Below are 116855 nucleotides of genomic sequence, written 5' to 3' on the forward strand. Positions count from 1 at the left end.
CATCTCCGTGCAGTCAGACCTTTGATTATTTTGTGCCACCAGGGCCACAATAATATGCCCCCTCTCTGATTGTTCGAGTGTGACCCCCTCCCCATGGGTTACTGCAGCCAGTGTTGCCAGCACTGCCACTACCTGGGTGGGTGTACCCAACCGGAATCCCCACTGGCTAGGTACAAGGTCGTCAAGGTTTCTCATTAGCAGCTTTGAGAATTTCCTTGTATATTATGCTCTCCCATCAGGGGGCTCTGGCTTTGTAGGACCAACCCTGCCTGGCAGGCTCAGAATCTTGAGGGGGCGGTGCTGCTCTAGTAGGTCTCTGACCGCATTTATCTTTCTGTTTTGGCTGAAAATAGGCAGGGCCATAAAACAGATGGGGACTTCTCTTTGGTGTATGGGTCGCTTAGGTGGGTGTCTAGGATAAAGGGTTGGGGACCGTTCCATCACGATAGGACAATAAAACAATAGATTCGATGTATACTTTGTTTTAAAATATATATCCCTCATCTGCACAAAATTGAAAGTTCTCTCTCTCACTCACAACCCCTGCTCACAGACACACGTTGGTTCTGGGGTATGCAACCATTTCCTTTCTCATTCACTTAACGCCACCCTTTTCCAAACACAAAAACACCTTCCATCACAATTCATCCACACATACCCACATACTGTGCCTTCTATGTCTTCTGTTTGCTATGTTTTTATCTCCACTATTTTGATTGAGTACTTGTGTTCTAATTAGTTATATTTGAAGATGTATTAATTTGCTTGTTATCTTTTCTTGTAATACCGTCTTATCCCTTTATAAATACTATGAATACTATAAAGGTGTTTTATTATTACAATCCCTACCATGACTAGTATTGGGTGTTCCATTATTCGACTCCTCTATTAGAACTTTCAGAATAGCCATGGAGTGGTCTTTGTGTCTCTGAACATTTGGTTGTCAGTTTATCGACTACGAGAGCAACACGCTTCCCTTTTAATCTATTTTCCTTGAAGATTGTCTGCATACTTGATGTGCGGAACAAATGGGGAAGGGCTCTCCTCGAAGAGAGAAGTTTGTCTGGCTCAGTAAAGCCTCAAACATAAAATGTCCGCAAAACTGAAATGGGCTACTTCTATGTGAATTAATGAAGAGGCGGAACACACCTTAATTCAAACTGTTAGAAAATACAACTTGAAATTGACAAGTTGAAACAGCCTATAATTAATTAGCAGGCAGCGTGTGTTAACTGTCCTGTTCCGTAACAATAACATTTTGGAACAGTGAGTGCATTCTGACATCACGTGCATAAAACTACTCTCGCTGAGGCAACCGTTAGAGATATTTGGTAGAGATATTTGGAACTCTAATGTGAAAAGGTTAACTACTCATGGTGGGATTGTGGTAATGTACAGGAACTCAAGTCCTTTTGTTCACCCGACCTAGAGAAGTCTCTTCGGTTATCGTCACAGTTGTGTATATTCTCCCCCAAGGCGATACCACAACGGCCCTCAAGGAACTACACTGGACTTTGCAAACTGGAAACCGCTTATCCTTTATTTTAACAAAGCAAATCTGAGAAAAACGCTACCGGAGTTCTATCAACAAATTGCCTGTATACTCGCGCTTCAAAAACTCTCGACCATTGTTACTCTCCCTTCCGGGATGGTTACAAGGCCCTCCCCCGCCCTCCCTTCGGCATATCAGATCACGACTTCATTATGCTCCTTCCTTCCTATAGGCAGAAACTCAAACAGGAAGTACCCGTGCTAAGGTCTATTCAACGCTGGTCTGACCAATCGGAATCCATGCCTCAAGATTGTTTGATCACGCGGACTGGGATATGTTCTGGCTTGCCTCTGTGAATAACATTGATGTATACACACACTGACATGGTAACCGAGTTCATAAGGAAGTGTATAGGGGATGTTGTTCCCACTGTGACGATTAAAACCAACCCAAATCAAAAACTGTGGATAGATGGCAGCATTCGCAAAACTGAAAGCGCAAACCACCGCATTTAACCACTGCAAGGTGACTGAGAATATGGTTGAATACAAACAGTCCAGTTATGCCCTCCATAAGGCAATCAAACAGGCAAAGCGTCAGTACAGAGACAAAGTGGAGTCGCAATTCAGCAAGACATATGTGGCAGGGACTCCAGACAATCACGGATTACGAAGAGAAAACCAGCCGCGTCGCAGACACCAACGTCTTGCTCCGGGACAAGCTAAACACCTTCTCAAATCACATTTTATTGGTCACATACACATATTTAGCAGATGTTATTGCGGCTGTAAAGAAATGCTTGTGTTTCTAGCACAACAGTGCAGTAATATCTAACAATTCACAACAATACACACAATACACATACATGTAAAAGTAAAAGAATGGAATTAAGAAATATATAAATATTAGGACGCGCAATGTCGGAGTGGCAGTGACTAAAATACAGTAGAATAGAATACAGTGTCGTGACGTACCTTTCATTATTGTGATGACTATTATTTGTCGAATAATTACCTATGTTTAATTGTTAATAGATTAAATTAATAATGTAACAATTAACTCATTAGGAATTTGGGGCACCATGGGAAAACATTTCTATTTGGATTTAATTTAATGGACATACACAAAATAGTCCAAATAAAATAATTGTTTCAAACAATTCTAAAAATTAAATAACGGAAAAGTGGTGCGTGCATATGTATTCAACCCCTTTTCTATGAAGCCCCTAAATAAGAACTGGTGCAACCAATTTACCTTCAGAAGTCACATAATTAGTTAAATAAAGTCCACCTTTGTGCAATCTAAGTGTCACATGATCTGTCACATGATCTCAGTGTATATACAATGCTCAAAAAAATTAAGGGAACACTAAAATAACACATCCTAGATCTGAATGAATGAAATAATCTTATTAAATACTTTTTTTCTTTACATTTTTCTTTACATGTGCTGACAACAAAGTCACACAAAAATTATCAATGGAAATCAAATTTATCAACCCATGGAGGTCTGGATTTGGAGTCACCCTCAAAATTAAAGTGGAAAACCACACTACAGGCTGATCCAACTTTGATGTAATGTCCTTAAAACAAGTCAAAATGAGGCTCAGTAGTGTGTGTGGCCTCCATGTGCCTGTATGACCTTCCTACAACGCCTGGGCATGAATCCTGATGAGGTGACGGATGGTCTCCTGAGGGATCTCCTCCCAGACCTGGACTAAAGCATCCGCCAACTCCTGGACAGTCTGTGGTGCAACGTGGCGTTGGTGGATGGAGCGAGACATGATGTCCCAGATGTGCTCAATTGGATTCAGGCCTGGGGAACGGGCGGGCCAGTCCATAGCATCAATGTCTTCCTCTTGCAGGAACTGCTGACACACTCCAGCCACATGAGGTCTAGCATTGTCTTGCATTAGGAGGAACCCAGGGCCAACCGCACCAGCATATGGTCTCACAAGGGGTCTGAGGATCTCATCTCGGTACCTAATGGCAGTCAGGCTACCTCTGGCGAGCACATGGAGGGCTGTGCGGTCCCCCAAAGAAATGCCACCCCACACCATGATTGACCCACCGCCAAACCGGTCATGCTGGAGGATGTTGCAGGCAGCAGACGTCTGTCACAACGTCTGTCACATGTGCTCAGTTTGAATCTGCTTTCATCTGTGAAGAGCACAGGGCGCCAGTGGCGAATTTGCCAATCTTTGTGTTCTCTGGCAAATGCCAAACGTCTTGCCCGGTGTTGGGCTGTAAGCACAACCCCCACCTGTGGACGTCGGGCCCTCATACCACCCTCATGGAGTCTGTTTCTGACCGTTTGAGCAGACACATTTTGCAGGGCTCTGTCAGTGCAAAATCCGCCACAAAGGCGGAGGTAGCGGTCCTGCTGCTGGGTTGTTGCCCTCCTACGGCCTCCTCCACATCTCCTGATGTACTGGCCTGTCTCCTGGTAGCGCCTCCATGCTCTGGACACTACGCTGACAGACACAGCAAACCTTCTTGCCACAGATCGCATTGATGTGCCATCCTGGATGAGCTGCACTACCTGAGCCACTTGTGTGGGTTGTAGACTCCGTCTCATGCTACCACTAGAGTGAAAGCACCGCCAGCGTTCAAAAGTGACCAAAACATCAGCCAGGAAGCATAGGAACTGAGAAGTGGTCTGTGGTCACCACCTGCAGAACCACTCCTTTATTGGGGGTGTCTTGCTAATTGCCTATAATTTCCACCTGTTGTCTATTCCATTTGCACAACAGCATGTGAAATGTATTGTCAATCAGTGTTGCTTCCTAAGTGGACAGTTTGATTTCACAGAAGTGTGATTGACTTGGAGTTACATTGTGTTGTTTAAGTGTTCCCTTTATTTTTTTTAGCAGTGTATATACACACCTGTTCTGAAAGGCCCCAGAGTGCAACACCACTAAGCAAGGGGCACGACCAAGCAAGCGGCACCATGAAGACCAGGGAGATCTCCAAACAGGTCAGGGACAAAGTTGTGGAGAATTACAGATCAGGGTTAGGTTATAAAATAATATCCGAAACTTTGAACATCCCATAGTGCACCATTTTAAATCCATTATTAAAAAAATTGAAAGAATATGGCACCACAACAAACCTGCCAAGAGAGGGCCGCCCACCAAAACTCACGGACCAGGCAAGGAGGGCATTAATCAGAGAGGCAACAAAGAGACCAAAGATAACCCTGAAGGAGCTGCAAAGCTCCACAGCGGAGATTGGAGTATCTGTCCATAGGACCACTTTAAGCCGTACACTCAACAGAGCTGGGCCTTACGGAAGAGTGGCCAGAAAAAAGCCATTGCTTAAAGAAAAAAATAAGCAAAACGTTTGGTGTTCGCCAAAAGCCATGTGGGAGACTCCCAAAAAATATGAAAGAAGGTACTCTGGTCAAATGAGACTAAAATTGAGCTTTTTGGCCATCAAGAAAAACGATATGTCTGGCGCAAACCCAACACCTCTCATCACCCTGAGAACACCATCCCCACAGTGAATCATGGTGGTGGCAGCATCATGCTGTGGGGATGTTTTTCCATCGGCAGGGACTGGGAAACTGGTCAGAACTTAAGAAATTATGGATGGCGCTAAATACAGGGAAAATCTTGAGGGAAACCTGTTTCAGTCTTCCAGAGATTTGAGACTGGGACGGAGGTTCACCTTCCAGCAGGACAATGACCCTAAGCATACTGCTAAAGCAACACTAGAGTGGTTTAAGGGGAAACATTTAAATGTTGTCGTGTCGCGTCGGCTGTTGGTGGTTATTGCTGTCAAACAAAGAGTCCCCTTAGGCTGCACCTTGATTAGAAGTTTTTATTCATATCACAAGTTTACAGCATAAGTTTACAGACCCGCGGTGTCTGGAGAAGCACCGTCCCAAAAGAATCTGAATGCTTCTGACCCCCTCTTTGTCTAGCTCATACTTATAAACAATGCCAAAAAATGGGTTGCTCCCTCTTTCGTCCAATCACCTATCCCCCCTGGGGCGTCACCCTACAACTGCTACTTTTGAACTAAGATAAACATATTTTCTTTGTCCCTCTAGAATAGTCATAATCTTCATACACGACAATGTCTTGGAATGGCCTAGTCAAAGCCCAGACTTCAATCCAATTGAGAATCTGTGGTATGACTTAAAGATTGCTGTACACAAGCGAACCCATCCAACTTGAAGGAGCTGGAGCAGTTTTGCCTTGAAGAATGGGCAAAAATCCCAGTGGCTAGGCATGTTGTGTAAATCAAATGATACAAACCCCCCAAAAAATCCATTTTAATTCCAGGTTGTAAGGCAACAAAATAGGACAAATGAGGATGAATAGGAGGGTGAATACTTTCGCAAGCCACTGTACTTATTTAAATGTAATATTTCAGTTTTGTATTTTTAAAACCTGTTTTTGCTTTGTCATTATGGGGTATTGTGTGTAGATTGAGGGGGGAAAAAACTATTTAATCAATTTTAGAATAAGGCTGTAAGTAAAAAGTCAAGGGGTCTGAATAATTTCCGAAGTCACAGAGCGTGTGAGCATGTGGGCTAATCAGAAATTTTATAGAGAACACACAAACGTAAAGCAAAGCACTTTTTTGTACTTTGAGGTGCTATGCCTTTTTTAGGGCTTTTAAGTTCCAACTCCCCTCCTAATGTACAAAAAGTTTGTGGATTATGTCATAGTACATACATTGGAGAAAGACTGCCATTTATGTATTGTGGTCAGTTTGTATTACTTTGTAAATTAAATTTAAATAAAATATAGTGGCTGGTAGTGGTCTACTTTGGGGGAGTGGGTTCACAGAGAGACTGAAGTGAGATGAGTGGAGGCACCACACATACTTCAGAGAAGTGTCTGATGCCCTCCCAGTCACCCTGGGAGGGCATCCCATTCTCTCGGATAGAGCCCCTCTCCACTCTCACCAATAACCACCATTGAATCTCAAAGAAAGAATAATGAATCGACATCCTCTCCTAATCTGTCCAGAACTCGTATTCATTTTACAGCAGGTTTGCAAGTCACATAAATAAATAAAATTACATTGTAGTATAGTTAAATCCTACCTTCTCTCTCTCTCTCTCTCTCTCTCTCTCTCTCTCTCTCTCTCTCTCTCTCTCTCTCTCTCTCTCTCTCTCTCTCTCTCTCTCTCTCTCTCTCTCTCTCTCTCTCTCTCTCTCTCTCTCTCTCTCTCTCTTGCCCAAGCCAAACCCCTCCCTCTCCATCTCCCCCTCCCTGTTTTCTCCCCCTTTTGCTCCACCCAAGCTGGGCTTGTCCCTACCTCCCTTTCTTTTCACCCAAGCCAAGCTTGTCCCAACCTCCCATCTTTTCCCACCCTCCCTTCCTACCTCAGACACAGTTACACCCAGCCATCCATAGACTTACTCATCCATTCTCATTCATTCCCGCCCAACATATACCCTATGCATCTACACCCATTCTCTCCCACCCTCCAACACATATTCATATTCACCATCCCTCACTCTTCCCTCACACTCCCATTCATATGCACAAACACACATACACACCTACACTCCCACACACACGCACATCCTTAGAACAGTTATTGACGTACAGTTGAAGTCGGAAGTTTACATACACCTTAGCCAAATACATTTAAACTCAGTTTTTCCACAATTCCTGACATTTATTCCTAGTAAAAATTCCCTGTCTTAGGTCAGTGAGGATCACCACTTTATTTTTAGAATGTGAAATGTCTGAATAATAGTCGAGAGAATGATTTATTTCAACTTTATTTATTTCATCACATTCCCAGTGGATCAGAAGTTTACAAACACTCAATTAGTATTTGGTAGCATTGCCTTTAAATTGTTATTTAACTTGGGTCAAACGTTTCGGGTAGCCTTCCACAAGCTTCCCACAATAAGTTGGGTGAATTTTGGCCCATTCTCCTGACAGAGCTGTTGTAACTGAGTCAGGTTTGTAGGTCTCTTGCTCACACCGCTTTTTCAGTTCTGCCCACACATTTTCTATAGGATTGAGGTCAGGGCTTTGTGATGGCCACTCCAATACCTTGACTTTGTTGTCCTTAAGCCATTTTGGAAGTATGCTTGGGGTCATTGTCCATTTGGAAGACCCATTTACGACCAAGCTTTAACTTCCTGACTGATGTCTTGAGATGTTGCTTCAATATATCCACATAATTTTCCTTCCTCATGATGCCATCTATTTTGTGAAGTGCACCAGTCCCTCCTGCAGCAAAGCACCCCCACAGCATGATGATGCCACCCCCGTGCTTCACGGTTGAGATGGTGTTCTTCGGCTTGCAAACAACCCCCTTTTTCCTCCAAACATAACGATGGTCATTATGGCCAAACAGTTCTATTTTTGTTTCATCAGACCAGAGGACATTTCTCCAAAAAGTACGATCTTTGTCTCCATGTGCAGTTGCAAACCTTAGTCTGGCTTTTTTATGGCGGTTTTGGAGCAGTGGCATCTTCCTTGCTGAGCGGCCTTTCAGATTATGTCGATATAGGACTCGTTTTACTGTGGATATAGATACTTTTGTACCTGTTTCCTCCAGCATCTTCGCAAGGTCCTTTGCTGTTGTTCTGGGATTGATTTGCACCTCTCGCACCAAAGTACGTTAATCTCTAGGAGACAGAACGCATCTCCTTCCTGAGCGGTATGACGGCTGCGTTGTCCCATGGTGTTTATACTTGCGTACTATTGTTTGTACAGATGAACGTGGTACCTTCAGGTGTTTGGAAATTGCTCCCAAGGATGAACCAGACTTGTGGAGGTCTACAATTTTCTTCTGAGGTCTTGGCTGATTTCTTTTGATTTTCCCATGATGTCAAGCAAAGAGGCACTGACTTTTAATGTATATCTTGAAATACATCCACAAGTACGCCTCCAATTGACTCAAATGATGTCAATTAGCTTATCAAAAGCTTCTAAAGCCATGACATCATTTTCTGGAATTTTCCAAGCTGTTTAAAGGCACAGTCAACTTAGTGTATGTAAACTTCTGACCCACTTGAATTGTGATACAGTGAATTTTAAGTGAAATAATCTGTCTGTAGACAATTGTTGGAAAAATGACTTGTGTCATGCCCAAAGTAGATGTCTTAACCGACTTGCCAAAACTATAGTTTGTTAACAAGACATATGTGGAGTGGTTGAAAAACTAGTTTTAATGACTCCAACCTAAGTGTAGGTAAACTTCCGACTGCAACTGTACATGCTATATTTCCCCCTTTCAAATGTTGTTTCAGTGTCCATGTAGCCCATTGACATTGGCTACTTCTATCGTTACTTCATAGAGAAAAAACAGTTATTTGGGGAAAGTAAAGGTATACACTACCATTCAAAAGTTTGGGGTCACTTATAAATGTCCTTATTTTCCATGAAAACATACATGAAATGAGTTTGAATAGGAAATAAAGAAAAATGCACAGGAAATGTAGTCATTGACAAGGTAAGAAATAATTATTTTTAATAGAAATAATAATTGTGTCCTTCAAACTTTGCTTTCGCCAAAGAATCCTCAATTTTCAGCAATTACAGCCTTGCAGACCTTTGGCATTCTAGTTGTCAATTTGTTGAGGTAATCTGAAGAGATTTCATATTACCGCGCATGCGCATCCTGAACATTCTGTAAATGTCCATTCTCCTGAATGTCCATTGCCCCAGGTGTACATAATCATCTCTAACCAATTATTTATGCTGCGCAAATGTGTGTGTGTGTGTGTGTGTGTGTGTGGTTATTAAACAAGTAATTGACCGATATCGTTTCAATTCCATTTAGTTAGTTTTTTTGTGAGCACAACACACCATTTATCTAGAGAGAAATCAAATAATTCACCAGAGAAATCAAGTCAAGAACTATGTGGGATGCTGGGCTGAAGGGAGTTGTAGTTATCATTAAGTAAATATTCAACCTAGCTCAGCACGGAAACGTGGTAATTAATTACAATGACCAATATCCATTGCGCCTGTTGTTCCCGTCTCAGACAAAGATGGATACTTTTTTTACACCTGCTATGTTAGGTTAGATACACACAGACTGCATATACTGCATGAGAGAGGAATATACACGACATAAAGAGAAGAGAGAGGGATAGAGTCAGGTCGTGAAAGTGTGCCTTGTCTACTTTGAAGAACTAGTCAAATGATTTCGTCAGACAGCTCTGCAGCATGCTTAGGCAGGCTAGCCTAGCTAAATAGGATGACTAAAAACAGTACAGTATGAGGAGGACAGAGATAATGTTGTCTGGCTGGCTGGCCTGAGTAGAGATTAGATGATGACTTTAATGAATGAAAAATGATAAGGTCATCAAAGAAAAACGAAGTAATATACACAACTGAAATATTTTCAATGTTTTGGCAGTTGAATGTTCACTATTGTTGGCTTTGGAATCTCCATTAAAAAGCTCTAAAATCATTTTAATGTCATTATTTCATAGTACATTTAATGTCAAATCAAAACCAAAATCGAAAACCGTGATAATTTTTTTCTAATCGAACCGAAACGACCTCAATGCACTAATCGCTCAGCACTACCAATGTATATTTTGTACAGTTAAGAGTCTTTCATCATGCCACTGAAAAAGTTGAAAGCTGCAATTGCTTTTATGATACCTGAAAATACTGCAGAGTAATTCAAATCCATTTGCAAACGTTGCAAACAGCAAGTTGGAACTTCGAAACTCTTTGTCCATCTGTTCTTGTTTCAAACACACACTATACCATCTTTAAAGGTATAGTTTACTCAGAATACAAACTAACATGGTTTTCTACCTACCTTTTATTATATTTGTTTTGTTTCCTTTCGACACTTATTTTGTTACTTTTAGCATTCTCAGTAACACTTAACATTAAACTGTTCTTGTGCATGTGCAATAAACCTGTAATTACTTTTGGAGGAACATTTTATTAGCATGTTGTTACATAATACTTTGGTCATTGCATCTTAATTGCATAGCAATTAACTACTGTACACGAGGAATAGTGACTGTTCCTTATTCCACTTTTATACAACGGGTGGTTCTAATCCTGCATGCTGATTGGTTAAAAGCACATTCCAGCCGGTGTCTATTCTACAAGTTACCACCGGCTAAATCTATGACGTTAAAATGCCGATTTACTCTGTTCCATCCGACTACGCAATCCACTGTCTTATCAGCCCAGCCAGGGTGTTTACCGTGCATTCGGAAAGTATTCAGATCCGTTCACTTTTTCCACATTTTGTTACATTACAGCCTTATTCTAAAATGGATTAAATTGTTTTTCCCCCTCATCAATCTACACACAATACCCCATTATGAAAAAGCAAAAACAGTTTTTTAGAAATTTAAGCAAATGAAATATCACATTTACATACAGTGAGGGAAAAAAGTTTTTGATCCCCTGCTGATGTTGTACGTTTGCCGACTGACAAAGACATGATCAGTCTATAATTTTAATGGTAGGTTTATTTGAACAGTGAGAGACAGAATAACAACAAGAGAAATCCAGAAAAACGCATGTCAAAAAAGTTATAAATTGATTTGCATTTTAATGAGGGAAATATGCAAAACATGACTTAGTACTTTGACCCCTTCTCAATCAGAAAGATTTCTGGCTCCCAGGTGTTTTTTATACAGGTAACAAGCTGAGATTAGGAGCACACTCTTAAAGGGAGTGCTCAGCTTGTTACCTGTATAAAAGACACCTGTCCACAGAAGCAATCAATCAATCAGATTCCAAACTCCCCAACATGGCCAAGACCAAAGAGCTCTCCAAGGATTTCAGGGACAAGATTGTAGACCTACACAAGGCTGGAATGGGCTACAAGACCATCGCCAAGCAGCTTGGTGAGAAGGTGACAACAGTTGGTACGATTATTCGCAAATGGAAGAAACACAAAATAACTTTCAATCTCCCTCGGCCTGGTGCTCCATGCAAGATCTCAATTCGTGGAGTTGCAATGATCATGAGAACGGTGAGGAATCAGCCCAGAACTACACGGGAGGAACTTGTCAATGATCTCAAGGCAGCTGGGACCATAGTCACCAAGAAAACAATTGGTAACACACTACACCGTGAAGGACTGAAATCCTGCAGCGCCCGCAAGGTCCCCCTGCTTAAGAAAGCACATATACATGCCCGTCTGAAGTTTGCCAATTATATTTCTGAATGATTCAGAGGAGAACTGGGTGAAAGTGTTGTGGTCAGATGAGACCAAAATCGAGCTCTTTGGCATCAACTCAACTCGCCGTGTTTGGAGGAGGAGGAATGCTGCCTATGACCCCAAGAACACCATCCCCACCGTCAAACATGGAGGTGGAAACATTATGCTTTGGGGGTGTTTTTCTGCTAAGGGGACAGGACAACTTCACCGCATCAAAGGGACGATGGACGGGGCCATGTACCGTCAAATCTTGGGTGAGAACCTCCTTCCCTCAGCCAGGGCATTGAAAATGGGTCATGGATGGGTATTCCAGCATGACAATGACCCTAAACACACGGCCAAGGCAACAAAGGAGTGGCTCAAGAAGAAGCACATTAAGATCCTGGAGTGGCCTAGCCAGTCTCCAGACCTTAATCCCATAGAAAATCTGTGGAGGGAGTTGAAGGTTCGAGTTGCCAAACATCAGCCTCGAAACCTTAATGACTTGGAGAAGATCTGCAAAGAGGAGTGGGACAAAATCCCTCCTGAGATGTGTGCAAACCTGGTGGCCAACTACAAGAAACATCTGAACTCTGTGATTGCCAACAAGGGTTTTGCCACCAAGTAGTAAGTCATGTTTTGCAGAGGGGTCAAATACGTATTTCCCTCATTAAAATGCAAATCAATTTATAACATTTTTGACATGCATTTTTCTGGATTTTTTTGTTGTTATTCTGTCTCTCACTGTTCATGTCTTTGTCAGTGGGCAAACGTACAAAATCAGCAGGGGATCAAATACTTTTTCTCTCACTGTAAGTATTCGTACCCTTTACTCAGTACTTTTTCGAAGCACCTTTGGCAGCGATTACAGCCTCGAGTCTTCTTGGGTATGACACTACAAGCTTGGCACACCTGTATTCGGGGAGTTTCTCCCATTCTTCTCTGCAGATCCTCTCAAACTCTGTCAGGTTAGATGGGGAGCGTCGCTGCAAAGCTATTTTCAGGTCTCTCCAGAGATATTAGTTTGGGTTCAAGACCGGGCTCTGGCTGAGCCACTCAAGGACATTCAGAGATTTATCCCGAAGCCACTCCTGTGTTGTCTTCGCTGTGTGCTTAGGGTCATTGTCCTGTTGGAAGGTGACCCTTTGGCCAAGTCTGAGGTCCTGAGCACTCTGGAGCAGGTTTTCATCAAGGATCTCTCTGTACTTTGCTCCGTTCATCTTTCCCTCAATCCTGACTAGTCTTCCAGTCCCTGCCACTGAAAAACATCCCCACAGCATGATGCTGCCACCACCATGTTTCACCATAGGGATGGTATTGGCCAGGTGATGAGAGGTGCCTGGTTTCCTCCAGACGTGACGCTTGGCATTCAGGCCAAAGAGTTCAATCTTGCTTTCATCAGACCAGATAATCTTGTTTCTCATGGTCAGAGTCCTTTAGGTACCTATTGGCAAACTCCAAGCGGGCTGTAATGTGCCTTTTACTGAGGAGTGGCTTCCATCTGGCCACTCTACCATAAAGGCCTGATTGGTGGAGTGCTGCAGAGATGGTTTTCCTTCTGGAAGGTTCTCCCATCTTCACAGAGGAACTCTGGAGCTCTGTCAGAGTAACCATTGTGTTCTTGGTCACCTCCCTGACCAAGGCCCTTCTCCCCCGATTGCTCAGTTTGGCCAGATGGCTAGTTCTAGGAAGAGTCTCGGTAGTTCCAAACTTCTTCCATTTTAGAATGATGGAGGCCACTGTGTTCTTGGGGACCTTTAATGCTGCAGAAATGTTTTGGTACCCTTCCCCAGATCTGTGCTTCCACACAATCCTGTCTCTGAGCTCTACAGACAATTCGTTCGACCTCATGGCTTGGTTTTTGCTCTGACATGCACTGTCAATTGAATTTACCACAAGTGGACTCCAATCAAGTTGTAGAAACATCTCAAGGATGATCAATGGAAACAGGATGCACCTGAGCTCAATGTCGAGTCTCATAGCAAAGGGTCTGTATACTTAAGGTATTTCTGTTTTTTATTTTTAATACATTTGCAACAATTTCTAAAAACCAGTTTTCGCTTTGTCATTATGGGGTATTTTGTGTAGATTGATGAGTAAAAAATACAATTTTATCAATTTAGAATAAGGCTGTAACGTAACAAAATGTGGAAAAAGTCAAGGGGTCTGAATGCACTGTATAAACTTGATCTCCACTATAAAAAGCATCTAAACAGTATCTCACATTTCTTTTAGACTAACATTTAGTTTTCAACAGTGGAGAGTTGAATAAACCTTGCTGTCTGTCTCTCCGACATTTGCAACATTGTTTCAATATTTAAATTTGATCTCCAGCTGTCCCATAGTAATGAATGTGTGGGGAGTCGGGACGAGACAGACAGGCAGGCAACATTTCTCAGCCAGTCGAAGTCATGAATCAGCTGGCATCATTTTTATGAATACATAAACAAAGTGCAGCTAGTTTGCAGTCTTTCTAGCTTCAGTTTGAGGTGATTGTGTTAGCTGTGTTGATGGCTAGCTCCTCTGAACAACAGTGTCCTGACGAGAGAGAGCACATCTTCTATGCCAGGCAAAATCGCGCCTCATTAGCTCATTGTTATGGATGTATCCAAATAAAATATCACTAGAAAATAGCTTAAACAAATACAAATGCAGCTACTGTTGATATTCTGGCTGCACTGTTTGACGTGACTGTAAGTTAGCCATACTTGGATAGCTAGCAAGCAATGGATAAGAACGTTGGCAGCCAGTAAGGCAATGGAACATTTTAGTACGAATGACTGGGTCGCGTCCATAGATTCAGAGCAAAAAGACTGAACGACTGGGTCGTGTCTCTGGCAACCGAACTGATAGAATGAACGACCAGCCAACTTGGGTAGCAACCCTAGATTTGTGTTGGGACTATATCTTGTGGAAGAATGAAATAGTATGACTAATTATCCAAAATAACATTTTTAATGAAAATATGTCAATCATTATTTGAATATATTGGTAACCCATTGTATAAAAGTCCTCTGTATAACAACAATGTTGCTATTGTAATAATCACAAAGTTACTACACATGTATAGGAACTTAATGTCAAGTGTTACTGTATTACCTTACGGTGCCTTCGGAAAGTATTCAGACCCCTTGACGTTTTCCACATTTTGTTAAATTACAGCCTCATTCTATTTTATTTTTATTTATTTTTTATGTCCCTCAGCAATCTACACACAATACTCCATAATGACAAAGCGAAAACAGGTTTTTAGACATTTTTGCTAATTTATTAAAAATAAAAAAACAGAAATACCTTATTTCCATAAGTATTCAGACCCATTGCTATGATACTCAAAATTGAGCTCAGGTGCATCCTGTTCTCAATGATCATCCTTGAGATGTTTCTACAACTTGATTGGAGTCCACCTGTGGTAAATTCAATTGATTGGACATGATTTGGAAAGGCACACACTTGTCTATATGAGGTCCCACAATTGACAGTGCATGTCAGAGCAAAAACCAAGCCATGGGGTTGAGGAATTGTCCGTAAAGTTCCGAGACACGATTGTGTTGAGGCACAAATCTGGGGAAGAGTACCAACTTTTTTTTTGCAGCATTGAAGGTCCCCAAGAACACAGTGGCCTCCATCATTCTTAAATGGAAGAAGTTTGGAACCACCAAGACTCTTCCTAGAACTGGCCGCCCAGCCAAACTGAGCAATCGGGGGAGAAGGGTCTTGGTCAGGGAGGTGACCAAAAGGCACCTAAAGACTCTCAGACCATGAGAAACAAGATTAACTGGTCTGATGAAACAAGATTCAACTCTTTGGCCTGAATGCCAAGCGTCACGTCTGGAGGAAACTGCCACCATCCCTACGGTGAAGCATCGTGGTGGCAGCATCATGCTGTGGGGATGTTTTTCAGCGGCAGGGACTGGGAGACTAGTCAGGATCGAGGCAAAGATTAACGGAGCAAAGTACAGAGAGATCCTTGATGAAAACCTGCTCCAGAGCGCTCAGGACCTCAGACTGGGGCAAAGGTTCACCTTCCAACAGGACAACGACCCTAAGCACACAGCCAAGACAACACAGGAGTGGCTTCGGGACAAGTCTCTGAATGTCCTTGAGTGGCCCAGCCAGAGCCCGGACTTAAACCCAATCAAACATCTCTGGAGAGACCTGAAAATAGCTGTGCAGCAACCCTCCCCATCTAACCTGACAGAGCTTGAGAGGATCTGCAGAGAAGAATGGGAGAAACTCCCCAAATACAGGCGTGCCAAGCTTGTAGCGTCATACCCAAGAAGACTCAAGGCTGTAATCGCTGCCAAAGACGCTTCAACAAAGTACTGAGTAAAGGGTCTGAATACTTATGTAATTGTGATATTTCAGTTTTTTATTTTTTATAAATTAGCAAAAATGTCTAAACCTGTTTTTGCTTTGTCATTACGGGGTATTGTGTGTCGATTGATGAGGGAAAAAAACAAGTTTTGATAATTTAAAGTAAAGGGGTCTGAATACTTTCCGAATGCACTGTATGTCACACTCATTATGAAACTACCCACTGAGTGTACAAAGCATTAGGACCACCTTCCTAATATTGAGTTACACCCCCCTTTGCCCTCAGAACAGCCTCAATTCGTCTGGGAATGGACTCTACAATGTGTCGGAAGCGTTCCACAGGGATGCTGGCCCATGTTGAATCCAATGCTTCCCACAGTTGTGTCAAGTTGGCTGGATGTCCTTTGGGTGGTGGACCTTTCTTTATACACACGGGAAACTGTTGAGCGTGAAAAACCCAACAGCATTGCAGTTCTTGACACAAACCTGTGCTCCTGGCACCTACTACCATAGCCCCGTTCAAAAGCACTTAAATATTTTGTCTTGCCAATTCACCCTCTGAATGGCACACATACATAATCCATGTCTCAAGGCTTAAACATCTTTGTTTTTACTTGTCTCCTCCTCTTTATCTACATTGATTGAAGTGGATTTAACTAGTGACATCAATAAGGGATCATAGCTTTCACCTGGATTCATCTGGTCAGTCTATGTCATGGAAAGAGCAGGTGTTCCTAATGTTTTGTATACTCAGTGTATGTGTGTCATTTTTAAGCTGCAAAAGTGGTCTAATCTAATGTTGAGGTGATTCCATGTCCCTCATGTATTTAATTCTAGCTATAGGCTAAATTAAGATTCATATCACCAAACCATGTGCTTATGATCATATATTTAACCTAATTCAACTGACTGTTGTAGTTTTTGGTTCTACATATATATTATATTCTTAATTTTTTTCAAAAAACGTGCACATATTCAAAATACTTTCAAATATTATTTGTTTTTCTGAGACCTGCATTTGAATATCAAAGACCATTTTTGACTACCTTGAGTATTTGAAAAGTTGGTATTTTCAAATAAACTACAAAATACTACTATTTTCTGGCCAGGTCTGCACCAGTGCAAAGTTTGCGCTTGTTCTTTTCAAGAGGTGGTAAAACACAACAAAAATAACAAAATATTAAATAAAGGTTCAGCGAACAATAAAAAAAGTTAAAGCTGCAATATGTAACTTTTGGGGCGACCCGAACAAATTCACATAGAAAAAGGAACAGGTGCAAACTGTACAAGTGCACGGCAAACACTTGGTAAATATGTTTTTTTTTTTTCTGTTCTCTGTCCTCTCTCAGCATTTGAAGTCATTCTGATAATGCATGCTCCAATTAGGCATTTAAAAAAATCTCAGTTCACAAAACCACTGGACCATTTTCAGCAGGGCCCTCGCCACTTCAAAACCCCTTTTGGGCCTGTGAAGAACTAAACTGGGGTGGGCGGTAAGGAATAACTTTTTGGGAAGAGCTGTCCCTCTCTCTAATGTTGGTGACAGAGAACCCACTGTTTGTGGCGTAGCCTAACGTGGAAAAGACTGGTCCTAATGGTGCTCGGCCCCTAACAACCAACCAGAGCAAAACAACAATTAATTTATTCAGCTGTTTGGACAACCATTTAAGATGCAGCTCGTCATTAAATGAACATCGCAGCGAGCTTGCGCCTCGACCCCGGCTTCCACCGAGCACTGTGATTCACTCAGAGTGAAACTCATTATTTCAGGGGATACCAGGTCAAAAAGCAGGGGCGTTACAGTCGTGTCCTGGCAGCCTTGGTGTTGGACAATAGGAAGTGCCGCAGTGTTACGGCTCGCAGATCGGAATGTTGAAAAGAGAGGCCTTTAATCCCTGGCAGCCGTGTCAAGACATAGACAGATTTGCTTTTGATGTGGTGCCAGTTTTTTCCCCATAGAATGTGGACATGGCTTTCGTTGATGCCAAGGCTTCCACTAGTGAGGGTCCCGAGCAATAGGTTTCCAGTGGAAATTGTGTTGATAACCCAACACAAGGCAAGTGTACTAGCTTTGGTAAACAACACCTGTCGACACTAGTCCTGTGATGTCTATAATTCCAACATGTCACATGTGTCCACAAGAAGTGGTATGTACAATGTTATTACTAGTAATTACAGCATTACTACATGGGTATAGGGTACAAGTGTTACTTCTCCTTGTGAGGTATTACAATCATCACTCTCGGCTTCACACATCATTAACACATCAACAGTTCCGTCAGTCCATTACTTTCTCCTGCATTTGTTCAATATTTTGGCCTGACATATACTGTGGTGTGGTTTGAGGGTTGTAAAAACTTTTGGAGACTCAATACCCACACTTATCATCTACCAAATGTTATTGAGTTCAATTGAGCTCAGCATTGCTGTTTGAGAGTGGGTTGACTCCCCAGAGTCCTCCCACGGTCTGTCACTTCATCCAGTGATAGTATGGCAGTCCCACACACAAGCCCAAGGGATCCTCCTGCAGAGTGTCTCACATCTGATGCTGCTTAGCTTTGATCCCATTTTCAATTAGCAGCTCCTCTCTTCAATGTTGTCTTATTGCACTGCTCAGTCTGAGCTGAGGTGAATGATCCAGCTTTATGCTTCAATCCAAAATGAATGGAAAAGTGTTTTACTGTTCAGACCAATACACTACACAGATCATAAAGATTTCTCCTTGTGCTCCAGTCATTTAACTGTCTGCTGACAGGCAAAACGCTGATGGGCTTCTCTTACCATGAAAAGTGCACTCCTGCAAATTCACAACTGCCATTAGTCATGCTCGCGACACAGCCTTTTTTAAACACATTTACTGTCTTCGGTTTAGTCTGTCTGATGTTATCTCGTCTCTTCATTCTGTCTTTAATATCATTGCCTGGAGTATCAGGTGAAGATGGTCATCTCGCAGGAGTGTCTGGAAGATGAGGCGGCTCGAGTGACGAATGGTTGCGGTAGTGCCGGAAAGAAAATGGGGCGCGATAGGGTGTTGAGTTTGTCAAACATGTTCTAGCTGTATGCTTAACATTAACCTTTATGTTCAGTGTTAAACCTAGGAAGGTAGCTTAGTGGGTAAGAGCGTTGTGCCAGTAACCGAAAGGTCGCTGGTTCTAATCCCCGAGCCGACTAGGTGAAAAATCTGTCGATGTGACGTTAAGCAAGGCACTTAACCCTAATTGCTCCTGTAAGTCGCTCTGGATAAGAGCGTCTGCTAAATGACCAAAAATGTAAAAAATTCAATTTTAAACCAAAAAGCCTCAATATCCATCGAGACTCCAGATATAACACAGTGGCGCAGTGGTCTAAGGCAGTGCTAGCTGGGCCACTAGAGATCCTGGTTCAAATCCAGGCTCTGTCGTAGCCGGCCGCGACCGGGAGACCCATGGGGCGGCGCACAATTGGCCCAGGGAAGGGGAGGGAATGGCCGGCAGGATGTAGCTCAGTTGGTAGAGCATGGCGTTTGCAACACCAGGGTTATGGGTTTGATTCCCACGGGGGGCCAGTATAAAAAATGATGTATGCACTCACTAACTGTAAGTTGCTCTGGATAAGAGCGTCTGCTAAATGACTAAAATGTAGGAAAGTCTATATTTAGTAACATATCTATCTGGATACTGTCAAATATCAGTTTGAAAACATACACACACACACACCATTTTTATCCTATTTTTATTCTTGTTTGCAATATTGACATACTCATATCTAACAAACAAAAAGAAGATACAACTTGTAGATATCGACCAGACACTGAGAATCACAGTTATTGCAGAACTGTAACACACATTACCAGACCACAAATGACCATATTATGGCAAGGTTTTATGAAGACTATGCAGCCAATGCTGCTGGATTACATATGATATACTATATATACTACATGTTTCAGCATGGCAGGGGAATGGGGGGTTAAGGAGTGTTGTAACATATCTGACTGGTTCTATTTTCTGTTTTTTCTGCCTTGTCCAGGTTGGCCTTGGAGAAGCGTCATTCTCGTAAGTAAATCCGTGTGCATACCACGTCGTCAGCCCCGAACGTCTAGGGAATACAAACAAACACAGATTCCCATACACAGTCATGCCAGTGACCTCTCAATTCAAACTCACATTATATCTTCAAGAAAAGAAGTCAGCAAAGGTAAAGCTGTAGCATAATCGTGCTTTGGTTTTCTTTCTACTACATTAAACACTGCTTTGGATGGCAGACATTGTAGGTCATGATGGTGATGAGTAAATGTGTCCTCAAAATGCTAACATTGAGGGTTCCTTGTGACCAGCTTTATTCTGTCCCATCATTTTCTTCTTTTGAAGTTAAGTGGGATGGCTGTGCTAATTGTGAGACATACTGCAGCCTTAAACACTGATTTTAATCATAATCAATTAGATGGAGTGTGCATATCTTCTGGAAATGCGCCCCAGTTACAGCGAGAACTGCCAAGGACAATCAAGCTAATGCAACATGAGCCTGTGTGCTTCCTTAAAATGAATGGTTGAGCCTCTAATCCAGGCCAGACCACTGTTTGTTTGGGCTTTTTCGTGGAATTCCTGCATATATTTTAGTCTCACTAGCTCACCGTCTGACCCATCGTCCAAAAGACGCTGTCTGGGTGTAAATTTGATGATGGATAACAACTATTTTCCTCATGTTGAACTTGGATTCCAGGGTGAGTTTTTAACAGTATATCAATATAATCTTGGTGTGATTCAATGTTCTCAAGTATCAATTTATGCTGCGTTGGTGGTGGCTGCTATGTTGCTTGACTAAAATGCTACACTTTAAAAAGCGTTTAAGGATTCGAAATTCTGGACAGTGTAAACACACCACCTCGAACCCATTAAAACGTTCAAAATCCTTTTAACTTTAAATAAACAAGCTACCTACAGAAGAGAAGTCTGGTTCTGTTGGGATTTAATAGCTAGAGATATTCAGATTAGAGAGTGCTATAGCCTACTGTATGAAACGACAGAACATCTGAATCCCTCCTGTAGTAGCAAGAGATAACCCCTGCACATGATGGGGTTGCGTCATATTATGTGCTGTAGTCCATGAGGACTGAAGTGAGAAGAGTAGAGCCTGTCTCAACAGCAGCCATCCGGATAGAACCACTGCTGTCATACTTCAACTAGATCAATGGGATCCATTAGTGCTGCAAGGCACCGCCACCAGCTGGAGGTCAGACATCCAACGTTACTGGAGCCCAGCTCTGTGAACCAAACATGTAGCCTCGCAAAGCTGCCTGATCCCGCAAGCTTACATTAAACGCTGCACGGATGTCATGAATCAGTCTGGTACCAACCAAGTGGCAGCACTCAGGTTTTATCCCTAACCCACTGGAAGAAAATCCACGATCCTTCCTGATCGTCAGTTTTTAATGAGCAATACTCAAACACCAGTATGGTGGCTCATCGACAAGGAAGAGCAAGCATGTAAGAAGATGCATTACATTTTATAAAAGGATGATGTACCTTGTCATTACTAGTGTGTCTGAGCATCTCATTTCCATTTTGTTTGCAGTCATCAGTATTCCATTGGTGCATAATGGTGCATTGGACTGATCCTGAACTCTTCCCATTCTATGTTACTCTTGGGGCTTTAGACTAAACCAGATCCTTATATTGGACTCTGGACTGAGGCTTCACAGGCTTTATGCAGCAGGAGTATCATGATAATGGCAATACTCTGTTATATACCCCTCTTGTAATCCTTTCGCATCTCTCTGAAAGATGACGTACAGCTCCTCTCTTCAGGAGATGTCCACTCTTATAGTCTAATTTCCTTTATGTGGCATTGGGAAATACAAGCATCTCCAGGGTGGCTGCGTATGGGATTCTATTAACAAAGTATTTTATAGGGCACAGTGTGTGCTTTTAAATCCCATCTTTATTGTGCAGTAAATGTACAAGCTGCTTTTAGACCATTCCCTCCCTCATGATATATCACTAGATAGGAGGTCTGTGACTGAAGAGTTGGGACTGCAGACAATTAGGTTTAGAAACATATTCATAGCATCTTATAGATGCAGTGATGGTGTTTTATGAAAATGTATAAAGGAATAGCGCACAAGAGTCTTATTATAGTTTCATAATGCTCTATGTATCTATAAGGTGCTATGACCTTTTTCTAAGGCAATATAACAGTTCATAAGAATGTCAAGTAAAGTTTGACCAATAATTCATTTATATTCTATGCACATGGATCCATGTCAAAATAGGAGTTTGTTTAAACCTCTTAAATGTAAAGTCCCCATATTTGGGGACCCTATTTGATTTTTAAAAATTCAATTCAGTCTTGTATGAGAATGGCAAAAGCAGGGTGTCTGCGGAAAGCTGCGTGTCTTGGCTATTGATCGGTGCCTTCAAATCTTTGGTGTGACTTACTACCATATACAGTGAGGGAAAAAAGTATTTGATCCCCTGCTGATTTTGTATGTTTGCCTACTGACAAAGAAATGATCAGTCTATAATTTTAATGGTAGGTTTATTTGAACAGTGAGAGACAGAATAACAACAAAGAAAATCCAGAAAAACGCATGTCAAAAAAGTTATAAATTGATTTGCATTTTAATGAGGGAAATAAGTATTTGACCCCTCTGTAAAACATGACTTAGTACTTGGTGGCAAAACCCTTGTTGGCAATCACAGAGGTCAGAGGTTTCTTGTAGTTGGCCACTAGGTTTGCACACATCTCAGGAGGAATTTTGTTCAACTCCCCTTTGCAGATCTTCTCCAAGTCATTAAGGTTTCGAGGCTGACGTTTGGCAACTCGAACCTTCAGCTCCCTCCACAGATTTTCTATGGGATTAAGGTCGGAGACTGGCTAGGTCACTCCAGGACCTTAATGTGCCTCTTTTTGAGCCACTCCTTTGTTGCCTTGGCCGTGTGTTTTGGGTCATTGTCATGCTGGAATACCCATCCACGACCCATTTTCAATGCCCTGGCTGAGGGAAGGAGGTTCTCACCCAAGATTTGACGGTACATGGCCCCGTCCATCGTCCCTTTGATGCGGTGAAGTTGTCCTGTCCCCTTAGCAGAAAAACACCGCCAAAGCATAATGTTTCCACCTCCATGTTTGACGGTGGGGATGGTGTTCTTGGGGTCATAGGCAGCATTCCTCCTCCTCCAAACACGGCGAGTTGAGTTGATGCCAAATAGCTCCATTTTGGTCTCATCTGACCACAACACTTTCATCCAGTTCTCCTCTGAATCATTCAGATGTTCATTGGCAAACTTCAGATGGCCCTGTATATGTGTGTTCTTGAGCAGGGGGACCTTGCGGGCGCTGTAGGATTTCAGTCCTTCACGGCGTAGTGTGTTACCAATTGTTTTCTTGGTGACTATGGTCCCAGCTGCCTTGAAATCATTGACAAGATCCTCCAGTGTAGTTCTGAGCTGATTCCTCACCGTTCTCATGATCATTGCAACTCCACGAGGTGAGATCTTGCATGGAGCCCCAGGCCGAGGGAGATTGACAGTTATTTTGTGTTTCTTCCATTTGCGAATAATCGCACCAACTGCTTGGCGATGGTCTTATAGCCCATTCCAGCCTTGTGTAGGTCTACAATCTTGTCCCTGACATCCTTGGAGAGCTCTTTGGTCTTGGCCATGGTGGAGAGTTTGGAATCTGATTGATTGATTGCTTCTGTGGACAGGTGTCTTTTATACAGGTAACAAACTGAGATTAGGAGCACTCCCTTTAAGAGTGTGTTCCTAATCTCAGCGCCTTACCTGTATAAAAGACACCTGGGAGCCAGAAATCTTTCTGATTGACAGGGGGCCAAATACTTATTTCCCTCATTAAAATGCAAATAAATGTATAACATTTTTGAAATGCGTTTTTCTGGATTTTTTTGTTGTTATTCTGTCTCTCACTGTTCAAATAAACCTACCATTACAATTATAGACTGATCATGTCTTTGTCAGTGGGCAAACGTACAAAATCAGCAGGGGATCAAATACTTTTTTCCCTCACTGTATGGGCATACGAATTTCGATGACCTCGTTTCAAGATGGCTGCTACCTACATTCCGGTTAGCGTTGTGAAGCATAAACGAAATAAACACGGAATGAGAGTCCCGAAAGCTGGGACTCCACAGATCATGAGGATATCTTATTTGTCTGCCTGTGACCTCCCGTTATTGATCACCAGCCCTGAGAGTCAAAATGTTTATTTTACACAACATTTTCACCAAACATCTTACAAGGTAAGCTTCAATTTGGTCTTTGTTTGAGCTATAGCTACATGGGGGATATCAAATTAAACCTTAGGTTGGTAAGAACAACTCTAGCATATTGACAATGTTATCTGATGATGTATGACTTAATGGCAACATAAAATGTCTACCAAGTGACTAGGTTGAAAAAACACTTGGACATCCCCTGTATGTTCCCCGACACCACCACAATGTTTGAGAGAGGTTGGTGTAGAAATGTAGTTTTTATAGTGAACAATAAATGTTAGGCACACCCAGTGTGCAAAAACAGTGCAATTACCACATTCAGACACTTTGGAGAGGTTGAAAGGACACTTGAATGTACCCTGGATTCCCCATAACACCACCGCAATGTTTGAGTGAGGTTGATATGGTCGAAATTGTGTTTTTATACTGAACAAATAGCATTTAGGGATTGCAAATATGTAATAGCACTGGAATTATCTAATTTACAGACATATGCCACTTTGGAGAGGTTTAGGGACACTTGGAAACGTCCCGTGACCACACCTGACACTACTTACTAAAACATCTGCCCATTTCTAGTTGTTAGGTCTATCAATCCCATTTTATTTTCTGATATTGTTCACATGTTGTGGAAGCCATCTGATGTGTTTCCAGCTCTTGTCATCAATTATTCACTTATAGCTTGTCAATGAAAATAAAAAAACAAAAGAATGGTCATTTTGTGTGCTTGATCTTGTGTATTCTGAACTATGTAACTCCTACCTTCTGATAATTTCCTCATAATCTCCCAGATGTTTTCTTTCCAAATATACCAAGTTTTTGCATGTCAGAATCATGTAATTACACATGAATAGCAGTTACTTTCGGGTATGTCTATTTAGGCGGAAATCTAAATTTTGCCATTACAGGAAATTGGGTTCAGCGTGTAGAGATTACCACCCTAGTTCAGGCTTTTGGCTGGCGATACTACTATTACTACTACGACTATCAGTAGTATTTACTACTACTACGACTATTACTACTTCGACTACTATTATAGTCCTCGACTCCTCACCAGTATCAGCTCGTCTCCTAGCAGTTCTCTTGTCCAGTATGTCTTGGGCCCGTCTCCATCCACCAGCTTCTGCATGCACACCATCTTGTTCTCCGCTTCCCAGATTGCAAGACTCTGTGGGGCCATAGGAAGATATAGGGGGAGTAGTCAGTAGGCTACAGTATGTTAATTGTTTGGCAATAAAAAGCATAATTGGCAGATGCCTCAGAAACAAAACTGGTAACTTCTCATTTTGCACACAGCAACATTTTCCACTTTGGGTGCCCTCGAGTAAATGCTCAAAATTGGACATAAATGTGCTGTCCTCTTTACACGCTAAAACAAAAGAAGCAGTGGTGGAAAAAGTACTAAAATGTCATTCTTGAGTAAAAGTAAAGATACCTTAAGAGAAAATTACTCAAGAAAAAATAAATGTAATTACTAAAATATACTTAAGTATCAAAAGTAAACGTATAATAATTTCAAATTCCTTATATTAAGCAAACCAGACGGCACAATTTTCGTGTTTTTTAAATTTACGGATAGCCAGGGGCACACTCCAACACTCAGACATAATTTACAAACAAATAATTTGTGATTAGTAAGTCCGCAAGTTCATAGGCAGTATGGATGCCCAGGGATGTTCTCTTGATAAGTGTGTGAATTTGACAATTTTTCTGTCCTGCTAAGCATTCAAAATGTAATGAGTACTTTTGGGTGTCAGGGAAAAAGTATGAAGTACTTTTTAGTACATTATTTACTTTATGAATGTAGGGAAGTAAAAGTTGTAAAAAAATATTAATAGTAAAGTACAGATACCCCGCCCCAAAATACTTAAGTAGTACTTTAAAGTATTTTTACTTAAGTACTTTACACCACTGAAAAGCAGTAGAAACTATAAGGTGTATGACTACAATATGTACTTATCTATTGGTGTAATTTCATCAGTCATTATGTACATAGCTGCTTCAATCTATCCGCTCCTTGATACAAATACAAACTTCAGGACCTCTCGCCAAATTCTTGAGACTTTAAGTCTCATCTATGAAGGCCTTTTGTCACGCCCTGGCTCTGGGGACTCTGTTATGTTGAGCCAGGGTGTGTAGAGTCTATGTTATGTGTTTCTATGTTGGCCGGAGTGGTTCTCAATCAGAAGCAACGTGAATCAGCTGTTGCTTGTTGTCTCTGATTGGGAACCATACTTAGGTGGTCGTTTGGCATTTGTGTGGTGTGGAATCTTGTTCCGTGTAGGTTTGTGTTTGTGACGATAGTGACACCTTTTTTATAGGCAGAAAAAGCACACATTCTAAAAGCCTCTTAGCACCAAAAAGGTAAAATTGTTATGACAGCAAATGTCCCACTAAATCTTTGTCATACTTCTGACTTTGTATTATTAATGGGACTTGCGACAGCAAACGTCCCATTCTAAATCTTCGTCATACTTCTTTTTATTAATGGACTTGCGACAGCAATCTACACACAATAACCCATAATGATAAAGAGAAAAAAGGTTTTTAGAATTTTTTGCAAATGAATAAAAAATAAAAAACAGATACCTTATTTACATAAGTATTCAGACCCTTTGCTATGAGACTTGAAATTGAGCTCAGGTGCAGCTAAGCACAGGCAAAATCCTAGAGAAAAACCTGGTTCAGTCTGCTTTCCACCAGACACTGGGTGATGAATTCATCTTTCAGCAGGACAATAACCTAAAACACAAGGACAAATCTACACTGGAGTTGCTTACCAAGAAGACAGTAAATGCTCCTGAGAGGCTGACTTACAGTTTGGACTTAAATCTACTTGAAAATATATTGCAAGATCTGAAAATACTTGTCTAGCAATGACCAACAACCAATTTGACAGAGCTTGAGGAATTTTGAAAAGAATAATGGGCAAATGTTGCACAATCCAGGAGTGTAAAGCTCTTAGAGACTTACACAGAAAGACTCACAGCTGCAGTCACTGCCAAAGTTGCTTCTACAAAGTATTGACTCAGGGGTGTGAATACTTATGTAAATAGGTAAGGTGCTTCTACAAAGTATTGATTCGGGGGTATGAATATTTATGTAAATGAGATATTTCTGTATTTAATTTTCAAGAAATGTAAATATTCTAAAAATATGTGTTCACTGTCATTATGTGGTATGTAGACTGGTGTGAACAAAAATATATTTAATCCATTTTAAATTCAGGCTGTAGCACAACAACATTTGGAAAAAGTTAAGGGGTATGAATACTTTCTAAAGGCACTGTAGATGCAGTAAGTCATGTCAGAAGCCAGCAGATTCCTTACTTATCAACAAGAGCTGCAAAAAAAAAAAACGACATACATTTTGGAGTTAGCTTTCCTTGCTTTGTCTAACTACTGTATCATGAATCTACCAAATAAGTTGTGTGGGTCCGAATGCAGTATTTATTCAGTTTCATCATAGCACAAACATTTGTTAGCATGTTTCTCGCACTGGCATTAACCATGAAGGAAGCAGGCCTGCCAAGGCAACAGTTGCCTAGCAACATGTTCCTCGGAGGGAGACAACTCTTTATAGCGCGGCAAATTCCCATGATCTGTTTAGAACCGAACAGATTTCCAATGATTCCCCGGTCTGGATGACCTGGAATGATAGAGAAGATTTCTAATGCACACTGGCTTCGTCATCCTTCTCAGGATCATGCCCCGTGCTCTAAATACCTCAACTGGATAGTTTGTCTGTAAATAGAAGGGCAGGCTGTACGTTGATCCTGCTGCTCTGATTGGATAGAGCATTCACTCGCTTCATATTTCACACGATCGCTTCGCATTGCACTTCTTTCAGTTTTCACACGCAACAACTGTAATTTAGACACTGACCACAGCCACAAAACAACTGAACCACACATCTACTGACCACAACTACTGATCACAACTACTGACGACAACCACAAAACTACTGACCACACAATTACTGACCACAACAACACAACTACAGATCGTAACTACTGACCACAACTACTAACCACTACTGACCACAACACAACTACTGACCACAACTACTGACCACACATCTAATGAACCACACAACTACTGACCACAACCACACAACTACTTATCAAAACTACTGACCACAACTACTGACCACAACCAGGCTATCCTAACTTCAAATTTGTAAAACTTGTATCAACTATATCTATATTAATTAGCATACCAATCAAAAGTTACAGCTGTTTGTCGGGAGTTTAGAGTGACGAAAAGTAGCTAGCTAACGTCAACTAACAGGTATCTCATGTCTCGTCATTGAGCAGCCCAAACTAAGCTGTTGCTATGGATACTTACCGCATGCAGAGGAGCGCATGGGGCAGCGCAGGGAGTGAGGGACAGACAGAGACAATCAGCTATGGATGCTAACGGAGTAATTATTATTTATTTATTTTATTTTTTATTTTATTTTTTATTTTATTTTTTTCTGGGGGAATGGATCAGCTTAATATTGCAGATATATTGTATCTTCTATCAATGTAATTGTCTGCATCACTTCCAATCCCCCATGTTTTTTTTTATTTTTTTTAATTTTTTTTTATATATATACTCCCCTTTATTACTTTTCAATCCCACCATCCTTTCCCTACTTGGAGTAAATTAGTGAACAACAATGCCCAGGCCTCTACTTCCGGTCTATACTTACTATCTACACCTTATGGACACAGTTAATTTTACAATAATTCTATTATATATATACATATATATACATATACATACATACATACATACATACATATATATCATTATTATTATTATTATTATTATTATTTATTTATTTTGCTCCTGAACTTCTTCTACTCTCAACCTCTCCGATCGTTTTCATGATGTCCATCCGGTTTGCTTCTATATGCCATATCTTTCTAACTGTGCTCTTTCCCAAAAGCTCCCAACATACAGCCTATATACTTATTATGGACACAGTATGCTTTACATTATTAGCTATCTTTGTTATTATTTGTTGTTATTTGTTATTAGTCCCATCCTTCAACTCTATTCAATACCTCCCATCTATCTCTTAACACCATCCATATAGGATTTCTATTTGCCATATATATTTCAACCGTACTGTGATGTTTTACAAAAGTTCTGAACCTTTCTATTCTCATTGCTTCTACAGATTGAGAGTTAAAAATAAACAGTTTTGCTAAAAGTATTATTATATTATTGATTGATTGACTATGACTTTTCAGATCACCCAGTAATGCTATCTGCAAGGTTAGTTCCAGGTAAATATTGCAATCCTTTAGCCATTCCTGGACCAGTGTCCAAAAACAAGCTACAAATGGACAGAACCAAAACAAATGGTCCAATGATTCCGTCTCTTCACAGCAAAATCTGCAGAGCTGTGAAGATTGTATCCCCCATATAAATAACATTCTATTGGTAGCAAGGATTTTATATAATAATTTAAATTGAAAGATTCTAATTTTTGAATCCGGTGTCGTTTTGCGTGTCAGTTCATAAACACTATGCTATGGGATCGGTACATCAAAGATCTCTTCCCAACTATTTTGCAATCTATATGGGACGGCTGTCAATCTTTTGGTCCTTAAGTGAAACTGATATATTTTTTTATTTATCACAGTTTTCCTTAACCAATTATGTTCTTTAATGCAAGGCCGACAGACAAGTTCCTTACTTTCTCCCCCTTCCACTTTCCTCTTCCATTTTTGCGGTAATGCTGCCATTATTTGGTTGTAATTTTGGGTAGAGCAGACATTTCCATATGTTTTTGTTAGCTGCATGTGCGTCATAACTCCACCAGTCCTACCGATGATATCATTTACAAAGATTATACCTTTTTTAAACATTCTGTCAAAAAATAAAGGTTTTTTGTCAATTAGTATATTTGAATTGAACCACAATATTTGTTGCATTATTTGTTCTGTCGTTTCTGGAGGATTATATTGAAATTGCAACCAACTTTCTATGGCTTGTTTTAGAAATAGTGACATTTGGGAGATTATTTCCTTTTCAAATAACTGAAAGTGTGAGGTTGTAATCTGAATAAAGGGAAAAAGGCCTTTCTTGAACATTGGGTGAGACAATCTTACTAGTTTGCTTGAGAACCAGTTTGGATTTAAGTATAACTTTTGTAAGACTGAAGCTTTTAGTGATAGGTCTAATGCTTTAATATTTAATAATTTATGTCCTCCGAATTCATATTCATTATATAAATATGCTCTTTTAATTTTGTCTGGCTTGCCGTTCCAAATAAAATTGAATATTTTTTTCTCATATAATTTAAAAAACTGTTCGCTAGGCGTAGGCAAGACCATAAGCAAATAGGTAAACTGTGATAATACTAATGAGTTAATCAGGGTGATTTTTCCACAAATTGACAGGTATTTTCCTTTCCATGGTAGTAAGATCTTATCTATTTTTGCTAATTTTCTATTAAAATTTATTGAAGTGAGATCATTTATTTCCTTTGGGATATGTATTCCGAGTATATCCACATCACCATCAGACCATTTTATTGGTAAACTACATGGTAATGTAAAAATTGTATTTTTTAGTGATCCAATACGTAATATAGTACATTTGTCATAATTTGGTTGTAATCCAGAGAGGTTAGAAAATGTATCTAGATCCTCTATGAGGCTGTGGAGGGATTCTAGTTGTGGATTTAAAAAAAAACATGAATCATCAGCGTACAATGACACCTTTGTTTTTAAGGTCTTTATTTCTAATCCTCTGATATTATTATTAGATCTGATTTTAATCGCTAACATCTCGATGGCCACAATAAATAGATATGCCGATAGTGGACAACCTTGTTTCACTCCTCTTGACAGTTTAAAACTTTCAGAGAAATAGCCATTATTTACTATTTTACACCTAGGGTTACTATACATGATTTTGACCCATTTTATAAGAGATTCTCCAAAATTGAAATGCTCCAGGCATTTATATATAAACTCCAGTCGAACTTTATCAAATGCCTTTTCGAAGTCTGCTATGAATAGCAGGCCTGGTTTCCCATATTTTCCATAGTGTTCTAATGTTTCCAATACTTGCCTTATATTATCTCCAATGTATCTTCCATGTAAAAAACCTGTCTGATTAGAATGAATAATATCCGGCAATACATTTTTAATTCTATGCGCTATACATTTTGCTAGGATTTTTGCATCACAACACTGAAGTGTAAGGGGCCTCCAATTTTGTAAATGGACTGGATCTTTATATTTTCCACTTGTATCCTGTTTCAGTAATAATGAGATCAGTCCTTCTTCTTGAGTGTCAGATAATCTACCATTTACATAGGAGTGGTTAAAACATGCTAATAACGGTCCTCTTAGTATATCAAAAAAGGTTTGGTACTAACGGAGGAAGTTACTAGATTTCTAATTTCAGGTTGTGTTACGGTCCGGCACTGTTGGTCCTGTTCCTGCTGGTTTTCCTTTCCCTTTTTCCCTGTGTGTGTTGTTTGTGTCTGTCTCCCCCTGCTGTGCAGTCCAGTCAGAGGATCTAGGTCAGGGGGCGTGGCCATTCTCTCACAAGATCAGTTACATCCAGCTGCAGCTCGTTGTCAACAATCAACCAGCAGTTATCTACCCGGGCTGGACACCTCTCCAGCGCCAGTTCGTTCCTACACTACCTGTGATCTCGTCTGTTCCTGCTGCCTGCCTGCCTGCCATTCCCACGCCGCAACCTGCTCTGTTGTCTGATATCCTCGTCATCCAGCCCTCAGGACTACTGGCTCTCCACCCTACTCAGCTCCTACCCCGGCCTGAAGCTACTCCACCCTGTACTGCTTCTCTCTACCATAACACGCTGAATAAACTACATCATAATTCACCCTCTTTGTCCGCGTGTCCGTCTCTGCACCTGAGTCCCCCACCCAAGCCTAATAGAACGAACTGGCCAAACATGGACTCAGCAGAGATGCCACATGAAACAACGGGTGATGGCGTACAACGCGCCCTCCATTCACAGGGAATGTTATTGGGACAACACGACCAACTCATCCGGACTCTTGTGGATAACAACCAGCAGTTGTTGGATCAAGTATCTCATCTCACCTCTCAGGTAGCTAACCTGGTAACACTCACTACCCTTCCTCCCTCTGCTTCTCCTCCGCCTGTTCCTCCTACAGTGGCTCCAGGCTCGGCTTCCGCTCCTGCCCTTCGGGAACCCCCTACAACCTCACCCGAACCTTTCACCGGGGACCTGAACAAATGCCGTGGTTTCCTGCTTCAGTGCCGCTTGGTGTTCCAACAGAGGCCCCTGTCTTTCTCCACGGAATCCTCAAAGGTACATTACGCACTGGGGTTAATGAGGGGCAAAGCTTTGATTTGGGCAGAAGCGGCTTGTTCTACTCAGCAGATTGCCAGCCTGTCGTTTGACGATTTTTCCTCTCAATTGAAAGTTGTGTTTGATCACCCGGACCATGCCGGGACCGCCACAAAGAGACTATTGAAGCTACGACAGGGCACGGGTAGCGTGGCTGAATACGCCATTGATTTTTGGACCTTGGCAGCCGATTCCAAGTGGAATGACGAAGCTCTTCAGGGAGCGTTTGTTAACGGTCTAAGTGACACGATTAAGAATGAACTAGCTGTTCGTGATGAGCCTGCTAACCTTCATGTTCTCGTTTCCCTTGCTACACGAATAGACAACAGGCTACGGGAGAGGAGACAGGAGAGGGGCGGTCGGGTCCACACCGCAGGCGGGGGCCCCCTCGCTTTCTGCAGCCCGAGCTACACCACCACTCGGACACCGCCCACACACCGCAGCGGATCCCTCCACGGAACTAGACGAGCCCATGCAGCTGGGCCGTGCTCGTCTGTCCCCTGCCGAAAAGGAACGGCGCATGCGGGCTGGTGAGTGCATGTACTGTGGGGACCGCACTCATTTCCTGGTTAACTGTCCGGTTCGCCCAAAAGACCAAGCTCGCAGGTAAAAGTGGGCATACTTGCGAGTGCTACACCTGACTCAATGCCCACAGCACCCCGTCTAGTTATCCCAGCTACAGTCCAGTTCAGGAATCTATCTCTCCCACTAGCTGCTCTCATCGACTCTGGTGCTGAGGATAGTTTCCTTGACGTTAACCTGGTCACTCAGGCTGAGATCCCTGTTAAGCCCCTGCCTAAGCCTATAACAGTAACCGCTATTGACGGCCATCAGTTTGCCAACATCACCCATCAAACTGTCCCCGTTTCTCTCATGCTGTCCGGCAATCACAAAGAAACCATCCAGTTTAAAGTAGTCTCCTCCTCGGCCTCCCCCTTATCCTCGGTTTCCCTTGGCTTAGCATTCACAACCCCCCATATTGACTGGCAAAACCACAAAATACACAGTTGGAGCACTCACTGCCATTCTGTTTGCCTGGGGTCGGCTATTCCGCCCTCGGTAGGTTCCCCTGCTTCCCCTGTCAAAACCCCAGACCTCTCTTCAGTCCCTGAGGAGTACCTGGACCTGGCCGAGGTATTCAGTAAGTCCAAGGCACTTTCATTACCACCTCATAGGCCATACGATTGCGCTATTGAGTTACTGCCTGGAGCCCCTTTGCCGTCCAGTCGGCTTTTCAATCTGTCCCGTCCTGAGAGAGAAGCTATGGAAACCTACATAGGCGACTCCCTAGCCTCTGGCATCATTCGTCCCTCATCTTCCGCTGTTGGTGCTGGGTTCTTTTTTGTAGAGAAGAAGGACAAAACATTACGCCCCTGCATTGACTACAGAGGACTTAATAACATCACAGTCAGAAATACGTACCCCCTGCCTCTCATCAACTCAGCATTTGAACCCCTTCATGGTGCCACCGTGTTTACCAAACTCGACCTACGTAACGCTTACCACCTCGTTAGGATCAGGCCGGAGACGAATGGAAGACTGGGTTCAATACCCGCTCGGACACTTTGAATACCTAGTCATGCCATTCGGTCTCACTAACGCCCCAGCAGTGTTTCAGGCCATGGTTAACGATGTGTTGAGGGATTTTCTACACCGTTTTGTGTTTGTCTATTTGGATGACATTCTAATATTCTCTAAGTCACAGGATGAACACGTCTCCCACGTCCGTCTGGTTCTCCAACGCCTCATGGAAAATAAACTGTATGTGAAAGCAGAAAAATGTGAGTTCCACCGGCAGTCCGTCCCCTTTTTGGGCTTTATTATCGAGCGAGGACAAGTGTCACCAGACCCTGACAAGATCAGAGCGGTTGTGGAGTGGCCCACACCCACGTCTCGGAAGCAGCTACAACGCTTCCTGGGCTTCGCCAACTTCTACCGCCGCTTCATCAGGGGTTTCAGCCGAGTGGTTGCCCCCCTGACCAAGCTCACCTCCCCCTAAGGTGCCATTCCTGTGGACGCCTGAGGCCGAGTCAGCCGTGAGTACATTGAAGGAACTGTTCACCACCTCACCTGTTCTTATTCATCCAGACACTAGTTTGCAGTTTATTGTGGAAGTGGACGCCTCTGATTCGGGGGTGGGGGCTGTCCTGTCACAACGTTCCCCCACGGACCAGAAGCTCCATCCTGTGGCCTTTTTCTCCAGGAGATTGACCCCTGCTGAGAAGAACTACGACGTGGGTAACCGGGAGTTGCTTGCTGTCAAGTTGGCGTTGGAGGAGTGGAGGCACTGGCTAGACGGAGCAGAGCAACCCTTCATAGTCTGGACAGACCACAAGAACCTGGCTTACATCCAGTCGTCCAAGAGGCTGAACTCCCGTCAGGCCAGATGGGCTCTGTTCTTCAGCAGGTTCAAGTTTATTTTAACATATCGTCCTGGCACACGTAATGTCAAGCCTGATGCTCTCTCTCGCCAGTTTACAGACAATGAAGACTCCAGCAATCCTGAATCTGTTCTGCCCGCTTCCTGTTTGGTGGCGGCGGTTCACTGGGAAATCGAGTCCCTCGTCCGATCGGCACAAGAGTTGGAACCTGGACCGGCCGATGGCCCCCCGACCTTCTCTATGTTCCCGCAGCCGTGCGGCCGCAAGTGCTCAACTGGATCCACACCTCACGCTTCTCCTGCCACCCTGGTATGAACCGTACACTGTCGCTACTGAAGAGGCACTTTTGGTGGCCATCCGCCGAGGCTGACGTCCGGGAGTACGTGGCGGCCTGTTCCATCTGTGCCCAAAATAAGGCTTCCCACAGGGCTCCTTCGGGCCTGCTGCGGCCTCTCCCAGTCCCGAGTCATCCTTGGTCTCACGTGGGCTTGGACTTCGTCACTGGACTTCCTATGTCTGAGGGTAATGACACCATACTCACCATCGTGGACAGATTCTCTAAATCTGCCCATTTTGTTGCATTACCAAAATTACCATCTGCCAGTGAGACAGCCGACCTCTTTGTCCTACATGTATTCCGTCCCCATGGAATACCTGTGGACATAGTGTCCGATAGAGGTCCACAGTTCATTTCTCGGGTATGGAAGGAGTTTTGTTCGGCTCTGGGTGCCACTGTCAGTCTCTCATCAGGTTTCCATCCCCAGTCCAATGGCCAGACTGAGAGGACCAATCAGGACCTGGAGGCTGCTCTACGCTGTGTGACATCCCAGAACCCGTCCACCTGGGCCAAACATCTCCCGTGGGTCGAATATGCCCACAATTCCCTCACCTCATCTGCCACCGGCCTCTCACCATTTGAGGCGGCTTTGGGGTACCAACCGCCATTGTTCCCGTCTCAGGAAAGGGAGTTAGCCGTCCCGTCAGTTCAGGATAACCTTCGTCGCTGCCGCAAGGTGTGGGTGGACACCCGTGAGGCTCTTCTACGGACAGCAGAGCGTAACAAGAGGGTGGCGGACAGGCACAGGGTAGTCGCTCCCCAGTTCCAGCCTGGTCAGCGAGTCTGGCTCTCCTCCAGCAACATCCCCCTGCGCACTGACTCCCGTAAGCTGTCGCCCCGGTATTTGGGTCCTTTCGAGATCGACTCCATCATCAACCCTTCGGCTGTTCGGTTGAAGCTTCCCCAGGCCATGAGAGTCCATCCTACATTTCACGTGTCCCAGCTGAAGCTGGTCTCCTCCAGCCCTTTGTGTCCGCCTGTGGATCCCCCTCCGCCACCGCATATTATTGACGACCATCCAGCCTACATGGTGCGGAGACTGCTGGACGTCCGGAGGCGTGGTAGAGGGTTTCAGTACCTGGTGGACTGGGAGGGATACGGTCCCGAGGAGAGGTCCTGGATTCCCCGACGATTTATACTGGATCCGCAGCTGGTGGCTGACTTCCATAGGGACCACCCTGACAAGCCGGGTGGGGTCGCCGGGTGGCGCCCGTTGAGGGGGGTACTGTTACGGTCCGGCACTGTTGGTCCTGTTCCTGCTGGTTTTCCTTTCCCTTTTTCCCTGTGTGTGTTGTTTGTGTCTGTCTCCCCCTGCTGTGCAGTCCAGTCAGAGGATCTAGGTCAGGGGCGTGGCCATTCTCTCACAAGATCAGTTACATCCAGCTGCAGCTCGTTGTCAACAATCAACCAGCAGTTATCTACCCGGGCTGGACACCTCTCCAGCGCCAGTTCGTTCCTACACTACCTGTGATCTCGTCTGTTCCTGCTGCCTGCCTGCCTGCCATTCCCACGCCGCAACCTGCTCTGTTGTCTGATATCCTCGTCATCCAGCCCTCAGGACTACTGGCTCTCCACCCTACTCAGCTCCTACCCCGGCCTGAAGCTACTCCACCCTGTACTGCTTCTCTCTACCATAACACGCTGAATAAACTACATCATAATTCACCCTCTTTGTCCGCGTGTCCGTCTCTGCACCTGAGTCCCCCACCCAAGCCTAATAGGTTGAGCAATCGGGCCCGGGTAGGGCATGGTTAGGGTTCGCCCTAAAAAGTCATGCCTTTCTGCTTTTCTTTAAAAATTCTGACCACTTTCTCAACAGGTTTGACCAGTGATCTCCAACCTTTTCTGAGTCAAGATCACTTTTGCTGTCAAAAAACATGACATGAACATTAACCCTTTGACGCGTACAATCACACATTTGTGATCATTGTTGAGTGGTCCCTGCAGCGTACCATCGCAAATATGTGATCGGAACAGTAGCAACAGAACGTAGATATGATGCAACAAACGCGTCTAAACAGCATTGTCTGAAAAGCATCTAAACAATGTTTTGTACTGATGGGAAATAAAGGTCTTCACAACTTTATTCCTCAATTTCATATTTTATTGTAAAAGATAAATGCGAACTTCATCATCCAAACATCACACGAAACACATCCACAGCCAAACTCATTCCATAAACCAGTCTAAATAACAGGATGCGCTGACCAAAAAAAATAAAAAAACATAAATTAGCGACCTAACTATTATATTTCAAAACTTCAGCTTTGATAACAAAACAGATCAGTTTGTGTAGAACTTGCGAGGCACAGCTGAACTTAAATGAAATAATTTGCTAATAATTTGCTTTTTTATTTTACTATCGTACCTGCATCTGTCATGGTGCTTTCAAGACAACTGGGAACTCGACGTCAGCGATCTTCAGGTCGGAAAGTCGGAGCTCTAGAAATACGCCCAAGTTTCCGAATTGGAATTCCGAGTTGGATGACAGTTCAAAACTATTTTTCCCAGTCGGATCTTGTTTTTTTCTGATTTCCCAGTTGTCTTGAACCCATCTGATGTCGGAAGTCTGAGATTTACGAGTTCCGAGTTCCCAGTTGTTTTGAACAGCATTAGTCTCAGCGGAGGGAGGGAGCTAGTAACAGAGGGTCCGCTTCTTATGGTCCCTGCTCTCTCCTTCCTTTCCTCCAGTGAGACTGACCAGAGAGAAGGGACACCGTCTTCCACCTGATGGCGAAACTCGAGTCGCACCGCATCGCACCGCATCGTACTCCTGAGTGGCGCAGTGGTCTAAGGCACTGCATCGCAGTTCTAACTGTGCCACTAGAGATCCTGGTTCGAATCCAGGCTCTGTTGCAGCCGGCCGCGACCGGGAGACTCATGGGCGGCGCACAATTGGCCCAGCGTTGTCCAGGGTAGGGGAGGGAATGGCCGGCAGGGATGTAGCTCAGTTGATAGAGCATGGCGTTTGCAACGCCAGGGTTGTGGGTTCGATTCCCACCGGGGGACAGTATTAAAAAAAAAAATGTATTCACTAACTGTAAGTCGCTCTGGATAAGAGCGTCTGCTAAATGACTAAAATGTAAATGTGATCTACCTCATGCACAAATTCATGTTGTTCCTATGACCAGAGAAAGTAAAATATTCCTCGAGCTGCATATTATAATAAAAATGCAGGGCTATCGATACACTGGGCCACTCAAAAGTGATTTGAGCTATCCAATTGGCCAGGGCAGTAGGCACACTTGATTTAGCCACAGATCACCCAGTCAAACCACCGGGTAGACAGAGTTAGTCTTTTCAGACAAATGAAATGGTTCAAAATGGGAACACTTTGCCTACCCAGTGTGCAGGGCTTCCGAATCAAGTGCACCTACCGCCAACAGCGCAACACGAATGACAAAAAAAGGAGCGCAAGCCTTTTTCATTGGCTTTTCTACAGAAATGTTTGGTGATCGACTAGGAATTCCTTGAAGATCGACCAGATCGACCAGATGGTGACCACTGGGTTAGACAGAAACTTAGTACATAACATCTTCCTCTACTTCACTGCTATTCAAGCTGAAATGGTGATCCCTGTTAGCCTAAACAGTTTATTTATTGGATAGAATGGGGGAGCACATAAGACTTTATGCCACACAGCTCACTCCAACCCACTAAACTAACCTACCACTGTTTGTCTACATGTAGTTATCATTTACCGTTAGTACTGGTCTGTAGGCTGCCTTGCACAGTAGTAAACCCCCATCCAGCTGACAGCGCTGATATGCAATTCACTGCTCACCACCCACTAGAACCAAGTAATTTTCTAAAATTTCTTGACTAGAACTTGGAAGTAGGATTGGAGACGACTTTGTTTTGATTTCAAATATTATTTGTATGGAGTAAAGACATACTGACTTCCTCAACACATACACAAATCTCATTCGACCGAAAATGGCCATTCATCCATATTGCATAACTTCCTTTATCTTTGCATTCATCCATTAGGTCTTTCATCCTGTGTCCTTACTTTACTTATCTATCCATTTATTTATATATCCTTTTCATTGATCTATCCATCCAGTCATAACTTGCTTTTAACAGCTTTATCATTTGATTAAGAAATAAATGTATGGTTGAAGGGAGCTTACTATAGCTAAAACAAAACTTATAAACTTCTTCCACTAGATGCACCATCACATTTCTCTCCCCAAATGATAGCCTAAAACCTTTCTAATTCCTTATGAGTAAAAGTGTAGCAGTCTTAGTGTAGTTATCTGTGATGAAATATGTGAACAAACTGCCCCACAGTCCAAAGTAATAAGGTTGATATAGTAGTCTATCAAGGTAATCAGACCAGATATTTTTATATATTTAACTTTTACTATATGTGACCTGTTTAAAAAAAAAATCTATGCGTATGTCGTACGTCACTACTTCACAGGAGTGGCATTTCAATGTTTTCTTTCAGTGTTTTTTCATCAAAATATGTTTTTTGGAAGAAATGCCTTCTGGAACATGTGAACTTTCATGTGCCTTAATAACAAACTTGTATGCCATTTGTAAATACAAATACAATAGTTAAATAACGAGCCTAGTTGGTTTAGCCACGGAATAATAAAGGAACCTTCCCGCTAGCCATGATTGGCTGAGATAATGGATGGGCTGGACATGCCGAGAGATGAGTTCGGATTGCTCTGCCATGTAGCATGATTCTGTTTATAACATGATCTGCTAAGTATGTGTGGATAATCATGTCTACCGCAGCTTTTTTTTAAAGATATCATGGAGAACTGAAAAAGTTTTGCTACTGCTCAACATTGCTGAATGAAGTTAATAGCGCTATCGACAAAGCTCAGTGGGAAAACGTTGTGATGGACTACTTTCTGGAGGATGATGGTGCCATCCTGACTCTGACTGAAAATAAATCAGACAATGAGGAAATTGATTTAGGTAAAAACATTTTCATTGAACCAGACATTGTGGTCTTCTGATGACAATGGTGGGGAAGAAACGGTGTCATCGTCACGGAAGAAGTTGACAGAGTTTTGAAATCAGTGGAATGCCCGGTGGAAGCAGAGAGATGATTGCCAAATGCGGAGAGAGTCCAAAAAGAGAACACAGAAAGAAGGCTGTTGTATAAAACACCTGTCTCTGGATTACATCTTCAAACTAAGGGCAACCATGGCAGCCATGACAGAGGGAGAAGCGTTCATCCATGTATACGGGTAAGAGTCTTGCTACATTTTTAGGTATTATACGTTTCTAATTTTGTCAGAAAGTCGTTTTCATTGCAAGTTAAAGCGCACTGTTAGCTACCTAGCTAACGTTAGTGGGGTTACAAGTTTATCAACTTTCAAAGCAGAATTACTTTCTCATTGTTCCTCTACTGCAGTGTATGATCTACCATTTTCTAGCTCGGAGTCTCTACTTTTGCTATATAGGACCAAATCAAGGTGGTGGGTCACATATTTCACTGCTTCACTTAAGTAAAACGTTTTACACTTCTTCCACTACCACAAAAAAAATTCTAATTGCATATGGTTTCCCCCCACCACAACAGCAGGTCTTCAAATTCAGAAAGCAAAAAATAAGTTGCAGAACCATTGTTTATTTTAAACACGGACTGCAATATGAGTCGTGCTTGACATGAGAGTTTGGATTTTGGAATGAAGTGAAATCCAAAATGACACAACCCCACTTTTTCATCTGAACAAATAGTGCAAATTAAAACTCACCAGAAAAGGGTGGGCTTGGTGAGCAGAGCATCATCGTCACGATTCTATCTATGCTGGTGATGCGCTCGGTAGCTAGCAAGATTTTAGCGGTCTCTGGCTCTTCAAATTAATGAATCACCGTCAGTTATGTTTAGTATCTGCATAGCTAATGCCAACAGAAGCAATTTAGTGCTTCTAGCAACTTGGTGAATGATAAGTCAATACTTTTGTGCACACTCAAAAAAGTTTGACTTTTCAACCGCTTACCTTGAAATAAAATGTTACTTGCATTCAGGGGTGCAAATTTGGTTTTAGAAGTGGGGGAGACATTACTTTATTATTTAATTTTTTTGTCGGATAAACACTCCAAACAGCTCGGAGGCGTCCGTATGGTCCTAAAGCACACCTTTGCCTAGTTTTGTATCACATTCCAATAAAACTGGGGGGCACAAAATGCATTTTCAGAATGTGGGCCCCCACCCCCCGTCCTCAGTGAAAGTTGCACCCCTGCTTGCACTAATAACCTACACTAATAGGTTTAATATGCACTAATATTTTGCACTAATTCTGCACTAATATTTTCAAGGTACAGTATCTTCTTTTGACCACTAGATGTCCTCGGTCATATTCAGATCAGTGGTTCAGATACATATTAATTGATATGTTTTGAGCATTGTGGGAGTGTTGGTAAATCATACACTGTTAAAAAGAGTTGTGCACATTTATGTAATTCCAAGATGATTAAACACACATTGTGGAATATACAAAAAAAATCCTGTGCCCTAGAGTTTCTTTTTCAAACAAATCAAACAATGTAAGAAGTTTGTCAGTCAACAATGATGAATTAACACATTTGTTTAATTTTTTTTATAAACAAGTTAGACAAAAAGAGAACGAATTCGAGAGTCTTTGGGGGGAGTTCATGTTTAATTGAATCAGAGGCCTTTTGGCCCAACTGATGACTCAGAAGCAACACGCGGAGGAGAGGCAACCATTCCCACATCCTTCACCCTAAATACCTCCTGTTTTGATTACATTCGTAAACAACAAGCGGAGGTCGTCACACATCTATAACGTTGTGGGGCACCATGAGTTGTTTCTTGCAGACGTTTTGAAACTAAACTGTTTGGCTCTTTGGTTCCTGACAATGTACAGGTAATGGAGCAAGTATTTTACACAAACTATCCATATTGGTCCAACAGACATGGAAGTGGAGTTCAACAGACATGGAAGTGGAGTTCAACAGACATGGAAGTGGAGTTCAACAGACATGGAAGTGGAGTTCAACAGACATGGAAGTGGAGTTCAACAGACATGGAAGTGGAGTTCAACAGACATGGAAGTGGAGTTCAACAGACATGGAAGTGGAGTTCAACAGACATGGAAGTGGAGTTCAACAGACATGGAAGTGGAGTTCAACAGACATGGAAGTGGAGTTCAACAGACATGGAAGTGGAGTTCAACAGACATGGAAGTGGAGTTCAACAGACATGGAAGTGGAGTTCAACAGACATGGAAGTGGAGTTCAACAGACATGGAAGTGGAGTTAGAATATACACTAAGTGTACAAAACATTAGGAACACCTGCTCTTTCCATGACATAAACTGACTAGGTGAATCCAGTTGAAAGCTATGATCCCTTATTGATGTCACTTGTTAAATCCACTTCAGTCAGTGTAGATGAAGGGGAGGAGACAGGTTAAAGATTTTTAACCCTTGCGACAATAGAGACATGGATTGTGTATGTGTGCATCGACTAGGACCGTGACCTTGATTACCATAAATTCCAAGTCGCTCACATTCTGTATGTACTGAATGTTGCGCCCTTCAAGGTTGTTTTTCACGTACACGAAGTGTAAAAAAATTCGTTTTCACCTGGTCAGTTTATGTCATCGGCCTGGTCTCATAGACTAGACATGACATAGTAAACTTAAATCCAGGACACTCAAATGAGTATGTTATGTTTGGTTACATAAGACAGATAGTTTCTTAAGGCAAAAATGAAAGTAGGCTAGTTGGTCGGGCATAATCCATGAATATCTAGCAACCCAAAGGTTGTGAATTTGAATCTCATAACGGACAAATTTAGCATGTTAGGTAATTAGCAACTTTTGTGCTATTTACTACTTTTTAGCTACTTTGCAACTACTTAGCATGTTAGTGTAGTGTCGAGTAACGTTGCTAATTATGCTCTGAAACAAAGGAGTCCGCTTATAATGTACTTTGATTATAAGTTTTAGTTATATCACAAGCTTTCAGCATAAGTTTACAGATGTCTGCAGCATCTGGAGAACAGTGTCCCAAAATAAAATGTCTGTTCTGATCTTCTTTGTCCCAACCCAGTACTTATAATCTTTACCAAGATATGGGTGGTTTCCCATACTGACCAATCACCTGTCTCCAACAAACAGACTTCCTCTGTTCTATGGGGTGTCACTCTAAAACGGCTCCCTGTAAAACTGAATAAACATCCTCTCAGGTTCCACTTGAAAACATTAGCAAAGTCATAATTCTTCATACACTACATTAGCTATCCCTTCCCCTAACCTTAACCCTTCCCCTAACCTTAACCCTTTCACCTAACATGAAATGGGTGATGGACATCCACAAATTAACCTTTTCACATGTGAGTTCCAACTATCTCTAACGGTCTCCCCAGCGTGAGTTATTTTATGCACATGATGTCAGAATGCACTCAATGATCCAAAATGTGATTGTTACGCAACAGGACAGTTAACACGTGCTGCCTGCTAATTATCTATAGGCTATGTTTCAACTTGTAAATGTCTCATTATTTTCTAACAACAGTTTGAATTGAGGTGTGTTACGTCTCCTCATTAATTCACATAGAAGTTGCCCATTTCAGTGTTGCAGACAATTTATGTTTGAGGCTTTACTGAGCCAGACAAACTTCTCTCTTCGAGGAGAGCCAAAGCACTTCCCTAGTGTTTCCGCATATCAAGTTTGCAGATATTTGCGCAGTCTTACACAAACTGGCACATCTTCTAGTACTGGTAACAGCTAATGCATTCCAATTATTGCATAGATTGTAATGGACACCTATGATATGTGTAAAATACTTTTTTGAAGGTTGAAATGATTATAATGAGCTAATGATAAGCTATTTGCCAGCTATGTGTGGCGCCATGTTTGTTGACATTATACAATCCATTCTGGGTGTCACGTAAACGTCTGTCAGAACAAAGATGTTATACTGAGGTGAAGGAATGGTTCTCTCATCTTTCATGTAAACTTCCAGAAGTAAATGAATGGAAGTGAATGATCCAAGATGAGACACCCCCTTCAACATGCATAATGCAAACAGACCAAACTCATCTTGTCTCCTCTTATTATCTTTGGTTGAGGGGAAAATACAAACATGGCGGCGCGCACAAACTACCCATCGTCGGATTACTTTCTATTAGTAGAAAGTGTTTTACTCAATTATTTTGATGAATGGTGAGCTCACATGTGATGTGATTAAATATAAATAGTAATTGCTATTAGCTAATTCATATTGTGGTTTCTGTCAGCCGAACGTTCTCTAAATATGACATCTTGTGTTACGTCAATCTTTCCTTAGTTAGCTCTAGGACTGATGTAGCCTACATTTTCCGATTTGGATGATTGTGTATGCTGTCGCTACTTCTGTGAATGTCTGAACATTGCATCCAAAAATAAACTGGTCACATTCAGGACATAACTTTGTAAGGACTGTGTTTGTGCGAAATGTTTCTGTGAAAAAAAACAATGTGGCTAGCTCAAATGCTGACTGTTGTGTCAATCGAAACTAGACGTTCTAAATAAGTGTTCTAATCAAACCGGTTTGATCGTACGCTGCAGGGACCACTGTAGAATTATCACACCTGTTTTTTGGTACGTGTGAAAAGGTTAATACATACCAGACGAAACGTAACATATCATACTAAATGGAGTGTCTCGGATTTACTCTGGAGCTGTTCAAGCTAAAGACACCAAACTAACTTTCACATGTTGGCTGGTTTTTCCGTGCATTGGCAAGACAGAACAGCTGCCTCCAGTAAGACAAGGGGTGGCGGTCTGTGTCTATTTGTCAATAACGCAAAATCAAATATTGGTGAGTATCTCATGATAAGCTGTAGACCACACTATTCACCAAGAGAGTTTTCATCTATATTTTTAATAGCTGTCTATTTACCACCACAAACCGATGCTGGCACTAAGGCCGCACTCAACAAGCTGTATAAAGCCATAAGCAAACAAGAAAATGCTCATTCAGAAGCGGCGCTCCTAGTGGCCGGGGACTTTAATACAGGGAAACTTAAATCTAGTTTTACCGTCATGTGCAGCCAGAGGAAAAAAAACTCTACACCACCTTTACTCTACACACAGAGAAACGTACAAAGCTCTCTCTCGCCCTCCATTTGGCAAATTTGACCATAACTCTATCCTCCTGATTCCTGCTTACAAGCAAAAACTAAAGCAGGAAGCACCAGTGACTCGCTCAATACGGAAGTGGTCAGATGATGCAGATGCTAAGCTACAGGACTGTTTTGCTAGCACAAACTGGAATATGTTCCGGGACTCATCCGATGGCATTGAGGAGTATACCACATCAGTCACCGGCTTCATCAATAAGTGCATCGATGACGTTGTCTCCACAGTGACCGTACGTACATACACCAACCAGAAGCCATGGATTAAAGGCAACATCCACACTGAGCTAAAAGGTAGAGCTGCCGCTTTCAAGGAGCTGGACTCTAACCCGGACGTTTATAAGAAATCTCACTATGCCCTCAGACGAACCATCAAACAGGCAAAGCGTAAATACAGGACTAAGATTGAATCCTACTACAACGGCTCTGACACTCGTCGGATGTGGCAGGGCTTGCAAACTATTACGGACTACAAAGGGAAGCCCAGCCGCGAGCTGCCCAGTGACACAAGCCTACCAGACGAGCCAAATTACTTCTATGCGCGCTTTGAGGCAAGCAACACTGAAGCAAGCATGAGAGCACCAGCTGTTCTGGACTACTGTGTGATCACGCTCGCCGTAGCCAATGTGAGTAAGACCTTTAAACAGGTCAACATTCACAAGGCCGCAGATTACCAGGACGTGTACTACGAACATGCGCTGACCAACTGGCAAGTGTTTTCACTGACATTTCAACCTGTCCCTGGCCGAGTCTGTAATATCTACATGTTTCAAGCAGACCACCATAGTTCCTGTGCCCAAGAACACCAAGGTAACCTGCCTAAATGACTACCGACCCGTAGCTTTCACGTCTGTAGCCATTAAATGCTTTGAAAGGCTGGTCATGGCTCACATCAAAACCATCATCCAAGAGACCATAGACCCACTCCAATTTGCATACCACCCCAACAGATCCACAGATGACGTAATCTGTATTGCAGGCAACACTACCCTTTCCCACCTGGACAAAAGGAAAACCTGCATGAGAATGCTGTTCATTGAATATAGCTCAGCGTTCAACACCATAGTACCCCCAAAGCTCATCACTAAGCTAAGGACCCTGGGACTAAACACCTCCCTCTGCAACTGGATCCTGGACTTCCTGACGGGCCGCCCCCAGGTGGTAAGGGTAGGTAACAACACATCTGCCACGCTGATCCTCAACACGGGGGCCCCTCAGGGGTGCGTGCTTAGTCCCCTCCTGTACTCCCTGTTCACCCATGACTGCGTGGCCAAACACTACTCCAACACCATCATTAAGTTTGCCGATGACACAACGGTGGTAGGCCTGATCACAGCAACGATGAGACAGCCTATAGGGAGGAGGTCAGAGACCTTGCAGTGTGGCTCCAGGATAACAACCTCTCCCTCAACGTGATCAAGACAAAGGAGATGATTGTGGGCTACAGGAAAAAGAGGACCGAGCACGCCCCCATTCTCATCGACGGGGCTGTAGTGGAGCAGGTTGAGAGCTTCTAGTTCCTTGGTGTCCACATCACCAACAAACTATCATGGTCCAAACACACCAAGACAGTCGTGAAGAGGGCACCACAAAGCCTATTCCCCCTCAGGACACTAAAAAGATTTGGCATGGGTCCTCAGATCCTCAAAAAATTCTACAGCTGCACCATCGAGAGCATCCTGACTGGTTGCATCACTGCCTGGTATGTTAACTGGTCGGCTTCCGACCGTAAGGCACTACAGCGGGTAGTGAGTACGGCCCAGTACGTCACTGGGGCCAAGCTTCCTGCCATCCAGGACCTCTATACCAGGTGGTGTCAGAGGAAGGCCCTAAAAATTGCCAAAGATTCCATCCACCGTAGTCATAGACTGTTCTCTCTGCTACCGCACGGGAAGCGGTACCAGAGCGCCAAGTCTAGATACAAAAGACTGCTGAACAGCTAATCAAATGGCTACCAGGACTATTTGCATTGACAGGTTTTTAGAAATATGTGAAAATGTATTACAAATAAAAAAAACTGGAATACCTTATTTGCTATGAGACTTGGAATTGAGCTCAGCTGCATCCTGTTTCCATTGATCATTCTTGAGATGTTTCTAAAACTTGATTGGAGTCCACCTGTGGTAAATTCAATTGATTGGACATGATTTGGAAAGGCACACACCTGTCTATATAAGGTCCCACAGTTGACAGTGCATGTCAGAGCAAAAACCAAGCCATGAGGTCGAAGGAATTGTCCGTAGAGCACTGAGACAGGATTGTGTCGAGGCAAAGATCTGGGGAAAGGTACCAAAACATTTTTGCAGCATTGCAGGTCCCCAAGAACACTGTGGCCTCCATCATTCTTAAATGGATGAAGGTTGGAACTACCAAGACTCTTCCTAGAGCTGGTCGCCCTGCCAAACTGAGCAATCAGGGGAGAAGGGCCTTGGTCAGGGAGGTGACCCAATGGTACTCTGACAGCGCTCCAGAGTTCCTCTGTTGAGATGGGAGAACCTTCCAGAAGGACAAACTTATCTGCAGCACTCCACCAATCAGGCCTTTATGGTAGAGTGGCCAGACAGAAGCCACTCCTCAGTAAAAGGCACATGATAACACGCTTGGAGTTTTCCAAAAGGCACCTAAAGGACAGTCAGACCATGAGAAACAAGATTCTCTGTTCTGATGAAACCAAGATTGAACTCTTTGGCCTGAATGCCAAGCATCACGTCTTGAGGAAACCTGGCATCATCCCTACGGTGAAGCATGATGGTGGCAGCATTATGCTGTGGGGATGTTTTTCAGTGGCAGGGAGACTAGTCAGGATCGAGGGAAAGATGAACGGAGCAAAGTACAGAGATCCTTGATGAAAACCTGCTCCAGAGTGCTCAGGACCTCAGACTGGGGCGATGGTTCACCTTCTAACAGGACAACGACCCTAAGCACACAGCCAAGACACCGCAAGAGTGGTTTCGGGACAAGTCTCTGAATTTCCTTGAATTGCCCAGCCAGAGCCCAGACTTTAACCCGATCGAACATCTCTGGAGAGACCTGAAAATCGCTGTGCAGCAACGCTCCACATCCAACCTGACAGAGCTTGAGAGGATCTGCAGAGGAGAATGGGAGAAACTCCCCAAATACAGGTGTGCCAAGCTTGTAGCGTCATACCCAAGAAGAGTCAAGGCTGTAATCGTTGACAAAGGTGCTTCAACAAAGTACTGAGTAAACGGTCTGAATTCTTATGTAAATGAAATATTTCCGTTTTTTATTTGTAATTAATTATCAAATATTTCTAATAACCTGTTTTTGCTTTGTCATTATAGGGTATTGATGAGGGGAAAAAAACATTTTAATCAATTTTTGAATAAGGCTGTAACATAAAAAAATGTGGAAAAAGTCAAGGGGTCTGACTACTCCTGAATGCACTGTATAAATGGAAGTAATTTAGTGCCTAAAAAAAGGGGCCAAATATGTGGAGAAACAAAAATATATACTGATATGTTTTTGTATCTCTCAGATATAGGACAGACATAAAAAAATATTTTTTTGATTTTCTTGACTATGTTTTTCCATGTACAGTTGAAGTCGGAAGTATACATACACTTAGGTTGGAGTCATTAAAACGTATTTTTCAACCACTCCACACATTTCCTGTTAACAAACTATAGTTTTGGCAAGTCGGTTAGGACATCTACTTTGTGCAAGACACAAGTAAATTTTCCAACAATTATTTACAGACAGATTATTTCACTTATAATTCACTGTATCACAATTCCAGTGGGTCAGAAGTTTACATACACTAGGTTGACTGTACCTTTAAACAGCTTGGAAAATTCCAGAAAATGATGTCATGGCTTTAGAAGCTTCTGATAGGCTAATTGACATAATTTGAGTCAATTGGAGGTGTACCTGTGGATGTATTCCAAGGCCTACCTTCAAACTCAGTGCCTCATCGCTTGACATCATGGGAAAATCAAAAGAAATCAGCCAAGACCTCAGACAAAAATGGTAGTCCGCCACAAGTCTGGTTCATCCTTGGAAGGAATTTCCAAACGCCTGAAGGTACTACGTTCATCTGTACAAACAATAGTACACAAGTACAAACAGCATTGGACCACGCAGCCATCATACCGCTCAGGAAGGAGACACGTTCTGTCTCCTAGAGATGAACGTACTTTGGTGCGAAAAGTGCAAATCAATCCCAGAACAACAGCAAAGGACCTTGTGAAGATGCTGGAGGAAACAGGCGGAAAAGTATCTATATCCACAGTAAAACGAGTCCTATATCGACATAACCTGAAAGGCCGCTCAGCAAGGAAGAAGCCACTGCTCCAAAACCGTCTTAAAAAAGCCAGACTACGGTTTGCAGCTGCACATGGGGACAAAGATCGTACTTTTTGGAGAAATGTCCTCTGGTCTGATGAAACAAAAATAGAACTGTTTGGCCATAATGACCATCGTTATGTTTGGAGGGAAAAGGGGGTTACTTGCAACCCGAATAACACCATCCCAAACGTGAAGCACGGGGGTGGCATTATCATGCTGTGGGGGTGCTTTGCTGCAGGAGGGACTGGTGCACTTCACAAAATAGATGGCATCATGAGGAAGGAAAATTATGTGGATATATTGAAGCAACATCTCAAGGCATCAGTCAGGAAGTTAAAGCTCGGTCGCAAATGGGTCTTTCAAATGTACAATGACCCCAAGCATACTTCCAAAGTTGTGCCAAAATGGCTTAAGGACAACAAAGTCAAGGTATTGGAGTGGCCATCACAAAGCCCTAACCTCAATCCTAAAGAAAATGTGTGGGCAGAACTGAAAAAGCGTGTGCAAGCAAGGAGGCCTACAAACCTGACTCAGTTACACCAGCTCTGTCAAGAGGAATGGGCAAAAATTCACCCAACTTATTGTGGGAAGCTTGTGGAAGGCTACCCGAAATGTTTGACCCAAGTTAAACAATTTAAAGGCAATGCTACCAAATACTAATTGAGTGTATATAAACTTCTGACCCACTGGGAATGTGATGAAAGAAATAAAAGCTGAAAGAAATAACTCTACTATTATTCTGACATTTAACATTCTTAAAATAAAGTGGTGATCCTAACTGACCTAAGACAGGGAATTTTTACTAGGATTAAATGTCAGTAATTGTGAAAAACTGAGTTTAAATGTATTTGGCTAAAGTATATTTAAACTTTGGACTTCAATTTTATGAATCTATTATATTATGCGTTTCGATGGGCTAATAGCAGTAAGGCCAAATTCAATGTTTTATCAAATATTTATATAAAAACATTTTGGGTTACGTAAAGGTGTCCTATAACAAAATCAAATAGCTAAATGATGACCATCTTAAAACAATTCCATATGTTAGCTTGTCCTCCATCCACTTTCATGGGATTTCCTCAACATTCTACAGGCTCCATTGTGACATCATGACTCCCAACATTCTATTCTATTCACAGTAAACAATGTAACTTTTGACACATCAGCTACTTTGACAACTTTGCCAACAACTTCGACAAAAAGTTTGAGGGTATGACATCTTCGTTTACTTCTCTGCTATTAAAATCTAAAATCAGAACAGAATTATCTGGTAACGATAAAACATTAAAGCTATTTTAGTAACCACATCAACAACATTTTCTGTGAACTTTTAGAAACAACTGCCGTTTTGACCACTTTACCAAGTTAGACAAAAGCTTTGAGCATATGACATCTTCCTCTACTTCTCAAATCTGAAGTCATAGCTTTTACCAATCAAGAGGTAGAGCTGGTTTAGTAACCTCATCAACTGCTTTCATTAAAGAACTACTGCCCCTAAAAAACAACTTCGCATTTTGAAAATGGCCTATGAGTCAAGTGTCAAAATTGACTACCAAGTGTAAATAGGATAATTTTGGTCATAAAGTCAGTCTCGTCCAAAACGAAGATTAGCAAGTTCATAGGAAAACATTGTATGTCACGGAATGAAGGGTACTGTAACAGTATCCTTGGCTTGGGTTTATTTCAATCCTTCCCCCATGCCCACAGCTGGCAGCACCCAAGTAATCATACATTCGGAGTGCAGCTGCATACGACCTGATCATAATGCCAATGTTCAATTTGGTTTGATATTCGATATCCCTATGGAGCTAATTAGGGACCATCAGTAAATTACACAATGTACATAGGACAACATTTTAAAAGGTCAATAACTTAAAAACCTCAAACCAACTATAAATTGTAGAAATTCAAATACAAATATTGAAAGCATTTAATATGACAAATAAAAGATGTGAAACATTAAAATATTGTCCCATTTATTGATGGTCCCTAACAACTAGCCCCAGAGATAGGCTATCCAATGTCAAACCAATTTTGCCACGGCCAGCTGAAGCTAATTGGCAAAAAACGTTGGCTAGCACGAGCAAGCGTAGGCGGCTTCAAGACACAAGACCTGGTTAGGCTGTTTCAAGTTATTTAGAAGGGTGAATGACTGTAACTGTGTATTGTTTCGGCAGAGCGAATGTACAAACCCTTGCCACATGTGAACACACACAAGAGACACCCACATTAAGCCACCCCCCAAGACAATTCTCGTTTGGCTTCAGTCATGGCCGCTGCATTTCTTAAGGACAAAGCCGAATCAGGAAGTCCCTTTACGCTAACTTTGTTGGTGGCACTTCCCTGGTTACCATATAAACAGTTGGTCTCATTGTGCATTAATCAGGCCATCCAGGAGTTCACAATGTTATTTTGTGATATCTGCGGCCAAAAATGTTTGCTTTAGCGAAATGTGACGCAATTTGCAATGTTTTTTGGGGGGTTTTCATCATGTTCATTTCATATAAAGCAAAACAGTCATATGTGCTGGTATGATTTTAAGCAGAATATGTCTTTATGCTGCCTGCAGCATGATCTATTTTCTTGTGCGCACATATGATTGACAGTTGGTCTGAGCACATATCTGGAGTCGCTGCTGAGCCGTAGGAGCGTGTATCAATCCTTCATTGAACACGTCACTTCCTGTTGAATCTGCAGACGTGTTGCTGTGCGTTTTGTTGCTTTTTTCCATCGCAACTTTCCATCGCAACTTTCTTCCCTCATTCAACTTTTTCACTCCGGACGCTTTATCTGGACATGGTTCGTCAACACCTTCAACAGCCGAAGCTAAGTAGCAACATTAACATGATGTCTTCTAATTGCAGTCGCTGTACTCATAATATACAGGAGAACGATCGCCTTACGGCGAGAATAGCTGTGCTACAAGCCCAGCTTCAGACGCAATCGTTAGGCAAGGGTAATTTCAGTGTAGGAAAGGAAGAAACAGCGTCTGTGCCACCAGTAAGTACAGATAGTAACGTTAGTATAAATCCCCCGCACAGTCCCGAGCCGGACAACTTTCTCATGGCTTCTGGAGGGAAATGCTGTTGGAAAGCTCAACCGGTGTCGCTCATTCAGCCGACAGAAACTTTCAACCGGTTTTCCCCATTATGTAGCGAGTCGGAGTCTGAGTCTGAGTCTTCTCTTGTCTCTACTCCTCCCGTTATGGGGTCTGAGACGCCGAAGGCTCCCACCATTAGCTCTGACAAATTGAAAACCCTAGTCATTGGCGACTCCATTACCCGCAGTATTAGACTTAAAACGAATCACCCAGCGATCATACACTGTTTACCAGGGGGCAGGGCTACCGACGTTAAGGCTAATCTAAAGATGGTGCTGGCTAAAGATAAATCTAGCGAGTGTAGAGAGTATAGAGATATTGTTATCCACGTCGGCACCAACGATGTTAGGATGAAACAGTCAGAGGTCACCAAGTGCAACATAGCTTCAGCGTGTAAATTAGCTAGAAAGATGTGTCGGCATCGAGTAATTGTCTCTGGCCCCCTCCCAGTTAGGGGGAGTGACGAGCTCTACAGCAGAGTCTCAGCACTCAATCGCTGGTTGAAAACTGTTTTCTGCCCCTCCCAAAAGATAGAATTTGTAGATAATTGGCCCTCTTTCTGGGACTCACCCACAAACAGGACCAAGCCTGACCTGCTGAGGAGTGACGGACTCCATCCTAGCTGGAGGGGTGCTCTCATCTTATCTACCAACATAGATAGGGCTCTAACTCCTCTAGCCCCACAGTGAAATAGGGTGCAGGCCAGGCAGCAGGCTGTTAGCCAACCTGCCAGCTTAGTGGAGTCTGCCAATAGCACAGTCAGTGTAGTCAGCTCAGCCATACCCATTGAGACTGTGTCTGTGCCTCGACCTAGGTTGGGCAAAACTAAACATGGCGGTGTTCGCCTTAGCAATCTTATTAGGATAAAGACCTCCTCCATTCCTGCCATTATTGAAAGAGATCGTGATACCTCACATCTCAAAATAGGGTTACTGTAATGTTAGATCCCTCACTTCAAAGGCAGTCATAGTCAATGAACTAATCACTGATCATAATCTTGATGTGATTGGCCTGACTGAAACATGGCTTAAGCCTGATGAATTTACTGTGTTAAATGAGGCCTCACCTCCTGGTTACACTAGTGACCATATCCCCGTGCATCCCGCAAAGGCGGAGGTGTTGCTAACATTTACGATAGCAAATTTCAATTTACAAAAAAAAAATGGCGTTTTCGTCTTTTGAGCTTCTAGTCATGAAATCTATGCAGCCTACTCAATCACTTTTTATAGCTACTGTTTACAGGCCTCCTGGGCCATACACAGCGTTCCTCTCTGAGTTTCCTGAATTCCTATCAGACCTTGTAGTCATAGCAGATCATATTCTAATTTTTGGTGATTTTAATATTCACATGGAGAAGTCCACAGACCCACTCCAAAAAGTCTTTCGGAGCCATCATCGACTCAGTGGGTTTTGTCCAACATGTCTCTGGACCTACTCACTGCCACAGTCATACTCTGGACCTAGTTTTGTCCCATGGAATAAATGTTGTAGATCTTAATGTTTTTCCACATAATCCTGGACTATCGGACCACCATTTTATTACGTTTGCAATCGCAACAAATAATCTGCTCAGACCCCAACCAAGGAGCATCAAAAGTCGTGCTATAAATTCTCAGACAACACAAAAATTCCTTGATGCCCTTCCAGACTCCTTCTGCCTACCCAAGGACGTCAGAGGACAAAAATCAGTTAACCACTTAACTGAGGAACTCAATTTAACCTTGCGCAATACCCTAGATGCAGTTGCACCCCTAAAAACGAAAAACATTTGTCATAAGAAACTAGCTCCCTGGTATACAGAAAATACCCGAGCTTTGAAGCAAGCTTCCAGGAAATTGGAACGGAAATGGCGCCACACCAAACTGGAAGTCTTCCGACTAGCTTGGAAAGACAGTACCGTGCAGTACCGAAGAGCCCTCACTGCTGCTCGATCATCCTACTTTTCCAACTTAATCGAGGAAAATAAGAACAATCCAAAATTTCTTTTTGATACTGTTGCAAGGCTAACTAAAAGCAGCATTCCCCAAGAGAGGATGGCTTTCACTTCAGCAGTAATAAATTCATGAACTTCTTTGAGGAAAAGATCATGACCATTAGAAAGCAAATTACGGACTCCTCTTTGAATCTGCGTATTCCTCCAGGGCTTAGCTGTCCTGGATCTGCACAGCTCTGCGAGGGCCTGGGATCGGGAGAGACACTTAAGTGTTTTAGTACTATATCTCTTGACACAATGATGAAAATAATCATGGCCTCTAAACCTTCAAGCTGCATACTGGATCCTATTCCTACTAAACTGCTGAAGGAGCTGCTTCCTGTGCTTGGCCCTCCTATGTTGAACATAATAAACAGCTCTCTATCCACTGGATGTGTACCAAACTCACTAAAAGTGGCAGGATAAAGCCTCTCTTGAAAAAGCCAAACCTTGACCCGGAAAATATAAAAAACTATCGGCCTATATCGAATCTTCCATTCCTCTCAAAAATTTTAGAAAAAGCTGTTGCGCAGCAACTCACTGCCTTTCTGAAGACAAACAATGTATACTGAAATGCTTCAGTCTGGTTTTAGACCCCATCATAGCACTGAGACTGCACTTGTGAAGGTGGTAAATGACCTTTTAATGGCGTCAGACCGAGGCTCTGCATCTGTCCTCGTGCTACTAGACCTTAGTGCTGCCTTTGACACCATCGATCACCACATTCTTTTGGAGAGACTGGAAACCCAAATTGGTCTACACGGACAAGTTCTGGCCTGGTTTAGATCTTACCTGTCGGAAAGATATCAGTTTGTTTCTGTGAATGGTCTGTCCTCTGACAAATCAACTGTACATTTCGGTGTTCCTCAAGGTTCCGTTTTAGGACCACTATTGTTTTCACTATATATTTTACCTCTTGGGGATGTTATTCGAAAACATAATGTTAACTTTCACTGCTATGCGGATGACACACAGCTGTACATTTCAATGAAACATGGTGAAGCCCCAAAATTGCCCTCGCTAGAAGCCTGTGTTTCAGACATAAGGAAGTGGATGGCTGAAAACTTTCTACTTTTAAACTCGGACAAAACAGAGATGCTTGTTCTAGGTCCCAAGAAACAAAGAGATCTTCTGTTAAATCTGACAATTCATCTTGATGGTTGTAAAGTCGTCTCAAATAAAACTGTGAAGGACCTCGGCGTTACTCTTGACCCTGATCTCTCTTTTGACCGAACATATCAAGACTGTTTCAAGGACAGCTTTTTTCCATCTACGTAACATTGCAAAAATCAGAAATTTTCTGTCCAAAATGATGCAGAAAAATTAATCCATGCATTTGTTACTTCTAGGTTAGACTACTGCAATGCTCTATTTTCCGGCTACCGGATAAAGCACTAAATAAACTTCAGTTAGTGCTAAATACGGCTGCTAGAATCCTGACTAGAACCAAGAAATTTGATCATATTACTCCAGTGCTAGCTTCCCTACACTGGCTTCCTGTTAAGGCAAGGGCTGATTTCAAGGTTTTACTGTTAACCTATAAAGCGTTACATGGGCTTGCTCCTACCTATCTTTCCGAGTTGGTCCTGCCGTACATACCAATACGTACGCTACGGTCACAAGACGCAGGCCTCCTAATTGTCCCTAGAATTTCTAAGCAAACAGCGGGAGGCAGGGCTTTCTCCTATAGATCTCCATTTTTATGGAACAGTCTGCCTACCCATGTGAGAGACGCAGACTCGGTCTCAACCTTTAAGTCTTTACTGAAGACTTATCTCTTCAGTAGGTCATATGATTGAGTGTAGTCTGGCCCAGGAGTGTGAAGGTGAACGGAAAGGCTCTGGAGCAACGAACCGCCCTTGCTGTCTCTGCCAGGCCGGTTCCCCTCTCTCCACTGGGATTCTCTGCCTCTAACCCTGTTACAAGGGCTGAGACACTGGCTTGCTGGTGCTCTTTCATGCCGTCCCTGGGAGGGGTGCGTCACTTGAGTGGGTTGAGTTACTGACGTGATCTTCCTGTCTGGGTTGGCGCCCCCCCCTTGGTTTGTGCTGTGGTGGAGACCCTTTGTGGGCTATACTCGGCCTTGTCTCAGGATTGTAAGTTGGTGGTTGAGGATATCCCTCTAGTGGTGCGGGGGGCTGTGCTTTGGCAAAGTGGGTGGGGTTATATCCTTCCTGTTTGGCCCTGTCCGGGGTTTCTTCGGATGGGGCCACAGTGTCTCCCGGACCGCTCCTGTCTCAGCCTCCAGTATTTATGCTGCAGTAGTTTATGTGTCGGGGGGCTGGGGTCAGTTGGTTATACCTGGAGTACTTCTCCTGTCTTATCCAGTGTCCTGTGTGAATTTAAGTATGCTCTCTCTAATTCTCTCGTTCTCTCTTTCTCTCTGAGAACCTGAGCCCTAGGACCATACGTCAGGACTACCGGGCATGCTGACACCTTGCTGTCCCCAGTCCGCCTGGCCTTGCTGCTATTCCAGTTTCAACTGTTCTGCCTGCGGTTACAAAACCCCTACCTGTCCCAGACCTGCTGTTTTCAACTCTTAATGATCGGATATGAATTGCCAACTGAGAGACCTGAGCCCTAGGACCATACGTCGCGGACTACCGGCCGTGGTGACTCCTTGCTGTCCCCCAGTCCGCCTGGCCTTGCTGCTATTCCAGTTTCAACTGTTCTGCCTGCGGTTATGGAACCCCTACCTGTCCCAGACCTGCTGTTTTCAACTCTTAATGATCGGCTATGAAAAGCCAACTGAGATTTATTCCTGATTATTATTTGACCATGCTTGTCATTTATGAACATTTTTGAACATCTTGGCATGGTTCTGTTATAATCTCCACCCGGCACAGCCAGAAGAGGACTGGCCACCCCTCATAGCCTGGTTCCTCTCTAGGTTTCTTCCTAGGTTTTGGCCTTTCTAGGGAGTTTTTCCTAGCCACCGTGCTTCTACACCTGCATTACTAGCTGTTTGGGGTTTTAGGCTGGGTTTCTGTACAGCACTTCGAGATATCAGCTGATGTATGAAGGGCTATATAAAATAAAATTGATTGATTGATTGATTGATTGATTAGTTGATTCATAGTGGCCAGCAGTTCAAGCTAAAAATAATAATGGTTCAGTCAAAAGAGTTGTTCAAAATTAACTAATCATTCGCGAACTGCACATCACTAGGCCTACCACAGATTTCCTTTCTATCGCTTCAGTCACGCTGCTGTGGTGGCTGTTCGGACATTCCTTTCACATGCTTTACTGATTCGAAGTGACTTTCTCTTGTGTTCCAGCATAACGTTGCAGAAAGTGCAAAACAATTTGCCCCCACTTTCATGTAAAACATTTGGAAATACAGTAGTTCCGCACGGTCTTTACCTGTCATTTTTGTTGGTAAATGAGATGGATTCTTGTTCATTGTTTTGCCTGTCAGTCGTAATCTGTCAGTCATCAACGATCAGCTTCACACGCTGACGGGGAAAACGTTTGTTGACGTGTGCTTTGATTGGGCTGTTTTCCGCAGTAACGGTTGTCGAAATTGCGAATCCTCTTTTGATAGGACCCTTTTATGTATTAAAATTTCGGTGATTGGTCAAAATTGTGAGCTCTCGCATAATATGCGTGGATTGGTTGATTTTGCATTGACAAAAGCAGTCGCGGAATCTTGGAGGGACTGATTATAGCCCTGCTAACTCAGTCTGTTTGAAGTGACACAATTATCATTTTCTACAGGTAGGAAGTCACAAACACAATGCAACCAGTACACACACACTCCTTCCATCTTCATAGTTTAAAGGCAATGAACCGATCATCGTCTGTGGCAACTTCAATGAGGAACTGCTGTCCTGGTCGAGCAAGCCCATCTTTTATTAATTATTTTATAAGAAAGGGTACGCACAGTTGATACAAGCAGCTACCACAGAAAATAATACCTTGCTGGATCCAGTATTCATTTCTCGACCACAACGTTGCCTCCATTCAGGTGTGCTGCTGTTACAGGCTTTGGTTTTTCCATTTATATTTAGAGGTTGGGCACGTTAACATGTGGGGCGCACGGATTGGTGTCACCTCGTTAGGCCATATGTTTTACACCTGTGCTAGTTTGTCATCTTGTTAGTCGGAAGGTGTTTCACCTGTGCTGGCCCAGGCAATATTTAAGAGTGGCTGGCCCAGTGCTCCAGTTGTCTTGAGAGATGTGGAGGGTTAACACCTTTAGTTGACTCTCCCAATTTGATTTATAAAAGAACAATCCTTTAGCTAATCTTACCTGTTTTCATTTTGCTCTACTTTTTGGTTTGCTTCCTGTCTTTAAGTTTGGTGTGGGTTTTAATTTAGTTTGCCTGTTTTTTGGCAAATTGAGTGGCCGCTCATGCTGGGTGTCTTTTAGGTCCCAGTTGTTGTTGCTAGTCAACTTTCAGTGGACACCCCCATGAGTGTCTTTCAGAACCACTCCTAAAACCCCAACTGTTTCATTTTGGTTGTGGTCAGTGTCTCTTTGTTAGTTCCCCCTTCTTTTTTGAATAACATTATTTGGTTTTCTTGCTGGGGAATGTAACAATACCTCCAAAACCACGACGTTGTCACGTCTCCCTTGAATGTCTGGAGAATATTGTATTGCAAAAACGTTTTGACTGGTCCGCTGGCTCCCAGCGGCAAGATTTTGATTGGATGTTACATTTCAAGAACAGTCCCCCCACACGCCCGTAGAAGGGGTGACAAAGATTTGTATAACTAACCCTCTGTGGGGGTGCTGTGTTATGTGCTTCGCTGTTTTCCGTCCAGGTAGTTGTTGCCTATGCTAGCTTTCAAGTGCTAGTTTTCAAGTTGTCAAGTGTGGCCAATAGTCTGCGGTTTTATATTTATTGAAACTGGATTACGCTGGTAAAGTCAAACGTCACAACTCATTTCTAAACCACTCCACCATTCATTATTTCCAAAGGGGATTTTACAAACACTTAAAATAAAGGCTGTTTCGTGTAGGCTTACCCTGGTGTGACGTTTTGATAACCATGTAAATCTCTCGGACATGGTGATTTAGCAATTTATTAGACTATTTACTCTCAGATTTGAAAATGCTAATTTGCATCAACGTAGTCATCATGCAAGACTACAAATCCCTGCAAGGTCCTGCACGTCATCTCTAGCTGACACCTTTGCTAACAGGTATTGTGTAAATTTAAAACTTGCACAAGACAGTTCACAGAATTGTTAATTGAAAGAGATTTAGCCAATTTATTCATTACTACATTTAGACAACATTAGATAGTTAATCCAGAGATTCTTACATTTGCCTCGATCCGGCAGTCTCGTCCAGATCATCATGGCATTTGTAGTTCTTTATTATAGCCAAATTAGCAGCTAATTAGCATTTCATTTTTTGTGGGTAAATACAGGCAAATATATTTATAAAAGTCACCTTGTCCTGGAGAGATTTACACGGTTATCAAAACGTCACACGAAACACAAGCCTACACGAAACACAGACCTTATTTTCAGTGTTTCTAATTCAATTTCCCTGTTTGACCGCTAGGTTTTATGGGTATTATGACTCATACTGTGGTACTCTATAGGCCAACGGCCACTGACATTTGATTTAGTAAATAAAACAAATCAGCCAAAAGGAAAAGCTTCCTTGACTTTTACTAAATATTTGTATGTTACACTGCTCATTTGTCAGAATTTTGTTTTTTTTCCACATCTATTCCCAACTTAACGCGCCAAGACAATCTGCTGTAGGACGTTGGTACCCACTAATGTGTCTCTCTCTCCTCACTGAATGAATGAGAAATGGATGATAATTGTGCGCCTTACTTCACATAACCTAACTGAATGATAAGGATGCTGAAGAGGTTGATTTAATTTAGAAAGACTGTAGTAACCTGGTATATTTGTGTTAAGTATTATGTTTACCAATAGATGGCAGTATTGACTCAATACGGGGGTTTGCTTTCCGCTATCCGTAGCCATTTTCTATGTCTGCCATATAACCATGCTTGAGAATGCCTCAGGTAGCTGACGCCAGGTGCATTTAGGTAATGTTATTCTAAGTTACAATTAAATACTAAAACATACTTACGTGTCCGGTGTCAGCAATTAAAGAAGCATCCAAGATACTACATATTTGGTGACGAGGATGGGATTGGATGACTGCGTCGGATTTGTTTACCACGAATTCAACGGAGTGTTTGGTGTGCAACGCTGGATGTGAGACTTGAGTGAGCGGTGGAAGATTCTGAAGGATTTATTCCCTGGATACGGGTAGGACAAATTATTGACTGTGTGGGGAGAGAGAATCAGAAAATATGTATTTGGCAACAATAGGCTCGCTACCACCATTTGATTCTAAAAATCAGGAATGGGAGGAGTACTGTGAAATAATGGAACATTTCTTTGCTGCTAGTAAAATAACTGATGCCTCTATACAGAAATCCATACTCATAAGCGTTGTCGCTGCACAGACATACAGCTTAATGAGAAACCTGTTGAGCCCGTATAAGCCAGGAGAAAAGTCATTCCTAGATCTAGTCAATCTATTAAAAGAGCACTTCACCCCTTGCTGGTGAAACAAAGTCATTTTGTGGAGACTTCACAGGAGGAGGTCATCCCGGACTGGTGGTCTCAGGAAGTTGAGCCTTGTTGGTCTCAGGTTGTTTGTCCAACTGCAACTCTGGGGAATGTTCCAGTGTCCTGTCTTCCATAGTCATCCTCGTCGCCAAAAATATAACTTCAAACCCAGTGAAATAGTGCAACGATTCAAGTTTGATTCACACATGAGAACCTACCGAATCAGTGGGGGAATATGTGGCTGAGTTGAGAACTAGCACTGGACTGTAACTATGGGAATACATTATCGCAAATGCTACGTGATCGGCTGGTGTGTGGGATTAATGATGACAGGATACAAATACGCTTGTTATCAGAACCTAATCTCACGTTTGAGAATGCACTTAAACTGGCCCAGGCCATGGAGTCTGCGAATAGAAATGCACTGGATCTACAGGCAAGGGGCGCAACTGCGTGCCATACAGTAAAAGAGAGCAGCTCTGAGCGCGCTGCATTTCAAAGAAGGGAAAGCTGCGGGGCAGCAGCCAATAGAGACTGTTATCGTTGCAAAGGCAAACACGCAAAGAAAAAGCAACGGGTTACCGAAAAGAAAACAGACAGAAGAAAACCGAATACCTCGTGATGCTCTAACTACCTCTTAAATCAAGTAAAAGAAAGTGAAAGTGAGTGCGCAGAGGGTGAGCAAGCTTTCTCCATGTACAGTATACAGGGGGCGAATATGAAAAAGGTGAAGCCTTTCATTGTGGAAATGGGAATAAATGGACTCAAGGTACCGTTTGAAATAGACACAGGATGTAGCATCACACTGATGAACAGGTCCCAATTCAATGAGAAGTGGAAAAAAGGTGAAGTGCCTAAACTGAGAGACACCCCCATTAAACTCAAAACATACACCGGGGAGAAAATCACTGTAATTGGAGTTGCTGAGGTTCAAGTGGAATATCAAGGACAAAAGAAAAGTCTGCCTCTCTTAGTAGTAAGCTGGGGCCAGTACCTTCCACTAGGGAGAGGGATGGTTGGAGGAAATAAAATTGAACTGGGATGAAATCAAACATGTCACCACAGAGACATTGACACCGCAGCAGGTGCTTTCAAAGCATGAGTGTGTTTTCAAAGAAGAGCTAGGGACATTAAAAGGGGTCAAAGCTACCATTCATGTTGCTGCAGATGCTACTCCCAGATTCTATAGGCCAAGATCAGTTCCATATGTCATGAAGCCTAAAGTGGATGTGGAAATTGACAGACTCTTAGCAGAGGATATAAATATTCCTGTCAAGTTCTCTGAATGGGCAGCACCAGTTGTTCCCATACTCAAACCAGATGGTTCAATCAGGTTATGTGGTGACTAAAAGCTGACTCACTGGAGCAGTACCCGATACCCAAAGTGGAGGATTTGCTTTCAACGTTAACCGGAGGGCAACAGTTCACAACTGGACATGAGTCACGCATATCAGCAAGTGCTAATGGATGAAGCTTCACAGAAGTACCTGACCATAAACACCCACAGAGGGATGTTTACCTATAAATGCTTACCTTTCAGGGTGTCATCCGCACCAGCTATCTTCCAAAGAACCATGGAGGGAGTTCTGCAGGGGATACCCAAGGTAGCAGTTTACCTCAACGACATTCTTCTCACGGGAGTCACGAAGGAGGAGCATCTCAGAAACTTAGGTAAAGTTTTGAGGAGGATGGAAGAGACCGGTCTCCGGCTGAAGAGGAGCAAGTGTACACTGTTAGCTGATGACGTGCAGTACCTGGGTCACAAGGTGGACGCCAAGGGGTTACACACTGTAAAAGCTCAAGTGAGGGCTGTCGTGGAAGCTCCAGCTCCGAAAAGCGTTACAAAGCTGAAAGCCTATCTAGGCTTACTGAACTATTACAATCGCTTCCACCTTAACCTCTCTACCCTCTTAGCCCCACTGCATCAACTGTTAAGCCTGGAAATGGTCAGAAAAAGGAGTTACTGCAATCAGCAGAAGTGCTGGTGCACTACTCAGCAGACAGAGACCTCATCTTATTGTGTGGTCCTCATCGTATGGTGTGGGGGCAGTTCTATCACACCGGATGGAGAATGGCACAGAGAAACCGATCGGGTTCATATCAAGAACATTGTCGCCAGCAGAGAAAAAGTACTTCCAGCTGGACAAAGAAGGACTGGCTGTCATATTCGGAATACCGACCATAAGCCTCTGATCTCTCTGTTCCATGAACAAAAGCCAGTACCACAAATGGTCTCTCGAAGAGTTCAATGTTGGGCTGTGTGGCTCAGTGCCTACGAGTACAGAATAATCTACAAGCCAGGTAGATACCATGGGAACGCTGATGCTCTGAGTAGGCTGCCTGTTCCAGAAATCATCGCTCAGGAAGGAGAAAATGACCAAGTCTTGATGATCGATGTGTTGGATGAGGCACCGGTGAACACCGCACAAATCAGGCAATGGACTTCAAAGGACGTGACGCTATCACAAGTGCATGAATTTATCCTGAAAGGATGGCCTACAGTGACAGAGCCTCAGATCATTCCTCGTAGCTTGGCCTTGAGTGTTCGAGATGGGTGTGTTCTGTGGGGTTCAAGAGTAGTTATCCCACCACAAGGGCGGAGTATGCTACTGAAGTTGTTGCACCAGTCGCATCCAGGTACGTCGAGAATGAAAGGCCTAGCGAGGTCATACGTCTGGTGGCCAAAGATGGACCAGGATGTCAGAGTAACAGGAAGTCACCCCCCCACCGCGCTATTACATCCATGGGAATGGCCGGGAGAAACCATGGACACGACTACATGTGGACTATGCTGGACCCTTCCTAGGGAAAATGTTCCTTGTGCTGATTGATTCTCATTCAAAGTGGATGGATGTTTACCCCATGAACACGTCAACATCGCACACTACGATTGAGAAGTTGAGACAAAGCTTCAGTGTCATGGGATTGCCTCAAATGTTGGTTAGCGACAATTTAAGTGATAATGTCCGAAGAGTCGGTGTTTTGGAGGATATTTTGGCACGGGTGTTGTTAGGCCCAAAGACGAAGTCGAGAGCCGTCAAACCGTGCCGATATATCCTCCAAACACTGGCTTCGAGGGCATTATCACTTTTATACAATGGGTTACCAACAAATTCAAATAATGATTTACATATTTTCATCAAAAAGTTATTTTGATGAATTTATTCATACTATTTCATCCTTCCATGAGATATAGTCCCAACACAAATCTAGGGTTGCTACCCAAGCCGGCTGGTCATTCGTTCTATCGGTTCGGTTGCCAGAGATGCGACCCAGTCGTTAAGTCTTTCTGTTCTGTATCTATGGACGCGACCCAGTCGTTAAGTCTTTCTGTTCTGTATCTATGGACGCGACCCAGTCGTTTGTTCTAAATGTTCTACCATACTGGCTGGCAACGTTCTTATCCCTTGCTTGCTAGCTAGGTCTTGTCAAACAGTGCAGCCAGAATAACAAAGTAGTTGCATTTGCATTTGTTTAAGCTTATATGTCAATAAGGATCACGTTTTTGTCGTCTTGATGGACTATCTTCTCTAATGAAGGGAAGGAACTGTGGCTGCAGTCTTTGCACGGCATTTTGGTCTCGCAGAACCCCCTGAAAGTAGCATGCCTTGTGGCAGGTGAGTAATTCTAAAAGTCTGTCTCTATAGCATCCAGAAGGCCCGATTTTGTCAGTCTGTTTGCCGGGTCATTCCTACGATCCGGTCCTTTACCATAAAAATACAAAGATACAGTGTGAATCTCAAAGTACATTTTATGCATTTCGTTTTTGTGGATGTCCCTGGGTGCTATTCATCAACTTATATGAGAAATATAAGCCATTAAATAATAAAATATAAAACATAATTCTTAATTATTTTAGAATGCTATTTTAAAAAGTATTTTCATCATTATTGTATTTATTATTATCGTATTTAAGATTTTCTGTGTCGCTGATTTCACTTTCCACCCTGTTAGTTTGTAATAATTCCCTTTTATAACAGCCACTTGCCACAATGACATCACATTCAGGAAGTGGCCATTTCTGGGGGTGGGAAAACAACGGTGCAGAACTAAATAAATATACGTTTTCTATGTTTCATGACGTTAGTCTGTTTGTCTCACTCATATATTTCCATGCTGTTAGGCTAAATTATAGTGAAAAATGTATCCCCCCCAAAATACATTTGATGTAGAAGTTAAAATTCTCTTCAACTATATGCCATTTTGCTAACTCAATTTAATTTAGCCTAAATATTTCCACCCTGTTAGATGGATAATCCTAACAGGGTGGAACCGAGCAGGGTGGAAAATGCACGTAATAGGGTGGACATTTCTATATAAAAGATAGTAAATAAATCACTAATACCAATGTTTATATTATATTTGCATAATATATTAGCATTTCAAGGATTTCGCTACACCCGCAATAACATCTGCTAAATATGTGTACGTGACCAATAACATTTGATTTTATATTATATTCTGTTTATTTAGATGCAAAACTGCTGCTAATTATATTACAATTACTAATTACAGTTACATACAGTGGGGGGGAAAGTATTTAGTCAGCCATCAATTGTGCAAGTTCTCCCACATAAAAAGATGAGAGAGGCCTGTAATTTTCATCATAGGTACACGTCAACTATGACAGACAAATTGAGGTAAAAAAATCCAGAAAATCACATTGTAGGATTTTTTATGAATTTATTTGCAAATCATGGTGGGAAATAAGTATTTGGTCACCTACAAACAAGCAAGATTTCTGGCTCTCACAGACCTGTAACTTCTTATTTAAGAGGCTCCTCTGTCCTCCACTCGTTACCTGTATTAATGGCACCTGTTTGAACTTGTTATCAGCATAAAATACACCTGTCCACAACCTCAACGAGTCACACTCCAAACTCCACTATGGCCAAGACCAAAGAGCTGTCAAAGGACACCAGAAACAAAATGGTAGACTTGCACCAGGCTGGGAAGACTGAATCTGCAATAGGTAAGCAGCTTGGTTTTAAGAAATCAACTGTGGGAGCAATTATTAGGAAATGGAAGACATACAAGACCACTGATAATCTCCCTCGATCTGGGGCTCCACGCAAGATCTCACCCTGTGGGGTCAAAATGATCACAAGAACGGTGAGCAAAAATCCCAGAACCACATGGGGGGACCTAGTGAATGACCTGCAGAGAGCTGAGACCAAAGTAACAAAGCCTACCATCAGTAACACACTACGCTGCCAGGGACTCAAATCCTGCAGTGCCAGACGTGTCCCCCTGCTTAAGCAAGTACATGTCCAGGCCCGTCTGAAGTTTGCTAGAGTGCATTTGAATGATCCAGAAGAGGATTGGGAGAATGTCAAATGGTCAGATGAAACCAAAATATAACTTTTTGGTAAAAACTCAACTCGTCGTGTTTGGAGGACAAAGAATGCTGAGTTGCATCCAAAGAACACCATACCTACTGTGAAGCATGGGGGTGGAAACATCATGCTTTGGGGCTGTTTTTCTGTAAAGGTACCAGGACGACTGATCCGTGTAAAGGAAAGAATGAATGGGGCCATGTAATGAATGAGGCCATGTATCAAGGGCATTGAAGATGAAACGTGGCTGGGTCTTTCAGCATGACAATAATCCCAAACACACCACCCGGGCAACAAAGGAGTGGCTTCGTAAGAAGCATTTCAAGGTCCTGGAGTGGCCTAGCCAGTCTCCAGATCTCAACCCCATAGAAAATCTTTGGAGGGAGTTGAAAGTCCGTGTTGCCCAGCGACAGCCCCAAAACATCACTGCTCTAGAGGAGATCTGCATGGAGGAATGGGCCAAAATTCCAGCAACAGTGTGTGAAAACCTTGTGAAGACTTACAGAAAACGTTTGAGCTGTGTCATTGCCAACAAAGGGTATATAACAAAGTATTGAGAAACTTTTGTTATTGACCAAATACTTATTTTCCACCATAATTTGCAAATAAATTCATTAAAAATCCTACAATGTGATTTTCTGGATTTATTTTTCTCATTTTGTTTGTCATAGTTGACGTGTACCTATGATGAAAATTACAGGCCTCTCTCATCTTTTTAAGTGGGAGAACTTGCACAATTGGTGGCTGACTAAATACTTTTTTCCCCCACTGTATACAGTATATAGTAATTGTAATGAAATGTGTATATATCATTGTAATTATTGTAGTAATTGTAATGTAATTTGCTAGCAACAATATATATAAATAATAATCTATTTTCATGTTGTGTTACAAACTCAGGTTGACAATATTATTAAAAAAACGTATGTTTTATTACAAATTAAATAAATAGAAAGTGATGTAAAATTATGCACAATATTCATTCTTATTATAGGTGTAATATTGTTCAACCATTTCACATATGTAAAGTTAAATATAGGTAATTGTTTAAATATTGTATTCATTATTGGTGTTCCTTCCACCCTGTTATTGCTTTCCACCCTGTTATGTTTTCTTTTTTTATACAGGGTAGATCATCCTCAACATTGCGGATAGACCGTGGCTTCCATCATCTGTTATGATTAATTCCATCCTGTTAGATCTGTATTTCAAAATCATAATTTAACAATACCACCAAATGTTATGCATATTTTTGTGGTAACTTGTAGAGATAGAAGGGGTCAATTAAACATGTACAAATGGTGATCAAATTCTATTGTTATTCACTCTATTTGAAAAAAACAAGGTGCAAATAAAGCGCTGGTTCTGAAAATAACACATTTCACTTAATAATCATTGTTTTATAATTATTAGAAGAAAAAAATGAATGTGATCAAATAAGGGACATTTGATGTCTCATAATCTCTCTGTCTTCCCTCTCTCTCTCTCGGTCTCTCTCTCTCTCATTGTTAACACTTTCCAATAGTCATGGTCCATGTGTGAACAATCTGCCTATAATTATTAGGATTTAAGTGCCTGAGCTTGACCAATATGTTTTTCTGAAAGTCAAATGTATTTTTTCTGATAGAATACAAACAATGAAGATATATATACCAAGGTTTGTGTGTATGGTTGTACACCAGTATCAGCAGATTAAGTGGCCTATTTCAGCCCACCAAATATAATATGTCTGTTTAATAGAGTCTGCAGTTTGTTGTTATTGAAATGCACCAGATAAATAAGCGTTGTCGCTGACAAGCAGAGAGTGAGTTCCTTGCAAAAGTATTCATCCCCCTTGGCGTTTTTCCTATTTTGTTGCATTACAACCTGTAATTAAAATTTATTTTTATTTGGATTTCACGTTATGGACATACACAAAATAGTCAAAATTGGTGAAGTGGAATGAAAAAAATAACTAAATAACGGAAAAGTGATGCATGTATATGTATTCACCCCCTTTGCTATGAAGCCCCTAAATAAGATCTGGTGAAACCAATTACCTTCAGAAGTCACATAATTAGTTAAATAAAGGCCACATGTGTGCAATCTAAGTGTCACATGATCTGTTATAACATCTCAGTATATATACACCTGCTCTGAAAGGCCCCAGAGTTTGCAACACCACTAAGCAAGGGGCACCAACAAGCAATCGGCACCATGAAGACCAAGGAGCTCTCCAAACAGGTCAGGGACAAAGTTGTGGGGGAAGTACAAATCAGGGTTGGGTTATAAAAAATATCCAAAACTTTGAACATCCCACGGAGCACCATTAAATCCATTATAAAAAAATTGAAAGAATATGGACCAGCATTAATCAGAGGGGCAACAAAGAGACCAAAGATAACCCTGAAGGAGCTGAAAAGCTCCACAGCGGAGATTGGAGTCTCTGTCCATATGACCACTTTAAGCCATACACTCCACAGAGCTGGGCTTTACCGAAGAGTGGCCAGAAAAAATCCATTGCTTAAAGAAAAAAATAAGCAAACACGTTTGGGGTTCGCCAAAATGCATGTGGGAGACTCTCCAAACATATGGAAGAAGGTACTCTTGTCAGATCAGACTAAAATGTTGCTTTCTGGCCATCAAGGAAAACGCTATGTCTGGCGCAAACCCAACACCTCTCATCACCCCGAGAACACCATCCCCATCCGCATTGTGGTGGGAGCATCATGCTGTGGGGATGTTTTTCATCGGCAGGGACTGGGAAACTGGTCAGAATTGAAGGAATGATGGATGGCGCTAAATACAGGGAAATTCTTGAGGGAAACCTGTTTCAGTCTTCCAGAGATTTGAGACTGGGAAGGAGGTTCACCTTCCAGCAGGACAATGACCCTAAGCATACTGCTAAAGCAACACTAGAGTGGTTTAAGGGGAAACATTTAAATGTCTTGGAAGGGCCTAGTCAAAGCCCAGACCACAATGCAATTGAGAATCTGTGGTCTGACTTAAAGATTGCTGTACATCAGCGGAACCCATCCAACTTGAAGGAGCTGGAGCAGGTTTGCCTTGAAGAATGGGTGGCTAGATGTGCCAAGCTTATAGAGACATACCCCAAGAGACATGCAGCTGTAATTGCTGCAAAAGGTGGCTTTACAAAGTATTGAATTTGGGGGGGTGAATAGTTATGCCCACTCAAGTTTTCTGTTTTTTTGTCTTATTTCTTGTATGTTTCACAAGAACAAATATTTTGCATCTTCAAAGTGGTAGGCATGCTGTGTAAATCAAATGATACGAACCCCCCCAAAATCTATTTTAATTCCAGGTTGTAAGGCAACAAAATAGGAAAAATGCCAAGGGGGTTGAATACTTTCGCAAGTCACAAGTTTGGACACACCTACTCATTCAAGGGTTTTTCTTTATTTGTACTATTTTCTACATTGTAGAATAATAGTGAAGACATCACCACCATGAGATAACACATATTGAATCATGTAGTAATCAAAAAAGTGTTAAACAAATCAAAATATATTTGAGATTCTTCAAAGTAGCCACCCTTTGCCTTGATGAAAGCTTTGCACACTCTTGGCATTCTCTCAACCAGCTTCACCTGGAATGCTTTTCCAACAGTCTTGAAGGAGTTCCCACATATGCTGAGCACTTGTTGGCTGCTTTTCCTTCACTTTGCCGTCCGACTCATCCCAAACCATCTCAATTGGGTTGAGGTCGGGGGATTGTGGAGGCCAGGTCATCTGATGCAGTACTCCATCCCTCTCCTTGGTAAAATAGTCCTTACACAGCCTGGAGGTGTGTTGGGTCATTGTCCTGTTGAAATACAAATGATAGTCCCACTAAGCCCAAACGAGATGGGATGGCGTATCGCTGCAGAATGCTATGGTAGCCATGCTGGTTAAGTGTGCCTTGAATTTTAAATAAATTACAGACAGCGTCACCAGCAAATCACCCCCACACCATTACACCTTCTCCTCCATACTTCATGGTGGGAACCACACATGCAGAGATCATTCATTCACCTACTCTGCATCTCACAGACACTGCGGTTTGAACCAAAAATCTCAAATTTGGACTCCAGACCAAAGGACAAATTTCCACCTGTCTAATGTCCATTGCTCGTGTTTGTTGGCCCAAGCAGGTCTCTTCTTATTATTGGTGTTCTTTAGTAGTAGGCAAACGTACAAAATCAGCAGGGGATCAAATTATTTTTTCCCTCACTGTATGTATGTATGTATGTATGTGTGTGTGTATGTGTGTGTGTGTGTGTGTGTGTGTGTGTGTGTGTGTGTGTGTATATATATATATTAGGGGTGTAACGATCCATCTACTACATCGATGTATCGATTTTATATTCCTATGATCCAACTACATCGATCTGTGCTCGGCGAGTTGGCCTTTTGGACAACATATATCAATCTAACATCGTTTTAAAATGTAATAAATCGATTGTATCGATACTAGGAAATAACCCATTGGATTTAAGCACGTCAGACTTTATATGGATGTTTTTTCTTAGCACTTTTAATGATAAAGGCTTTAAACATTACTCGATTCAGTCTGCCTATCCGTGACGTCATCGCCCCGCGCCAGCAGCAGCGCAAAGGCGCAAAGACAACAAAACATAGCATGGCGGACGACAGAGGAGAAGCCGACGAGCGAGAAATTATCAAGCCACCATTGCGGTCCTTACAAGAAACAGGAATCTAGGAAACTTCACCTGCACTGTCCAGTATCCAGGTATTTATTTCAGTCACACTGGTTTAATTTTTGGCTAAAAGGTTACTGAATCGATTTCAAGTCACTGAATCGTTTCGGATCGTATCGTTCTAAATGAAGCAATATCGTCCTTGAATCGTATCGACAACCACGAATCGTGATACAAATCGAATCGTTGTTAAAACGAATCGTTACACCCCTATTATATATATATATATATATATATACATGCATACATACATACATACATACAAACAGTGAGGGAAAAAAGTATTTGATCCCCTGCTGATTTTGTACGTTTGCCCACTGACAAAGAAATGATCAGTCTATAATTTTAATGGTAGGTTTATTTGAATAGTGAGAGACAGAATAACAACAAAAAAATCCAGAAAAATGCATGTAAAAAATGTTATACATTTATTTGCATTTTAATGAGGGAAATAAGTCTTTGACCCCCTCTCTATCAGAAAGATTTCTGGCTCCCAGGTGTCTTTTATACAGGTAATGAGCTGAGATTAGGAGCACACTCTTAAAGGGAGTGCTCCTAATCTCAGTTTGTTACCTTTATAAAAAACACCTGTCCACAGCAGCAATCAATCAATCAATCAGATTCCAAACTCTCCACCATGGCCAAGACCAAAGAGCTCTCCAAGGATGTCAGGGACAAGATTGTAGACCTACACAAGGCTGGAATGGGCTACAAGACCATCGCCAAGCAGCTTGGTGAGAAGGTGACAACAGTTGGTGCGATTATTCACAAATGGAAGAAACACAAAATAACTGTCAATCTCCCTCGGCCTGGGGCTCCATGCAAGATCTCACCTCGTGGAGTTTCAATGATCATGAGAACGGTGAGGAATCAGCCCAGAACTACATGGGAGTAGTTAAATAGTACCCGCAAAACATCAGTCTCAACGAAAACAAGGACATTTCTAAGTGACCCCAAACTTTTGAACGGTAGTGTATATATTTTCCTACAGGAAAGGATTTTAGAATATTTGTATAAAAAGCTGTCGCCAATTGGATGGAAACCTAGCTATAGACACCCTAAAGACTGGCAAGAGCTCTAGTCCTGTGCCACATGGTTCACCAGCAGACTCAAACATCTAAAGAATAAGCTACCAGCCAAACAAGCTTTTAAGAATTTTACCCCCCCATTCTCATCTGGAGGTTGAGCATTTGTTCGTCTCTATCTCTGTAATGTGTCTATGCATTTATAAAAAGAATAGGGACCACAATGGCAATAAGTCCCCGACTTTATTGTGCAATCCCGGTCACTTTTTAAAAAATCGTTCTGTATATAAGCATTCTTTTTTTATATTGAAGTGCCCGAAGTCGGTATGCTATGTTTTGGTTGTGTGGTGCATTGGCACAGAAACCCGTTGGTGGAATTTTTTTCCCATGTATTTTATATAATGATAAATATGGAATCAAAATGTTGAAAATCTGATTTCCCCCTAGCTGATCATTGTCTGCAGCCGGCTCTGATCGTAGTGTAATTAAACAGGCAGGGAGAGTGATCTCGTCTGTGGTGATCGGCGAACCCTCAACCTTCTAGACCGTAGCCCTGCGTGGCATCGACTGTGCCACAAAAGCATGCTGAAGTGGCAAAGTCGATATCCACGTTCATAAACACAGGGTCGCTGCAGTTATTGTTATTTTTGGTTGTAAACATTATTTTGAGTTAATTCTATGAGGGTATTCCATTTATTTTATAGTACAAGGGGAGAGTGCATTTCCCCAATATTTTTAATGTTGGGGAGGGGGGGTGCATTTCTTTTTTTATGACACCTTGAGTTGGATCAGCCCCTCCAGTAAATTTTGATCAGTCCCTAACAAACATTCAGTGCTGAGAGAGTCGCACCACAGGGACAGGAGCTGGATCAAAGTTTAAGTTAAGATTAAAAGTGACCCAAAAGTCATAATGACACAGCGAGAAACTTGAACAAATGTTGCCAACGCTGATGCAATGCTCTTACATTTCAGTCATTTAGCAGACGCTCTTATCCAGAGCGACTTACAGTTAGTGAGTGAATACATGATCTTTTTTTTTTTTCATACTGGCCCCCTGTGGGAATCGAACCCACAACCCTGGCATTGCAAACGCTATGCTCTACCAACTGAGCTACATCCCTGCCGGCCATTCCCTCCCCTACCCTGGATGACGCTGGGCCAATTGTGCGCCGCCCCATGGGTCTCCCGGTCGCGGACGGCTACGACAGAGCCTGGTCCGAACCAGGACCTCTAGTGGCACAGCTAGCACTGCGATGCAGTGCCATAGACCACTGCGCCACTTGGGAGGTAACTTTTGCAGCAATTACCCCAAGATACTTGCAGCTGTATGTCTCTATAAGCTTGGCACATCTAGCCACTGGGATTTTTGCCCATTCTTCAAGACGAAACTGCTCCAGCTCTTTCAAGTTGGATGGGTTCCGCTGGTGTACAGCAATCTTTAAGTCATACCACAGATTCTCAATTGGATTGTGGTCTGGGCTTTGACTAGGCCATTCCAAGACATTTAAATGTTTCCCCTTAAACCACTCTAGTGTTGCTTTAGCAGTATGCTTATGGTCATTGTCCTGCTGGAAGGTGAACCTCCGTCCCAGTCTCAAATCTCTGGAAGACTGAAACAGGTTTCCCTCAAGAATTTCCCTGTATTTAGCGCCATCCATCATTCCTTCAATTCTGACCTGTTTCCTAGTCCCTGCTGAAGAAAAACTTCCACACAGCATGATGCTCCCACCACCATGCTTCACTGTGGGGATGGTGTTCTCGAGGTGATGAGAGGTGTTGGGTTTGCGCCAGACATAGCGTTTTCCTTGATGGCCAGAAAGCTCAATTTTAGTCTCATCTGACAAGAGTACCTTCTTCCATATGTTTGGGGAGTCTCCCACATGCTTTTTGGCGAACACCAAACGTGTTTGCTTATTTTTTTCTTTAAGCAATGGATTTTTTTGGGCCACTCTGTACGGCTTAAAGTGGTCCTATGGACAGAGACTCCAATCTCCGCTGTGGAGCTTTTCAGCTCCTTCAGGGTTATCTTTGGTGTCTTCGTTGCCTCTGATTAATGCCCTCCTTGCCTGGTCTGTGAGTTTTGGTGGGCGGCCCTCTCTTGGCAGGTTTGTTGTGGTGCCATATTCTTTCAACTTTTTTATTATGGATTTAATGGTGCTCTGTGGGATGTTCAAAGTTTTGGATATTTTTTATAACCCAACCCTGATCTGTACTTCCCCACAACTTTGTCCCTGACCTGTTCGGAGAGCTCTTTGGTCTTCATGGTACCGCTTGCTTGGTGGTGCCCCTTGCTTAGTGGTGTTGCAGACTCTGGGGCATTTCAGAGTAGGTGTGTATATATACTGAGATGTTATAACAGATCATGTGACACTTAGATTGCACACAGGTGGCCTTTAATTAACTAATTATGTGACTTCTGAAGGTAATTGGTTTCACCAGATCTTATTTAGGGGCTTCATAGCAAAGGGGGTGAATACATAAGCACGCACAACTTTTCCGTTATTTAGTTTTTAGAATTTTTTTTAACAAGTTTTTTTTTTCATTCCCCACATCACCAATTTGGACTATTTTGTGTATGTCCATCACATGAAATCCAAATAAAAATCAATTTAAATTACAGGTTGTAATGCAACAAAATAGGGAAAACACCAAGGGGGATGAAAACTTTTGCAAAGCACTGTATATGGAAGAGAAGCTTAGGCCTAAACCCAGAAAGATAGAGAGCGATAGAGATATGCCGGTGGCATGCTACGATACCGACATGCATTTCTTTATGTCAGATGGCTTCTGTGTCTGCTATACAGATATAGACGTACAGAAGGCTAATTCGTAAATTTTCGATCAGAACATTTTGTATAAAGATAAGCATATTGTTCGATTATAGAAGTAACTCTGGTAGGCCTGAAACAGACTTCCTCACCTCAAGTTCAACTGTCGGAGTCAGTTGGTGCGCCGGGCTCACTGCCTTCATATCATAGACCTGCAGTAGCTAAAGCTTAATAGTAGCCACACCATACCAAACCTTCAAACATTTCTAAACTTTATTAGGGTAATATCAAAAGTAAGTCAAGCCATTGTTTATAGGGAAAATTTTAGCAAACGAGTGAATGTAAACAGGGAAAAAACACACTACCCTCCCCTGTGCCAAATAAAAAAAACACACAACCCTCCCCAAAGCAACAAAAGAAAGTTTGACAACCCTCCCCTATTTTCTCCCTTATTACTTTCACCCTGCTGGCGGAAACAGGACGGCCCCTGTAAGTGAAAAGGGCCCTCCTGATCCCCTCAAATCCCCTGATTAGAGAGCTCTTTTAACCTTGTGCCAGTGTGACGAAGCCCTCGTCTGTGCACCTCGGGTAGATTAGTGTGTAATCCCTTGGGTCCCTGCCACAAGCCCGCCAGGACGCCGTCTAATTGGAGACTGTGCCTACTACGGAGCAGAGTTGAAGCTAACCAAGGAAATATACCTGGGAGATACTTGTATCGAGAAGGACGGTAGCAGAGCCTTTTCAAATCTGCAATTGATCCTCACACCTCACGAACAGCCAAAAAAGTTGATAAGAACTTTAAATTGAAATGGATGAAGGGATAGATCAGATGCAACCTGACTGACTGATAGATACATGAGCCATTCCCATAGGCTCTACACATAAATTCCCAGACACAGGTGATGGGGATGTGTTCTGAGGCCCAAGATGGCCTAGAAATGGCAGCCAAAGAGATGTCTGGGTCAAGCCACCATGCCTGAGGGCACAGACTGTAGGGGCCATTCTGTCTCTTAGGATCCAACAATGAAGTGTAAAATGTCCTGCACAGGCTATGGAACCCAGTGCCAAAATCTGATGCTCAAACCAATGAGTTACAGACTTCTGTCAGTCAGTCTAGAAATTGAGTATGACTTTCATACATATCATTACGATACAACGTTGACTATTTGGGTTGGCCTTTATATTGTCCTTTTCACAGAAGTACGATTTGTTTTCTCATAATCTCAGTTAACCCAGAACTACACTGAACATATATATAAATGCAACATGTAAAGTGTTGGTCCCATATCAAGAAGCTGATTAAACAGCATGATCATTACACAGGTGCATCTTGTGCTGGGGACAATAAAAGGCCACTTTAAAATGTGCAGTTTTGTCACACTACACAATGAGAAAGAAGAAGAAACCCACACTCTGCTCTTGCTAGTATCACTGCTCTTTATTAAGCTTTACGCATCGGCCTCAAGGCCTTCGAGCTTTCTTATTTTTTCTCATTCAATTGTCACCATCCACCTGTGATGTTAAATAGCCATCACTAGCACATTAGAGGCTGCTGCTGCCTATTGCAATCACTGGCCACTTTAAGAAATGGAACACTAGTCACTTTAATAATGTTTACATATCTTGCACTACTCATCTCATATGTACACTGCCGATTTTGCAGGTTTTCCTACTTACAATGCATGTAGAGGGCTGTAATTTTTATCATAGGTACACTTCAACTTCAATCCAGAAAATCACATTGTATGATTTTTAAGTAATTCATTTGCATTTTATTGCATGACATAAGTATTTGATCACCAACAAACCAGTAAGAATTCCGGCTCTCACAGACCTGTTAGTTTTTCTTTAAGAAGCCCTCCTGTTCTCCACTCATTACCTGTATTACCTGTACCTGTTTGAACTCGTTACCTGTATAAAAGACACATGTCCACACACTCAATCAAACAGACTCCAACCTCTCCAAAATGGCCAAGACCAGAGAGCTGTGTAAGGACATCAGGGATAAATTGTAGACCTGCACAAGGCTGGGATGGGCTACAGGACAATAGGCAAGCAGCTTGGTGAGAAGGCAACAACTGTTGGCGCAATTATTAGAAAATGGAAGAAGTTCAAGATGACGGTCAATCACCCTCGGTCTGGGGCGCCATGCAAGATCTCACCTCGTGGGGCATCAATGACCATGAGGAAGGTGAGGGATCAGCCCAGAACTACAGCAGGACCTGGTCAATGACCTGAAGAGAGCTGGGACCACAGTCTCAAAGAAAACCATTAGTAACACACTACGCCGTCATGGATTAAAATCCTGCAGCACACACAAGGTCCCCCTGCTCAAGCCAGCGCATGTCCAGTCCTGTCTGAAGTTTGCCAATGACCATCTGGATGATCCAGAGGAGGAATGGGAGAAGGTCATGTGGTCTGATGAGACAAAAATAGAGCTTTTTGGTCTAAACTCCACTCGCCGTGTTTGGAGGAAGAAGAAGGATGAGTACAACCCCAAGAACACCATCCCAACCGTGAAACATGGAGCTGGAAACATCATTCTTTGGGGATGCTTTTCTGCAAAGGGGACAGGACGACTGCACCGTATTGAGGGAAGGATGGATGGGGCCATGTATCGCAAGATCTTGGCCAACAACCTCCTTCCCTCAGTAAGAACATTTAAGATGGGTCGTGGCTGGGTCTTCCAGCATGACAACGACCCGAAACACACAGTCAGGGCAACTAAGGAGTGGCTCTGTAAGAAGCATCTCAAGGTCCTGGAGTGGCCTAGCCAGTCTCCAGACCTGATCCCAATAGAACATCTTTGGAGGGAGCTGAAAGTCCGTATTTCCCAGCAACAGCCCCGAAACCTGAAGGATCTGGAGAAGGTCTGTATGGAGGAGTGGGCCAAAATCCCTGCTGCAGTGTGTGCAAACCTGGTCAAGACCTACAGGAAACGTATGATCTCAGTAATTGCAAACCAAGGTTTCTGTACCAAATATTAAGTTCTGCTTTTCTGATGTATGAAATACTTATGTCATGCAATAAAATGCAAATGAATTACTTAAAAATCATACAATGTGATTTTCTGGATTTTTGTTTTAGATTCCGTCTCTCGCAGATGAAGTGTACCTAAGATAAAAATTACAGACCTCTACATGCTTTGTAAGTAGGAAAACCTGCAAAATCGGCAGTGTATCAAATACTTGTTCTCCCCACTGTATATACTGCGTTCTATTCTATAATATTCTTCTGTATCTTAGTCCATGCCGCTCTGTCATTGCTTGTCCATATATGTATATATTCTTAAATCCCATTCCTTAGTTTTTTGTGTTTATTGGGTATGTGCTGTGTAATTGTTAGATATTACTGCACTGTCGGAGCTAGAAGCACAAGCATTTCGCTACACTCGCTATAACATCTTCTAAACACGTGTATGTGACAAATACAATTTGATTTGATTTGAAGACAGCTCAGATGTGCGAGTGCCTTTTTACATTTTGAGTCACACTACACAATGACACAGATGTCTCAAGTTTTGAGGGATCTTGCAATTGGCATGCTGACTGCAGAGATGTCCACTAGAGCTGTTGCCAGTGAATTACATTTACCATAAGCCGCCTCCAACGTCGTTTTAGAGAATTTGGCAGTACTTCCAACCAACCTCACAACCGCAGAGCACGTGCAGCCATGCCAGCCGAGGACCTCCACATCTGGCTTCTTCATCTGAGACCAGCTACTCGGACAGCTGATGAAACTCTGGGTTTGCACAACCGAATAATTTCTCCACATTGTGTCAGATACCGTCTCAGGGAAGCTCATCTGCATGCTCGTCGTCCTCACCAGGGTCTTGACCTGACTGCAGTTTGGCGTTGTAATCTACTTCAGTGGGCAAATGCTCACCTTCGAAGGCCACTGGCACGCTGGAGAAGTGTGCTCTTCACGGATTAATCCTGGTTTCAACTGTACCAAGCAGATGGCAGACGTTGTGTGGGCAAGCGGTTTGCTGATGCCCACGTTCTGAACAGAGTGCCCCATGGTGCGGTTTGCTGATGTCAACATTGTGAACAGAGTGCCCCATGGTGGCGGTGGGGTTATGGTATGGGCAGGCATAAGCTACAGACAACAAACACAATTGCATTTTATCGATGGCAATTTGAATGCATAGAGATACCGTGATGAGATCCCGAGGCCCATTGTCGTGCCATTCATCCGCCACCATCAACTCATGTTGCAGCATGATAATGCAAGGCCCCATGTCGCAAGGATCTGTACACAATTCCTGGAAGCTGAAAATGTCCCAGTTCTTCCATGGCCTGTAAAATCTTGCCTAATTTGGTCTGATGCTCGATAGTCTGTCCACGAGAGATGAATTTTCACCCAGCAGTTATAAGCAATGATTTTATTAACATAAAGTCTCTGTGCGCGATTATGCATTTTTCCTCTTTCCATTTCCAATTATCTTGCCACCAGAATGCATACCACTGCATACCATTTCTCTATGAATTTTAATGGGACTTTTTTCTGGAATTTAACTGTTATTCTTCAAAAATGTTATGTCAAGGGGAATCAAGTGTCCTAGATATGCTTTGGTGACTGTTACCAGGTCTTTGTAAAATCATCCCAGTGGCCTGTTCTGAAACTGGTGACATCACTAGCTTGGATCTAACGTACCATACAATATGATTCAAGATCACTGTTGTTATAACATGTGATTGCCGGTAAATACTTAAACCTATATTAATCGCATTTAAAATTACTAACTCTAGAATTGAAGGTCCATGTTCTTCAGATGTGTCCTAAATGCAACAGGTTACCTGATGTGACTTGGTTCAAACTGTAGCAGATGGCATATTATGGCTCTGAGATGCTGAACTCGCACTCAAACCACAAAACAAGGAAACTTGCTGGAGACCGAGACAGAAACAAATATTTTTGTATTTGCCATATGCTTGAAGGTGAGTACAAAAAAGTGCAGGTGCTGAATGCAGAAAAGTCTAACAGAAAAGCATACGTTTCAACGTTATACCATCATCAGTGCCTTTTTATTGCCGTGGAAGTCAATATTTTGTAAATGTTCATAATAGCATAAAAACTTATTTCATTCAGAATTTATCATGGTATTGTTATTCGATAGGACAATTAATGTGATTAAAATGAAGTAGAAAAAGCTGTTTTGTGCACTTGAGGTTGAGTTTATTAGTTTCAATTGGTTGGTGGAAAATCAATCTGTAACTAGGGACTGGTGCTGTGCCTTGTATTCGATTAAGAGGGCTGAGTCACAGTGCATATGCGCTGACGTGGCATTGTGACCTGCTCATTCTGAACAACGGCTTGTTTTTCGACCCCAAAGAAAGGAGAGAGGTTGCCATGGCTTTAGGGTTGCTAAGGACTGAGCGGCTCCTTTGGTTCAGATAGCACATCTTGATAGGCCAAATTAAAGTGAATGTCCACTTTACTGTCGACCCTATGTGGAGGCAGCGAGGAGGGTTGGATTACAATCACTATGCTATTGTGTAATAAATATATTTATTGATGTAAGCTAATTTATGTTGGACCCTAGTCTCTTCCCACAGCCACCGTATGGGTGAAGCGCCTTACGGGGAGCGCCAAGAGTCCTGTAAGCGAGACTACAAGGACCCATGAGCTGTTATGAATGCTTACAAAAAGTATTATAACGCTCTATACAAGAGATTCAACTATTGGTATAAATTAACAGGGCAATTGTTATGGTTGTCCCAAAGCTTATGGTGAAATTGAGAACACATGAGAACAGAAGGGAAGAGAAACACACAGGAAGATACTGGCTATTATTTGATAGCTGTCCTTTTACATCAGTCATTCTACTCTGATCGTGTCCTACAGGTCAGTTACATAACATGAACTAATAAGGATCCTTTCAGGGATCAAGGTAAGGATAATTTCAGGGATCAAGGTAAGGATAATTTCAGGGGGTATGTTTATGCTTTTAATTGCAATTAATTATATAATGGAGCAACCCAATTGTATTATGTTGTATTGTTAGCGCTTACCTACACAGTCTTCATGCAACACTATCATATTCAAGGATCTGTGTGAGAGTTCCCCCTATGGGCCAAAGCCTAGCGAGAGGCCCCATCTATCTCATCTGTGTCAGCCCTTTAATCCACTTCCTCAGATGGGAGCATGATACTAGCCAGGACAAACTTATTTCAAGATTTCACTAATGTCATTAAAATCAATGAATCATAGCACATTTTTGGGCTCATTCAGTCGTTTTTACCTGATTAAGTAGAATCATGTTGAAAAATAATGTTAAAAGTATCATTTCTATTCTTAACATCAGTTGATACTGTGGCTGCTTCCTGCTGAAGACAAATTGCCCCAATTCCAAATGAACAGTAACTCTCTCTCCCCCCTCCAAACATAGTCAAACATTTTCTGTGTTTGTTTTGGCATACTGATTAAACTCTATGGGTGGTGGTAACCCATACACATATTTCTTAACTGTATTCAGAAATATATTTCAGTGAAAATAGTTTCATTCCCACAATTAGCACAATATATTAGATTGGTTTAATCAGGCGCTGTGATCAGAGTTCTCTGCCTGAAATGTTTTCTATTTACTGTATCACATATAGTCAAGGAAGCCATTGAACTGAACAAGAAGATGCACTAAGAAAAGTGTTTATGTAACAGAGTAGAAAAATGTATGCATATTATGTGTAACTTGCCAAAATCAGACAAAACTTCTGCATGATTGACTTCATGTCCGATATGGTTGTATTGAAATCTATTTGCATTACACTTACTAAGGGGCAACATGTACCTGTACTGCACTATGGATGATACCCTTTCCACATTACCTTGCATTTCCTGCCGTCCACTGTCTCCTCGTCGAACTCCTGGCCGATGTGGAAGTTGATCTCGGTGGTGCGGACGGTGGTGGAGGTCTTGATGTAGAACTGCTCCCCGTCCTGGCGGATCTCCACATGGGGCTTGGAGGCAGCCGCCCCAGCCACCTTCCTCAGCATGGTGTTCACGCCTGGATTGGCAGAGCACAGACCAGGAAGGGAGACGGGGGCAGATGCCAAAGGGAGTTAGGCCTGATTCAGACAGACAGACACCACCCACCACTTAGATTCGTCTGGACAAGATTTAGCCCAAAACAGTACTCAACTTGACCCTCCCCACCGACCTACCCCTCTCTCACCACACCACCTCTCCCTAACTCTCTCTCACTCTTGGAATCTTTGTGGACTCTCTTCTCTTGGATACTTAATCATGTATGTTTTCTTACTTTTAAATCCATGATAGGCCAACTGAATGAATAGCTTTTCTTCAACAGACACCAATTGAATGTGGTAAACCATAATAGTAGAGCATTGTTCTTCTGGAAAGTGCTCTGTGGTTTCCACAGCCCCTGGTTGTTAGCCAAGAAGCATGTATTGCAGCGCATAAATAATGGTATATGGAACTTTGGGTGGAAAGAAAGACAAATGCTTTGGGCCCTTGGGAGTAGCCTCAATAAATCTGTTGCTAAAAACCTGTGGAGAAATCTGAGGAATTTTGGCACTGAGGTTTGTGAGAGATTAAGTATTTGGCCTGATTGCCACGAGGGAGAAAAAAACCAACACTTGTTGTGTGACAGGGCCAGATCCGAATTGGGTTTTGGAGAATCTGGGGGCTGGCCATGTAAAGCAGTGACTGAGACGCGTGGCAAACTCCTGGCATGAGGGGAGTGCTTTGGCATGCCGTGTGCCACTCTGCAAGTCTGTCTGGCCACCCCTACGCCCAATGTGTCACCCTTCCTACTCAAGGACAGCCCTGACAGGTCTTGCTGGTCTCTCCCTGCACTGTCCATCTCATCTCGCCCTCAAAATGGCCACAGATACAGAATCACTGTTGGATTGTGGGCTATCCAAATAGTAGGACTCACTCCCAGACTTTCACCCTCTCTGGTTGCCCTCAAACATGCATCGATCATCAAGGGCTTTGGATACTTTCAGCACTTAGCAACTGGCCTACGATCAGTATCTACAGAAGTCCTAACAGTAGTCCTAACCTTAACCATCTATAGAATGCAACCAGCAAGACCACGAAACGAGCCCTGGACCAGGGTATAGCATATGTACACTGACATCACATCAGAGCGCTAAGCTACGCACAGCACTGCATGTTCTTTTTGTGCTGCCATGGTGAGAAAAAAACGGTATCATGGTCCACAGTGCAGCCCTCCTTCAAGTCAACAGATTATTATAGGAATGTTGATAGAAGCAAGTGTAGTGCCGTCGGAATCCACATTAGGCTAATGCATGGATCTCAGTTGACCAGCCACTTATGCAAGAGGAAACAAATGATCTGCATGGGCAGATGTGGTTAATGTTGGCACAACTTGACGAAGCGCTGAAAAGACAGAATGCATGCAATCTCTCTGAGCCATTTGGTCCTAACCAGGAAGAATGGTCCCTATTGGGTTATAGCTGAACTGTGCTGTGTTGGGTTGGCAGACATCTCACTGGGAAAATGTAATCAAAGCTCAGTGGTTCACTGGATCCGTTTGGTGGAGGCTAAGCAAGGTCAGTAAACTTCAATCAACTCAGGTAATTGATTTAAAATTCATGAATGCAAAATAATTGGGCAGTTTTAAAGCCATAGATTGAATTGTAATGTTAACTTAATTAGTACCTGGAAAGACAGTACTATAAAATGTTTCTGTGTACAATTAAACAAGTTTTCCCACTCAGCAAATTTGTTGACATTGGCTCTCGTGGGGTTAAATACTGTTTAATTGTGCTCACAACTCAAAACCATCCTCTGAGCAACGAGCTAACCAAAACAGCCCCATAGGGAATATTCCTCCCAAAACCACAAAATAAGACATGTACGGTCCTGTTGCTTGAGCGGCACAGTGCTTACAGTCCAGACACCGAGAAACCCAGTCACACAAATGAATGACCTGGTTAAACAATGAACGGCAAGGAATAAAAGCAAGTGAGGGAGAAAAAAACACAAGGCAGAACCGGAGAGAATTCCATAGGGCTCTAGAGACCCCCACTGACACTGCTAATGCGTGCCCTACTTAAACGTTAAAGGTCCCAGATGTATTTATGTCAATATCATATAATTTCTGGGTAACAATTAAGTTAGTTACTGTGATTGTTTTAAAATGGTCAATAAGAAACAAACATAGCTTCTTAGCAAAGAGCAATTTCTCAAGCAATAATTTAGCTAGGACTGTCTGGGAGTGGTCTGAGTGGGAAGGGTTAACCTGAAAACTAGCTGTTATTGGCAGAGAGGTTTGGAACTCTCTTTCTTATCGACCTATTAACTAATTAGCCGCCTGGTGATGTCACCAGACAGACAAAAACGAAGGTTACGTATGTAACCACGGTTATGTGAGCTATATGGATAACTTCCAATATATTTTGTATCACTCCACGTCGGAGGGATACATCCGAGGTGAGGATTTACAGATTTACTCCCGTGTACACCTGTGTCACGGCTGGGGTCCGCCAATGTGGGTCAGGAGCGTGTCTCTATCTGACAGGAGCTGGGTCCTGGTCGTGGCACAAATCAGCCAATCATCCAGGTAATTGAGGATCAACAATCCTCAGGACGTGAGAGGTGCCAGGACAGTGTCCATGCACTTTGTGAAAGTATGGGGTGCCAAGGAGAGGCCGAAGGGAAGAACCATAAATTCGTAAGCCGTCCCTTCAAAAGCGAATCGGAGGTACTGCCAATGAGCTGGGTGAACAAGAACATGGAAGTACGCATCCCTCAGGTCCAGCGTCACAAACCACTGGTCCTTGGACACGGCCTGCAACACACTGGCTGGGGAGAGCATGTGGATCCTCCAGTACCTTCAAGTACCCATTGAAGTTGCAGAGGTCCAGAATCAGTCGGCCACCGTGGTGACACGAAGGCCCCTGAAGGACGGGTGGCCGGCACCGGAATTGGAGTCGGTACCCCTCGAGCATCACCCAGGGGGACTACACACCCTCCTCCCACTTTGCCCTTTGAGACTGGGAGAAGCGGCCGGGGAAGGGTGTGTCAGGGGTCCAGCCGGGGCCCGCCTCTCCTCTGGCGCCCCGAGCGCCTGGGTCCCCCAGGCACGTCCCTATGGCGGTGACAGTTGACAGGTTGTTGCTTCACTGAATGCTGTGCCCCTCCCCGCTGTCGTCCCTCAGCACGAGGCGATGGGGCAGGAGAGGGAACCCCCCCATCGTTCGGGTGCATGTGGGTGGCGAACGTCAGCCCTGGGGTGATGGGGAGAGGGGCAAATGTGCTCTGGAGAGCAGCTGGAAGACGGGATTGGGCCAGCCAGAGATTGCGCAGGGAGGTAACCACCTGCGCCATGGCCCGTCCGATGGCGCAGGCCACATCACTCTGGAGCAGGGAAAGCAGGCGAGATACCTCCATCGCTTCCCGGAGGAGCTCCTCTGTGCCCTCCTGCAGCCGGGGCAACAGAGTCTGCAGGTAGGCCTACAGCAGCATGGCCGCATTGGTAAGAGAGCAGAGGGACCGATATGTGGCTTTCAAGTCTGCATCAAAGACTCTGGGGGTGGGGGTGGTCCCGGATTCAGTCGCGGGTTCCGCCCTATAATCTCCTGGTCCGGGAGGACCATAGCAGGTATCATGGTGTCCGTGGTCGGGTACTCCTGGAGGCCGAGTGACTCCACGCCCACACCATAACTCCATGGTCCAGTCTCTGCTGTGAGTCGGAAGCACCCCCTGGCAGAGACCCAGCTCTCCTGCAAGGCCTCGTGGACCTCAGCAGAGACTGCAGATGGAGAGTCATCACTGTCCACCAGTTTGATGTCCAGTGCAGTGGCTACCCGAGTGAGTAGGTTCCTCATAGCCTCTCGAGCCGCTGGGGGCGAAGAAGCTTGGCTGCCGGCTTCTGACGGTGAACAGTGCCAGCATCGTCCCCCAGGAACAGCCTATCACTGGCCAACAGGGAACAGCTGTCGTCACCACTGAAGCTATCAACCTTCTGACGCAGGGCATGCGCCCTCTATTCCAGGTATCCCAGCGGTCCGACTCCTGCCTCTTGCCTGCGGTGGCTCCGGCCACGCTTCCTGGGAGGGGTACTGGGCCCAGTAGAGGGACTAACAGCTCGCTGGCGCACCACTCCTGAGGAAGGGAGCTCGTCCCCAGCCTGAGCCTGAACCTGAGCCCGAGCCTGGCCGACCCACTCGCACATGGCCTCCAATTGCGCCAGGCACAGGCGTTCTGAGAACACCACACAAAACAGGCATCCTGTAGGGCGCTCCACCGCCCTCTCCGCATTGCTCAAACCCAGGCAGTACATACACGAGGTATGCGGATCCCGAGGGGGGATGCCACCATCACACCTGTCACAAAGGGAAGCCATAAGCTCAGCCAAGCCAACAAGGCCACGGAGAGCTTATGTCGTGACCCGCTTGGAGGAATAGGAACCCGGTGAGTGATAAATTATCGGGGTAGACCCGTGTAACCAGGTAATGGATTTGATTTATTTGTTTTTTTGTTTTACGCCAAATGCAATATTACCTAGCCGGTTTAATATCAAAGCAGCAAAAACAGCACCATATGATGGAGTAACTCCATTAAGAAACTCTAAAGTTAATGTCTCAACGTAGTGGAAAGCCCACCACAATACTCTTACACTCTGCAGAGGAAATAAGAAGAAAAAACCCTGCAGGGTAATTAGCAGAGAAATCGCGCCTATGGCTTGGGGAACAGCATGTTAAAGCTATTCACAACACACACATAGAACAAGCCAGTCGGCAAGTTGTGTATGGTAAATTACAGTTTGTGCAGCCACTATACTAAAGAATGCTCACGGAGTCGTAGTGTAACGCTAACGAAACAGAAGTACGACAAACCACGGGTGGAAGATACAGAGCTCCATTTTGGTCTCATCTGACCACAACACTTTCACCCAGTTCTCCTCTGAAACATTCAGATGTTCATTGGAAATCTTCAGACGGGCATGTATATGTGCTTTCTTGAGCAGGGGGACCTTGCGGGCGCTGAAGGATTTCAGTCCTTCATGGCGTAGTGTGTTACCAATTGTTTTCTTGGTAACTATGGTCCCAGCTGCCTTGAGATCATTGACAAGATCCTCCCGTGTAGTTCTGGTGTCACGCCCTGGCTCTAGGGACTCTTTTAAGTTGAGCCAGGGTGTGTAGAGTTTATGTTTTGTGCTCGTTGTGTCTAGTCTAGTTTTGTATATCTATGTTGGCCAGAGTGGTTCTCAATCAGAGGCAACGAGTATCAGCTGTTGCTGGTTGTCTCTGATTGGGAACCATATTTAGTCAGGTGGTTTTCCCACAGTGTTTGTGGGATCTTGTTCCGTGTTGGTTTGTGTTTTGCACCTGTGGACGTCACGTATCGATTTGTTGTTTTGTTCGTGTATCATTTAATAAATAAGTATGTTCACCTTCCACGCTGCGCCTTGGTCCTCTATATCCGATGATCGTGACATCTGGGCTGATTCCTCACCGTTCTCATGATCATTGCAACTCCATGAGGTGAGATCTTGCATGGAGCCCCAGGCCGAGGGAGATTGACAGTCCTTTTGTTTTTCTTCCATTTGCGAATAATTGCACCAACTGTTGTCACCTTCTCACCAAACTGCTTGGCGATGGTCTTGTAGCCCATTCCAGCCTTCTGTAGGTCTACAATCTTGTCCCTGACATCCTTGGAGAGCTCTTTGGTCTTGGCCATGGTGGAGAGTTTGGAGTCTGATTGATTGATTGCTTCTGTGGACAGGTGTCTTTTATACAGGTAACAAGATGAGATTAGGAGCACTCCCTTTAAGTGGCCCAACCTCCCGAGTGGCGCAGTGGTCTAAGGCACTGCATCGCAGTGCTAGCTGTGCCACTAGAGATCCTGGTTCGAATCCAGGCTCTGCTGTAGCCGGCCGCAACCGGGAGACCAATGGGGCGGCACACAATTGGCCCAGCGTCGTCCAGGGTAGGGGAGGTAGCTCAGTTGGTAGAGCATGGCGTTTGCAACGCCAGGGTTGTGGGTTTGATTCCCATGGGGGGCCAGTATGAAAAATAAATAAAATAATGTATGCACTAACTGTAAGTCGCTCTGGATAAGAGCGTCTGCTAAATGACGTAAATGTAAATGTAAATGTTAAGAGTGTATTCCTGATCTCAGCTCGTTACCTGTATAAAAGACACCTGGGAGCCAGAAATCTTTCTGATTGAGAGGGGGTCAAATACTTATTTCCCTCATTAAAATGCAAATAAATTTATAACATTTTTGACATGCGTTTTTCTGGATTATTTTGTTGTTATTCTGTCTCTCACTGTTCAAATAAACCTACCATTAAAATAATAGACTGATCATTTCTTTGTCAGTGGGCAAACGTACAAAATCAGCAGGGGATCAAACACTTTTTTTCCTTCACTGTATATATAGGGGTAAATCCTCACCTCGGATGTATCCCTCCGCCGTGGAGGGATACCAATATATTGGAGTGATCCAATATAGTGAAACATAACTCCATCCCACCCCACCAAAACAGGCTGAAATTTCAGGCGGTTTTTCAAACAGCTCTTACACTAAAAGGGCATTATCATAATTTAAACAATTTCACAGTATTATTCCAACCTCATAGTGCGGAAATATATATAAAACACAGGAAAATCACGTTTTCGACTTCACTCTGCCTTTAATTCTTGAATAATGTTGTTCCCATGCACATGCAGCCAGCAGCCGGACCCCGGCTGTAACAATACCATGTCTATTGGTATATCATTGTCTTTCTATATCCAATTTTTCACACATCTTCTGTAGGGGAAGGCTTCCCGTAACAGCTTGCTTTATGCTCTTTCCCTACCCTTTTAGATAAGAGAAGACAATTAGCATACTGTTGGAAGTGAAGCAATAATAAAAGCTTCTTTTTTTTATGCACATGATGGATAATAGGCTAAAACTCACGCAGGGATGCACTGGGCAGGCTACTGAAGAAAAAAAAAGAGAGGGATGGAGAGAGAGAGAGAGACAAAATGGCAAGAATGGGCTTACCAAGTGCTTTGAGAAGTTCATCAAAATTCTCACTGCTCTTCATTTTCCAGGTGCCTGCAAAGTTGGCCATTTCTGCTGGGGCTGACAGTAAGGTTGTGCCTGCAAAAGAACCTGCTCTGCGCTCTGCTCTTCCTATGCCCTCTCTCCCTCTCTCGCTCTCACACACTCCCTCCTCCCTTCCTCTCCTCCTTTGCACTCTTCTCCACGCACAATCTTTGCCTCTCTCAATCTCGCTCTCTTGTCTTCCTTCTCTATCTTCCTTTCTGTGTGGTAGCGTCAATCTCCTCCTTGCCACGAGATAAAGCAAGTGTCTTTCTTCCTCATTTACACAACCTTTTTCTTAGTGTCTTTTACTCCCTCTATCTCACTTCTAGTCCTTCTCTCTGTCTCTCTCTGTCTCTGTTTCTGTCTCTGTCTCTCTCTCTTTAGTGTCGGCTTCGACCTTGTCTCTGCCACTAGTTATAGCAAGTGTATTTTAATCTGACTCACTATAGGTCCCTCCCCCTAGAAGCCCATTATTATCGCACACAATCTGAACACACCAAGCTTGTCATTCCCTAACCTAGACTGGGATTCAGAACCTAGATGATCAACCTTTGCAAGCGTATATGTGTTTTTTAAATTCATGTAAAATATTCATATTTTTGTATGGTAATCAATTAATTTTGATGGAATGAACATTTTAAAGTAATGTCTGATACTTTCTGTTGGCGATTGTGTATTGTGATGGTAATAGTTTTTGTTCATGGCCCACTGTCACGATCGTCGTAGGAGTGAGTAGACCAATGCGCAGCGTGTTGAACGAACATACTTTACTTTAATTAGTTAAAGCACAAAACTCAAATACAAAACAAGAAACGACTCGTGAAGTCCACGGTGACAAAGACCGACAAGGAACAAAAACCCACAAACCCAAAGTGAAACACAGACAGTTAAATATGGCTCCCAATCAGAGACAACCAGCAAACAGCTGACACTCGTTGCCTCTGATTGGGAGTCACTCAGACCAACCTAGAAATAAACACAACAGAACTACCAACATAGAAATAAACACATAGAATGAACACACCCTGGCTCAACATAATGAGTCCCAGAGCCAGGGTGTGACAGTACCCCCCCCTAAAGGCGCGGACTGCGACCGCGCCTCAACTAAACAAAACAGGGGAGGGCTGGGCGGGCATACCTCCTCGGCGGCGGTTCTGGCTCCGGCCTTGACCACCACCCTCCAATACACCCCCCATAGTGCCCCTGGTCCAGTCTGTCGACTCGCACCCCTGGCTTGGTGCGTGGAGGAGGAACGGGCCTTACCAGGCTGACTTCTCGCACCCCTGGCTTAGTGCGAGTGGCAGGAACAGGCCGGACCGGGCTGGCGACGCGCACCGTAGGTTTGGTGCGAGTGGCAGGAACAGGCCGGGTCGGGCTGGCGACGCGCACCGTAGACTTGGTGCGGGTGGTAGGAACAGGCCGGGTCGGGCTGGCGACGCGCACCGTAGACTTGGTGCGGGTGGCAGGAACAGGCCGGACCGGGCTGGCGACGCGCACCGTAGGTTTAGTGCGTGGAACAGGGACAGGCCGGGCTGGGCTGGCGACGCACACCGTAGGCTTGGTGCGTGGAGCAGGGACAGGCCGGACCGGGCTGGCGACGCACACCGTAGGCTTGGTGCGTGGAGCAGGGACAGGCCGGACTGGGCTGGCGACGCACACCGTAGGCTTGGTGCGTGGAGCAGGGACAGGCCGAACCGGGCTGTGGAGACGGATAGGAGGCCTGGAGTGAATAGCGGCCACCACCCGTCCTGGCTGAATGCCTACCCTCACACACTCTGTGTGAGGCATCCGCACAGGACGTACAGGGCGGTGTACCCCTGGCCTGGTGGCCTTCTGGATCCGCCCCCTTTTCTCCTCCGTCAGCCCCGTCGTCCATGCCGTGTGCCCCCCCCCTAAAAATGTTCTGGGGTTGCCTCACGACCGTCCGACGACGACCCTGATCACGCCGTAACTCCTCTCTACGGCGCGCCTCCACCGTCTCACTCCATGGCCGGCGATCCATCCCGGCCAGGATTTCCTCCCAGGTCCAGGACTCCTGCCCGTCCAAGATCTGCTCCCACGTCCAGGCTGCCTGCTCCTGGACACGCTGCTTGGTCTTGGTATGGTGGGTTTTTCTGTCACGATCGTCGTAGGAGTGAGTAGACCAATGCGCAGCGTGTTGAACGAACATACTTTACTTTAATTAGTTAAAGCACAAAACTCAAATACAAAACAAGAAACGACTCGTGAAGTCCACGGTGACAAAGACCGACAAGGAACAAAAACCCACAAACCCAAAGTGAAACACAGACAGTTAAATATGGCTCCCAATCAGAGACAACCAGCAAACAGCTGACACTCGTTGCCTCTGATTGGGAGTCACTCAGACCAACCTAGAAATAAACACAACAGAACTACCAACATAGAAATAAACACATAGAATGAACACACCCTGGCTCAACATAATGAGTCCCAGAGCCAGGGTGTGACACCCACTTTATATTACTTACATGCTTATGGCAAAATGTTCTGATATGGTTGACCCACTATCATATGGTTTGGAAATAGGAATCGGTCCCCTTATATGAATGCCCATATAACTCTTAGTATTGTAGCCTTTACCTGTGGCACACAGAGTGAACATCAAGTGCATTCTGAGGGCCTCATACAGTAGTTCCTGAAATGGACAAAAAAACATTTTAACTTGAACATCACTTGTTAACGTCTTAGATTTTTGTTTGATGGTATTTTGAAATTGTCATGAGCAAAAGACTTGAGTTTGCGTGCATGCAACAAAAGTACCCCATTAGCCCACCAGAGGGGTCATAGTGAGTCTCATCAGACATTTAAAAAATCACACAAAGGGCTATTTACAAACCTCCAGCACTAGTTGAGTTGATTATAAACAATAAACAAGGTGATTCCCCTTTCTCCTTTTAAAGTTATTGATTGATTTTAGCTGTTCACCATCCAACCTGACAGAGCTTAAAAGGATCTGCAGAGAAGAACGGGAGAAACTCCCCAAATACAGGTGTGCCAAGCTTGTAGCGTCATACCCAAGAAGACTCAAGGCTTTAATCGCTGCCAAAGGTGCTTCAACAAAGTACTGAGTAAAGGGTCTGAATAATTATGTAAATGTTATTTTCAGCTTTAAAATTTTAATAAATGTGCAAACGTCTAAAAACCTGTTTTTGCTTTGTCATTATGGGGTATTGTGTGTAGATTGATGAGGGGGAAAAAACAATTTAATCAATTTTAGAATAAGGCTGTAACGTAACAATGTGGAAAAAGTCAAGGGGTGTGAATACTTTCCGAATGCACTGTAGGACAGACACTTCAGAACAAACTTCCTTTTTATTTGTTTTGGGACTAGGATTTATAGTACATGTACAATTTCAGATGTTTGCATAGGAACTGTGTATTCATGAAAACTCATTGGTTTCTTATAAATTAATGTTTTCTGTAAGGACCCATGCCTGAAGTGTACTGGATGTATCACTTATCAGAATAGACTTCAGAAACAATGACACAATTGAAATACATGTTTAAAACATACCAGATGCTTTGGTTGAGGGGAAAGTAAAGCAAATTAGTTTAGTTTTAGTTGTATTTATTCACACAAAAAAAGACAGTGAAAGACAAACAGTGCAGATAAACCAAGGTAAAACAATATATGCAGGCGAGGTTGGAAACCCAAGAAGGCACGAACATCTTTTGACGCATGTGCATCCAGTGCTTTTATTCACCCACAAGAGGAAAAGACTGGGAAAAGAGGAAAAGCCAAGTACAGCAAAAATTAGAGGGGCATGAAAAACTGTCTTTGTAAACCATTAACATCAGCCACATTAAAAATAATAACCTCTGATGTGAGTACTTCCCTTTTAACGTGTTTCAGTTAATGCAAGATATCAACTCATTATCAACAATCATTTCCCGAGTTGTCTATAATGAGTCATGTGGACATGCCTCCAGTGAGGCAAACAGCAGCACTGAGATCAGTAATGAGGTGAAACAAGCTCTGGAAGTGAAGACCTGAGGCAGAAATGGAAAGAATGTATGCACTTATTTGCTTTTGAGGAGAGAATGTTCCCTGTAAAAACCCATAATTCTGTTCTTGATTGAAAGAAACGCTGGTCTGGAAGCAAACACTTATTAGGAGCACAAAGCAACAATGAAGCACTTCCTTTCATTAACAATTGCATTTGATTCAGCTCGTGAGCCTTCTGAACATTGAGGATGATAACCCCAATAAAATGTACATCTGCGCAGTGGACATCTGCACACTTACACGCACATACTGGTGCACACACACTAAATTACATTAATGAAGTAAATGGGGTAGATTTTATTAACTGGATACCCATGTGAGCCGCACTGTTGTGTGTGTTACAAAAACCAACCTCCCTGACAGGACTACAAGACTGCTGTGGCATTAAAATGACATTGCAATAAATACCCACATTAAAGAAGTCCTGTAATTATCACACAACATTTACTAGTGCAAAGCACCAACATGAAATGGTAACGGAAGTGCCTCAAGTGCAAAACAGCATTGTGGTTTGTTTTTAATTCGACTCACATTATTAGCAGTTGTGTAGATTTTAGCTGGCCTCTTAGATCAAATGTATTGTTGTTTGTTACCACAGTTCATACTTTGTTTAGGCTACAAGGCTTTCTCTTGTTTTCTAAAAATAACTTATCTGAAAGAACACGGATGTTGAAAAACTTTATTTCTTATTCATGTGTGCATGTCTTTGCTTGAATGCTGGTTTGATATTGAAAACAACTTCATTGCAATTATCTGAGCCTATGACGTTTGCCCCTGACCCTCCTGATGTTGAATAATTCTATGACACAATATGAAATAAAACATTACTATAGTATTGCATTCACTATTTTTAAGATATGATTGAAGTGAAGTATATCATAGAAATCATGTGCCATGTGCATGAGAAAATGTCATGAATACAACTAGAGTTTTGCTCCATTGTTACATTTTTTGTTGGTAGACCCACTATGATGATATGCACCTGTGGATCATTAGAAGCATACCTACACTTCACAATAAACTTGAATTTAAACTAGGGGATGCAGCTCTACACACCTAGAAACAAGCATTCCAAATGATTTCACCATGATATGGCAGTTTCATATTACTATATTACTAAATATACCATTTACATAAGTATTCAGACCGTTTACTCAGTACTTTGTTGAAGGACCTTTGGCAGCAATTACAGCCTCGAGTCTTCTTGGGTATGACGCTACAAGCTTGGCACACCTGTATTTGGGGAGTTTCTCCCATTCTTCTCTGCAGATCCTCTCAAGCTCTGTCAGGTTGGATGGGGAGCGTTGCTGAACAGCTATTTTCAGGTCTCTCCAGAGATGTTAGATCGGGTTCAAGTCCGGCCTATGCATCCCATACGTTGATTCATTTAGTGCTCAAATTTACGACAGCAGAACTGTGAGGTGTACAATTATTGTTTTAGGAAAGTAGCCTAAAAAACGTATTTAAAAAATAGTCTATAAAGTTTTGCATAGGCTACACATCGAAACACAAGGAATAGTACTTTTTGTTATAGGCTATAGTAATTTGTTATAGGCTGTTTTTAAGGACACGTAACTGTGGCTCATTTGGCCAATATCCCTTCTTTATTGATGGGGCTGGCTGCGCCAAGTCGAATCTGAATGCATATGGATGTCTCGTAAACCCTGAAATGCTCATATTGTTTATATGCAGATTTGAGAACATTCACATGAAAATCTGTCACCAATTGGACGGAAAGCAATAGCTAAAGACACCCTAAAGACTGTGGTAAAAAAACAAAAACAAAAAAAGCTAGTCCGCTGGTCCAGTGTCACTTTGATTTTGCCTGCACATCATGGTTGACCAGATTAGGGTTGAATATTTTCCCGGTCCCGCTTTAAATGATGTTCAGTTCATAAAGGCTTCAGAATGCCTTTATAAGCACTATATAAATGTGTTACAAAGCATCTATAACCATATGTGATGCTTTAAAGGGTTCATAAATGTGGCATAACTGTGTGACATAATCACCAATGTCAAATGTGACATAACCCACTATGTCAAATATGATATAAACATGTGCTTTATATAAAGAGTGACATGTTGTGATGATGGATGGCATACGCTCCCAAGTGAAGTCATGTTAGTCACATTACACCTAATCTCAATCCCAGACACTTCCGCCCAAATGCTCGGAAGGTCTGGTGGACCAATGCATCAAACTTGGTCTTCAGTTAGGATAAGGTTTAAAATCAAATTTTAAGAAGATAAAATGTGGAAATGGGCAGGGTTTAGCCATAATTATGACTTTGTGACTGTGTTAACTAGTGTCGATGACTCAGGTCACTCCTATAGAATTCTATGGTCACTCCCACTAAGGCCAACTTTGAATGGTTGATATCCCAGGCTTATAATTGATGTGCTGTGTACGCAATAGCCTATGGACGACATTACACCATGAAACACTTACCTTGATGAAAGCCCCCAAAACAAAATAAATTGAAAGTGTCTTTCTTCCGGAACCAAGTTACATTTTCTTCAGTACACAAACACGCATATGACAAAAACGAGCCAATACAGTGCGGTGCTGGGCCCAGTCAGGTCTTTGACACATTCACCCACTCCCCCGCTGAAAGATCGGCAACAAAATGTTGGCACCATTGTAACATGTTGTAATCAAGCCCTGGTCTCCAGCATGGGAACAGAAGAGGAATACCTGGGGCGGTAGTCTCATGTTGGACTACTCCAAATCATCTTGGTTCTGACACACACACAAGCACAAGCCTTGCAGGTCCATCAACCCATTTAAATACTTCTCAAACTCTACAGTAACCTGTGGATCATGAGATAACCTTCATAAATTAGCAGAATGTTAATAACCTATTTATTTACACTCTATGTAGTATCCTGTAATACTTAGTTCATAACACATCCATAAAGACTGTATGTCGCATGACACTGTACTTAATTTAAAGTCAGACCCCTTTGGTAATTTAAAACACATACATAAAGGCTTAATGATGTAAACACAAAAAAAACACGTAGGTAATTATCAACAACAGCTAAAACAAATAAACATTAAAGACACATTTAAACCATGCATTTCCTTTTATTCGTACATTTTTAAAACAATACAAATACATTCAGTTTCAAAAAGTCCAGCAATGCAATTACATTGAACATTACACACGGCTGTGAATAGTGTAGCTTGCCCCTGAGCTGGCAGACAAATGGATCTTGCCTCTCTTAGGAAATGCCTTTGTCACACCTTCTGGATAAGGCATTTCTGTGCTGTGCCAGAAACTCTAAATGGGGAGATGATAAACTCCATTCCATTCGTATTATTCTATTATATCCCTCTTTCATTTACAAATCTCATGACGTGCCTCTGAGATGTGGCTGTATCTAGGAGGATTTTTATTTAGCTGAGCCTGCTAGTTAGCTAAATTTCAGCTAGCTAGCAATTGCTGTGAAGTCACCAAAATGATTTGAAATAACGATTGAGGTACCTACAGTATGTAAACTAACTCAACTACTACAAACTAATTGAAATTACAATAAATAAAGATTGTTACTTGTTTTTTGCTGTCCAGTGGCACCACAAGTGGGCATTTGATTTGCGAACTCATCACATGATCAGTGTCTCGCCAGCAACACTAAAAAAGTACTTCCGGGTCACGGAATTTCAGAAACGTTAAAAATAAAAGTCCCCCACTTAATAGTAGAAAAGTGTCAATAACCTGTATTTGTTCATGATATATGAAAAATAATTCTATAAACATTAACAAGGATTCATATTTGTTCATATTTAAGTGACATTTGGTCAAATAAATGCTCCCAATGCGATTCACTGTATATGGAATATATATTGGCTTAGAGCAGGAACTATTCTGTGTGTCGCAGTAAAAGTATTGTAAGGAATACACAATAGGGTCTTTAGAATGTATATATGGTGTCATTTCATGGGTCTCTGAATATTACAGAGTGTTGCTGGCCTTTTACTACACCCATTCCATTGGCGGCCACAATGCGAATCACTGTATATGGAATACATATTGATCACATGCGCTTACTGTGCTACAGAAAACCCGCTAACCATACAACATTGCAGGGCATGCTCACTGATCTAAGTTTCTTAGATTTTTCCCAGATCTCAAAGTCATTCCCTGATGTGGTTTAAACATTGTGGTGAACACACAAATTAATATTTGGTTGTTTTTCTATTAAAAAAAGTGTGAAAAAAACGGGAAAACCAGAAGAAATGGGGGAAATCTGAAACCTGGAAAAAAAACTGAAGTAGGCAAAACATTTAAACTGATTTTGAAAGGCCCTACCAATGTTTTTTTTGCTGTGCATGACTCCACTTTAGAGTGTCTGTCATCCTGCAGTACAGCATTATGGGGAAGATTGAGGTCAGGTCCAATATTGACTATGCACCCAAGAGGGAAAGCAGTTGGGCCGTCCTAGAAATGCTTTACAGTAATATAATATATACAATTTAGCAGACACTTTTATCCAAAGCGACTTAGTCATGCGTGAATAAATTTTTACATACAGGTGTATATCCTGGCGTTGTAATACTCTACCAAGATGCATCATAGGGTTACAAATGCTTTGTGAAATCTTAATTTAATATGATTTATAAGGCCTTTATTAAGCGGTGCTTATGCCACCCTTTATAATGCACAGGTTTATGTCATATTTGACAGGTGGTTATGTCACACAGTTATGTCACATTTATGAACCCTTTATAAAGCATGACATATGGTTTTAGATGATTAGTAACACATTTATTTAGTGTTTATAAAGGCTTTATGAAGCCTTTATAAGCTGCACTTCATTTAAAAAGTGGGACCATTTTCCCTGTATTTTACAAATGTTCTTTCCCGAGAATAATCACTTTTCTCCCAGGTAACCTGGTGTTTCCCACCCAACCCGGACGTGCCAATCTAATGTAAATCATATGTCTTGATTTGATTAAAGCTTTGATCGGCATGAAAATTCAAGTCTGATGCTACCTGAGCCTGATGAGCCATACATTAAATACATTGTATAATCACTACATTAAAGACATTTTAACAGGCCAAGCCCAAAAAAGGCCAAATGATTGTGCCATTATCTTTTCTTTTTTTTTACCAATACATAGCCTATGATAGGCTACCGCACATTACCCACGACAGAAAAACATAAAAGCCCATAGATGTAGCTATGCTCTTTTGGGTAAGTAAATGAAACAAGCTCCAGTAAGCTATATCACGTTTCAGGAGAAGACCCAGATGCAGACAGTGTCGGAGTAACAAAAGTTTATTACAAAAACAGGGGGCAGGCAAACGACAGGTCAAGGGCAGGCAGAGGTCAGTAATCCAGATCAGAGTCCAAAAGGTACAGAACGGCAGGCAGTCTCATGGTCAGGGCAGGCAGAATGGTCAAAACCCGGAAAACTAGAAAACAGGAACTTGAGAAAGACAGGAGCAAGGGGAAAAACGCTGGTAGGCTTGACGAAACAAAACAAACTGGCAACAGAAAAACAGAGAACACAGGTATAAATACACTGGGGATAATGGGGAATCTGGGCGACACCTGGAGGGGGATGGAGACAATCACAAAGACAGGTGAAACAGATCAGGGTGTGACAAGCTAATCTTTTTGAGTGTGGACTCTATTACTGTATTGTATTATACTGTATTATATGGACTGGAATTACGCACCTCTTTCAAACCATGAACCTGGGAGGGAACATGTGATGCTGGTGCAGGATATGCACCCTAAATATTACAATTACAGGCTAGCAAATTCAATTTTAATTTTGAAATACAATAAACCCTATTTTACATTTTCATAATTAGTTGTCACGACTTCCTCCGAAGCTGCCTCCTCTCCTTGTTCGGGCAGGCTTCGTCGTTCGTCGTCACAGGTCTTCTAGCCACTGCCGCTCCACATCTCATCATTCCATTTGTTTTGTCTTGTTTATTACACACACCTGGTGTCAATTCCCCTCATCAGTACCTGTATAAGTGTTCCCTCTGGCCCCTTGTCTTTGTGTGTGATTGTTTATTGTGGAGGTTAGTTTAGCTCGGTGGAGCTCTTGTATATTGTATCGCCGGGATATTCACCCGTGTGCCTTGTTGTTTCCAGTGCGCTGTATATTTCCGCACTGGAGTGTTTGACGCATTGCTGCGTACCGCTGTGTCAATGGAATAAACCTGTTATTCTGTGATTTACCCTCCTTCAAATCACAACACCACAGAATCACAAACCCGCCATGGAGTCAGCAGGAGAAGAGCCCATGCCTGGAGTCTTGGCACGGGTCCACAAGCATTCCAGGATGCTAGCCAGCTTGGGAGAAGCAATGGATCGGGTTCTCCAGGTCGTCCAACGCCTGGAGAGGAGAGGACCCGACCCGATGGGACCAGCTGAGTGACCGGATCCGGCCACCCACACTCCAGCACCCCGAGGGATTCGTCTATCCCGACCGAGGGAGTTTGACGGGATGGCTGCCCGCTGCCAGGGATTCCTCCTGCAGCTGGACCTCTACTTCGTGAACATCAGCCCGGCTCCATCGGAGCAGGAGAAGGTGTCCGCCCTCGTCTCCTGCCTCTCGGGGAAAGCCCTGGAGTGGGCCAACGCGGTCTGGAGATTAGGAGGAACCGCATTGGACAATTACGGGATGTTTGCTCGCCTCTTTCGGGCAGTCTTTGACCACCCGCCCAAAGGAAGAGAGGCGGGCGAGCATCTGGTCCAGCTGAGGCAGGGGACGAGGACCGCGCAGAACTTTTCCCTGGAGTTTCGGACCCTAACAGCTGGGTCCGGGAGGAACGAGCGGGCCCTGATCGACAGATTTCGGTGCAGCCTGCGACAGGACGTCCGAAGGGAGCTAGCCTGCCGGGACGCCATGTTAACCTTCGACCAGCTGGTGGACATGGCCATCCGGTTGGACAACCTGCTGGCTGCTAGAGGACGTCCTGGGAGTGGCCTGCCCGTTTCTCCCCCCCCCCCAAACTCAGAGTCCGTTCCGATGGAGTTGGGTTGGGCAGCGATCTGGGAGAATGGAGAAGGACAGCTTCAGTGTCACTCTTGGGGCAGAAGAGGACATTATACTGCATGCTGTCATCAGGGTTCTTCCGGGTCTGGAGGGCGGCAGGCATGGCACTCTCGCATCACCCCAGGTAGCGCAAACCCACACTCAGTCAGAGCCCTCTGCTGCACACTGCACCATACACGTCACCTCCCTGACTACCCCGTAGTTTCCCAGTGCAAGGCGCTGGTTGATTCAGGCGCCGCTGGGAATTTTATGGACAGGTCATTAGCTCTAAGTCTAGGTATTCCATTCGTTCCCCTATCCATTCTACTGCTCATCAAAGCACTTGACAGTCAACCATTAGGGTCAGGGTTCGTTAGGGAAGTTACAGCACCAGTCATGATGGTTATCCAAAGGACCCATAGAGAGCACGTCACATTTTTTATTATTTTGTCCCCCGATTTCCCTATTGTGTTGGGTCTTCCCTGGTTAGCACTACACAACCCCACCTTTTCATGGCTACAGAGGGTTCTCACGGGGTGGTTGCGAGAGTACCTCGATTTGGCGCACACGTTTTTTTCCAAAACGCAGGCGACCAAATTACCACCTCATCGGGGCGGGGGGGGATTGCGTGATAAACCTACGAGTTGACGCTGTGCCTCCCAGGAGTCATGTATATCCCCTGTCGCAGGCTGAAACGGAGGCGATGGAGACATTCGTCTTTGAGTCCCTGTGTCAGGGGTTCATACGTCCCTCCACTTCGCCCACCTCCTCAAGTTTATTTTTTGTGAAGAAGAAAGACGGAGGTCTGCGCCTGTGCATTGATTACCGAGCATTGAACAAGGGGACAATACGTTATAGTTATCCTCTGCCCCTCATCCCATCTGTGATCGAGTCAATGCATGGGGTGTGCTTTTTCACAAAATTAGATCTCCGGAGTGCGTATAACCTGGTGCGTGTCCGAGAGGGGGACGAATGGAAGACAGCATTCAGCACAACCACGGGGCATTACGAATACCTGGTGATGCCGTACGGTTTGATGAATGCTCTATCCGTTTTCCAGTCCTTGGTGAACAAGGGGTTTTGTTAACATGCTTGGTCATTGTGTAGTGGTCTACATCGATGACATTCTGGTGTATTCCGCTACGCGCGCCGAGCATGTGTCCCTGGTTCGCAAAGTGCTGGGCCGACTGTTGGAAAATGACCTTTATGCCAAGGCAGAGAAATGTCTGTTTTTCCAGCAGTCCGTCTCCTTCCTCGGATACCGCATTACTGTGGAGATGGAGCTAGATCGCATTTCAGCTGTGCGTAATTGGCAGACTCCAACCACGGTTAAGGAAGCGCAGAGCTTTATTGGCTTTGCCAACTACTATCGGAGGTTTATCCGGGGCTTTGGCAAGGTCACAGCTTCCATCACATCTCTGTTGAAGGGTGGGCCATCCCGGCTCTGCTGGTCTGCTGAGGCTTCAGTAACCTGAGGGTTCTGTTTACCTCAGCCCCGGTACTTGCCCGTCCCGATCCATCACTACCATTCGTAGTGGAGGTGGATGCGTCCGAGGTAGGGATAGGCGCTGTCCTGTCTCAACGCTCGGGCACGCAACCCAAGCTCCGCCCCTTTGCCTTCTTCTCCAAGAAGCTCAGCCCGGCGGAGCAGAACTACGATGTTGGTGATCGGGAGCTGTTGGCTGTAGTCAGAGCCCTGACAGTGTGGAGGGGGCGAAACACCCTTTCCTTGTCTGGACAGACCACCGTAACCTGGAGTACAGCCGGGCAGCGAGGAGGCTGAACCCTCGCCAGGCCAGGTGGGCCCTATCCTTCACCCGGTTTGAGTTTACCCTGTCATACATCCCGGGTACGAAGAACGTGAAGGCAGACGCACTGTCACGACTGTACGACACAGAGGAGAGGCCCATAGACAACACCCCCATTCTCCCGGCCTCCGGCATTGTGGCGCCGGTAGTATGGGCGATGGACGCGGACATAGAGCGGGCGGTACGCACAGAGCCTTCTCCACCTCAGTGTCCAGCTGGGCTGCAGTACGTGCCTGCTCTTGTCCGTGACCGTCTGATCTATTGGGCCCACAGGTCTCCCTCCTCTGGTCACCCAGGTATCGGTCGTACAGTGCGCTGCCTGACTGGAAAGTACTGGTTGCCTACCTTGGCTAAGGACTTGAGGGTGTATGTCTCCTCCTGCTTGGTGTGTGCCCAGAGTAAGGCACCTAGGCACCTCCCAGCGGGTAAGTTACAGCCCTTACCAGTTCCACAATGGCCATGGTCCCACCTGTGTATTGACTTTCTAAGTGATCTTCCCCTCTCTCAGGGTAACACCACCATCCTGGTTGTAGTGGACCACTTTTCAAAAGCCTGCCGCCTCCTTCCTCTGCCCGGTCTCCCCATGGCCCTGCAAACGGCGGAGGCCCTGGCACTACGGGTGCCAGAGGACATAGTGTCTGACCGGGGTCCCAAGTTCACATTCAGGGTCTGGAAGGCATTCATGGCACGTCTGGGGGTCTCGGTCAGCCTGACCTCTGGGTTTCACCCCGAGTCTAATGGGCAGGTGGAACGGGTGAATCAAGATGTGGGTAGGTTCCTGCGGTCCTACTGCCAGGACAGGCCGGGGGAGTGGTCGGTGTTCTTGCCATGGGCCGAATATGCCCTGAGCTCTCTTCGCCACTCCTCCACTAACCTAACTCCCTTTCAATTATTTTTTTGTTTTTTTTGTTCACCTTTATTTAACCAGGTAAGCCAGTTGAGAACAAGTTCTCATTTACAACTGCGACCTGGCCAAGATAAAGCAAAGCAGTGCGATAAAAACAACAACACAGAGTTACATATGGAATAAACAAAAACAAAACGTACAGTCAATAACACAATAGAACATCTATATACAGTGTGTGCAAATGTAGTAAGTTATGGAGGTAAGGCAATAAATAGGCCATAGTGCAAAATAATTTCAATTTAGTATTAACACTGGAGTGATAGATGTGCAGAAGATGATGTGCAAATAGAGATACTGGTGTGCAAATGAGCAAAATAAATAACAATGTAAATAACAATATGGGGATGAGGTAGTTGGGTGGGCTAATTACAGATGGGCTGTATACAGGTGCAGTGATCGGTAAGCTGCTCTGACAACTGATGCTTAAAGTTAGTGAGGGAGATAAGAGTCTCCAGCTTCAGTTTTACGAGGGCATGTTTTGCACCATGAGTGAAGGAGGCTTTGTTTGCGAAATAGGAAGCAGATTTTAGATTTAACTTTGGATTGGAGATGCTTAATGTGAGTCTGGAAGGAGAGTTTACAGTCTAACCAGACACCTAGGTATTTGTAGTTGTCCACATACTCTAGGTCAGACCCGCTGAGAGTAGTGATTCTAGTCGGGTGGGCGGGTGCCAGCAGCGTTCGATTGAAGAGCATGCAGTTAGTTTTACTAGTGTTTAAGAGCAGTTGGAGACCAAGGAAGGAGTGTTGTATGGCATTGAAGCTCGTTTGGAGGTTTGTTAACACAGTGTCCAATGAAGGGCCAGATGTATACAAAATGGTGTTGTCTGCGTAGAGGTGGATCTGAGAGTCACCAGCAGAAAGAGCGACATCATTGATATACACAGAGAAAAGAGTCGGCCCGAGAATTGAACCCTGTGGCACCCCCATAGAGACTGCCATAGGCCAGACAACAGGCCCTCCGATTTGACACATTTAACTCTATCTGAGAAGTAGTTGGTGAACCAGGCGAGGCAGTCATTTGAGAAACCAAGGCTATTTAGTATTTGGACACAACACTTGAAGCAATTTTCTTGTTGCAACAACTGCTTGTAGAACTCTTTTTTTTTGTTCCAGACAGGGCAAATAACAAAAAACGGAAATACCTTTTTACATAAGTATTCAGACCCTTTGCTATGAGACTCGAAATTGAGCTCAGGTGCAGGTAGAGTGGCCAGACAGAAGCCACTCCTCAGTAAAAATATTTGTTATTGTGAAACAAACAAGAAATAAGACCAAAAGCATGCATAACTAGCTGCAAGGCTGGTGTACAGCAATCTTTAAGTCATACCACAGATTCTCAATTGGATTGAGGTCTGGGCTTTGACTAGGCCATTCCAAGACATTTAAATGTTTCCACTTAAACCACTTTAGTGTTGCTTTAGCAGTATGCTTAGGGTCATTGTCCTGCTGGAAGGATGAACCTCCGTCCCAGTCTCAAAACTCTGGAAGACTGAAACAGGTTTCCCTCAAGAATTTCCCTATATTTAGCGCCATCCATCATTCCTTCAAATCTGACCAGTTTCCCAGTCCCTGCCGATGAAAAACATCCCCACAGCATGATGCTGCCACCACCATGCTTCACTGTGGGGATGGTGTTCCTGGGGGTATGAGAGGTGTTGGGTTTGCGCCAGACATAGCGTTTTCCTTGATGGAAGAGGCAGATTACCCACTCACCGTCGGATCCTTACAAGGCACCCCGACCTACATCCCCAATATCTCTGTATCTTTCCCATGCGAATGACGGGAATTTGGGCCTTGTCGGGTGTCTGAAGAAAATCCTTCGCATCCAACTCGTTAAATAAAAAATCTTCGTCCAGTACGAGGTGAGTAATCGCTGTCCTGATATCCAGAAGCTCTTTTCAGTCATAAGAGACAGTCGCAGAAACATTACGTACAAAATAAGTTACAAATAACGCGAAAAAACACACACAATAGCACAATTGGTTGGGAGCCCGTAAAACGGCAGCCATCTCCTACCGCGCCATTCTTCATATGACTGGAGTGATGCTTAGAATTATATTTCCCCTAAATGGCACAAAAAAATTTACCCCTTTTTATTTTACCACTACAGTCTGTTCTTAGGACAAAACAGAAAAAAAAACATATGTAGAAAGTAACATCTGCATCTTGATGTAGTCAACTGTGCTTATGTCTGCGTAATGAGGAAGTAGGGAAAAAATGTAAACGTCTGACTATTTCTGGTCTTGTGATCGATGACAACCAAGCTCGCTGCCCAGACTTACATAATTACAAAGAGGAGATTCTCCTGATTTAAAATGGTGTCCGACTTGAAAAAAATCAAAATATACACATTGTGAGATATTTGGCGAAATAGACAGACATGTCCGTGTAGAATTTCCCCATAGGGAAACAATGGGGCATCCTCAGATTTCCAACAGTAATGTGTAATTTCTGACATTAGAAAGGCTAGCGTTTGATAACAGCAGAGCTCGCTGCCCAACCTTACATCACAACAAAGAGGACATTCTCCTGATTAAAATGGTGTCCAACTTGAAAAAATCTAAATATACACATTCAAATCAAATCAAATTTTATTTGTCACATACACGTGTTTAGCAGATGTTATTGCGGGTGTAGCGAAATGCTTGTGCTTCTAGCTCTGACAGTGCAGTAATATCTAACAATTTCACAACATATACCCAATACACACAAATCTAAGTAAGGAATGGAATTAAGTACAGTAGGGAAAACAAGTATTTGATACACTGCCGATTTTGCAGATTTTCCTACTTACAAAGCATGTAGAGGTCTGTAATTTTTATCATAGGTGCACTTCAACTGTGAGAGACGGAATCTAAAACAAAAATCCAGAAAATCACATTGTATGATTTTTAAGTAATTAATTTGCATTTTATTGCATGACATAAGTATTTGATACATCAGAAAAGCAGAACTTAATATTTGGTACAGAAACCTTTGTTTGCAATTACAGAGATCATACGTTTCCTGTAGGTCTTGACCAGGTTTGCACACACTGCAGCAGGGATTTTGGCCCACTCCTCCATACAGACCTTCTCCAGATCCTTCAGGTTTCGGGGCTGTCGCTGGGCAATACGGACTTTCAGCTCCCTCCAAAGATTTTCTATTGGGTTCAGGTCTGGAGACTGGCTAGGCCACTCCAGGACCTTGAGATGCTTCTTACGGAGCCACTCCTTAGTTGCCCTGGCTGTGTGTTTCGGGTCGTTGTCATGCTGGAAGACCCATCCACGACCCATCTTCAATGATCTTTAATGCGGGAAGGAGGTTGTTGGCCAAGATCTCGCGATACATGGCCCCATCCATCCTCCCCTCAATACGGTGCAGTCGTCCTGTCCCCTTTGCAGAAAAGCATCCCCAAACAATGATGTTTCCACCTCCATGCTTCACGGTTGGGATGGTGTTCTTGGGGTTGTACTCATCCTTCTTTTTCCTCCAAACACGGCGAGTGGAGTTTAGACCAAAAAGCTATATTTTTGTCTCATCAGACCACATGACTGTCTCCCATTCCTCCTCTGGATCATCCAGATGGTCATTGCCAAACTTCAGATGGGCCTGGACATGCGCTGGCTTGAGCAGGGGGACCTTGCGTGCGCTGCAGGATTTTAATCCATGACGGCGTAGTGTGTTACTAATGGTTTTCTTTGAGACTGTGGTCCCAGCTCTCTTCAGGTCATTGACCAGGTCCTGCCGTGTAGTTCTGGGCTGATCCCTCACCTTCCTCATGATCATTGATGCCCCACGAGGTGAGATCTTGCATGGAGCCCCAGACCGAGGGTGATTGACCGTCATCTTGAACTTCTTCCATTTTCTAATAATTGCGCCAACAGTTGTTGCCTTCTCACCAAGCTGCTTGCCTATTGTCCTGTAGCCCATCCCAGCCTTGTGCAGGTCTACAATTTTATCCCTGATGTCCTTACACAGCTCTCTGGTCTTGGCCATCGTGGAGAGGTTGGAGTCTGTTTGATTGGACAGGTGTCTTTTATACAGGTAACGAATTCAAACAGGTGCAGTTAATACAGGTAATGAGTGGAGAACAGGAGGGCTTCTTAAAGGTGATCAAATACTTATGTCATGCAATAAAATGCAAATTAATTACTTAAATATCATACAATGTGATTTTCTGGATTTTGGATTTTTGGATTCTGTCTCTCACAGTTGAAGTGTACCTATGATAAAAATTACAGACCTCTACATGCTTTGTAAGTAGGAAAACCTGCAAAATCGGCAGTGTATATCCAGGCTCTGTCGTAGCCGGCCACGACCGGGAGACCCATGGGGCGGCACACAATTGGCCCAGCGTCGTCCAGGGTAGGGGAGGGAATGGCCGGCAGGGGATGTAGCTCAGTTGGTTGAGCATGGCGTTTGCAACGCCAGGGTTGTGGGTTCGATAAAATAATGTTTCCCACTGGGGGCCAGTATAAAAAAGAATGTTTTCACTCACTAACTGTAAGTCGCTCTGGATAAGAGCGTCTGCTAAATGACTAAAATGTAAATGTAAAATGTATCAAATACTTGTTCTCCCCACTGTATATATACATATATGGACGAGCAATGACAGAGTGGCATGGACTAAGATACAGTAGAATATTATAGAATACAGTATATACATATGAGATGAGTAATGCAAGATATGTAAACATTATTATAGTGACTAGTTTTCCATTTCTTACAGTGGCCAGTGATTTCTAGTCTATGTCTATAGGCAGCAGCCTCTAATGTGCTAGTGATGGCTATTTAACAGTCTGATGGCCTTGAGACAGAAGCTGTTTTTCAGTCTCTCAGTCCCAAGTTTGATGCACCTGTACTGACCTCGCCTTCTGGATGATAGCGGGGTGAACAGGAAGTGGCTCGGGTGGTTGATGTCCTTGATGATTTGTTTGACCTTCCTGTGACATCGGGTGCTTTAGGTGTCCTGGAGGGCGGGTAGTTTTGAGGACTAGGCCTTGTAAGCATCCCGGAAGTTGGAATAGTAATGTTCGAGTGTTTTACCTACCGAGTACAACAGTCGATATGTTGATAGAACTTCGGCAGCCTAGTCCTCAAATTTGCTTTGTTAAAATCCCCACCTACAATAAATGCAGCCTCAGGATATGTCATTTCCAGTTTGCATAAAGTCCAGTGAAGTTCTTTGAGGGCCGTCGTGGTATCGGCTTGAGGGGGATATAAACTGCCGTGGCTATAACCGAGGAAAATTATCTTGGGAGATAATACGGTCGGCATTTGATTGTGAGGTATTCTAGGTCGGGTGAACAAAAGGACTTGAGTTCCTGTATGTTACTACAATTACACCATGAGTCGTTAATCATGAAACACATGCCCTTCTGCTTCCCAGAGAGATATTTATTTCTGTCTGTGCGATGAACTGAGAACCCATCTGGCTGGACCGATTTCGACAGAATATCCAGAGAGAGCCATGTTTCCGTGAAACAAAGTATGTTACAGGCCCTGATGTCTCTCTGGAAAGAAACCCTTGCCCTGAGCTCATCAACTTTGTTATCCAAAGACTGAACATTTGCGAGTAATATACTCGGAAGCGGTGGGTGGTGTGCGCGCTTCCTAAGTCGAACCAGCAGAGTTCCTCTCCTCCACCGGCTATGTTTTGGGTCGGCCTCTGGAATCAGTTCAATTGCCCTGGGGAGAGCGAACAAAGGATCTGCTTCGGGAAAGTCATATTCCTGGTCGTAATGCTGGTAGTTCTGGTGAGTTACCGCCGCTCTGATATCCAATAGTTCTTCCCGGATGTATGTAATGATACAAAACATTTTCTGGCTAATAATGTAAAAAATAATTCAGAAAAAACAAAATACCGCAAAGTTTCCTAAGAGCTAGTCGCGAGGCCACCATCTTCGTCGGTGCCATCATTGAAAAATTGTGAGATATTTGGCGAAATAGACAGTAATACCCCTATTTAATATGCCATTTAGCAGACGCTTTTATCCAAAGCGACTTACAGTCATGTGTGCATACATTTTTACGTATGGGTGGTCCTGGGGATCGAACCCACTACCCTGGCGTTACAAGCGCCATGCTCTACCAATTGAGCTACAGAGGACCACATTTCCCCTATAGGAAACAATGGGACGACCTCAGAGTTCCATGAGTAAAAAATATAATGTTGATGTTTTAACTACCAACAATTGATCATAACATACTATGCTACCCACATTTACATCATTAGAAACAATAGAGTATCCTGAATTAAATGGTGTAGAACTTCAAAACATCAAAATACATCCATTTTGAGTTATTTGGAGAAATACAGACATTGCCATTATGTCCTTCTACAATGAATTTGTGAAAATTGACCCAACCCAGTCGACTGCTTTGGAACAGATCACAAAGGAGCATGACTCAAGGAAGCTTCGAGTTACTGCAAGCTCAGCCAAGAAGGTCCCTGTCAGGGAATCCACCAACCCTGGTAAGTTTCTCCAGGAGCATCTGTATCCCAGGTTCCGAGGGAATGCAGCCACACGCTACGGGAAAGATAATGAGCTGATGACCTCCCAGTGGCTGGAAGACTGTGGATACTCTGTGGACCACAGAGGCACTGTTGTCAGTGACGGAGTGCTGAACTCCAAGGAGCTGTTGGAGATCAAGTGTCCTGTCATGGGGAAAGCCTGTGATGTGAAGGTGGTGGAGGGCACACTCCAACTGCAACCACATGGGCCACGTGGCTTCTACATTCTGCAAATTGGTATGTTTTGCACAGGACTGAGAGAAAGTAAGGTGCTCATCTGGACTCCGTCCCAGCAAGTCGTCATACCTGTTCCCTGTGATGCACAGTTCTGTACAGAGGCTGTCCTGAGGTTGAAGGGCTTCTACTTTACACACATGCTGCCATTTATTGTTGAGGAGCATCATGCATTTATTGTTGAGGAGCATCAGGCAGGCAGATTTTTTTTTGGCTTTGTTATTTTTTAATATTAATGAGTAGTTAAAGAATGTATTTACATTTATTTAACGTAACTTTTCGACCCTGTAAATGGCATTTGACTGGTCAGTTCATTCAGCATCTTCATGAATGATGTCACCACGCAGGATACACAGGGAAGCACAGTATTTTTTCCAATTTAGATGACAGGTTGATTGGCACTGTCTGTGAGATGATTCTAAACCGTTTGAGCCTTTGAATTACGCGTTCCACATGAACCCTCACGTTAGCTATCCGTCTTGTACATGTGGTGTCTTCCTCTGACAGCTGTGCGCCTCTTTTTGTGAAGGCTGGAATTGTTAATTTGACCTTCCTCTCGTGCAGCAGATCACGGATTGTGAAGCCCCGGTCAGCCATGATCTCATCTCCTTGACAGAGGTACTCCAGGAACCCAGAATCCAATGTTATATACAATGCCAGTCAAAATGTTTTATTTTTTTAAAAACATTTTTTACATTGTAGAATAATAGTGAAGACATCAAAACTATGAAATAACACATATGGAATCATGTAGTAACCAAAAAAGTGTTAAACAAATCTAAATATATTTTATATTTGAGATTCTTCAAATAGCCAGCCTTTGCCTTGATGACAGCTTTGCACACTCTTGGCATTCTCTCAACCAGCTTCATGAGGTAGTCACCTGGAATGCATTTCAATTAACAGGTGTGCCTTCTTAAAAGTTAATTTGTGGAATTTATTTCCTTCCTAATTTGAGCCAATCAGTTGTGTTGTGACAAGGTAGGGGGGTATACAGAAGATAGCCTTATTTGGTAAAACACCAAGTCCATATTATGGCCAGAACAGCTCAAATAAGCAAAGAGCAACGACAGTCCAGCATTAGTTTAAGACATGAAGGTCAGTTAATATGGAAATTTCAAGAACTTTGAACTTTTCTTCAAGTGCAGTGGCAAAACCATCAAGCGCCATGATAAAACTGGCTCTCATGGGGACCGCCACAGGAATGAAAGACCCAGAGTTACCTCTGCTGCAGAAGATAAGTTAATTAGAGTTACCAGCCTCAGAAATTGCAGCCCAAATAAATGCTTCACTGGGTTTAAGTAACAGACACATCTCAACATCAACTGTTCAGAGGGGACGGTGTGAATCAGGTCTTCATGGTGAAACTGCTGCAAAGAAACCACTACTAAAGGACACCAATAAGAGACCTGCTTGGGCCAAGAAACACGAGCAATGGACATTAGACCGGTGGAAATTTGTCCTTTGGTCTGGAGTCCAAATTTGAGATTTTTGGTTCAAACCGCCGTGTCTTTGTGAGACGCGGTGTGGGTGAACAAATGATCTCTGCATGTGTAGTTCCCGCCGTAAAGAATGGAGGAGGAGATGTTATGGTGTGGGGGTGCTTTGCTGGTGACACTGTTGGTGATTTATTTAGAATTCAAGGCACACTTAACCAGCCTGGCTACCACAGCATTCTGCAGCGATACGCCATCCCATCTGGTTTGGGCTTAGTGGGACTATCATTTGTTTTTCAACAGGACAATGACCCAACACACCTTCAGGCTGTGTAAGGGCTATTTTACCAAGAAGGAGAGTGATGGAGTGCTGCATCAGATGACCTGGCCTCCACAATCCCCCGACCTCAACCCAATTGAGATGGTTTGGGATGAGTCGGACGGCAGATCGAAGAAAAAGCAGCCAACAAGTGTGCAGCATATGTGGGAACTCCTTCAAGACTGTTGGAAAGCATTCCAGGTGTAGCTAGTTGAGAGAATGCCAAGAGTGTGCAAAGCTATCATCAAGGCAAGGGGTGGCTATTTGAAGAATCTCATTCATTTTTGGTTAATACATGATTCCATATGTGTTATTTCATAGTTTTGATGTCTTCACTATTATTCTACAATGTAAAAAATTGTAAAAATAAATAAAAACCCTTGAATGAGTAGGTGTGTCCAAACTTTTGACTGGTACTGTATTTGTCGCTACATCTACAGTTGAAGTCAGAAGTTTACATACACTTAGGTTGGAGTCATCAAAACTCGTTTTTCAACCACTCCACAAATTTCTTGTTAATAAACTATAGATTTGGCAAGTCGGTGAGGACATCTACTTTGTGCATGACACAGGTATTTTTCCATCAATTGTTTACAGACAGATTATTTCACTTATAATTCACTGTATCATAATTCCAGTGGGTCAGAAGTTTACATACACTAAGTTGACTGTGCCTTTAAACAGCTTGGAAAATTCCAGAAAATGATGTCATGGCATTACAAGCTTCTGATAGGATAATTGACATCATTTGAGTCAATTGGAGGTGTACCTGTGGATGTATTTCAAGGCCTACCTTCAAGCTCAGTGCCTCTTTGCTTGACATCATTGGAAAATCAAAAGAAATCAGCCAAGACCTCAGAAAAAAAATTGTAGACCTCCACAAGTCTGGTTCATCCTTGGGAGCAATTTCCAAACTTCTGAAGGTACCACGTTCATCTGTACAAACAATAGTATGCAGGTATAAACACCATGGGACCACGCAGCCGTCATACCGCTCAGGAAGGAGTCTCCTAGAGATGAACGTACTTTGGTGCGAAAAGTGCAAATCAATCCCAGAACAACAGCAAAGGACCGTGTGAAGATGCTGGGGGAAACAGGTACAAAAGTATCTACAGTGGGGAAAAAAAGTATTTAGTCAGCCACCAATTGTGCAAGTTCTCCCACTTAAAAAGATGAGAGAGGCCTGTCATTTTCATCATAGGTACACGTCAACTATGACAGACAAAATGAGAAAAGATTTTCCAGAAAATCACATTGTAGGATTTTTTATGAATTTATTTGCAAATTATGGTGGAAAATAAGTATTTGGTCAATAACAAACGTTTCTCAATACTTTGTTATATACCCTTTGTTGGCAATGACACAGGTCAAACGTTTTCTGTAAGTCTTCACAAGGTTTTCACACACTGTTGCTGGTATTTTGGCCCATTCCTCCATGCAGATCTCCTCTAGAGCAGTGATGTTTTGGGGCTGTCGCTGGGCAACACAGACTTTCAACTCCCTCCACAGATTTTCTATGGGGTTGAGATCTGGAGACTGGCTAGGCCACTCCAGGACCTTCTTACGAAGCCACTCCTTCGTTGCCCGGGCGGTGTGTTTGGGATCATTGTCATGCTGAAAGACCCAGCCACGTTTCATCTTCAATGCCCTTGCTGATGGAAGGAGGTTTTCACTCAAAATCTCACGATACATGGCCCCATTCATTCTTTCCTTTACACGGATCAGTCGTCCTGGTCCCTTTGCAGAAAAACAGCCCCAAAGCATGATGTTTCCACCCCCATGCTGCACAGTAGGTATGGTGTTCTTTGGATGCAACTCCAAACACGACGAGTTGAGTTTTTACCAAAAAGTTATATTTTGGTTTCATCTGACCATATGACATTCTCCCAATCCTCTTCTGGATCATCCAAATGCACTCTAGCAAACTTCAGACGGGCCTGGACATGTACTGGCTTAAGCAGGGGGACACGTCTTGCACTGCAGGATTTGAGTCCCTGGCGGCGTAGTGTGTTACTGATGGTAGGCTTTGTTACTTTGGTCCCAGCTCTCTGCAGGTCATTCACTAGGTCCCCCCGTGTGGTTCTGGGATTTTTGCTCACCGTTCTTGTCATCATTTTGACCCCACGGGGTGAGATCTTGCGTGGAGCCCCAGATCGAGGGGAGATTATCAGTGGTCTTGTATGTCTTCCATTTCCTAATAATTGCTCCCACAGTTGATTTCTTCAAACCAAGCTGCTTACCTATTGCAGATTCAGTCTTCCCAGCCTGGTGCAGGTCTACAATTTTGTTTCTGGTGTCCTTTGACAGCTCTTTGGTCTTGGCCATAGTGGAGTTTGGAGTGTGAATGTTTGAGGTTGTGGACAGGTGTCTTTTATACTGATAACAAGTTCAAACAGGTGCCATTAATACAGGTAACGAGTGGAGGACAGAGGAGCCTCTTAAAGAAGAAGTTACAGGTCTGTGAGAGCCAGAAATCTTGCTTGTTTGTAGGTGACCAAATACTTATTTTCCACCATAATTTGCAAATAAATTCATTAAAAATCCTACAATGTGATTTTCTGAAAAAAAAATCTCAATTTGTCTGTCATAGTTGACGTGTACCTATGATGAAAATTACAGGCCTCTCTCATCTTTTTAAGTGGGAGAACCTGCACAATTGGTGGCTGACTAAATACTTTTTTTCCCCACTGTATGTCTTCCATTTCCTAATAATTGCTCCCACAGTTGATTTCTTCAAACCAAGCTGCTTACATATTGCAGATTCAGTCTTCCCAGCCTGGTGCAGGTCTACAATTGTGTTTCTGGTGTCCTTTGACAGCTCTTTGGTCTTGGCCATAGTGCAGTTTGGAGTGTGACTGTTTGAGGTTGTGGACAGGTGTCTTTTATACTGATAACAAGTTCAAACAGGTGCCATTAATACAGGTAACGAGTGGAGGACAGAGGAGCCTCTTAAAGAAGAAGTTACAGGTCTGTGAGAGCCAGAAATCTTGCTTGTTTGTAGGTGACCAAATACTTATTTTCCACCATAATTTGCAAATAAATTCATTAAAAATCCTACAATGTGATTTTCTGGATTTTTTTTCCTCATTTTGTCTGTCATAGTTGACGTGTACCTATGATGAAAATTACAGGCCTCTGTCATCTTTTTAAGTGGGAGAACTTGCACAATTGGTGGCTGACTAAATACTTTTTTCCCCCACTGTATATCCACAGTAAAACGAGTCCTATATCGACATAAGCTGAAAGGCCACTCAGCAAGGAAGAAGCCACTGCTCCAAAACCGCCATAAAAAAGCCAGACTACGGTTTGCAACTGCACATGGGGACAAAGATCGTACTTTTTGGAGAAATGTCCTCTGGTCTGATGAAACAAAAATAGAACTGTTTGGCCATAATGACCATCATTATGTTTGGAGGAAAAAGGGGGTACTTGCAAGCTGAAGAACACCATCCCAACCGTGAAGCACGGGGGTGGCAGCATCATATTATGGGGGTGCTTTGCTGCAGCAAGGACTGGTACACTTCACAAAATAGATGGCATCATGAGGAAGGACAATTATGTTGATATATTGAAGCAACATCTCAAGACATCAGTCAGGAAGTTAAAGCTTGGTCGCAAATGGGTCTTTCAAATGGACAATGACCCCAAGCATACTTCCAAAGTTGTGGCAAAATGGCTTAAGGACAACAAAGTCAAGGTATTGGAGTGGCCATCACAAAGCCCTGAAAAAGCGTGTGTGAGCAAGGAGGCCTACAAACCAGACTCAGTTACACCAGCTCTGTCAGGAGGAATGGGCCAAAATTCACCCAACTTATTGTGGGAAGCTTGTGGAAGGCTACCCAAAACATTTACATTTTAGTCATTTAGCAGACGCTCTTGTCCAGAGCGACTTACAGTTAGTGAGTGCATACATAATTTTTTCATACTGGCCCCCCATGGGAATCAAACCCACAACCCTGGCGTTGCAAACGCCATGCTCTACCAACTGAGCTACATCCCTGCCGGCCATTCCCTCCCCTACCCTGGGCCAATTGTGCGCCACCCCATGGGTCTCCCGGTCATCTACGACAGAGCCTGGATTCGAACCAGGACTCTAGCGGCACAGCTAGTACTGCGATAAAGTACCTTAGACCACTGCGCCACTCGGGATTCACTCGGGAGTCATTTGACCTAAGTTAAACAATTTAAAGGCAATGCTACCAAATACTAATTGAGTGTATGTAAACTTCTGACCCACTGGGAATGTGATGATAGAAATAAATCTGAAATAAATAATTCTCTCTACTATTATTCTGACATTTCACATTGTTAAAATAAAGTAGTGATCCTAACTGACCTAAGACAGGGAATTTTTACTAGGATTAAATGTCAGGAATTGTGAAAAACTGAGTTTAAATGTATTTGGCTAAGGTGTATGTGAACTTTCGACTTCAATTGTACTTTCAATCAGTTACAATTTTTCATTTTTCAAGGCCTGAGGCACTTTTTCAGTCACGTTCCTAAAGCCCAAGAAACAAACACTTAGCTTCCTGGTTGCAGCATCATGCTGTAGCGGCAGGGACTGGGAGATTAGTCAGGATCGAGGGAAAGATGAACGGAGCAAAGTACAGAGCAAAGTACAGAGAGAGATCGTTGATGAACACTTGCTCCAGAGCGCTCAGGACCTCAGACTGGGGCGAAGGTTCACCTTCCAACAAGACAACGACCCTAAGCACACAGCCAAGTCGACGCAGGAGTGGCTTCAGGACAAGTCTCTAAATGTCCTTGAGTGGCCCTGCCAAAGCCTGGACTTGAACCCAATTAAACATCCCTGGAGAGACCTGAAAATAGCTGTGCAGCGACGCTCCCCAGCCAACCTCACAGAGCTTGAGAGGGTCTGCAGAGAAGAATGAGAGAACCTCCCCAAATACAGGTGTGCCAAGCTTGTAGCATCATACCCAATAAGACTCAAGGCTGTAATCTCTGCCAAAGGTGCTTCAACAAAGTACTGAGTAAAGTGTCTGAATACTTATGTAAATGTAATATTTCCGTTTTTTTATTTTTATAAATTAGCAAACATTTCTAAAAACCTGTTTTTGTTGTCATTATGGGGTATTGTGTGTTGATTGAGGGGGAAAAAACTATTTCATCCATTTTAGAATAAGGCTGTAACAAAATGTGGAAAAATACAAGGGGTCTGAATACTTTCCAAATGCACTGTATATGATTATATATTTTGATAATCATTATCATTAATGGCATAGCTGACATTAGCTAACTAGCTAGCTAGCGGGCTAACATTAGCCTACCTCAATACAACTCGAATTTGGCATGACAAGGCCCTAAATTACACAAACCTCACCCCCTCATGCTGTTATCAATCAAGAAGATACCAAGGAGACAAAGGTCTAGCCCAAACTCTATTCAACCCTGGTGCCACTCCCTTAACTGTGTTTGAAGAGAGACAAAAGCCACAAGCTAGTTTCAGTCTCTCATCAGATAAGACAGCCATGGATTTAAGTAAGAGCAAGCAATTTGACCCTAGGGC

At 43.2% G+C, this 116855-nt stretch overlaps 1 protein-coding gene across 1 annotated transcript; it reads right to left on the bottom strand.

Annotated features, from left to right (window-relative positions):
- Nucleotides 1-19628: 19628 nt before the first annotated feature.
- On the bottom strand, nt 19629-89389 carry LOC121555296 (cellular retinoic acid-binding protein 1). The gene is made up of 4 exons (XM_041869117.2): nt 89054-89389; nt 81892-82070; nt 25185-25298; nt 19629-19992 (listed from the first exon to the last, which is right to left on the bottom strand). Exons 1-4 carry the CDS (start codon nt 89121-89123, stop codon nt 19942-19944), a joined length of 414 nt encoding a protein of 137 aa, XP_041725051.1. The 5' UTR covers nt 89124-89389; the 3' UTR covers nt 19629-19941.
- Between the last annotated feature and the right edge of the window lie 27466 nt (nt 89390-116855).

This window comes from Coregonus clupeaformis, chromosome 11, assembly GCF_020615455.1.
Source record: "Coregonus clupeaformis isolate EN_2021a chromosome 11, ASM2061545v1, whole genome shotgun sequence".
NCBI lineage: Eukaryota > Metazoa > Chordata > Actinopteri > Salmoniformes > Salmonidae > Coregonus > Coregonus clupeaformis.

Bases quoted from the DNA above. Each gene is read 5' to 3' on its own strand.
- LOC121555296 (XM_041869117.2), bottom strand. From the start codon at position 89,123: ATGGCCAACTTTGCAGGCACCTGGAAAATGAAGAGCAGTGAGAATTTT. The intron at 82,071-89,053 runs GTAAGCCCATTC...CTGCCAATCCAG, and splicing joins TGAACTTCTCAAAGCACTTG to GCGTGAACACCATGCTGAGG. The intron at 19,993-25,184 runs GTGAGGAGTCGA...TGTATTCCCTAG, and splicing joins TAGGAGACGAGCTGATACTG to ACGTTCGGGGCTGACGACGT.